General features: G+C 43.6%; 4 protein-coding genes, 1 long non-coding RNA gene and 1 pseudogene across 9 annotated transcripts; 2 read left to right on the top strand and 4 right to left on the bottom strand.

The window, feature by feature from the left end:
* Positions 1-12399: 12399 nt before the first annotated feature.
* LOC121582837 (elongation of very long chain fatty acids protein 6-like) lies at positions 12400-17182 on the bottom strand. Its single transcript, XM_041898975.2, has 4 exons — positions 16911-17182; positions 16184-16315; positions 14508-14659; positions 12400-14320 (listed from the first exon to the last, which is right to left on the bottom strand). The coding sequence occupies exons 1-4, from the start codon at positions 17006-17008 to the stop codon at positions 13893-13895; spliced, it is 810 nt and encodes a 269-aa protein (XP_041754909.1). The 5' UTR covers positions 17009-17182; the 3' UTR covers positions 12400-13892.
* Positions 17183-17671: 489 nt separating this feature from the next.
* Positions 17672-18936, top strand: LOC121582847. Its single transcript, XM_041898986.1, has 4 exons — positions 17672-17994; positions 18112-18249; positions 18382-18546; positions 18731-18936. The coding sequence occupies exons 1-4, from the start codon at positions 17751-17753 to the stop codon at positions 18865-18867; spliced, it is 684 nt and encodes a 227-aa protein (XP_041754920.1). The 5' UTR covers positions 17672-17750; the 3' UTR covers positions 18868-18936.
* A 14966-nt stretch (positions 18937-33902) lies between these two features.
* On the top strand, positions 33903-95109 carry LOC121569692 (PH and SEC7 domain-containing protein 1). Of its 3 annotated transcripts, none has more exons than XM_041880842.2 (17): positions 33903-34084; positions 50142-53091; positions 53326-53437; positions 55088-55628; positions 55793-56260; positions 75922-76113; positions 76410-76490; positions 76596-76708; positions 76985-77043; positions 77605-77694; positions 88209-88252; positions 91530-91708; positions 91871-91941; positions 92038-92195; positions 92746-92890; positions 93229-93372; positions 93698-95109. In XM_041880842.2, exons 2-17 carry the CDS (start codon positions 50317-50319, stop codon positions 93968-93970), a joined length of 5445 nt encoding a protein of 1814 aa, XP_041736776.2. In that variant the 5' UTR covers positions 33903-34084; positions 50142-50316; the 3' UTR covers positions 93971-95109. The 3 variants fall into 3 exon arrangements, with proteins under 3 accessions (XP_041736776.2, XP_041736781.2, XP_041736787.2); XM_041880847.2 differs by lacking the exon at positions 33903-34084 and adding an exon at positions 43118-43314; XM_041880853.2 differs by lacking the exons at positions 33903-34084; positions 50142-53091; positions 53326-53437; positions 55088-55628; positions 55793-56260 and adding an exon at positions 60347-60957.
* A 2562-nt stretch (positions 95110-97671) lies between these two features.
* Positions 97672-111432, bottom strand: LOC121569716 (nuclear factor NF-kappa-B p100 subunit-like). Of its 3 annotated transcripts, XM_041880873.1 has the most exons (25): positions 111191-111432; positions 110467-110599; positions 110314-110383; positions 108235-108277; positions 108017-108089; positions 107667-107707; positions 107195-107293; positions 105181-105335; positions 104869-104981; positions 102943-103101; positions 102651-102755; positions 102446-102531; positions 102157-102295; positions 101881-101997; positions 101543-101737; positions 101281-101422; positions 101041-101155; positions 100715-100922; positions 100155-100324; positions 99931-100033; positions 99502-99707; positions 99287-99368; positions 99033-99199; positions 98530-98641; positions 97672-98310 (listed from the first exon to the last, which is right to left on the bottom strand). In XM_041880873.1, exons 3-25 carry the CDS (start codon positions 110328-110330, stop codon positions 98234-98236), a joined length of 2724 nt encoding a protein of 907 aa, XP_041736807.1. In that variant the 5' UTR covers positions 110331-110383; positions 110467-110599; positions 111191-111432; the 3' UTR covers positions 97672-98233. The 3 variants fall into 3 exon arrangements, with proteins under 3 accessions (XP_041736807.1, XP_041736798.1, XP_041736816.1); XM_041880864.1 differs by lacking the exon at positions 110467-110599; XM_041880882.1 differs by lacking the exon at positions 110467-110599 and having other exon boundaries at positions 99033-99196.
* An 802-nt stretch (positions 111433-112234) lies between these two features.
* LOC121569734 lies at positions 112235-115479 on the bottom strand. The gene is made up of 4 exons (XR_006001380.1): positions 114755-115479; positions 113121-113254; positions 112776-112859; positions 112235-112671 (listed from the first exon to the last, which is right to left on the bottom strand). It is a non-coding gene; the product is annotated as an uncharacterized LOC121569734 (long non-coding RNA).
* A 296-nt stretch (positions 115480-115775) lies between these two features.
* LOC121576331 lies at positions 115776-117053 on the bottom strand (annotated as a pseudogene).
* Positions 117054-120427: the final 3374 nt, after the last annotated feature.

The following is a 120427-nucleotide window of genomic DNA, read 5'->3' as shown; positions in this document are numbered from 1 at the left end:
CACTACAGCCCCGTCGATGTGAATGGGGGCGTGTTCGGCCCTCCTTTTCCTGTAGTCCACAATCAGCTCCTTTGTCTTGTTCACATTGAGGGAGAGGTTTTTGTCCTGGCACCACACTGCCAGTTCTCTGACCTCCTCCCTAAAGGCTGTCTCATCGTTGTGTCAGCAAACTTAATGATGGTGTTGGAGTCGTGCTTGGCCACGCAGTTCTGGGTGAACAGGGAGTACAGGAGGGGACTAAGCACACACCCCTGAGGGCCCCCGGTGTTGAGGATCAGCGTGGCAGATGTGTTGTTGCCTACCCTTACCACCTGGGGTCGGCCCGTCAGGAAGTCCACGATCCAGTTGCATATGGAGGTGTTTAGTCCCAGGGTCCTTAGCTTAGTGATGAGCTTTGTTGGCACTATGGTGTTGAACGCTGAGCTGTAGTCTATGAAAAGCATTTTCACATAGGTGTTCCTTTTGTCCAGGTGGTAAAGGGCAGTGTGGAGTGCAATAGAGATTGCGTCATCTGTGGATCTGTGGGGGCGGTTGGAAATTGGAGTGGGTCTAGGATTTCCGGGATGATGGTGTTGATGTGAGCCATGAACAGTCTTTCAAAGCACTTCATGGCTACTGACATGAGTGCTACGGGGCGGTAGTCATTTAGGCAGGTTACCTTCTCATTCTTGGGCACTGGGATTATGGTGGTCTGCTTGAAACATGTCGGTATTACAGACTCAGTCAGGGAGAGGTTGAAAATGTCAGTGAAGACACTTGCCAGTTGGTCAACGCATGCTCTGAGTACACGTCCTGGTATTTAGTCTGGCCCTGCGTCCTTGTGACTGTTGACCTGTTTAAAGGTCTTGCTCACATCGGCTACGGAGAGCGTGATCACACAGTCGTCCGGAACAGCTGGTGCTCTCATGCATGCTTCAGTGTTGCTTGCCTCGAAACGAGCATAAAAGGCATTTAGCCCGTCTGGTAGGATCATGTCACTGGGCAGCTCGTTGCTGGGTTTCCCTTTGTAGTCCATAATAGTTTGCAAGCCCTGCCACATCCGACAAGCATCAGAGCTGGTGTAGTAGGATTCAATCTTAGTCCTGTATTGACGCTTTGCTCTAAACCCTGCCTACTTGTACAATTTATTTTCTTAAAATCTGATTTTAAACGTAACCCTAACCACACTGCTAACCTTACAGTGGGGAAAAAAAGTATTTAGTCAGCCACCAATTGTGCAAGTTCTCCCACTTAAAAAGATGAGAGAGGCCTGTAATTTTCATCATAGGTACACGTCAACTATGACAGACACATTGAGAAAAAAAAAATCCAGAAAATCACATTGTAGGATTTTTTATGAATTTATTTGCAAATTATGGTGGAAAATAAGTATTTGGTCAACTACAAACAAGCAAGATTTCTGGCTCTCACAGACCTGTAACTTCTTCTTTAAGAGGCTCCTCTGTCCTCCACTCGTTACCTGTATTAATGGCACCTGTTTGAACTTGTTATCAGTATAAAAGACACCTGTCCACAACCTCAAACAGTCACACTCCAAACTCCACTATGGCCAAGACCAAAGAGCTGTCAAAGGACACCAGAAACAAAATTGTAGACCTGCACCAGGCTGGGAATACTGAATCTGCAATAGGGAAGCAGCTTGGTTTGAAGAAATCAACCGTGGGAGCAATTATTAGGAAATGGAAGACATACAAGACCACTGATAATCTCCCTCGATCTGGGGCTCCACGCAAGATCTCACCCCGTGGGGTCAAAATGATCACAAGAACGGTGAGCAAAAATCCCAAAACCACACGGGGGGACCTAGTGAATGACCTGCAGAGAGCTGGGACCAAAGTAACAAAGCCTACCATCAGTAACACACTACGCCGCCAGGGACTCAAATCCTGCAATGCCAGACGTGTCCCCCTGCTTAAGCCAGTACATGTCCAGGCCCGTCTGAAATTTGCTAGAGTGCATTTGGATGATCCAGAAGAGGATTGGGGAGAATGTCATATGGTCAGATGAAACCAAAATAGAACTTTTGGTAAAAAACTCAACTCGTCGTGTTTGGAGGACAAAGAATGCTGAGTTGCATCCAAAGAACACCATACCTACTGTGAAGCATGGGGGTGGAAACATCATGCTTTGGGGCTGTTTTTTCTGCAAAGGGACCAGGACGACTGATCCGTGTAAAGGAAAGAATGAATGGGGCCATGTATTGTGAGATTTTGAGTGAAAACCTCCTTCCATCAGCAAGGGCATTGAAGATGAAACGTGGCTGGGTCTTTCAGCATGACAATGATCCCAAACACACCGCCCGGGCAACGAAGGAGTGGCTTCGTAAGAAGCATTTCAAGGTCCTGGAGTGGCCTAGCCAGTCTCCAGATCTCAACCCCATAGAAAATCTTTGGAGGGGAGTTGAAAGTCTGTGTTGCCCAGCGACAGCCCCAAAACATCACTGCTCTAGAGGAGATCTGCATGGAGGAATGGGCCAAAATACCAGCACCAGTGTGTGAAAACCTTGTGAAGACTTACAGAAAACGTTTGACCTGTGTCATTGCCAACAAAGGGTATATAACAAAGTATTGAGAAACGTTTGTTATTGACCAAATACTTATTTTCCACCATAATTTGCAAATAAATTCATTAAAAATCCTACAATGTGATTTTCTGGATTTTTTTTTCTCATTTTGTCTGTCATAGTTGACATGTACCTATGTTGAAAATTACAGGCCTCTCTCATCTTTTTAAGTGGGAGAACTTGCACAATTGGTGGCTGACTAAATACTTTTTTTCCCCACTGTATATTAAGCCCAAAAATCTAATTTTCATTCATTTTTACGATAGAGACTTTTGACTTTGTGACTGTGTTATCTAGTGGAAACCCAGTCTTCTTATGAAAGTGATGCAAACGGATACAAATAGTGGAATCATTCCATATTTGGACTAGGTAATGCTAAAAAAAGTTGGAATGTTGTTACATAATTTAAAATTAAGTGCATTCGGAAAGTATTCAGACCCCTGGACTTTTTCCACATTTTGTTACGTTACAGCCTTATTCTAAAATTGATTACATAACATTTTTTCCTCATCAATCTACACATAATACCCCATAATGACAAAGCGAAAACAGGTTTTTAGACATTTTTGCAAATGTATAAAAAAAAAAAAACAGAAATACCTTATTTACATAAGTATTCAGATCCTTTGCTATGAGACTCGAAATTGAGCTAAGGTGCATCCTGTTTCCATTGATCATCCTTGAGATGTTTCTACAACTTGATTGGCGTCCACCTGTGGTAAATTCAATTGATTGGACATGATTTAGAAAGGCACAAACCTGTCTATATAAGGTCCCACAGTTGACAGTGCATGTCAGAGCAAAAACCAAGCCATGAGGTCGAAGGAATTGTCCGTAGAGCTCCGAGACAGGATTGTGTCGAGGCACAGATCTGGGGAAGGGTACCAAAACTTTCTGCAGCATTGAAGGTCCCCAGAAACATAGTGGCTGATGGGAATGTTTTAGTAAACTATTGGATAAACAAAGTTAAATCACAGACGTGACGAACATATAGTCAGGATTCTCTGTTGCTAGCCAAGAACTTGAATGGTTCCTTTAACTGGGCTTGGGTGTGTGTGTGAAGTGGGGATCTGACCTAGGGTCGAATTGCTCGCTCTTACCTAAATCCATGGCTGTCCTACCTTATCAGAGACTGAAACCAGACTGTTGCCTAATGCATCTCTCCTCAAACAAAGTAGAAAGAGCGGCACCAGAGTTGAACAGAGTTTAGACTAATCATGAGTAATTACAGCATGACAGGAGGGAAGAGAGGAGTGGGTTTGGGTACGTTTGAGAGATTGAGTGTGGACCTGTCATGTCCAACAATCGATCTTCAGGTCAAGCCAGGGTGAGCCGGGGTTGAACAGAGTTTAAAACTGAACATGATTGTTTTTGCATGACAAGGGCGTGATTGATTGTAATAATATTGTTTCTAAACTGAATGAAAGTCAAATTTAGCCCTATCATAGACTAAGGAAGTGGGCGGAGCGGTAGAGAGAGGGAAACTGAAGATAATGGTGTGGGAACCCAAGAGGGAGGGGCTTTGAGCTAGGATGTATGTTAATGTGACTATATAGACGGAGAGCGGAGAGGGAGACTGGAGGTGCTCTGCAGATCATCTCTGCTTACGTTACTGTGTGTAATAAAGTATATCTTGATTCTACAAAAACTCTGGAAGAACTTTGATTTTTAATAAGTATAGTGATAATTTTCCACAACATATTCTCCATCATTCTTAAATGGAAGAAGTTTGGAACCACCAAGACTCTTCCTAGAGCTGTCCACTCTGCGAAACTGAGCAATCGGGGGAGAAGGGCCTTGGTCAGGGAGGTGACCAAGAACCCGATGGTCACTCTGACAGAGCTCCAGATTTCCTCTGTGGAGATGGGAGAACCTTCCAGAAGGACAACCATCTCTGCAGCACTCCACCAATCAGGCCTTTATGGTAGAGTGGAAGCCACTCCTCCTCGGAAGCCACTCCTCAGTAAAAGGCACATGACAGCCCGTTTGGAGTTTGCCAAAAGGCACCTAAAGGACTCTCAGACCATGCGAAACAAGATTCTCTGGTCTGATGAAACCAAGATTGAACTCTTTGGCATGAATGCCAAGCGTCACGTCTGGAGGAAACATGGCACCATCCCTACGGTGAAGCATGGTGGTGGCAGCATCATGCTGTGGGGACGTTTTTCAGCGGCAGGGACTGGGAGACTAGTCAGGATCGAGGGAAAGATGAATGGAGCAAAGTACAGAGAGATCTTTGATGAAACCCTGCTCCAGAGCGCTCAGGACATCAGACTGGGGCGAAGGTTCACCTTCCCAACAGGACAACAACCCTAAGCACACAGCCACAGGAGTGGCTTCGGGACAAGTCTCTGAATGTCCTTGAGTGGCCCAGCCAGAGCCCAGACTTGAACCCGATCAAACATCTCTGGAGAGACCTGAAAATAGCTGTGCAGCGACACTCCCCATTCAACCTGACAGAGCTTGAGAGGATCTGCAGAGAATAATGGGAGAAACTCCCCAAATACATGTGTGCCAAGCTCTAGGCTGTACTCGCTGCCAAAGGTGCTTCAACAAAGTACTGAGTAAAGGGTCTGAATACTTTTTTTAAAAAATACAATTGCAAACATTTCTAGAAACTTGTTTTTGCTTTGTCATTATGGGGTATTGTGTGTAGATCTGATGAGGGAAAAAAACTATTTAATACATTTTAGAATAAGACTGTAACAAAATGTGGAAAAAGTCAAGGGGTCTGAATACTTTCCGAATGCACTGTAGGCTATACGTCCACTAGGGCAGAAGGTTTCTGACCTGGAGCTCAGTATGACCCACAAGGACATGGTGATTGTGACCGACAAGGATACAGAGATCACTGCAGACCTCGTCATCTGCTGCACAGGGATGAAAATCAACACTGCTGCCTAAAGTTCCAACCTGAGTAAGTTAATGCTGAGTAATAGTCTTTCTTGGCCACTAGGGAGAGGCTTTGTGCCATCTGTGATTCCAAGGCAGCCAAAACCCCATGATATACTGCTCAAAGCGCTGTTGATATAACTACTCCTAGAGAGTCCAAGATCTATGTAAAATAGTTTTGCTGAATATATAACAAAAACTTGTTTTATTCATCACAGTAATGCCCATGAAAGCTAGCTGGTTAGAGAAACCATATATACAGTACCAGCCAAAAGTTTGGACACACCTACTCATTCCAGGGTTTTTCTTTATTTTTACTATTTTCTACATTGTAGAATAATAGTGAAGACATCAAAACTATGAAATAACACATATGGAATCATGTAGTAACCAAAAAAGTGTTTAAGAAATCAAAATATATTTTATATTTGAGATTCTTCAAAGTAGCCACCCTTTGCCTTGAACTGGCCTATTTAATGTTTGTTTTACCTAGGTACATACACATACTGTATGTTACATCATGATAACGAACCTCACTTGAAATTTAGCTCATTGGTCATGTACAGTAGTGGCTAGGCTAGCTATGCACATTTGTTTGGGAAGACTATCCAGTCCTAGCCTTAGAATATTGTGTACTGGGAGCAGTGGTGTAAAGTACTTAAGTAAAAATACTTTAAAGTACTACTTAAGTAGTTTAATGGGGTATCTGTACTTCACTATTTATATTTTTGACTACTTTTACTTTTACTTCACTACATTCCTAAAGAATATATTGTACTTTTTACTCAATACATTTTCCCTGACAACCCAAAGTACTAGGACAGGAAAATTGTGAAATTCACACACTTATCAAGAGAACACGTGGTCATCCCTACTGCCTATGGTCTGGCGGACTCACTAAACACAAATGCATCTTTTGTAAATATTGTTTGAGTGTGCCCCTGGCTATCGGTCAATTTTTAAACAAGAAAATGGTGCCGTCTGCTTTGCTTAATATAAGGAATTTGAAATGATTTATACTTTTACTTCTAATTTTGACACTTAAGTATATTTTAGCAATTACATTTACTTTTGATACTTAAGTATGTTTAAAACCAAATACTTTTAGACTTTTCCTGAAGTAGTATTTAACTGGGTGACTTTCCCTTTGTTTTGTTACCCCTATTTTGTGATATCCACTTGGTAGTTACAGTCTTGTCCCATCGCTGCAACTTACGTATGGACTCAGGAGAGGCGAAGGTTGAGCACCATGCGTCCTCCGAAACACAGCCTGGGATCGAACCCGGGTCTGTAGTGATGCCTACAAGCACTGCGATGCAGTGCCTTAGACCGCTGCGCCACTCGGGAGGCCCGTGACATTCACTTTTACTTGAGGAACTTTCTATTAAGGTATCTTTACTTTTACTCAAGTTTGACAATTGGGTACTTTTTCCACCACTGACTGGAAGTCATTCAGGTGGGTATATAAACTATTGTACAATGTGTATGCCTCAACCCTGTATTGTGCTATCTACATACATTTACTGTTGTTTCGCTGTTGATATTTCAGATGGATGCCTAGCAGGGAATGGGTCCCTGAAAGTGAATGAGCACCTGCAGGTGGAGGGTTATGACAACGTGTATGCGGTTGGGGGCAGTGCTAACGTCAACGAGCCCAAGATGGCATATCACGCAGGTCTCCACGCTGGGGTTGCTGTTACCAACATCAACAACAGTCTGATGGGGAAGCCCCTGATATCTTACACTACATGACCAAAAGTATGTGGACACCTGCTCATCGAACATCTAATTCCAAAATCATGGGCATTAATATGGAGTTGTTCCCCCCTTTGCTGCTATAACAGCCTCCACTCTGCTGGGAAGGCTCTCTACTAGATGTCGGAACATTGCTGCAGGGACTTGCTTCCATTCAGCCACAAGAGCATTAGTGAGGTCGGGCACTGATTTTTGGCAATTAGGCTGGCTCGCAGTCGGCGTTCCAATTCATCCCAAAGGTGTTCAATGGGGTTGAGATCAGGGCTCTGTGCAGGCCAGTCAAGTTCTTCCACACTGATCTTGACAAACCATTTCTGTATGGACCTTGCTTTGTGCACGGGGGCATTCTCATGCTGAAACAGGAAAGGGCCTTCCACAAAGTTGGAAACACAGAGTTGTCTAGAATGTCATTGTATGCTGTAGCGTTAAGATTTCCCTTCACTGAAACTAAGGGGTGTAGCCCGAACCATTATTCCTCCTCCACCAAACTATACAGTTGGCACTATGCATTTGGGCAGGTAGTGTTCTCCTGGCATCCACCAAACCCAGATTTGTCAGTCGGACTGCCAGATGGTGACGCGTGATTCATCACTCCAGAGAATGTGAGTCCAATGGTGCGAGCTTTACACCACTCTAGCCGACGCTTGGCATTGCGCATGGTGATCTTAGGCTTGTGTGTGGCTGCTCGGCCATGGAACAGTTATTGTGCTGACGCTGCTTCCAGAGGCAGTTTGGAACTTGGTAGTGAGTGTTGCAACCGAGGACAGATGATTTTTACGCGCTACACGCTTCAGCACTCAGCGATCCCATTCTGTGAGCTTGTGTGGCCTATCACTTCGCGACTGAGCCGTTGTTTCTCCTAGACGTTTCCACTTCACAATAACAGCACTTACAGTTGACCGGGGCAGCTCTAGCAGGGCAGAAATTTGACGAACTGACTTGTTGGAAAGGTGGCATCCTATGATGGTGCCACGTTGAAGGTCACTGAGCTCTTCAGTAAGGCCATTCTACTGCCAATGTTTGTCTATAGAGATTGCATGGCTTTGTGTTCAGTTTTATACACCTGTCAGCAATGGGTGGCTGAAATAGCTGAATCCACTAATTTGAAGGGGCGTCCACATACTTTTGGATATATAGGGTATTTCCCAGGTAAGTTGGCCTCACTCTCCTCTTCCCTTTCCTCTCCTGTAAGCCCTTGTCCCATCAGAATGTTATTGTTTTGACCTTGATCTCTGACTATACTCATCAGTATCGTACCAATCAATCTTCAAAACAGTTTTTCCCTAGTATTGTTTTTGACAAAGCTGTCAGTGCCTGTTCTCAGATTTGCCTCTGGTTCCTCTTTGATCCAACCAGATGATTGGAGGTAACATAGCACAGCACTGTAAATAACATTTTATCGTGGTTATCTGTCCAGCTGTTGTCCTGACAGGGAGTGTGACCATGCTGTTGGACATGGGCCATAATGATGGAGTGGGCCAATTCAATGGGCTAAGATTTTCCCGCTGCCTCATCACCCAGGGAAAGAGCAAGAACCTACTGCTGTGGAAGAGCTGGAAGGAGATGGGCCAGAAAGCTCCTTAACAAGCCATACAGAACATTCTGGAGCAAAGAGAGTGCCGGCACAGCCATGAATGAGTGCCTTACTCCGGTGACAGCTTTCAGATGGTTTGGTGTTCTTACATGACTTGATATTAAACCAGTGGCATATCTGAAAATGTCTTTATATTTTGTAAAGTACATTGTATATATTTGCCATTTAATGCTAGTGTGTCTTCTTGAAACATTTTTCAGCATTTCATTATTATAAATCTGTAATTTGTTACAATTTAAATAAATGTTTAAACGTAAACAGAATTCTTCACCAGCACCACACCACATACTGTAAGTGCTGTACGAACATTAATAGCTCTCACTTACCTGCTTACTCATCAACTCTTTTCTTTCCATCTTTGTCAAAAATACTACACTGAACAAAAATATAAACTGAACATGTAATAATTGCAAAGATTTGACTGAGTTACGGTTCATGTAAGGAAATCAGTCAATTGAAATAAATTCATTGGGCCCTAATCTATGGGTTTCACATGACTGGGAATAGAGATATGCATCTGTTGGTCACAGATACCTTTAAAAAAAGGTTGGGGTGTGGATCAGAAAACCAGTCAGTATCTGGTGTAACCGCCATTTGCATAGAGTTGGTCAGGCTGTTGATTGTGGCCTGTGGAATGTTGTCCCACTCCTCTTCAACGGCTGTGAGAAGTTGCTGGATATTGGTGGAAACTGGAACATGCCGTCGTGCACGTCGATCCAGAGCATCCCAAACATGCTCAATGGGTGACATGTCTGGTGAGTATGCAGGCCATGAAAGAACTGGGACATTTTCAGCTTTCAGGAATTGTGTACAGATCCTTGCGACATGGGGCCGTGCATTAACATGCTCAAACATGAGGTGATGGGGGTGGATGAATAGCACGACAATGGGCCTCAGGATCTCGTAGCTTATGCCTGCCCATAACATAACCCCACCGCCAACATGGGGCACTCTGTTCACAATGTTGACATCAGCAAACTGCTAGCCCACACAACACACGCTGTCTGTCCAATACAGTTGAAACCGGGATTAATCCGTGAAGAGTACACTTCTCCAGCAGTGGCCATCGGTGAGCATTTGCCGGTTACAACGCCGAACTGCAGTCAGGTCAAGACCCTGGTGAGGATGACGAGCACGCAGATGAGCTTTCCTGAGACGGTTTCTGATAGTTTGTGCAGAAATTATTCAGTTGTGCAAACCCACAGTTTCATCAACTGTCCGGGTGGCTGGTCTCAGACGATCCTGCATATGAAGCCCGATGTGGAGGTCCTGGGCTGGCGTGGTTATATGTGGTCTGCAGTTGTGAGGCCGGTAGGACGTACTGCCAAATTCTCTGAAACAACATTGAAGGCGGCTTATGGTAGAAAAATGAACATTCAATTCTCTGGCAAAAGCTCTGGTGGACATTCCTGCAGTCAGCATAACAATTGCACACTGCCTCAAAACTTGAGACATGTGGCAATGTGTTGACAAAACTGCACATTTAAGTGGCCTTTAATCCCCAGCACAAGGTGCAACTGTGTAATCTGCTTCTTGATATGCCACTCCTGTCAGGTGGATGGATTATTTTGGCAAAGGAGAAATGCTCACTAACAGGGATGTAAACATTTGTGCACAACATTGAAAAAGAAGCTTTTGTGTATGGAACATTTCTGGCATCTTTTATTTCAGCTCATGAAACCACTTTACATGTTGAGTTTCTATTTTTGTTTAGTGTAGGTAAATTGTCCTTATGTAGCAATGAAAGCCAATACTGAATTACTGTACATTGGTCCTTGTTTTTCCCCCCATAATACTGTCACTAACCAACTGTAGTTACTTGGCTGTATAACTGAACAATGATTGAATACTTGAAAGAACTTGCCACATTTATATCTGACTGTAGCTAGAAATGAAAGTAGCTAAAAACAAACATCTCATTTGGGATACAAGTACAGTGCCTACTGCCACTGGCAACTACAGGGAGGGAAAAAAGTATTTGATCCCCTGCTGATTTTGTACGTTTGCCCACTGACAAAGAAATGATCAGTCTATAATTTTAATGGTAGGTTTATTTGAACAGTGAGAGACGGAATAACAAAAAAATCCAGAAAAACGCATGTCAAAAATGTTATAAATTGATTTGCATTTTAATGAGGGAAATAAGTATTTGACCCCCTCTCAATCAGAAAGATTTCTGCCTCCCAGGTGTCTTTTATACAGGTAACGAGCTGAGATTAGGAGCACACTCTTAAAGGGAGTGCTCCTAATCTCAGCTTGTTACCTGTATAAAAGACAACTGTCCACAGAAGCAATTAATCAGATTCCAAACTCTTCACCATGGCCAAGACCAAAGAGCTCTCCAAGGATGTCAGGGACAAGATTGTAGACCTACACAAGGCTGGAATGGGCTACAAGACCATCGCCAAGCAGCTTGGTGAGAAGGTGACAACAGTTGGTTCGATTATTCGCAACTGGAAGAAACACAAAATAACTGTCAATCTCCCTCGGCCTGGGGCTCCATGCAAGATCTCACCTCGTGGAGTTGCAATGATCATGAGAACGGTGAGGAATCAGCCCAGAACTACACAGGAGGATCTTGTCAATGATCTCAAGGCAGCTGGGACCATAGTCACCAAGAAAACAATTGGTAACACACTACGCCGTGAAGGACTGAAATCCTGCAGCGCCCGCCAGGTCCCCCTGCTCAAGAAAGCACATATACAGGCCCGTCTGAAGTTTGCCAATGAACATCTGAATGATTCAGAGGAGAACTGGGTGAAAGTGTTGTGGTCAGATGAGACCAAAATCGAGCTCTTTGGCATCAACTCAACGTGTTTGGAGGAGGAGGAATGCTGCCTATGACCCCAAGAACACCATCCCCACCGTCAAACATGGAGGTGGAAACATTATGCTTTGGGGGTGTTTTTCTGCTAAGGGGACAGGACAACTTCACCGCATCAAAGGGATGACGGACGGGGCCATGTACCGTCAAATCTTGGGTGAGAACCTCCTTCCCTCAGCCAGGGCATTGAAAATGGGTCGTGGATGGGTATTCCAGCATGACAATGACCAAAAACACACGGCGAAGGCAACAAAGGAGTGGCTCAAGAAGAAGCACATTATGGTCCTGGAGTGGCCTAGCCAGTCTCCAGACCTTAATCCCATAGAAAATCTGTGGAGGGAGCTGAAGGTTCGAGTTGCCAAACGTCATACTCGAAACCTTAATGACTTGGAGAAGATCTGCAAAGAGGAGTGGGCCAAATCCCTCCTGAGATGTGTGCAAACCTGGTGGCCAACTACAAGAAACGTCTGAACTCTGATTGCCAACAAGGGTTTTGCCACCAAGTACTAAGTCATGTTTTGCAGAGGGGTCAAATACTTATTTCCCTCATTAAAATGCAAATCAATTTATAACATTTTTGACATGCGTTTTTCTGGATTTTTTTGTTGTTCTGTCTCACTGTTCAAATAAATCTACCATTAAAATTAGACTGATCATGTCTTTGTCAGTGGGCAAACGTACAAAATCAGCAGGGGATCAAATACTTTTTCCCCCTCACTGTACTTGCTCGTTTACCAGGGTTATAGCAAATAGTCACAGGATTTAAACAGATTGCAAAAGAGACTGCTTTATTATAATACATTTCAAATATTACAAGGCCTTAGTTTGTCCGTTTTCATTTATAACACGTAGTACATGTCATGTCAAACACTTCAGATCAGGATCAAAGTAGAATTCATAGGCTGATGGCCATCTGCTCAATATGGCAATACATACAGATGAGAAACAGATCGTCATAATATTGACATAGGGTTGTTCAGCATCATTTGGCACATCTTAAAATACATTTAGCTTTTTCTGCTGCACATTTTAACAAAATGTAAATATAGCAATCAAATTCCACTGGCAAGTTTTGGTAGAGTGAAAATGGTGTTGAACTCTGAGCATAATAAAAGTATCTTGCTCAGCATCTCACCCCCACAGGTACAACATACATTCATATGCAATCCCTTTAATCTGTAAAGTAAGCCCAATAAATATGCTTAAATAAACAGAACTGAATTAACAGCAAGACAACAAATAAAGTTAACCATGTCAAGATACCAAATCGGTTTCCAGCTACTTAAAACAAAGCTCAAAACATCCCCTTTCTAAAAACCAGTCTTAATTTATTTTAGAATGAGGGACAAAAATACCTGACATTCACAGCAGAACAGGCTTCTCTTTTAGTTAGGAATTCCATTCAGGATACACAGCATTCTCACCAGATTGCCAGAAAGTGACAGTGAAACCAAAAACCACTCCTGTGATGCATCAGAAAAAAGCAACATGGCATCACTTGCATCCTAAGAATATACAAATAAATAACTTCATCTCTGGTGCAAAAATCGAATAATTGTGCAGTGAGAGACCATGGGAAAGTTGGACTTTTCCGGCACTATTCCAGCTGCCATCATACGATCAAATTAATTAATAAATACAGTTATATTATATGAACACCCAACAAGTAGCTGCTTTCAGAGGGATTCCTTCGAGCCAGAACACAACTACTCCTCCGTTCAAAAAAGTGACAAATATCTCAGTGTGAATTTTGGAAACAAGTTTAGAGAAACCGAAGGCCCACACCAACACCTAAGAGACAGTCACAATGAGATATGCTGATGTAGGCTAATCCAAGGTAATGAATGAGAATTGCCAAATATTGGGGTTGGGTATGGGCGTACCAGCTGTCTGTCCTCTTAGTAGTTAGTTGACAAGTTCATTAGAGCACCATGGAACTGTATGAAAACCAGTCGCACCAGTCTGAACAGAAACTCGCAGGGGATGCCATTACATGTGCCTTTTGAAAAGCACAGATCGGAACTTTATGATACAAAGAAAAAAATGTACGGCTAAAAACAGATGAGTCAACATCTTCATGAAAACATTTCTGGAAACACTTCAGACAGTGGATGTCACTTGACGGGTTCTGAAAAATAGTTCACTGCTGGTAAACTAATGGCATAAGGTGTATAGAGAATGGACAGAGACTTATCGCTGCCATTGTTGCGAAAAGCTTAAAAATGGACCGTGTCAGGCAATGTAGCAATCCCTCCCCCCACAATTTAGTCTTTCTTGGAGCTCTTGCCACCTTTGCCTTTCATGTAGGTCTGGTAGAAGAAGGAGGAGAAGAGGACCAGGTAGCTGAGGTACATGAGGGAGCTCCACACAATGTTGTTCAGGTAGGAGTGGCAGTCCCCCTCCTGCATCCAGTGGTAGACCAGCCAATTGACCGTCAGCCCCATGGCCATCTGAGCAATCTGGAAGGTGGTGATGACCATGGCAAAGGGGCGTGGCACACGGTAGCCGGCCGCCCGCACTGCGTAGTAGCTGTACATGAGTGCGTGAACAGAGTAGTTCATGGTCATGAACCAGCCGCCTCCAGCCACCTGGTCCTTGTAGGAGTACCAGGAGTAGAGCAGCACGGTAATGTGGTGGTACCAGTGCAGGAAGATCAACCGCTGCTTACGGAGCACAATGAATGCAGTGTCACCTGCGGAGGTCATGAGAGAACACATCAGGACCGGCAAAGTTATGGTCCCAGCCATGCAGACACACTTAACATTTACTGCATATCTTTGACTAAGTTATATGGTTTTTCAAAAATTAGACACTCATGGTAGAGTGGACAAAATACCAAGTTCAGACAAATGACTGGCAGTTCCATCCCCGGTTCTTACCCAGTTCAGGGCCTTTGCTCAGGACAAAGGCATAGGCCCAGAACTTGCTCACTGGCCCGTTGTAGAAGCTCTGGTCACATATAGACTGTCTGAAACCACTGGTGGAGAGGATATACAGCATGTACCATCCTGTTCGAATTGCTCCAATGATACTGCAATTAAAATAAAGTTAAGCATTGCACTAAATGGCAAGGGCAAAACTAAACAAGTTATACTAGCCTTGCATCACAGCCTTGCACAAATGAGTATTTCATAGGGATGGTTTGTTTTGAGACAGTGATAAGATTTAACACATTTTGGAAGGTTTTGTTTTGGGAACTCTGACCAACATTGGTCACCATCCCATTAGCCAGACACCTGTAATGACACCTGAGGGGTATACTATGACTGAAGCTAGATCTAAATCAGGGTTTTCTAAAGCTAGCTTCACATTCCAGCATCCAGCTGATGGTGGATATTGCTCGTCCGCTTGCCGCCAACTCTAGCAGGCTTATAACTGCATGTGCATGTCGCACGTGGCTAGTCGAACACCAAACTTTTCATTGAGACAATGCTGAAACATCAATCCATGGATGAGTTGGTGCCAAATTTTCATTTGTGCCAAAATCAAAATGAAAGAGGCTATGGTGTGAAATAGGCTTGTTGAAGTGCCATCTTTATTTGTATTATCTTTAACGCAGTCATTGGTGTGCTTATCAACGCACAAGCACCTTTTAAATCACCAAGCCTATCAATAAAATAATTATATTAAGTCATACAAGTTTCACCATGTGAAAAGTGTGAAGTTTCAATGCATTCTGTAATCACTAAATCTATGTGATAAATAGTAATATTAAAATACCTAACAAAAATGAAGGGGATGATGCAATGTTTGCGAGAGGGAGGGAATCTGATGTCTTTGGTCCTCAACTCACATGTCAGACACTTCAAGATAAATGGAGTTGGCCCCGAGTTAGCCTGCCCGTGAGCAGGTTAGTTCTGAAGGATTCGTTGCCATAGAAATGTACCTGGCTAAAAAGGTGAACCACTTGTGGTACCAGTTTCCGAGTTGAACTCTGAGTTCACTAAAGTTGTGTCGCTAACTCCTCCAACCACATACGTAGTATAGGGCTCGTTGACCCTGTTCCTGAAGAGCTACCCTCCTGTAGGTTTTAACTAACCCGATTCAGTTTATCAACCAGCTAATTATTAGAGTCAGGTGCGCTAGATTAGGGTTGGAGTGAAAACCTACAGGATGGTAGCGCTCCAGGAACAGGGTTGGAGAGCCCTGCACTAGGGAAACATATGTAGTAAGGTCACGTTGGTGTCTAGGAAACTGCCCTAACAAAGCAGTGCACATGTATGCTTAGTTCCACCACGTTAAAAGCAGCTCCATGAGGGTGCTTTTTGCACAAATAATGCATCATTTCAGCACAAATTGTAATCTTAAAACAGTAACATAGGAGTAAGATTTTTAAACGCTTAACAAATGATTGTGACAGCCATCTTTCTACCATCAGGATTGTTAACAGATGGATGCATAATGAAAAAGTGACTTGTTGGCAGATGTAAAACAAAAAAAGCTCACTATAGATTTGGAGCTTTGGGTATTTAAGTTTCCAGAGACATGACATGATTACTGTATTCATTCACTCAAATGTCAGCGGTAAATGTGGGTGTTCTGTGCTTTAACTCACCTGAAGATGGCCAGGCTGAGTGACCACAGCACCAGTGGTCTGCGCAGACTAAGTTTAGGCCTCTCCTTCATGAAATGTTGGCCTCCAAAGACCAGCGCAGCATATAGGCCACAGAACACAAAGGCCTTGCTCCTGGTGAGAGAGAAACAAAAATCAACAATGTCAGTAAAAATGTCCTTAATTGTGCTCATGGCAAGGTTACTCAGCTGCAAAGGTATTTCAGTGATTGAGCACACCCTTTAATGAAGTGACGTTTTTACATACTCATGCTAAAGGTATTTAACATGGCACACCCAGTTTACTATGGTGATAAGTGAAATGTATTGACTAAAGCAAATCAGCCCTAGCCACTTTGGTTAATCTTAGCTGGCTTGAATTTTTTTTTAATGTTACATTTGTACAAGAAACCATAAAATCTTTCTGCATGCAGTTTAGCTGACATTTATTTTTTACTTTTCTACTAGACATCCTGATTAAACCACTACTAGATGTTGATATTCTAATTTCAAAGCAAGAACAGGACAATGTGGCTGCTATTTGAATAATAAGGTGGTAAAGTAAATGGTATAATATTTGGCTTCAACCTTAGGCTGTCAGCATTGGGATGTCACACCTGACACTATTCAACTTATGAAGTGATCAAGGGCTTCAGCTGTCCTGTTCGACAACACGAACAAGATGAATTCATAATTATTTTGAAAACCAAACAATGTTATAACATACTCACCAGTTCTCCTGCATCCATTCGATAGCGCCTCGCTCGTCAAATTGCTGCTCGAAACCATATTGGGAAAGTGGTAGTTGATGATATTCAGTCTTATTCATTTTCGAGCTTACTCACTCTAAACTAGGCTATGTAGAACTTATTCTCTGTGATTTAAAACCCCCAGTAGATAGTAGACTACATAGACTAATGTTTGTTAGATTGGTCCTAAGTGAAAGCACACAGGCGTGCTCTCCACCACTACTTTACTCGCACCTGATTTCATTTACGCGCAAATAAAACCTTTTCTATATACGGGCGTGGACTATGATGGCCTTCTGCCCTGCCCTCTCTCCTCCCACTGTGGGAGGATACTTTGGGGATTTTGGTTTCGACAGAGGTCGTCATAAAATGCTTAGCAAAAGAAAACCTCACAGAAGTAATTGTAGGCCTATAATTGATTATTCAGGTATGCTAACTTTGTAGGCTACAGATTATTACTTTGTAGCTGCGAAAATGCCGAGGCATGTGGCAGACACAGACAATTGTGCCGCGGATAATTGGTTGCCAGATTTGGTCAGATAGATCTGAACATGTCCAAAGGCTTTGACCCCATAGTACAAAATTATAACCTGGCAACTCTGCCGAATTTGAAAAGATTCTTTGAGCAGACAATTTGATAGATGTCATAAATAGTGACGACAGTTGGTTACCGCGCCAACGGGCAAGCTAGGCACATGAAATAGCTCCAGAATGTTCAATTTCCCACACACTTAATTGTATAACACACAGCTAGTCAGCTAGTAGTTTGAGTTGTAATGTTTACTCATTGTCTTTGAAAATTTGGCTATATTTGTAATCAAAATGGCACAGCGCGCCCACAAGGAAGGGCTGTGCAATATCAACATTTTATGTTTGGCATTTATTTTCTGTCTCATAAGGCCAGTTGATGCAAAGCCACTTCCTGCAAATGTTTTGCCTTCTTCATCCTCGCTGGAGCACATGACTTTGATCAACCCTGTTCAGAACAACCCCGATGTCACAACTCCAAAACAGACAAATTTTTTAAACACATTGCTTGGACAATTTGAGAGTTTGCTGGTGAAAGGTGAGACAGGAATCCAGAAATTAGCCTAGGCCTAGCGTTAACAGAGAGAAGTCAGAGAGGCAAATGTCTAAGCTTGAGTTGGGGCAACATTTGACATTTACCTCTGATTTTCCACAGATGGTACTTCTCCAGGTAATGTGGACCAGGTGACTCAAGGATATCCCGAACCCTACACAAATGCTAAAGACCCCCAGAGGCATGTGAAGGCCCTAATGTCTGTTCTACAGACTTACAAGACGCAAACAGCATCACATGGTGATTTGCCCTTTATTCTGTTCCTACTCTTTGTGTGAATGCGCAAACCTGTGTGAATTTTACAATTGTTGAATTGTAAAATCCATTGTGAAATGGATTTTGAAATGGATTGTACATTTTGTTCCGATGCAGGTAATGATCACGTCTTCAAACTGTGGGGAAAAGCTCCAAAAGCAAAGAAGAGCACCAATGAAATCAAATCCAGAGTCAACATATTGACAGACCCCACTTACTCCGAGCCACTTGTGAAAGTTAACATGATTTTGGGCATCTTTTTCTACGGCTTCATCGTGATAGGTAGCTACATAACATTTTGCTGTCTTTTTACTGCATGGAAATGTATTGTTCTGCTTCATGAGTTGATATTGACATAGCTATAATGTAGAATGTTCTGCTTTGTATGTTAACATGAGCAACAGCTGGGGTTTGTTCCAGCTACAATGTTATCGTGTTTGTTCTGTGCCTGGGACTTTTTCATCAGTGTTTATCTATGACTCTGTCCGAGTCTCCATGGAGGCCAGAAGGAGATCTGATGCTCTAGCTGCTGCCAGGCTGAAGAGAAAAGAACCACCCCTTTTGAACCACAGTCAACTTTATCCAAATGTACAATCTCTATGATACCTTACTCTGTGTGCCGTTAACTTGCTTGGGGCTTACATTAGTAATAAACATATCTTGCATTCAAAATCTAGGCCTATGTGAAAGTTGTTTTTGGTATATATGATTACTTCTATTTTAATTTATTTCTTGATTACTTATTAAAATGTAAAAAGAGAATGGTAAAATATTAAATTAACATTGTTTGTTAGTTACAAATACAATTGTGTTGTAAATGCTGTACATTATTTCCATTATTATGTTTGTTTTTAAGACTGTTATTATGCAAAAATCAATATAGCAATATTATACTGTTGCTCATTTTAGGTTTCCTATGTGTTAGTTAGGCCTAACCTTTTTCCCAAAGAGAGATATGACTTATCTCCTCTGATGTCATAGGAGCTCTATTAAACAATATTTATCCAACAGCTCCCTAGTTTACCATACTATACACCACAGGAGGCTGCTGAGGGGAGGATGGCTCATAATAATAGCTGGAACGGAGCAAATGGAATGGCATCAAACAGCCATTATTTATTGAACATTTGAGCCCATCAAGCTAATCTTCCCCTTTTGGCATAGCTTATGAATGAGCTGTAGTTTATTACAGTGTATGTGACTTTCCTATGATGACAGAGCAACAGAACCTACCCAGTTAAACAATGTAGTTAGCCTGGTTCTGTTTTATCTTAATTACCATTCTTCCAGAAGAGCCTAGTTCTTGGAAAGGATTTACTTCGTCAACCTCAGGTTGGTGTCTCAGAGATCAATAATGTCTCATATACTGTAGGAATACGCTGACCACATGATTACATACAAAAGTGGGGATGAAAGTGAGAAATGCTGCCATCTGCTGGAGAAGACTATAAAGAGGTTGTCAGCCACGGTATCTGACTGGTTCATCAAGACTCCTTGGGTGTGTAATCATTAGTCCAAACCGTAGCAAACAATTGCATTTTGCAACGAAAACTAGAGTTTCTATTGGTCAAATTCTGGTAGGTCCCTCCCGTTTCTTTCCTTCCGTTTTCTTCAGTTTGGTTCTGTTTGGTTCCTAGTGAATAGGAAACAGTGAGTGATGAGATGAAAAAGTATTGTGGGTTGGATACAAATAGGCCTAGTATTTTGAAAATCTGGTTTAGGAGAGGAATAATTAAAAAATGTCATTTACAGGCTAGAATGGGCTCCCTAGGGTGTGATTTCTGTGCACCAAGCCAATCTGCAGGGCTTGTGGGCTAGGTGAGAGTCACCTCTGTGTGCAGCAGAAAACACCATATACATTCCCACTATTCAAACAGGGCTGAGGTGTGGGTGGTTTTTTCAGGGAGACCTATACGTGGGTGGTTTCCCTCTCCGAGCACTAAACTTACTTCTGACAGGCCACAGCAAACTACACACCAGTTTTTGCACAGAAAGAGGATATAGCGAAAGGAGAGGGGCTTTGGACAGGGCTTAGTGGAGTTTTTATATGAGAAGTTGTGTTTGAAAAACCATGAGTTATGGGTGGCCTTACACCTTTACATAGTGCATATCATGGTTCACTGCTGTTTTCCTTCAGCTGAGCTCAGAGGAACAATAAGTGTGTAGTGATGAGACAGTAGAACAGGGGTCACAGAGGGAGATTTAAGAAGGATTCCCCAGTGAGTGAGGTTGTTTCCACCCAGCCACTTCAGCTCACGGTCCTCTCTCATAGCATGTCCAAAACTGAAGAATAATGCAATGTCATCGTGGCTTTAAACAAATGACAGGGAATTGCTTGAGGGATGCTTACATTACACTTGGGCTCTGCAATGCCTGGATAGCTATAGAGGGGATGAGACCGGTACAAAAATATGGTTTATTTACTGAGCAAAAGCTGTGAATATTATTATGGGACTATTACTAGTAGGCTATGTGGTCAGAGTGGATGACTCATCCCAGGTAGCAGCCATGGCAACATGCTGCTGGTGAGAGATTATTTGTATTTGTCTCTGTTCTATCTACAGTGCATTCAGAAAGTATTCAGACCCCTTCACTTTGTCCAGATTTTGTTAAATTACAGTCTAATTCTAAAATTGATTAAATTGTTTCTCCCCCCTCATCAATCTACACACAATACCCCATAATGACAAAGCAAAAACAAGTTTTTATACATTTTTTAAAATCCATTTAAAAAAAAGTTATAAATGAAATATGACATTTACATAAGTATTCAGACCCTTTACTCAGTACTTTGTTGAAGCACCTTTGGCAGCGATTACAGCCAAAGGTTGTCTTCTTGGGTATGACGCTACAAGCTTGGCACACCTGACTTTGGGGGGTTTCTCCCATTCTTCTCTGCAGATCCTCTCAAGCTCTGTCAGGTTGGATGGGGAGCGTCGCTGCACAGCTATTTTAGATCTCTCCAGAGATGTTCGATCGGGTTCAAGTCCGGGCTCTGGATGGGCCACTCAAGGACTTTCAGAGACTTGTCCTGAAGCCACTCTTGTGTTGTCTTGGCTGTGTGCTTAGGGTCGTTGTCCTGTTGGAAGGTGAACCTTCACCCCAGTCTACGGTGCTGAGAGCAGGAGCAGGTTTTCATCAAGTATCTCTCTGTACTTTGCTCCGTTCATCTTTCCCTCGATCCTGACTAGTCTCCCAGTCCCTGCCGCTGAAAAACATCCCCACAGCATGATACTGCCACCACCATGCTTCACCATAGGGATTCCTCCAGACGTGACGCTTGGCATTCAGGCCAAAGAGTTCAATCTTGGTTTCATCAGACCAGAGAATCTTGTTTCTCATGGTCTCAGAGTCCTTTAGGTGCTTTTTGGCAAACTCCAAGAGGGCTGTTATGTGCCTTTTACTGAGGAGTGGCTTCCGTCTGGCCAGTCTACCATAAAGGCCTGATTGGTGGAGTGCTGCAGAGAGGGTTGTCCTTCTGGAAGGTTCTCCCATCTCCACAGAGGAACTCTGGAGCTCTGTCAGAGTGACCATCAGGTTCTTGGTCACCTCCCTGACCAAGGCCCTTCTCCCCCGATTGCTCAGTTTGGCCGGGCGGCCAGCTCTAGGAAGAATCTTGGTGGTTCCAAACTTCTTCCATTTAAGAATGATGGAGGCCATTGTGTTCTTGGCAAACTTTAATGCTGCAGACATTTTTTGGTACCCTTCCCCAGATCTGTGCCTCGACACAATCCTGTCTCCGAGCTCTACGGACAATTCCTTCGACCTCATGGCTTGGTTTTTCCTCTGACATGCACTGTCAACTGTGGGACCTTATATAGACAGGTGTGTGCATTTCCAAATCATGTCCAATCAATTGAATTTACCACAGGTGGACTCCAATCAAGTTGTAGAAACATCTCAAGGAAGATCAATGGAAACAGGATGCACCCAAGCTCAATTTCGAGTCTCATAGCAAAGGGTCTGAATACTTATGTAAATAAGGTATTTCTGTTTTTTATTTTTAATACATTTGCAAAAATGTCTAAAAACCTGTTTTTGCTTCGTCATTATGGGGTATTGTGTGTAGATTGCTGAGGAAAATAAATACATGTAATCCATTTTAGAATAAGGCTGTAACGTAACAAAATGTGGAAAAAGTCAAGAGGTCTGAATACTTTCCGAATGCAAGTCGGAACTGTTTTGATTGATTTACTTTTGTGTGGTATGTGTGAACATGTGCCAATAATTGTGTGGTGGGGTCGGTGGCTAGGTAAGCACTCATTATGGTCACACAGTGGGTGGTGTAAGGAGATATGGATGAAGGAGAGGTGGACTCACTGGAGACAGAACCTCAGAGGAGAAAGAGGGTAGAATTGATGAGTTGAGATGTACAGTACAAGAAGAGAAAGAGAGAGAGAGAGAGAGAGAGAGAGAGAGAGAGAGAGAGAGAGAGAGAGAGAGAGAGAGAGAGAGAGAGAGAGAGATGAGCGTCAAATTATGTAGACAGGCCCAAATGTGCACAGTTTACCCCAGGCAATACCCACACAACATGTTTAGGCAATACTCAATATGAAATCCGCTCAATGCAACGAATGTCATCTATGCAAAACAGCGAAGTTTATTAACTACCCCCTGTGTGCCTTAGTATAGGGATTATACCCATGATCCCCACCACATTCTTTTTGCCATGTTTTAGTGTTTGATCAGGTGCCAACAACGAGTCTACGGTAAATTAGCAAGGTCATGGAAATTGTTAAAAGCTTTTAAAAACAATTCTAATAAATGCAACATTTGAACAATGGATGAAGATACTCCAAACGTTTAGAATTTTATAATCCATTCGATATTGACTAAATTATAGCACATAAAACATTTTATTGGCACAGACAAATAATGAATGTAGTTTTTTCTTAGAATGCAATCATATATAAATTTTCTTATATTTTGTGTTCAAATAAAGAAAATTATGTGTGCCTCATTTGCATAAATACCCTGGGTGTATTTACATATATGAGAACATTAACATAAAGGGGTGGAACAGGGCTGCAACCATCAAACGCTCTGTCTACCGTACCTGCACTCACCTGCGCTGTCTAGAATGCCTCATTAGGTACTGTTGTTTTCATGTTCTGTTGCATAATTCAACAAGTGTGTCAATAGCAGGATACCCTTGGATAAAAAATAAACACTTGGCTCTAGATTACAACTATCTAAACATACTTTGCAATGTTTGCAAGATCAGACATAATATCACTATAATATGAGTGTTCATTTTCAGAAGTTGCTTTCAGTTCAGCACATCTAATTTGTAAAAATGCCAACTGTATTAAATCATTACTTTTTTCAATTCCACAAAAAATGAACACCCATCAAAATAAAGTTATCTTGCTTCTCTAAAGCAATCGATCCAGCGAGATTTAAGTGACAAGTGTATTTTGCACCCCTTAAACACAGGAAATACACTATATATACAAAAGTATGTGGACCTCCCTTCAAATTAGTGGATTCGGCTATTTCAGCCACACCCGTTGCTGACAGGTGTATAAAATCGAGCACACAGCCATGCAATCTCCATAGACAAACATTGGCAGTAGAAAGGCCTTACAGAAGAGCTCAGTGACTTTCAACGTGGCTCCGTCATTGGATGCCACCTTTCCAACAAGTCAGTTCGTCAAATTCCTGACCTGCTAGAGCTGCCCCGGTCAACTGTAAATGCTTTTATTGTGAAGTGGAAACGTCTAGGAGCAACAAAGGCTCAGCCGTGAAGTGGTAGGCCACACAAGCTCACAGAACGGGACCGCCAAGTGTTGAAGCACGTAGCGTGTACAAATCGTCTGTCCCTGGTTGCAACGCTCACTACCGAGTTCCAAACTGCTTCTGGAAGCAAAGTCAGCACAAGAACTGTTCGTTGGGAGCTTCATGAAATGGGTTTCCATTGCCGAGCAGCCGCACACAAGCCTAAGATCACCATGCGCAATGCCAAGCGTCGGCTGGAGTGGTGTAAAGTTCGCTGAAACGCGTTCTCTGGAGTGATGAATCACGCTTCACCATCTGGCAGTCTGACGGACAAATCTGGGTTTGACGGATGCCATGAGAACGCTACCTGCCTCAATGCATAGTGCCAACTGTAAAGTTTGGTGGAAGAGGGATATAATAATAATAATAATAATATGCCATTTAGCAGACGCTTTTATCCAAAGCGACTTACAGTTGTCGTATATGATGAATGGTGGCAATTATTGCCGTCAACAAAGAGTCCGCTATGCTGCATCGTGTTCAAAGCTTTTATTAAAATCACGAGATTTACAGCATAGGTACAGACCCGCGGTGTCCGGAGAACGGCTCCCCGATTGCCATGGCCGTTCTGTCCGTTATTGTCTAAACCCTTCTTATATAGACAATGCCAAAATAAGGGTTACCCCCTCTTCTGGCCAATCACCAGTCTCCCCTCGGGCGTCACCCTCCAAGCGGCACATTTCAAATAACATCATAAAACATCCCCCCTTCTTGCACTAAATGAAACAACATTCCATTTCTTCATGAAAAACATTTAACACAGACATAATCCAATACACTACATTTCCCCCTTCGAGACTAAACTAAGTCTCGAAAACAAACAGAATAGGATTATGAGTATCCTTAACCTTAAACCCAAAAACATTCTCCTCTAGAATGTAAATACCTTTCTATGACATATGAATAACTGTTTATGAAGTGTGAACACATTACTATGAATTATGAATAAATCTTTATGGAGTGTGAGAGCGAAAAACTGTCTGGCAACCTTTGTTCCAAATCCATCCATCCATCAATCAAGACAGTAAAATTCTCTCACGGTCCCTCTGCCCCAGGCAACCACCGCGGTACTCCAGATAAACTCATAAACCATATAAATACATTTGAAACTATGATGCCATTAAATACACATGTTTCCCCTGCAAACAAAATCCTATCCAGAAACATCCACTCTCAGGCTGGTCAACCCATAGGACCTGAAAGGGAATCTCTCCCTGCCTAAACGTCCTTTCCCTAAACCCCATCGAAATAAACAAAAGCATCTAAGATCCTCATCTGCATTCAATAACATCAAACATCATTCTACTAAAATCAATACCTAAGAATATGACACCATTATGTATTACACATCAAATATGTCTATATTTCATTGCAGACACTGGAATGTAGTCCACTACACTTCATCTCCTCCGTAGTCTCCTCCTCCAATGGACTTGTTGATGATGGAATCAGCCACACCCTCCTTGTTTCATCTCCTCCAGTCATATTGTCCCTTCATATTGTCTTTGAGTCACATGTTCCCCCAAATGCTTCTGGAATGAAAAGAAAAGAAACGACCAAACAGTATCCTTTGCAAAACAACCACTTTCAAATTAAACCTCAATTTCACCTAAGAATTAAAAAAAAAAAGATATATAAATGATGCATGAATCACATTATCCATTCCCCCCTTTGATTCATAAATCATACTAAAAATCATACTAATATTGAAAAAACAATTTGAAAAATCATCAAATAATCCAAAATGATATTTATCCATCAGTTCCACTTGTCCATCTTTATCCAGATCAGGAACAGTCAACACCGGCATCTGAGTGTTGTCTCCAGGCATCACTCTCCAACCTATCTCAATATCATAGCTCTCTCCAAGGTCAGTAACAAATTACAAACATCACACAGTGTTATCAAAGCTGAAACTAAAATCTGACCCATCACTGCCCCTACTGGCCTAATTGATCTTGCAACCAAATCCTCTCAGATCTCCCAAACACATCCCTTATAATGCATCTATAACCCCAGTGATATTATCTGAACTATCTGGACTCAAAGTATAACTAATATTTATCAATATGATCTTCCCAAATGTTACACCATACCATGAATAAAAATCCCCCCTTCTCCCTTAAATTCATCCTTCAATGATAGGCTTGAAGACTATGACATGTCGCCATGTCACCCTATTTTGAACTCTAGTTTCAAATTGATCTGTGTTCGGTGCTACTCCTCTTTTAATAGTAAAAGCCTCATATGGAAGCTTCAACGTTGACATGTAACCAAATCCTGTTAATTCATAATGTAAGAATATATATTTTATCATCACAAACCCACCAAATATCTCTAAAATTCTCCATAGTCACATTGTCAGTCAAAAGCTAACCGTTTAATCATCAACGTCCTGCTCTTCTTACTACCTGGTCCATAAAAATTACATTATATTTGTCATCTCTAACCTTATGTTCATGCTTATCCAAAGTTATCATATAACATCCCACTCTGATCTTCCCATAAACATACCCCTTACCTCATATGTTTTATTAAACAACTTTTATCCCTCAATGTTTCACCTGAATACTTCATGGTTCCGTTGTTACCTAATTTTCCTTTCCCATTTAACAATTCCCATAGGGTAATTCATTTACCCAAGAACACTACTTAAACCTAGGCTTAAACCACTGTTCTGACAACGACATTATTTTATCTGTCAATGACTGTTGCTATTTCCACAGTCATTACAAAGCATAAGACTGAACCACACCTGATAGAGGCCGCGCGACCGTCTAACACGTCTGGTGCTGGAATTCTCAACAGACATGGACCTTCAAGATTCCTCACTGATCCTACAGAATGAGTTAATATATCTCTAATTTCCACAACAGAAGAACGAGCGGTACTGATCAGATACCTCTCCCTGTCTGTCATCAAAATCAAAGATCTCATCCTGTCCTTTCATGATGAATCTATATTCTCTCTACTACTCTCTGTTCTCCTATTTTAACCCTATTCGTACTATCATTGACAGCACTCTCCATCCGTAACCTAAACCCCTGAGTCCTTCTTGCTACCTCTAATTTCAGAAAAGTTGTTGTCATCCTTCCTACATTTGCTATTACCATCGTATCATTAATCCCTTCTGTCACGGTTTACTAAGCCAGAACCCAGAAGCAGACCAGGACAAGGTGAGTTGAAACGAAGGTGAGTATTTATTTAACAGATTCCAAAAACGATGTAGAATAATCCAGGGGACAGAGCGGACGGCGGAGATGAGTTGGTGGAGGTGCAGTGGTAGATCCAAGAATGGCTCGGCAGCCGCCGACAACCAGGCAGGGGTTGGGTGAAGGTTCCGGGAGATTGACTGCAGATAGAAACAAAACGGGGGTAAGTACACGGCCAGCCAACAAGGTGCAAAACAACAAAACTAACGCTAGAAACTCCTAAGGCTGATACACTGACAAACATACTGTTCATGGCTAACGATCCGGCAGGAAATGGATGTTAGGCCAGAGCCTAAGAAGGGTGATGATCAGGACCAGGTGTGCAGATTGCTGATGGGATGCAGGTGCGGAAATCAAGAGAGCTCCCCGGAGCGTTCCCGAACCCTCGGGAAACTGGAGATCACGAACAGAAAAACTAGTCACCAGACAGGACCCGACTCAGACTGCCGGGATCGTTACACCTTCCCAAAGTTACCATTAACGTTGTTGACTTAGTTGATGAATTAAAACCCTTAATTCCTTCTAGTGGAAAAGTTACCCATATCCTATGTGTATTATTCACTATTGGAGTGACTACTGTAATAAACTTATCCTTAACTCCCTCTGTGACTGTGGAAACTTCTACAGACTTCAAATCTTCCATTATAAGCGTCACCTTACAAATTACATAACCCTTTAACCAATAATTCTTAACCAAAACAAATTTTAATGCTTTCACTAGATAAGTACACATATTCTCCCTAATTATCTCTCTCTCTCTTCTCTGTGAAAGAAACGTCATCATCCTAAATGGCATATTATAATTATTATTCTCCTAACCCTAATCACAGTATTTTCCCCCTATAATTGATGCTGGACCCTTATAATCAAATGCGCTATATTTATGGCTTTAATAACTATCAATGTTGAAAGAGTTAAATTACTTCTCACTGTTGTTTTAATAGACTCACGTGGTGATGTCATTATTGTTACTACCTCATCCCTAGTTTTCCCAAAGCTCTGAACTCTTTACTTGTACTTCCATCCATCACCACTAGTGTCACTTTTTCCCCCTTTCAGTTCTACCTCTAAACTTTAAACCTTTTGATTATAACAAAAGGTACCCACAATTACCTTGATCTTTCTATTCTAAAGTGTCATTCATTACTGTTCTCTCTCTCTCTTACTACTAACTTTAAAACTTAGCTTACTGTCTCAGAGTTCCTTCAACCCTAATCTACTCCTAACTTATTTTAATCTAATCTTCTCCTCTCATAACATTTAAAACCTTTTCCCCCTGATTTTCACAAAATCCCCTACCACCAAATGTTTAGACTATGTGATTGGGAAAGTTCCCCACCTGCTTCTGACTCATTACACACAGACTTGGCAAAACGACTAAACACCTTTTAGCCTAACCTCAAATCTCTTGGTGTAAGGATGTAACCCAGAATAACAGTCACTCTATTAAATTTATTTTCCCAGACAGATTGTCCAACAGGCAATCTAATACATTATCATCCTTCCTATGATATTATCTTTTAAGCAAATGATTCCCAAAAACCCTACTTCTTAAAATATTCTACCAGACAGTCAGTCGTCTAGTGTGCCTCTGATTGAACACTTCAATTTACACCATGCATCTCTTCCCACAATGTCATTGATATATTGTCCTAATATTAGTATGTCTATTTTAATTCCTATTTGACTTCTATAGCAGAGCTCAATTGATTCCTTAAGAGTAATTAAACTGTTTTACTACCTCAAATCCCTATCCTATCCTAATTAGTTAGATGTTTAATTAGTGAGATGTTTAACCTCTTTAGGCTGAACCCAGATAAGTTTTTCCCCTATTCACTATCACTTCTAATGGTCGGTTGTTTTTACTTCAATTGTTGGCTATTTTCTCTTCTTCTCTAATCGATGCTCTCAGCTGATACCCCCCTTCCGGATATTCTAGGCACTCTAGAATATTTAGGGTTCACCTGGAGAACAGGTGATCTTGAATTGCCCCTGTATCTTCCTTAAAAATGTTCTCTTGTTTCCTCCTGACTTGTTGCTGTGGATATGGAACATCTGGTACCCCCCTTGGCTGGTACAATTGCACTTGACATTGTCCAGTTGAAGCTGTAACAGTGATTGTTGATTTGGTTCACTCTGATTCTTCATAACCAAAACTTCTCTTCTCCACCAGTTGTATGATTGAGTTTTCAGAGTTTCTTCGTCTTGTTCTTTCTCGTTGTTGACATATCAGTATTCTTCAAAAGGTTATCTTCTAAGTTCTGTTCTTGAAATATCATCTTCTTACTAGTGGCCTTTCCTTTGGCCTCACTGTATTATTCTTCTCCTTCAATTCTTGAGGTCTTCATCCAGTCGTGTTACTTCTTCCACTTCTCCATTTCTTCTTTGCTCTTGTACCTTCAACTTTCATCAGAGATCAAATCTCTAGTATCCATTTCTTCTTTCCTCTCTTGCCACTTCCCTCTGATCACAGAGTCACCTCCACCCATGACCTCTCATCAATCACTCTCATCTTCATCATCCTCTTCTCCTTCACGTTCCAGACATCTCATTTTCTTCCGTCTTCTGAATTCATCTTCATCGTTGTTTCTGCTGGTACCCTATCTATTATTTGTCTATATTTCTGATGCAATAATCACTCTCCTGGATGATGACTGTAAACTGAGAATAAACCTCCCTAAGCTCTACTTTTTAAACCTATCTTATCGCTGACATATTTTATCAATTTCTGTTTGAGAATGAAGGGCAACTTTTGTTTCACTTGCCGGATAACCTAGCAACACTTTAATTAAAGGATTACCCCTATTTCAACCCGTGTAATGACTTTCATAGTCCTGATATCTTTTTCCCCATTGTAACAAGCCTTTCTATTCCTTTATTGTGAACTATCCTATTTTAGACTATATAACTTATGTAGGCTTCCCCCCTGTAATTCTTAATATAACCTAAACAACTAAAAAAAAAAAAAAAAATTTTTTTTTTTTTAAATAAATAAACGGACGAAAATATAACTATCAAAAATTCAATTCAATGTTTTATTCAAAACCCACTTCCAATAAAAATTAAAAATCAATTAAAAATCTAATTTAAAAAAATGAATAATTAAAATCAATTTTTATTTCCCTATCTTATCAATTTAGCTATTAATGGCTCTCTCACCATAACCCCTCAAATGCAAGTATTAAACTTCAGACTATAATCCTAATACAAAGCCTGTACCCCTACAACACTACAATCCCCATAACCCCTTGTTTCTTCCTATGATATAATCCCCAAGTATCATCATTGCAAAATAATGTCAGTACCTGATTTCCAATCGAACTGTAATCCAGCCCAGTGATGTACATAGCCTCCAAAATGTAAACTTTATTAAAATAGTATTTTGCCAAGCCTATGCAAAATTGTCATTTTATCACATTTCTTTAAATTGGAAAATGTTGTAACCTAGCCTGATATCTGATCCTCTGCCTGCGTCACACCTTGTCACGTCATGTGACGTCACGTCACGCCACGCACACGTCAGCCCCTCCTCTCTCTCTCCTCCTGTCGTCTCACCTCGCTCCCTGTGTCTCTCATATTTCAAAAAAACATAGAAACACAGAATCACATTTTAGTAGTTAATGCAATTAACCAAGTTATCCACATTCAATATTCGTCCGTTCTACATTCGTTCTAAGACTTTAACTCAGGACTAATTATAGATCACTCACAAACATTTTGATTTTAATCCGTCATTTAATTATTTAATTAAATCTATTATAATCCGTTATCATATATTTAATTTATAAATTCAATAGGTCCCAAAACAAGTTTCATCTTAACCCACCGCCGTTTAAACTTATAAGATTCGTGTTAAAATCTCTTTATGCGTATTTGTTCCGTCGTCTGTGTTCCTCTGTCTCCCCCTGCAGTTTAACCAATGTGTTGTTTTACAGAATTCCACGCATGCGCAAATATCATTTTAACCTTATGTTTGAGTTTCAGCATCCCATCGTGGTGCCGTCTAGTGCCGTAAAACAAAACGTTCCCTAATCTCGTGCCATAAACTCCAACTCCCCCGTTCTGTAGTGTAGTGTCACAAAATTAAATGCATGGCCATACATTTATTAAATAGATCGCTCCAAAACTTTTCATTTAATTTTAATCGTCTTAATTTAATTAATTATACTCCGTCAACATATATTTGATCTATAAATGTACTACATCTCGCCAAATAGTTTCACATTCAAACAACAGCCGTTTAACACCTAGGAGATTTTTTCCAAAATCTCTCTATTCTGTGACTATTGTCCCTTCCGACCCCCCACATGGGACCTATGACCCTTACCCATAATGCCGTGCTTTGTAGGCTTAGCACATAAACACATGTTGTAGTTTTAGCCCCGTAAAATCACACGCATGCGCACATCCCCCTTAAGCCCATGCTTACCACACAATAGACCGATAGCATTACGCTACAGCGTCACTATTTTATACGTTATACTCACACAATTACACATAACAGAGCTCACATTTGCGTAGAACTTTCAGTTCCACCACATACAAACAAGTTTAAGAGGCTTGAATCCATCGCAGTGGACCTCTAAGGTTGAGATTATCATGTAGCACGCAACACAATTAGCCTTTAGCATTAGCCTTTCGCTAACTGCGGCCTACAACATGTAACAAAACCCAGCATTGCGTTCCTTTAATTGAGTACTGTTTCGTTTGCCCTAAATTTATTCTGCCGTGGGTAAGGCTATTTAAGTGAGCGATCCCCCCCAATGCAACTATCCCGTCGAACAGAAACTGAGTAAGCCATCCCCAAGAAATGTTCAACCAAACCCCAGTCCAAGACTGACCTGGAAAGTCCTAACGCCCTTCCAGGATTTTGGCCCACCATGCGGTCACCTCGTGTGTCACGAGGGCTTATCTAAACCTGCAATGCTCTAAAATGTATACATATCTGAATTTCCCATTGTCACCCGTTACCAATGGACCATCTTAATGCTCTAAATTATCATTGTCACTCGTTACCAATGAAATCTATCTTAATGCTCTAAATTATCATTGTCTATTGTTACCAATGAAATAACATTTTAGCAGACTCCAGTCGACCGCAATAACGCCACCGAGGCCAGGTCGAAATGGAACAACCCTCCAGTGTACACAAGTCATATCCAATCTAACAAACTCCGAAGCGATAAGAAAACACTCACCATTTTTGTTTTGTTTTTTCCCACGCTTCAGAGTGAGTCAGCCCGGCGATTGACTGAGGCAAGGAAGAGACGCAAACCCAGCCCCACGTTGGGCGCCATTATGTCGTATATGATGAATGGTGGCAATTATTGCCGTCAACAAAGAGTCCGCTATGCTGCATCGTGTTCAAAGCTTTTATTAAAATCACGAGATTTACAGCATAGGTACAGACCCGCGGTGTCCGGAGAACGGCTCCCCGATTGCCATGGCCGTTCTGTCCGTTATTGTCTAAACCCTTCTTATATAGACAATGCCAAAATAAGGGTTACCCCCTCTTCTGGCCAATCACCAGTCTCCCCTCGGGCGTCACCCTCCAAGCGGCACATTTCAAATAACATCATAAAACATCCCCCCTTCTTGCACTAAATGAAACAACATTCCATTTCTTCATGAAAAACATTTAACACAGACATAATCCAATACACTACACAGTCATGCGTGCATAATTTTTTTTGTGTATGGGTGGTCCCGGGGATCGAACCCACTACCTTGGCGTTACAAGCGCCGTGCTCTACCAGCTGAGCTACAGAGGACCACAGGGACCACAGGGATAATGGTCTGGAGCTGTTTTTCATGGTTCGGGCTATGCCCCTTAGTTCCAGTGAAGGGAAATCTTAACGCTACAGCATACAATGACATTCGAGACGATTCTGTGCTTCCAACTTTGTGACAACAGTTTGGGGAAGGTCCTTTCCTGTTTCAGAATGGTAATGCCCCCCGTGCACAAAGCGAGGTCCATACAGAAATGGTTTGTTGAGATCAGTGTGGAAGAACTTGACTGGCCTGCACAGAGCCCTGACCTCAACCCCATCGAACACCTTTGGGATGAATTGGAACGCTGACTGCGAGCCAGGCCTAATCGCCCAACATCAGTGCCTGACCTCACTAATGCTCTTGTGGCTGAATGGAGGCAAGTCCCGCAGCAATGTTCCAACAGTGGAAAGCCTTCCCAGAAGTGTGGAGGCTGTTATAGCAGCAAAGGGGGGACCAACTCCATATTTAATGCCCATGATTTAGGAATGAGATGTTTGACGAGCAGCTGTCCACATACGTTTGATCATGTAGTGTATATGGCTGAAAGAGACAGGGCATGTACAGTAAGTTGCTAGGTAAAGAGATAGCCGCCTAATATCCATTATTTCCTATAATAGTTGACCTACTATGCTATTTTTGAAATAAGTTAGCCTAGTAGTAGTAAGCCGTGAGTGCTATCTGGTCTGTCTGTTAGATAGGCTAATACAGATTCAAGTCCGTTTTTAGTGCAAGTTGCATTGTTAACACTCCTTCGAGGAGGCGTAAATAGCACGCGCTCTGTGAGAGAGGAGCTGTTGATGCTCGCGCTAGGAGGGTGCGCGTGTGTGAGCGGCGCGCATGGCGTGCTCCTCTTCAGGAGTAGAGGTGTGTCAGAGGAGCTGTCCGTTTCAGAACGATTTAGCTATGAATGGAAAGCTGTTTTTCAACCAAGGTTACTACGTCAACCTACTCAATGCAGAAAAAGGGGATAACCAGCAGCGAATGAAAACACGCCTACTCCGTGGCTCTATCGGGATTCTGCTATATCTTATATAATTAGCATTCATGTAATGGCAGGGGTAAGTGACTATCTTTCTTCATGAACCGTGACAAGCTTGCAGTGTGGCTTGTTATTGTAGGCTAGCAATGCTACTCTTCATTAATTAATGAAAAGATCTCTCCAGGAATTGTTCCAGCTATAATAGCCTATTGTTTTCTGTTTTAAGATAGCTCTTGTGTTGAAGCCTATCATTTCCATCTGCGCCCAATGCTCCAGTTCACCCAACAACATCACTTTACAGTTCTGTCGCAGAACAGTTGCCATAGGGCAGATGCTAGTTGTTTGGGACAGATTTTAAGGTGCATAGCTCACCTGTAAACTATTGATATGACAGTATTCCCCATTGCAGACCTACAGTATCTTAAAATCTGACATAGGCCTAACTCCATTCAAAACTTTTCAGTGGTCTGTTATTTTTGTTGCTCAAGCCATTGGCAATGCAGATTTATGTTTGGATAATCAAACACCTCATCCCTACTGAAGTATTATTTCACTAAAGGCATTCAACAACCATAGGGAATTACAAGACTGAACATAGCAATCTTCCTTTGTGTCAGAGATGTCCACCAGACATTCATGTGCAATTATTCTGCCATGTCAAACTGTTGCCCCTAACTGGTAACCTGTGTTGCGACCTGGTATCATTGCTGTTCACAAACCACAAAAAAGATTATTTCAATATCGATGTGTCTGACAAGCCTTTTGAAGTTCAGAGGCAGTAGGCCTATTCCATTTCCTCCAGCCTATCGGATGACAGTTTTTCTATAAACTGCACTTCACTGACTTCAGTCCCCTGGCCCAGTTGCTACTCAGTCAGCAAGGCTGTTGTATGATACTTCTGGGTCTCTCTCTCTCTCTCTTACACACACAAACACACTTTTTTCTCTCTCACTCTCACACACTCTGTCCTTCCTTGTACTGTACATCTCAAATCAAATCAAATTGTATTTGTCACATGCGCCGAATACAACAGGTGTAGACCTTACCGTGAAATGCTTATTTACAAGCCCTTAACCAACAACCAACATCTCACCTCATCAATTCCACCCTCTTTCTCCTCTGATGCTCTGTCTCCAGTGAGTCCACATCTCCTTCATCCACATCTCCGTCCACCCCCCACTGTGTGGCCATAATGATTTATGCAGCTGTTGCCTGGCTGATAAGAGCAGTGTGCATGCCTGATAGATAGATACAGGAGCCTATGACACAGTTTTAATGCTGATGATATTTCAGCAGTCCTTATAGGCCCATAACCTGTATGTTACCCTGTTATTGCTTCATTATAGTGTGTGTTGTAGGAACCACATTTCTGCTGAAATCCTAGAAGACCTGTATAATATTCCCTGGAGGAATCAGAATTATATTGTCACCTGGAGGTGACAGACTGAATGTATTCTAAAAATGCCCCCGTTCCCCCTCTTAGAAATTCCCTTCTCCCAATGTCCCACCCACTGGGCACACACTGGTTGAGTCAATGGTGTTTTAAACATAATTTGTCAATGTATTGTGACGTGGAATCAACCAGTACTGTTTTTGAGATTAGGGTAAAACTTCAACTTAAATACATTGACTTAACCTGATTAACAGGTTGTTATATCAATCTAATTTCAACATAATCATCAGAACTATGTATACGTTGAAATTGCATTGAAAATTCCATATATATATATATATATATATATACATTTTTTTCTTCATCCTATATGTTTTGTACTGAGTGTAGAAAACATTTGGAACAACTGCTCTTTCCATGACAGACTGACTAGGTGAATCCAGGTGAAAGCTACAGTATGATCCCTTATTGATGTCACCTGTTAAATCCACTTCAATCAGTGTAGATGAAGGGGAGGAGACAGGTTAAAGAAGGCTTTTTAAGCCTTGAGACAATTGAGACATGGATTGTCTATGTGTGTCATTCAGAGGGTGAATGGGCGAGACAAAATATTTAAATGCCTTTGAGCGGGGTATGGTAGTAGGTGCCAGGCGCACCGGTTTGAGTGCGCCAACCCCGCTGGGTTTTTCACACTCAAGAGTTTCCCTTGTGTATCAAGAATGTCCACCACCCAAAGGACATCCAGCCAACTTGACACAACTGTGGGAAGCATTGGAGTCAACATGGGCCAGTATCCCTGTGGAAAGCTTTCGACACCTTGTAGAGTCCATGCCCTGATGAATTCAGGCTGTTCTGAGGGCAAAAGGGGGTCCAACTCAATAATGTTATGGACACTCAGTGATTGGGTAGTTGAAATTATGTTGAATTTTAGATTTGATTCGATATATTTTATTTGACCTTGTTTCAATGTTGATAGGAAAATGGTTTGAATCAGCATCATTGTTTCAATGTCATGCTATCAACCTAGCCTAGGCAGCCGATAGTGGCCGCTATCGCTTGGCTGAACGCGGTGTGCAACATCCTAAATTGTCAGAAAATCAGAAAATGGTGGTGGAAAGTTGTGTTTTATTAAGACAGCACACACATTTTTGCCTTTGGAACCTGAGTGGAGGATGCTTTATGTACGAGCCGGACCACAGGGGACATGACTGTATTACCATGAATGCACATCAATCCTAGACTATAGTGCTGATCTAGCGGCCACTATCGGCTGCCTAGGCTACCATCAACCTAAAGAAAATGTGAAGCCACAGTCCAATGATTTGTGCCTGAACAGTGACTCCTACTAGTATATGATATGCACTTCAGTTAGAACTCTTTTATATGAAGGATGATTGGTTGATTTAAAATGTAATCTACAAGTTAATAATATGTTGGATTCACGTCTCTATCTCTTTTACCTTTGGATATTGTATTTTATTTATGTTATTCACAATATACAGTGTATATAATATCCAAGCAGATATACATCTCCTTTAAATGTTAATATTTGGTTGCCTTCAAAATTCAATGTCCAGTTGGTCTACACATTTTTTACAATGCTGATTGAAATTAGATGAAAACAGGACTGGTTGATGACTTTTTTCAAATCCAAGGTATTTTTCACATTGATTCCACGTCACAATATGTTGACAAATTACGTGAAAACAACATTGATTCAAACAGTGTGTGCCCAGTGGGTGGGGCCATGGGCATTTTTTTAATACATTCAGTCTGTCACCTCCAGGTGACAATAGAATCCTGATTCCTCCAGGGAATATTATACAGTTCTTGAACGTTGATTCAACCAGTGTGTGCCCAGTAGTCAGGGTCCCCACTGCAGCCTGACTTGGCACTGCATCTCCTCAGAGAATAGATTGCTCCAATAACAGAGGTAGTGCATTGCGCCATTCTCCAGTCCAGATTGATCTGACTGTGTAAGGCACTTGGTTAAGCATATGAGCCATCGATCTGTCTGCCAGTGCATAAAGTGGGATTTCAGGGCCATAAAACATTCTGATGCGCTATAGCTGGACTGAAGTCAATGCAGGGGCATTCTGTGGTTAATGTTTTCATTCACAGGCTGTGATGTTTTTCTTAGAATCTAAGCTATGATGATGGAGCTTTTAAACTGTCCTCAGATGAAATGGCTCACTCTGCATGGTCAGTGGACGTGACTGTAATTCCGTGTAGGGTGATAACGTGGGGAAGTCAACCTGAGCATCCACAAATCAAGTTTGTCATTTCCAAATGAAACCACGTTCATAATTATCCTTAAGGTGTATATCAGCCACCTCCAAGCCTGTTCCTGGAGAGCTACCGTTCCTGTAGGTTTTCACTCCAACCCTGTTCCTGGAGAGCTACCATTCCTGTAGGTTTTCACTCCAACCCTGTTCCTGGAGAGCTACCGTTCCTGTAGGTTTTCACTCCAACCCTGTTCCTGGAGAGCTACCGTTCCTGTAGGTTTTCACTCCAACCCTGTTCCTGGAGAGCTACAGTTCCTGTAGGTTTTCACTCCAACCCTGTTCCTGGAGAGCTACCGTTCCTGTAGGTTTTCACTCCAACCCTGTTCCTGGAGAGCTACCGTTCCTGTAGGTTTTCACTCCAACCCTGTTCCTGGAGAGCTACCGTTCCTGTAGGTTTTCACTCCAACCCTGTTCCTGGAGAGCTACCGTTCCTGTAGGTTTTCACTCCAACCCTGTTCCTGGAGAGCTACCGTTCCTGTAGGTTTTCACTCCAACCCTGTTCCTGGAGAGCTACCGTTCCTGTAGGTTTTCACTCCAACCCTGTTCCTGGAGAGCTACCGTTCCTGTAGGTTTCACTCCAACCCTGTTCCTGGAGAGCTACCGTTCCTGTAGGTTTTCACTCCAACCCTGTTCCTGGAGAGCTACCGTTCCTGTAGGTTTTCACTCCAACCCTAATCTAGCGCACTTGATTCTAATGATTAGCTGGTTGATAAGCTGAATCAGGTTATATACAACTTGGGTTGGAGCGAAAACTGACAGGAGGGTAGCTCTCCAGGAACAGGGTTGGAGAACCCTGGTCTATATGCTGGAGTTCAGGCTTTATTTAAAAAGTTTAAGTAGGAAATTGCATGAATTTTGACCATTACAGACAATGTGTCCAAGTCTGAAAAAAAGCTTTTCAGTCAGTCATATCTTATGGCTTTTAAAAAGGTGTCACAGAGCTTGTTTTTCCATTCACAGCTTTCCCCAGTATTAGTTATGAAGATGAGCTGTTAATGAAGCAATACAGACCAAATCCAAGTGTCTACAGACCAAATTCAATGGAGGTAAATGGGACATACAATGTGACATCCGTAAAGTTTTTTAGGAAAGGTTTTTGTAAAACATGCACCTTACATCGGATCATCATGCAACTTTTTCTGTAAAGCTAACTTACGTCAAGGTTTTGTATGGTCTATAATTGGATTCTCTCTTTTCATTATCAGTCTCCTTTTCCAGTGTTATGATATCCGTAATCCATAGTGGTTGTGGATGTGATGGGTATTGATGCATCATATCTTAGCTTCAGAATGTTGTGCATTCACCACATTGTGTGTGCTTGTTCTGAGATGTATTCTTCAGACGTTTAATGAAGCAATTGTTGATATGTTGAAAATTATGTGTTCTTGCTAATATTCTCTTGGAAAATATGTTGAAATCCATTTCTCATACATGACAGTACTATTCTTTAGATAGAAAGATGAGAACAGGCCTAGTATTTTTCAAATGAAAGCCCCGCAAAATATACTGACTTCATCCAGTGTCCAGAAAAGTGGATTTGCAGTATACATTTACATTTTAGTCATTTAGCAGACGTTGTTATCCAGAGTGACTTACAGGTAGTGCATTCATCTTAAGATAGCTTGGTAGGACAACCACATATCTCAGTCATAATAAGTAAATTTTTCCACAATAAAGTAGCTAGTAGCTAGCAAAGGCAGTGCTAGTAAGGGGATACAAGTCAAGTGCGAGTTTTAGTTCACAATTTGGGTGGGGGGGAGGGTGCTGTCTGTCTATCTATCTCTTATATTTGATATACAGGACCAGTCAAAAGTTTTGACACACCTACTCATTCAAGGGTTTTTCTTAATTTTTACTATTTTCTACATTGTAGAATAATAGTGAAGACATCATAACTATGAAACAACACATATGGAATCATGTAGTAACCAAAAAAGTGTTAAACAAGTCAAAATATATTTTATATTTGAGATTCTTTAAAGTAGCCACCCTTTGCCTTGATGACAGCTTTGCACACTCTTGGCATTCTCTCAACCAGCTTAACCTGGAATGCTTTTCCAACAGTCTTGAAGGAGTTCCCACATATGCTGAGCACTTGTTGGCTGCCTTTCCTTCACTCTGCGGTCCAACTCAGCCCAAACCATCTCAATTGGGTTGAGTTTGGGTGATTGTGGAGGCCAGATCATCTGATGCAGCACTCCATCACTCTCCTTCTTGGTCAAATAGCTCTTACACAGCCTGGAGGTGTGTTGGGTCATTGTCCTGTTGAAAAACAAATTATAGTCCCACTAAGCGCAAACCAGATGGGATGGTGTATCGCTGCAGAATGCTGTGGTAGCCATGCTGGTTAAGTGTGCCTTGAATTCTAAATAAATCACCAACAGTGTCACCAGCAAAGCACCCCCACACCATCATACCTCCTCCTCCATGCTTCACGGTGGGAACCACACATGCGGAGATCATCTGTTCACCTACTCTGCATCTCACAAAGACACAGCGGTTGGAACCAAAAATCTCAAATTTGTACTCATCAGACCAAAGGACAGATTTCCACTGGTCTAACGTCCATTGCTTGTGTTTCTTGGCCCAAGCAAGTCTCTTCTTCTACACCTGTTTTTTTACGAATCAGATGACGAATAACATTTGATTTGATTTGAACGGGTGGAATCCTATTAGGCTGTTTTTTTTCTGTACTCTGCCTAACTGCCCTGCTTATCAGGGTGTGTGGGGTGTGCTCCATCGTGTGTAGGTGAACAGATGATCACCACATGTGTGGTTCCCACCGTGAAGCATGGAGGAGGAGGTATGATGGTGTGGGGGTGCTTTGCTGGTGACACTGTTGGTGATTTATTTAGAATTCAAGGCACACTTAACCAGCATGGCTACCACAGCATTCTGCAGCGATACACCATCCCATCTGGTTTGCGCTTAGTGAGACTATAATTTGTTTTTCAACAGGACAATGACCCAACACACCTCCAGGCTGTGTAAGAGCTATTTGACCAAGAAGGAGAGTGATGGAGTGCTGCATCAGATGATCTGGCCTCCACAATCACCCAAACTCAACCCAACTGAGATGGTTTGGGCTGAGTTGGACCGCAGAGTGAAGGAAAGGCAGCCAACAAGTGCTCAGCATATGTGGGAACTCCTTCAAGACTGTTGGAAAAGCATTCCAGGTTAAGCTGGTTGAGAGAATGCCAAGAGTGTGCAAAGCTGTCATCAAGGCAAAGGGTGGCTACTTTAAAGAATCTAAAATATAAAATATATTTTGATTTGTTGAACACTTTTTTGGTTACTACATGATTCCATATGTGTTATTTCATAGTTTTGATGTCTTCACTATTATTCTACAATGTAGAAAATAGTCTAAATAAAGAAAAACCCTGGAATGAGTAGGTGTGTCTAAACTTTTGACTGGAGAAAAAAATTACCTATTAGGGTGTGGTGCCTTGCCTTGTATACTATTCAGACTACCTGTAATGATGCAATCCTAAAGTACTATGCCTTTTGCTGACATTTTAAAAACATCCCAAATGACAACAAATCTGTTATATTGGATTTTGACCAAGACACCTTTAAGATTTGAATGTCTATTTCAGACTCTGTAACGTCCATAACTGAGGGTGTAACATCCATAACGGTAGTTTTTTCTCTTAAGTAATCATTGAAATTTTAAAAAATTTTAATTTATTTTTGTCATTTAGCAGACGCTCTTATCCAGAGCGACTTACATGAGCAATTAGGGTTAAGTGCCTTGCTTAAGGGCACATCGACAGATTTTTCACCTAGTCGGCTCAGGGATTAGAACCAGCGACCTTTCGGTTACTGGCACAACGCTCTTACCCACTAAGCTATCTGCCGCATGACAATGACAATCTGATGACAATCAGATTTTTTGAAAATGACAATCATTTAAAAAAAATAGTTTTTGTGTTCAGCCAAACCTTTCCTTTGAAATGCCTATTCATGTTTTGACCTAAGACTTACAAACTCAAAGACTTATGCTAATATATTCAGTCTCCCCAAAAAGCTTGTCCATTTCATGTAACATCCATAACGCATCTTATTTGCATTATGTCTCCAACATGCCAATATTTAGAAGTCCGCTTTTTGGGGTATACACTCCCCCGAAGGGGGACTATAGACACACTCATCAAACGTTTAATTAAAAAAATTGTGTAAATTATGTGAGACATTAAAGTTTTGATTTTGCATGCAAATGTAATGTCCATAACGCTGGACCCTTAACAATTGACTGTTGGTGATAAGCATCTTGGTGAGTAAGGGGTTGATTGTTCCATTCTGTATATTGAATTGATCTGCTTATATGCTCAGCTGCTGTTGGGTCAAAAGATTAGGAAATAGCTACATACAATTGACTTTAGGGTCAGTCTTGTGACATTAAATTGAATCTGTCTCACGTGAATCTGTCTCAGTTTATAGGCTCCATTGTTTTGAAATCGGACATTGTGTTTGGGTCTGAGGAGACTCTGAATCCCACTTGGTGTCAGCCAAGTGAAGTCAAACCAGTCACACGTTAACTTCAGCGAAGCCACAGCACCATTTATAGCTTCTAAAGATCACCATTTGTAAAGCTTGTTTTCCGAGTCTGGATTTTGGATTTTGCGTTGTCGGGGTAAGCTCTCTGTCTGGAAAGCCAAATCCCAGAGAGGAAATGCAGACACAGACCTTTCCCCTCGTTCTTGTCTGGAAGGATCGGACACCAGCCAGGAGAAGATTGACTGCAGCCAAGCCACAGAAAATAGAGAGTGGGGCAGGGTGGCAGGGTGGGAGGGGTAGGACTGGCACAATACAGTGGGGTGCCATTTATTAAGTTGTCACTTCCATGTGGCAGCGAGAGGATAATAACTTACATGGTCTCTGCTCTGCTATTTATCTGTCATCAAACGTGATTGACAGAATGTATTACATACAATTCCCAAGTCCAGAACCTTCTAGTGAGGTAGAGTAGAGACATGCTACAGCCAGCCAATCAGTGTTGATACCTAGAGAGAGTGCTAGTAGGATTATCAGAGGGATAGAAAAACAGACTTTCTGTCCAAGGGTGAGCGTGTGAAGCTGACGCCCCGGATTTGTCTATCTTTGTAGTTCCTCAGAGGATCACAACTTTTACCCCGGCCTCTACGACTCAAATTAGCCCCCTGTCTCTTTATCCTGGCGTGCCAGTCCTGTCTGACCTTGTTACCTTCACACGAACTATAAGCTGCACTGTCCTCCACCATCTGTTAGTGCTAAACATACTACTTTACACCACTAGCCATTGGGCCGGTAAGACAGCACTGGATCAAGGGATCTGATTGGTCGAGAACTCTTCCTGGAGGGAGGGACACAGCACCATGAGTGGCAGGAGGTGGAAGACAGAGCTCTATTGGACTTAGGGAGTCTAGAGGAGGAGGAAGAAGAGGGAGGGAGGAGCACACACTGAGGAGTGTGGAAGGCGTAAATCCAGTATGGATGAGCTGGCAAAGCGGACAGCCACTGTGAGTTTAGAGGTGGTGAAGAGGAGAAAGGGAGATGAAAGAGAGAGGGAGGAAGAAGGAAGGAAGGAGGCAGTCCCAGCCTGTGTTGCTGCCACTCAGGGGATGCTGTTAGCAAGATGAGGAGTCTGAGGTAAAGGAGTTCTGTGTTATAGTAGGACTGTGTGTACAGTGTGTGTGCCTGTGGATTGAACAAATCAAATCAAATTATTCATCACATGCTTTGTAAACAACTGGTGTAGACTAACAGGGAAATGCTTACTTACTTTTAGTCTACACCTGTTGTTTACGAAGCAGGTGACAAATAACATTTGATTTGATTTGAACGGGGTGGGGTGGGGGGGGGGTGGAATCCTATTAGGCAGAGTACAGAAAAAAACGGCCTAACTGCCCTTCTTATCAGGGTGTGTGGGGTGTGCTCCATTGTGTGTGTGTGTGTGTGTGTGTGTGTGTGTGTGTGTGTATGAGAGATAATGTGTGAGAGAGAAAGAAGGAAGGGTGGGGTGGGGGACACATGTTGATCCTTGAGTGTGTTTTTATGAGGTTGTACTCTACTCTGTGTGCCTTCTTCAACAACCAGTTCAACATGTGACTGTGTGATGTTATTAATATGAAGGTCTATTGGCCTCCTTGTTTTAGAAATACTTTGATATGTCAATGGTTTTTTAATTGACAGATGTGTTTTTAAATTCTATACATAGTTGCTAGTCTGTGGAAAACAAAAAAACACAGACATGATTTTTGAGGCGTTATGATTTAGGAGCAAGCGTTTTTATAATAAAATCTCCCTAATTATCTTCCATCTGGTCATCGGGAGATTGATATGCGTGATAATTGGGGTTTGAATTGGATGAAAGGAAATGGATCTGACATTTTAAAAGGCTATAAAATAAAAATGATAGTTATGTCTCATGGTTGTAATAGTCTCCAGCAGTATGGTTGATGTCCTCAGTCAGGGCAAAATCTAGATAGATAACTTTAGAAAAACTGGGCCCTGGATTTATTCCACTTCACACAGGCCCAACTAACTAAACTATTTATACAGCCTTTCCACCATTGTTCACGTCCGACTCCTGCCAGACTACTTTGTATTCAGTGACGTAAGCGCGGGTCCCCGTCTCAAGAACAGTTAGTTAACCTTGTTGTCTAATTCGATACAGAAATAACCAAACTATAGATTTAGTATATCTAAGTAGTCTTCATTTTTACATGCATAAGGACATCAAAACGTTTTCTGGCAAGCCAGCCAGAAGTTATTTGGACTAAATTCTTTTGACTCATTTTTCCCCCTGTTGTTTTGTGTTTTTTGTAAAACTCAGTCACCCAGCAGTTCTATTACACAAGTAGGTGTCCAGTTCAGGTTGTTGTCAGTTACCTTGGCATTCACATATTGTGTTACAACTTGTCTTGTGACTCGACTCTTCATTGCCTCTCCATGTGTTCTGTAGTTAACACAAAACCTTACTATTCTTGACCAGTGTGTAGGGATAGCTGAGGTGAACTACTGTATGTGTTGTGGTCTCAAACAGCAATGTTGTACAGTGGGTATCATAAGTATTCACCCCCCTTGTATTTTTTCACATTTTGTTGCGTTACAAAGTGGGATTGAAATATATTTATTCATTTTTTGTCAGGGATCTACACAAAATACTAATGTCAAAGTGGAAGAAAAATTATATATTTTTTAAGAAAAGATTAATGAAAAATAAAACATTAATTTACCTTGATTAGATAAGATTAGCAGTTTCCTTCCTGCCCTGCATCTCAGTTCAGAAGGACGACTGTATCTTTGATGTGTCTGGGTGGTTTAATACATTATCCACAGCATAATTATTAACTTGACCATTCTTAAACATTGAACATTTTAGTCATTTAGCAGATGCGCTTATCCAGAGCGACTTACAATTAGTGCATTCATCTTAAGATAGCTAGGTGAGACAATACATCACAATTGTATCAAGTACATTTTCCCTCAACAAAGTATTTATCAGCAAAGTCAGTGCTAGTGGGAAAAGAGAAGTGCCTTTTTTTTTGTCGGTAGGGGGCGTCGATGGCGCTGTGAGAGTTATTTAAGATACTCATCAAAGAGGTAGGGTTTCTGACATTTTCTAAAGATGTGCAGGGACTCCGCTGTCCTGACTTTAGGGGGAAGCTTGTTCCACAATTGGGGTGCCAGGATAGATAAGATCTTTGACTGGGCTGAGCGGGAGCTGTCCTCCCATAGGGGTGGGAGGGCCAAGAGATCAGAGGTGGCGGAACGGAGTGCTTGGTGTAGGGTTTGAGCATAGCCTGAAGGTAAGGAGGGGCAGTTCCCCTTGCTGCTCCGTAGGCAAGCACCAGGTTCTTGAAGATGATGCAAGCTTCTACTGGAAGCCAGTGGAGTGTGCGGAGAAGCAGGATGACATGGGAGAACTTAGAAAGGTTGAAAACCAGGCGGGCTCCGGCATTGTGGATAAGTTGCAGGGGTTTGATGGCACAAGCGGGGAGCCCAGCCAACAGAGAGTTGCAGTAGTCTAGACAGGAGCTGACAAGTGTCTGGATTAGGACCTGCGCCACTTCCTGTGTGAAGAAAGGTTATACTCCACGAATGTTGTAGAGCATGAACCTGCAGGAGCGAGTCACTGCTTTGATGTTTGCAGAGAACGACAAGGTGTTGTCCAGGGTCACGCCAAGGTTCTTTGCACTCTAAGAGGGGGACACAGTGGAGTTGTCAACCGTGATGGAGAGGTCCAGGAGTGGGCAGGCCTTCCCCGGGACGAAGAGCAGCACCGTTTTGTTGAGGTTGAGCTTGAAGTGGTGGGCCGACATCCAAGCTGAGATATCTGCCAGGCACGCAGAGATCCGTGTCGCCACCTGGGTGTCAGAAGGGGGGAAGGACGAGTAGTTGAGTGTCATCCGCATAGCAATGATGGGAGAGACCCTGTGAGGATTTGACAGAGCTGAGTGACATGGTGTAAAGAGAAAAGAGGAGATGGCCTGGAACCAAGCCCTGGGGGACACCAGTAGTGAGAGCACATGGTGCAGACACAGATCCTCCCACGCCACCTGGTAGGAGCGACCTGCAGGTAGGATGCAATCCAGGAGTGTGCAGAGCCTGAGATGCCCAACCCTGAGAGAATGGAAAGGAGGATCTGATGGTTCACGGTGTCGAAGGCAGTGGATAGATCTAGGAGGATGAGAACAGAGGAGAGCAAGTCAGCTTTGGCAGAGCGGAGAGGTCTCAGTTGAGTGTGCCGCCTTGAAGCCTGACTGGTTAGGGTCAAGAAGATCGTTCTGAGAGAGATAACGAGAGAGTTGGTCAGAGACAGCACGCTCAAGTGTTTTGGAAAGAAAAGAAAGAAGGGATACCGGTCTGTAGATTTTGAGGCCAGAGGGGTCGAGTGTTGGTTTCTTGAGGAGGGGAGTGACTCTGGCCATCTTGAAGTCAGAGGGGACGCCAGTGGTCAGGGAAGTGCGGAATGGGAGAAGGTCTCCAGAGATGGTCTGGAGAAGGGAGGAGGGGATGGTCAAGCAGGCAGGTTGTCGGGAGGCCGGACATCCCTAGTCGCAGGATTTCATCTGGAGAGAAAGGGGAGAAAGATGTCAAGGCGTAGGGTAGTTCTGTGTGAGTGGGACCAGTGGACTCAGTAGGCTGAGTGAATGAGGAGCAGATGTCGTCAACCTTTAAAAAAAGCTACATTGAGGGGGGTTGCAAATGTCTGATTGGTTATTGTTACCATCTACAAATCAATGCCGTTCTTTATGAGGCTTTCAAAAAGCTCCTTGGTCTTTTTTAGTTGAATCTGTGCTTGACTGAGGGACCTTACAGATGTACAGTATGTATGGGGGAAAGAAGGGGTAGTCATTCAAAAATAATGTCAACCCCTATTATTTCACACAGAGTGAGTCCATGTAACTTATATGTGATTATGTGATTTGTTAAGCAAAATTGTACTCTATAATTAATTTAGGCTTGCCTAAACAAAGACATACTTATGCCACGACTATATTTTTGTTATATATTTTGTAAATTAATTTGTAAAAATTTGTAGAATTTTCTTTTCACTTTGACATTATAGAGTATTTTGTGCAGATCAATCTATTTCAATCCCACTTTGTAATGCAACAAAATGTGAAAAAATCCAAGGCGGGTGAATGCTTATGATACCTTCTGTAGTTTAGTATTTGGCACTGTGGGGGGCCCTACCTGCTTTCCTGAAATGCAGCCCTCTCTGTGCTGTTGTCCAGAGAGGTGCAATGAAACAGGTTTATTCTTTCTGTTCTCTGGTTAGTGTATGACCCTGCTAAATTTGGTTGCATGTTCATATTTCTCCCCAGGATTTTTCACTATGACATTGTGGAGTATTTTGTGTAGATCAATCACAAAGAAATACATTTAAATCTATTTCAATCCCCCTTGGTAACGCAACAAAATGTGAAAAATATCCAAGGGGGGTGAATACTTATGATACCTACTGTACAGGGCTAAAAGTTAAAGTGCACCGGGAGGCTCAGGCCAAAAGATGAGGGTAAATGGTGCTGGGGAATTTGATTAGCAAGATGGTCACGTAGCCTAACTGCAGTCAATTCAACAGGTTCGTAATCACAAAGGCCATGCATTTATAACAGACATCTTCTCAGAACACTCCTATTAGAGTACGTGTTTGTATGAGTGTGTGTGTCAATGTGGATCTCTCTGTATAATTTATAATATGCTGTGATCTTGACATTTCATTACATTTTCTACAGTGTGAGGCCAGAGGCTGCTGTGTTGAATCACTAATAAAGATTTTGTCCCTTCTCTTTATAAAGGTTGTTGGACACTGTACAGGCCAGGGTAGGCTAGCTGATATACTACTGGAAAGCATCCCTCCCTTCCCTGTGTGTTAGTGTGTGTCTGCAGTGACTGTGCATCTGTGGGTGTGTGACGCACATGTGTGACTACCCTCTACCATGTCTGGCACTTTCCCAGGAGAGTCATTACACAACCCAACTTTTCCTGGGATCTCGGATAGTCATGATCAGCCCCTGCATCCAGCTGTTGTGTGTGTGTTTAGGGTCTGAGATGCCCAAAGGGCATTTCGAGGCCTACATACACAGATGTGTGAGATACTGCTGAAATGGGAGATTATTGTTTATCTTTTGTGATCAAATTTCCAGACAAAAAAGCATAATAATCTTTTCAAACTATTCATTACTTTGCCTTAATTACCATTATCTGGCCTTGGTAACTACCTGCTACACTATAATCATTGGTGTCTCTGAGTGTCTGTACGTGGTGTGTGAGGATCAGACTGACAACATTGCGTCCGGTAGGAGCTAATATTAGAGCAGTGTGCTGGCAGTGGCAATGGTTGGGGCTTTCCTCCTCCTACTTATGATTTGTATGGTAATGACTGTCCTGCCATGACTAAGGTAAAGACGATGTGGAGACAACATAGAGAGAACAAGTTCCTCTAAAGGTGGGCCCATGACCTCTGATGTAGAACTGAAAATATTAAGAGGTTGACACTGTCAGAGCCACTATCGAATTTAACCAGACATTATATCAATTTCAATATCAGAATTTGTTGCCTCTCTCTGGTATCTGTGTAATCAAACTCAAACTGAGGGAATATCACACTTGCTATTCTAAACTGAGGACATGATGTGAGTGTGAACTTGACAGACATTTGGATTGATAATGAAAAACTTGGAATGTTTTGGGTAACCACAGTAACTGCCTGCTGTTATGTCTCTCTTGTTTTGGTTCATTCTGAGCCTCCAAGTTCAAGGATCCCTCACCTTTTGAAAATAGCTTTGAACAGAGCTCTAACAGGTTGTTTCCAACTAGCAATCAGACACATTTGTGGAGTCCATCACAGATACAACCATCCAAGCAAGACCTGTACTGTATGATAACCAATTGTTTACAGCCAGGAGCCATCACTTATGATACTATGATACATTACTATTTCTGGCAAGACATTTTCAGGTTTTGCTCTTCTGATGCACTATTTTGACAGGGGTCAGGCTGTTCTCTGTAGTTGAGGATTCTCTGGTAACAACAAATGACTCACTCTCACTCCCTCAGGCCTGTGAGAAGGATACAGAACACCTAACAGAGCTGAGAACACCAGAACACTACTCTTACCTACCTCCACAGACACTCCAGCTGCTTCGCCATGGCTATTAATAGCAGGAATAGAAGGCACATGTGGAAGTCCATGCCAGTCAGCCTGACAGCCAAGGACGCCTTGCTTTGTAGACCAGGGTGTCTCTAGAACAGCCTACCTCTGGCTTCTGCTGAGACTAGATACAGCCTTGTGTTACCATATCTAATAGCTGTTAGGATATGGAAATGTTGTTTAGGTCGGCATTTGAACAATTAGCCAGGGAATAGTGAGATGATAATGGTTGTGTGGAAAAAAAACTTGATGTATGTATTAAGTGTTGACTGTGCTGTGGTTGATGTTGAGTTTTAATCGATGAGTCAGTTACAAGACGTTAGTACTCTATGCATGCACTTTCTCCAGCATTTCTCTATGCACAATTGTGCTCGACTGGTTGATAAGGATACAGCAGGACCTGACCCGACTAACCATGATAGTAGGGTCAGAGGTAACAAACTTGAGCCTCACCAAAAATGACTGGGAGTAGCTGTTTATTCGAGATATGTGTTGCCTACAGTCACCCGCCCAGGGGGTCAGGGGAAAGCACCATGACCACAGAGTAATGCTGTGACTCAGGTAGACAATGGCAAGACCGAATCACCTCAGGTTACGCAAATGGAAGTGGATCAGAGGTCTTTATATAGCATAACACGCATTCGGCTCCTCCAAGACAAACCTAGGTGAACACACACAAACAAAACACACACATTCAGCCATGGATTCTGAATACATTAACAGTCTCTGATATCCTTCTGTGTCAGTTTGTTTTATTGTCTTTCTTCTAAATGTTCCTAATATATTATTGACTCTTTTTCTTTCTCTTTGGCAGACTGAAAAGAAGAGACCTGCCAATCATCCTCCAGCTTACTGACCCTCACCAAATGGACCCATTTTGTTAAATTTTGGGTTAGAAAGGAGGTTCAGGATAAGAGCACTAGTACTATCAAAGACTAAAAAATAAAATAAAAGGGACAGAAGCCTCCACTGAGGCTCGTGTGGGGACCATGTCTCAATCAGGCAAGATCCTGCACCTGTATGTGGAGGTGAGGTCTGTCCCGGAGGAGGAGGGGGAAAGGAAGGAGTTGGGTGGTGGTGTGGAGGGGATGCACCCACTAGTGCTCCAAGGGCCTGACATCCTACCTCAGTCCCAGCGCACCCCCAGCCACTCCACCTCCACCTCTAGCTGTACCTGCACTTGCCCCTCTACCTCCACCCCCAGCCCAGCCTCCATGTCCCCAGGGGTGTTGCATAAAGATGGGGGCAGCAGTCCCAGCCTCACCTCCAAGTCCTCCTCCAGACACTCTGTCAGTTTCCAGCTGGACCTACCGGACAACTCCGGACCGCCCACACACCACAGGCAGAGTCTGCCTTACAAGGGGATTGGTCAGCTGCTCTCCACTCTCCAGCCTGCACCCAATGGGCCGCAGCATGGCACTCTGGTGCGTGGCCGCTCCTCAGATATTGAGCACTACCACGGGAGGGTGCCCCTATCCCCTGCCTCCTCTGGGAGAATAATGTCCCCCTCGACTCCAACCAGTGGGCGCAGGTCCTATGATGGCTCTGGTGTGGGGGACGGGGGCAAGTGCTCTGTGGTCAGCTTTAGCTACATAGAGAAAGCCAGCATTAAATCTGTGGACAGCCCCCACAGTGCTGTGTGCCAAAGTGTACCTGAGAACCCTTTCAGTAGAGGCATGGAGGAGAGGCATATGCCTGCCCACCTTAGGAAGAGGCTCAGTGACCCTGTGTGGTCAGACAGCTGGCAGCCCTCCGGTAGCTCCAGCACCAAACTGTCCTGTCCCACCTCGGGCAGGTCCCCCAGGAGCTCCCCTTGTCTCCGCAGGGCCACTCTGGACACTGTAGCCAGAGAGGCCACCTACAGGGCCATGGAGGAATTTGGCTCCCCGGAACTGAGGCGCAGACTGGCAGCCTACAGCCCAGACAGAAGCCCAAGCCTGCCTTGGCACTACCAGCAGCAGCCCCGCTGCCAGTCCTGTGGTGGGTCCCCGGACCTGCCTAGGGGAGCCAAAACACTGCCAGTCAATGCACACCTCATAGACTCAGACAGGAACCGTGGTTTGAATGGCCTCCCCAGAAGCCCAGCTTCTCACCAGCTCTCTGTTCAAGCCAGGCAGTCCTACTACAACTACACCATGTCCCCTACCAGTGTTAGCCGCCACCATGGTGTCCAGAACCACAGGCTGTGGCTAGGGGACGAGAGTCCTAGGTTGTCCTCAAAATGTGGGGACGAGAGTCCCAGGTTGTCCTCCAAGTTTGGGAACGAGAGTCCCAGGTTGTCCTCCAAGTTTGGGGACGAGAGTCCCAGGTTGTCCTCCAAGTTTGGGGACGAGAGCCCCAGGTTGTCCTCCAAGTTTGGGGACGAGAGCCCCAGGTTGTCCTCCAAGTTTGGGGACGAGAGTCCCAGGTTGTCTTCCAAGTTTGGGGATGAGAGCCCCAGGTTGTCTTCCAAGTTTGGGGACGAGAGTCCCAGGTTGTCTTCCAAGTTTGGGGATGAGAGCCCCAGGTTGTCTTCCAAGTTTGGGGATGAGAGCCCCAGGTTGTCCTCCAAGTTTCGCCCACCTTTACCTGCAGGCAGGCCCACTGCAATTCAGCATGAAATACCAGCAAGCATGATTACCAGCACTTCAGCCTCTTGCGACCAGAGGGCTAGCAGCCACACCAGCAGCCACACTCCTAGCGATAGTCCCTGCTTACCCAACAAGGTCAACTCCAAACAGTCAGGTCAGTCAAATGACAGCAAGATGGGAGAGGGAATGAACCAGACGAGTGACAGAAGAAGTATCTCCCCGGCCACTAGCCCTCACATGGCCTGTAAGCTGGCGGAGGAGGCTACCAAGTTGTCCACCATCTTCATGGACAGGAGGACTCCCTCCCACACCCCGTCCCAGGCTGACTCCACCAGGTCAGAGAGCCCCAAGCCTGGCTACATCTCCAGGGAGTCTCAACCCTACGCCACCCTCCAGGGCCAGGGTTCTCCAGCACAGCCCCACCCTGAACCTAACACCAACACACACCTACAGGACCATAGGTGGACAGACAAGGAGTCTCCTAGAGCTGGACCCCACTACAGAGAGTACAGACCAGGTCAAGAACCGGGGCAAGCCTCCCCCCTCCTACAGCAGAAGGATATCTCCTCCCCTGCTATGCCAGCAACACTGCACCTAGTGGTGGCGTCCCACACCCCTATCATAGACCCTCGGCTGCAGAGAGCTGAGCTGCTGACGAAAGACAGCCCAACCCTGCACCGCCACCAGCCCCCGCAGTACATGGGAGACCTGGGCTCCCCCAGCCTGGAGAGGAGACAGTATGACACCCGCTTCGATAGAGGGGGTCCGAGGGACAGCCCGGAGAGCAGCAGGCGCCTGGTTATAGGACTCGACATGGAGCCACCAGAGAGCTGGAGCTCCAGGATGCAGCAGTGGAGGGAGAATGGGTCCGTTGCGGACAGGGAGGAGTCCATTAGAGAGAATCTGACTGCTGATGGTGATGAAGTGTATGTGGTGACCAAGGAGGAGCTACAGCAGAGGAGGGATGGAACAGCTGTGTTGGGGTATCAGGGGTATAAACATGGGGTAAACAGGGAGCAGAGGGGGGAGACCCAGGACCATAGCGGGGCACTGGGGTCTTCCCAAAGCTCCAGTGGAGTGACAGGCAGTCTGGGGGAGAGCAGTCAGCCAGAGAGGGACTGTCTCTCTCCAGAGACATCCAGCCAGTCCAGCCAGAAGAGCAATGACACTGAAGAGACTGCTTCTGGGATGCAGGTGTGTGTGTGTGTGTGTGTGTGTGTGTGTGTGTGTGTGTGTGTGTGTGTGTGTGTGTGTGTGTGTGTGTGTGTGTGTGTGTGTGTGTGTGTGTGTGTGTGTGTGTGTGTGTGTGTGTGTGTGTGTGTGTGTGTGTGTGTGTGTGTGTGTGTGTGTGTGTGTGACCGTTTACAAGTGTACATTATACCTTATGTATCACCTACTCAATCATTCTGAATGTCTGTCGTGTTGTAGTCGGACAGCGGTTCCTCTGTGCTGGGCCCGTCCTTGCACTCCCAGAAGATTGCCCGTGCCAAATGGGAGTTCCTGTTCGGACAGCCCATAGAGGACAGCCATGATTCTAAAGGTGCGTGGTCCTGAAGGAGGTCTAATGCTGCATTCATAACCAAGTGAGAAGGTGGTATTTACCATATACGACTGGTAAAAATCCACTTGAATGCCCCTCCAACTGGTAATTACTAGTGGGAAACTCGTCTATCATCCCTGAGCTCTGACTTCACCTACTAAGGAAATTACCTTGATAACAGCATTTTCGGCAGTTACATTAAATGCAACAACAAAACATTATTTATAAAAAGCAATCTACACTGAGTGTAGAAAACCTGCTCTTTCCATGACATAGACTGACCAGGTGAATCCAGAGGCTATGATCCATTATTGATGTCACCTGTTAAATGATGAAGCGTAGGAGACAGGTTAAAGAAGGATTTTTAAGCCTTGAGTCATCGCTTGTGTATGTGTGCCATTCAGAGGGTGAAAGAGCAAGACAAAAGATTTATGTGCCTTTGAGCGGGGTATGGTAGTAGGTGCCAGGCGCACCGGTTTGAGTGTGTCAAGAACTGCAACTCTGCTGGGTTATTCATGCTCAATAGTTTCCCATGTGTATCAAGAATGGTCCACCATCCAAAGCCAACTTGGCACAACTGTGGGAAGCATTGGAATCAACATGGGCCAATATCCCTGTGGAATGCTTTCAACACCTTGTAGTCCATGCCCTGATGAATTCAGGCTGTTCTGAGGGCAAAAGGGGGTCCAACTCAATATCACGAAGGTGTTCCTAATGTTTTGTACACTCAGTGTATATGTTTTGTAACATGCATGAAAGCTGTACTTTTAGTTTATGGTTGATGCAACTTATTGGCCATTAGCCAATAAGTTCAAAGCATGTGAATGCATCCAACTGGTATTTACAATTTCACAACTGGAAAGTATCACCTTCCCACTTGGTTATTAACGCAGCATTTGCCTCTCTGTCTTACTCCTCCTCCTCTAGTTCAGACTTCCTAGTTCGTCAGCCCCTTCTCGTAAACAAGCAGCTACTTTCACAATACTCTTGTAATCCAATTAGCTCTGGCTAGCTTTGGCTTTAGCGCCATCATGGCCTGGCATCAGCTCTGTCCCTATTAAACTCTGACTGACTATCTTCCTTCTCTAGCAACACAAACACTTTCTTTGTTTATCTTTATTGATAGTTTAGAGTTTAGACATCTCTGCATCACACACGGCTAATGTGTTTCATTGAATGTGTACTTTCCTGTTAAGTATTTAGACTTTAGAGAATCTGTTCCCTTGCTTTTGATTACATTTTCTTTATCCCTTCTCTGCATCTCTCTCACTCATTTTCCATCAGTCCCTGTTATGTTACAGTACTCAGCTCATCACAGACAGTCTGTTATAGGCCCCAAAACAGTGAATGTCAATAAACGGTACCATCATAATAACAATCTATAAATTTAGAACAGGTAATTTTATTACATTTTCATGGTTTTTAGAACAGGTAATTTTACTAAATGCTACCAAAACATGTAATGTTATTACCGTAGTCGGTCCTCTCAATACTCAATCATAATGGAATACAATCAAAAAAATTACTACTGATCTTTAAAACAGGACTTTAAAAAAAAACTATTTTTGCATGGTTTTTAGAACAGGCTATTTGTTCAAAATTATTCCTACCCACTTTTACATACTCTCTTTGTCTCTTTCGATATCCCAGACTACTCTCAAGCCCCCCCTAGTGGCACCCCCAGTGAGTCTCCCATGCCCACCCCTCCCTCCTCCCTGCTCCTGAAGCCCACAGGTCACAGGAGGGTGTGGGACGATGAGGGTCAGAGTTTACCCTATCACGATGTCCAGCAGGTGGTGGAGTTGGTGACTCCGCTCACGATCGCTGTGGTTGGATTCTCGCCCAAGACGGGCATCATCCGGAGAGCCATCAACTACGCTGAGACGGACTTAGACGCAGTGCCCCTGAAATGCTATAGGGAAACAGATCTAGATGAGGTGATATTGGCTGAGGCAGAGCGAGAGCAGGAGGAGGTGGACTCTGCCTTTGGGAGTAACCGCAGCGTGATGGGCACCTCTGCCTCCAGCGCCAGTACCATAGTACGCACTGATGGAGAGGAGGATGAGCTGGAGGAGGAGGAGGAGGAGGAGGAGGAGGTGGTGAGCTGGGCCAGTGTGAGGATGCAGGGGGATAAGAAGAGACAGCATGCCACCCAGGAGGATAATCAGGTGTACAGTCTGCTGCTGAAGGGGTGAGACATTCATTGCAGTTCAGACGCACCACACCCTGTAGTCGGTATGTAAAGCATTTATAGAGACACGAATATAGTAGATACAGCGACCCAAGCACTGTCGCTAACACCTCATACCTCGTGTTACTTGTTCCTAATACGTTCTACATTGTTTCTTCCTGTAGTTGTACCCTGGACCACATATCAGATGCCCAATCAGCCCTGAAGTCCCCCATCTCAGTGACCAGCCCTCGCAGGACCTCAGTGGACAGCCTAGACTCCTTCAGCCGCCACTTCGAGAGGATCATGGAGTCTCACCGAGCCAAGGGCACCTCTTACAGCAGCCTGGACAGCGTTGACCTCTTGACCTCCAGCTGCCCGCCCGTATTCACCTTTGACCTACCCACCCTCACCCCTGAGATCCAGAGCCAGATTTGTGAGAATGCGCGTCATATCATCGAGCTGAGTTTTGCCCCCCTGGCCCATACAGAGCTCCCCAGTGTGTCTGACCCCACCTGCTCTGAGAACACCCTGGACCCCACAGGAGAGGGGCTCAGCAGCACCTCTGAGCAGGATTATACTTCAGGAGGGAAGTCCCGGTTGGAGAAAGACTGCTTGCGAACTAAGTCTAATTTAGACTTGCCTCTCATCAGGTGAGTGACACAAACATGGCAGTTTCATAATGATAAACAGCTTATGCTGCATTGGTAATAAATCTCTTTACTGCTGCTAGACGACCACTGTCACTAAAATCTCATGCCATGTGTTGTCCCTGGAATGGCTGTTCCCAATGACTTTGATTACATCTGGAGTTTAGGGCCTATAATCCTAAGAATGTGTGACTGGCATATGTTTGGTCTGGCATTTCCAATATTGACAGTTAGTGTCTGCTTTGCATATAGCTGTTTTGATCAGCATATGACTGACCTGACCAAATGATCAAATTAACCATGTAGACATACACTACATGACCAAAAGTATGTGGACAGCTGCTCGTCAAACATCTCATTCCAAAATAATGGGCATTAATATGGAGTTGGTCCCCCCTTTGCTGCTATAACAGTCTTCACTCTTATAATAATAATAATAATATGCCATTTAGCAGACGCTTTTATCCAAAGCGACTTACAGTCGTGCGTGCATACATTTTTGTGTATGGGTGGTCCCGGGGATGGAACCCACTACCTTGGCGTTACAAGCGCCGTGCTCTACCAGCTGAGCTACAGAGGACCACACTCTTCTGGGAAGGCTTCCATTCAGCCACAAGAGCATTAGTGAGGTTGGGCGCTGATGTTGGGTGATTAGGCCTGGCTCGCGGTCGATGTTCCAATTCATCCCAAAGGTGTTTGTTGGGGTTGAGGTCAGGGCTCTGTGCAGGCCAGTCAAGTTCTTCCACACCGATCTCGACAAACCATTTCTGTGTGGACCTCGCTTTTTGCACGGGGGCATTGTCATGCTGAAACAGGAAAGGGCCTTCCCCAAACTGTTGCCACAAAGTTGGAAGCACAGAATCGTCTCGAATGTCATTGTATGGTGTAGCGTTAAGATTTCCCTTCACTGGAACCTTGTGTGTGGCTGCTCGGCCATGGAAACCCATTTCATGAAGCTCCTGACGAACAGTTATTGTGCTGACGTTGCTTCCAGAGGCAGTTTGGAACTCGGTAATGAGTGTTGCAACCGAGGACAGACGATTTTTACGCGCTACGCGCTTCAGCACTCGGCTGTCCCGTTCTATGAGCTTGTGTGGACTATCACTTCGCGGCTGACCCGTTTTTTCTCTTAGACGTTTCCACTTCACAATAACAGCACTTACAGTTGACCGGGGCAGCTCTAGCAGGGCAGCAATTTGCCGAACTGACTTGTTGGAAAGGTGGCATCCTATGACGGTGCCACGTTGAAAGTCACTGAGCTCTTCAGTAAGGCCATTCTACTGCCAATGTTTGTCTATGGAGATTGCATGGCGGTGTGCTCAATTTTATACATCTGTCAGCAACGGGTGTGGCTGAAATAGCCGAATCCACTAATTTGAAGGGGTGTCCACATACTTTTGTGTATAAATAGTGTACTTTATATGCTGTGGAACTCAACCGCAGAGATTCAGTTGTACCACTAGATGAGGCCAGAGAGCCACTGTTTCTTTTATTGAATGTTTATCCAGAAATGAGTTGTTAGTACAGTACTCTCTGTAATATGGAGGGATTGAGTGTGTTCTTCTTCTTCTTTGATGTCCTGTGATTTAGGCTCAGCGGTATGATACCTCTTTGGTTAAAGTAGAGTGTAGAGTAAGTTGGTATAATTTTCATTGCAAGTTGTTGTATATCAACCCTGCTAAGAATGGAGTTATTATAACTTTGTTTACGAGACAAATTCTATTAATATGGTCCTGAGAAAATGTAGGTACTCGGGCCCTACTAGTGAATGTTCATATATGCATACGTGTACATTATATAAAACATACAATGAATATACCAAACATTAGGAACACCCCCCTCTTACAGCACTTACAGTTGACTGGGGCAGCTCTGGCAGGGCAGAAATTCGACAAACTGACTTTATTTTTAATTTTTTACATTTGAGTCATTTTTAGCACACGCTCTTATCCAGAGCGACTTACAGTTAGTGAGTGCATACATTATTATTATATTTTTATTGTTGGAAAGGTAGCATCCTATTACGATGCCACGTTGAAAGTCACTGAGCTCTTCCACAGGGAGGCTGGCCTATGTAGACTCCAATGCTTCCCACAGTTGTGTCAAGTTGGCTGGATACACAATTGAAACTGTTGAGCGTGAAAAACCCAGGAGCGTTGCAGTTCTTGACACAAACCGGTGCGCCTGGCACCTACTACCATATCCCTTTCAAAGGCACTTAAATATTTTGCCTTGCCCATTCATCCTCTGAATGGCACCCACACACAATCCATGTCTCAATTGTCTCAAGGCTTAAAAATCCTTCTTTAACTTGTCTCCTTCCCTTCATCTACACTGATTGTAAGTGGATTTAACAATTTACAGTAATAAGGGATCATATCTTTCTCCTGGTCAGTCTATGTCATTGAAAGAGCAAGTGTTCTTGTGCATGTTCTCCTATGTGTAGACCTACTCATATCCATTGTATCTTCCCATCCAGTTCAGTGAGCGAGCTTGTCCATGTGTGTATTGTGTTTAACTTCACTGGTTTCACTGAAAGTTAGTCAAACCCCTTCTGCAATGCCACTTGACTCCTTGGTTGCACCCCCTTTCATGTCAAGCAGCCAATCAGATCTGCAGCTCAGCCAGACGTACTTGGTAACCTTGGCAACTGCAGATTACCTTCCAGGACCATGTGATTTCAGGGTATTTTCTAAAATAGAAAATAAAAAGTTGAAAAGAGAGTGTGAGATCGACCACTGTTTTGGACTATGAAGTCACAGGATACAGTATCAACAGCAGTGGGACCACTGACACAATTATTTTAAAAAGTCAAACCATAGCTCCCATGATTTCCTTAAGTCTTTTGATCAAACTACAAAAGGCAGTTTGATTTGAATCAAAAGCTGATTTAACGATCCGTCCAGGTTTATAAGTTGATTTTGAGAAAATCAAGTTTACCTCAGTTGGCTTTTGATCCAAGACAAGAGACCCATTGTTCTAGGACCGGATTTGTTGGACTCAGGGGTCTGGGGGGAGTCTTATGTTTGGCTAGACTCTTTATTTTTTTGTGCCAGCAGCCATGTCAACAGTGTCTTCAAAATATGAATAAGTAAAACCATAAGAAACCATAATACCTTCAATGTACACTACCGTTCAAAAGTTTGGGGTCACTTAGAAATGTCCTTGTTTTCGAAAGAAAAACATTTTTTTTGTCCATTAAAATAACATCAAATTAATCAGAAATACAGTGTAGACATTGTTAATGCTGTAAATGGCTATTGTAGCTGGAAATGGCAGATTTTTAATGGAATATCTACATAGGCGTACAGAGGCCCATTATCAGAAACCATCAGTCCTGTGTTCCAATGGCACGTTGTGTTTGCTAATCCAAGTTTATCATTTTAAAAGGCTAATTGATCATTAGAAAACCCTTTTGCAATTATGTTAGCACAGCTGAAAACTGTTGTGCTGATTGAAGAAGCAATAAAACTGGCTTTCTTGAGACTAGTTGAGTATCTGGAGCATCAGCAATTGTGGGTTCGATTACAGGCTCAAAATGGGCAGAAACAAATAACTTTCTTCTGAAACTCGTCAGTCTATTCTTGTTCTGAGAAATTAAGGCTATTCCATGCGAGAAATCGCCAAGAAACTGAAGATCTCGTACAACGCTGTGTACTACTCCCTTCACAGAACAGCGCAAACTGTCTCTAACCAGAATAGAAAGAGGAGTGGGAGGCCCCGGTGCACAACTTTTGAACGGTAGTGTATTTATAAAGTAACAGATATGTTGTCATCAGCCTGGATGTCATTGCTGTAGGCTACTTTGATTAGCTTTCATTCATATTTGTTTGGGTTTACTGAAACATTATCTGTTCCTTGATTGTTGCTTTAAATCTGATACGTGTATTTTCAGAGAGATAGGAGCTGACTGAGATGTGAAATCAGAAAGTAGGTTAGAAACATAGAAAGGGGATCAGTGGGAGAGAGGGAATGTAAGGGGAGACAAAGAGAGGAAGAGAAGAGCTAGGGGAAAGGAGGGGGGTTTGCAGCCATGGAGAGAGGAAATGCATACCTTCTCCAGCAGCGGAAAATAGCCCAGCTGATGAGCGATTCGCAGAGAGAGGCACACACAGACAGATACAGACCAAGAGAGCTAGAGGGCAGTGAGAGAGTGAAAGACTGAGACTGACCAAGTGTAACTTTGAGTTCAACAAAGATCCTGCCAAGTTATTACCACATACTGTGTCCACCAGCTTGGATACTTCAAAGTTCGGAATGAGAGAGCTACAGGGAGCTGGATAGGGAGGAAGGACTGAGAGTGCGAGAGAGAGTTACAGAGAGAGTGGCAGACGGGACGGCAGGGGAGGGCAGCAACAGAGTAAAGGCAACAGATTAGGTCGCCAAATAAGGCAGAGAGGGAATCCAGACACAAAGGAGGGGAAATGGAAGAGAAGATGTTGTGAAATGCACAATGAGGATCCTGCTAGACTCAGGTTGAGAGCAGTACAGTTTCGGGCGTGTGGCTAGACAGTGGGCAGAGGATCGATGTGGTCAGTAGGTCCGACTGTTGACTGCCAGGGTTAGCTCACCGCTGAATGCCGTGGTTGGGTGCGACAGGGGCGTGGCTCTGGGGACAACATGGCACACTATTTGCTCTGCTGGGGGGGCGGGGCTTTGGAAGACATGTACCTGGATGCCCCCTACCCGGCCATCTACCGGTGAGTTCCTCACTTCACTGTACTTTACCTCCATTGGTCGGTCTGTTTGTTTGTCTGTCTGTCTGAGGTGTGTGGACCCAGACAGTGTTAAAGGGATAGTTCACCCAAATGACAAAATTAGATATTTGTTTCCTTACTCTGTAAGCAGTCTATGGACAAGGTATGACAGCAATCCATGGTTTGGTTTAGTTTCCCTGGCACTGTTTCCAAATACTAACGTTTTAGCATTTGTGGCATCAATCCCATTCAAGTCATGGGACCGATATTAGCCTTTTTCACGCATCATGTCCAAATAATCCGAAAGTATCTAAAATTGATTGTGAAGCTCACTAAAGTCACTTACCGATGATTTGAACGTGATGTGCGAAAAATGCTAATATCATGACCGTTAGCATTTGGAAACAGTGCTTGCCACTGCCCAGGAAACTAAACCAAAGCATGGATGGCTGTCATACCTTGTACGTAGGCTACTTACAGGGTAAGGAAACCAATTTGTAATTTAGGTGAACTATCCCTTTAAGGCAGTGTTTCCCAAACTCAGTCCTGGGTGCCTCAAGTGGTGCATATTTTGGTTTTTGCCCTAGCGCTACACAGCTGATTCAATTAATCAACTCATCATCAAGCTTGGATTATTTGAATCAGCTGTGTAGTGCTAGGGCAAAAAACTAAGTGCACCCCTGGGAGGCCCCAGGACCGAGTTTGGGAAACGCTGCTTTAAGGACTCAGAGAAAGCGGAGGCTTACTTTATCATGTGCTTGTTGTTAATGAATGGTCCAATGTTATGAATGTTTAAGTGTGAGAGGATTATCTGTGTTGCTGTGACTCCTAGCTGGCTGGACAATGTTATACAGTGTCTGGGAAGAGAGGGTGCTGTACATTCAATTGATTTACAGGGTGAGAGAGTGACAGTGTGTTATGTGAATTATTTAACAAACTATTTCAGTGTCTCCGTGCGTCTCCCAAAAGGTTGTAAGTCTTTTGGATTTAAGAAACGGACAGGGTCCCGGTCTGCATAGTCAGAGATTTATTCATTGAGAATTCTGCCATCACAATTTCAGAGTCCATCTTTTATACTCATACGTCATACAAAAATCCCTCCCCACTTTAGGCAGGCTGTAGTTTTCCACTTTATAATTGCTCTCCTGACCATCAGTTCACACACACACTTTATTATCATAGCCTACTCCCTGCATTCCTCAGTTATCGCCGTTCTCACAATATTCTGCACCATGTTTCATACTCCTTAAAAAACCTAACAGTTTCTCTCCTCTTTATCTTGGTTTCTCAGTTGTCTGTAGACAGCTCTCCTTGTCCTTTGTTGTCTGGTCTAACTCTTACTCACATTGCTAAATAGTAGATAAATGTCATAAACCTACACTCACACATTACCAGGTAGTAGATTCTAATACGTCTCACACAGTTTCAGAGTGTAATAATTAGTCATTAATAATTATTCTATCAATCCACCCTTTGACTAAATATGACACACATACTCACAAAATATATGTTGTTATAGAAGTGAATCACACACATTGAAGCATATACAGTGGGGAAAAAAAGTATTTAGTCAGCCACCAATTGTGCAAGTTCTCCCACTTAAAAAGACGAGAGAGGCCTGTAATTTTCATCATAGGTACACGTCAACTATGACAGACAAAATGAGAAAAAAAATCCAGAAAATCACATTGTAGGATTTTTAATGAATTTATTTGCAAATTATGGTGGAAAATAAGTATTTGGTCAATAACAAACATTTCTCAATACTTTGTTATATACCCTTTGTTGGCAATGACACAGGTCAAACGTTTTCTGTAAGTCTTCACAAGGTTTTCACATACTGTTGCTGGTATTTTGGCCCATTCCTCCATGCAGATCTCCTCTAGAGCAGGGATGTTTTGGGGCTGTCGCTGGGCAACACAGACTTTCAACTCCCTCCAAAGATTTTCTATGGGGTTGAGATCTGGAGACTGGCTAGGCCACTCCAGGACCTTGAAATGCTTCTTACGAAGCCACGTTTGGGATCATTGTCATGCTGAAAGACCCAGCCACGTTTCATCTTCAATGCCCTTGCTGATGGAAGGAGGTTTTCACTCAAAATCTCACGATACATGGCCCCATTCATTCTTTCCTTTACACGGATCAGTCGTCCTGGTCCCTTTGCAGAAAAACAGCCCCAAAGCATGATGTTTCCACCCCCATGCTTCACAGTAGGTATGGTGTTCTTTGGATGCAACTCAGCATTCTTTGTCCTCCAAACACGACGAGTTGAGTTTTTACCAAAAAGTTATATTTTGGTTTCATCTGACATTCTCCCAATCCTCTTCTGGATCCTCCCAATCCTCAGCGGCGTAGTGTGTTACTGATGGTAGGCTTTGTTACTTTGGTCCCAGCTCTCTGCAGGTCATTCACTAGGTCCCCCCGTGTGGTTCTGGGATTTTTGCTCACCGTTCTTGTGATCATTTTGACCCCACGGGGTGAGATCTTGCGTGGAGCCCCAGATCGAGGGAGATTATCAGTGTTCTTGTATGTCTTCCATTTCCTAATAATTGCTCCCACAGTTGATTTCTTCAAACCAAGCTGCTTACCTATTGCAGATTCAGTCTTCCCAGCCTGGTGCAGGTCTACAATTTTGTTTCTGGTGTCCTTTGACAGCTCTTTGGTCTTGGCCATAGTGGAGTTTGGAGTGTGACTGTTTGAGGTTGTGGACAGGTGTCTTTTATACTGATAAGAAGTTCAAACAGGTGCCATTAATACAGGTAACGTGTGGAGGACAGAGGAGCCTCTTAAAGAAGAAGTTACAGGTCTGTGAGAGCCAGAAATCTTGCTTGTTTGTAGGTGACCAAATACTTATTTTCCACCATAATTTGCAAATAAATTCATAAAAAATCCTACAATGTGATTTTCTGGAAAAAAAATCTCAATTTGTCTGTCATAGTTGACGTGTACCTATGATGAAAATTACAGGCCTCTCTCATCTTTTTAAGTGGGAGAACTTGCACAATTGGTGCCTGACTAAATACTTTTTTCCCCCACTGTGTATATATAATATATATATTTCGTTATACCATAGGCCACAAAGTGTTTCCTAACCTGCTCTACCATCCATCCCTCCCGTTGACACATGGCTCTGCCCGTGTGTCAATATTGCAGCATATCTAAACAGTAATTTCGGGAGAATTGGTAAGCTGTGTTTGACCCATATTCCTTCCTTATTTACTGCGCCTTGCTTCCCATCTGTGAACTTCCTTAATTGGGGCCCTACTGTAGCTCTTTATAAGTAGATCTCTATCTATCGAAACTTCCTCTTTTGACAGCTGACTGGGACCAGAGAAGTGTGTTAACCCTGCTGACAACATTTGATAATACCTCAACTTACTTCTATCCCGTAAAAGTAATCCAAGATTAGTACAATTTACTAGCAACAGCTATTCAGGGAAAGCTCTCTCTCGCTCTCTTCTGTTATTTTATGGTTCAAATCATATATATTATTACCAAATTATAATCTTCACACTTTTCACAGTATTATAAATTACCCTCAACTTGGTAAAATAAACTATCTTAAAGTCCTCCTCTCATGCCTTTTAGAATTACCAGTGTGGATGATTAATTAACACCAGAAAGTCAAAACAGAGTTCAGAGGCAATTGAAATCATTCAACGAACTGTTCCATCCTATAGTATACTAAATATTACCATCATTCTAAATATTTCATAAATGTTACTTATCCCAAGTGTTCATTAAGTCCTCATGACATTTATTCTCATAAGAAATCATATATACCCTAAACCCAGTCAAAACAGAAACTCCATAAAATTCACTGTGTGTGCTCCTTTAAGACTTATCACCTTTGACCTGTTGAAAACCCCCTAAAATCAAAATAACAAGGCTTTATAAACATCATACTAGGTGTGTTGTTTCTTATTTGAAAACCCCAATTAAAAAACAACAAACCAAAATAGCCAGGTCATGAGGACTCCTGATTTCCATTTGCATACACATAACTAGAAAGCATGAATTTAATACCATTCTTGCTTAAACAATGCAATTCAACATTTCTCATCACCCAATTTCTATTACTTTTTTCACACAGGAAACCCTGTACAATCTCTATCCTCTATTGCTGACTTTCCATCTAACATTACTTTTCAACATTTCTCAAATCTAATTACCTCTGTTGTCAAATAAAATTATAGCCACCTCTTATGAAACCCCCAATCTGTCATTGTTTAGAATACAGCAGATATAGGTAACTGTCCTTTCTAAGTAGGCTACAAATAACACCAAACACATGCCGTAGTTGACCAGCATATATTGAATTTATCTCCATAGTATTAATATCCAATGTAGTGATTGACTTTCCTTAATGGAAACCCTAAATTGGTTTTGTACAATATTAAATTAATTATGTCTCACCCATGACGCATGTCTACGTTTGGGTGAGCAAGTTAATATACACTGCTCAAAGAAATAAAGGGAACACTTAAACAACACATCCTAGATCTGAATGAATGAAATAATCTTATTAAATACTTTTTTCTTTACATAGTTGAATGTGCTGACAACAAAATCACACAAAAATTATCAATGGAAATCAAATGTATCAACGCATGGAGGTCTGGATTTGGAGTCACCCTCAAAATTAAAGTGGAAAACCACACTACAGGCTGATCCAACTTTGATGTAATGTCCTTAAAACAAGTCAAAATGAGGCTCAGTAGTGTGTGTGGCCTCCACGTGCCTGTATGACCTCCCTACAACGCCTGGGCATGCTCCTGATGAGGTGGCGGATGGTCTCCTGAGGGATCTCCTCCCAGACCTGGACTAAAGCATCCGCCAACTCCTGGACAGTCTGTGGTGCAACGTGGCGTTGGTGGATGGAGCGAGACATGATGTCCCAGATGTGCTCAATTGGATTCAGGTCTGGGGAACGGGCGGGCCAGTCCATAGCATCAATGCCTTCCTCTTGCAGGAACTGCTGACACACTCCAGCCACATGAGGTCTAGCATTGTCTTGCATTAGGAGGAACCCAGGGCCAACCGCACCAGCATATGGTCTCACAAGGGGTCTGAGGATCTCATCTCGGTACCTAATGGCAGTCAGGCTACCTCTGGCGAGCACATGGAGGGCTGTGCGGCCCCCCAAAGAAATGCCACCCTACACCATGACTGACCCACCGCCAAACTGGTCATGCTGGAGGATGTTGCAGGCAGCAGAACGTTCTCCACGGCGTCTCCAGACTCTGTCACGTGTGCTCAGTGTGAACCTGCTTTCATCTGTGAAGAGCACAGGGCGCTAGTTGCGAATTTGCCAATCTTGGTGTTCTCTGGCAAATGCCAAACGTCCTGCACGGTGTTGGGCTGTAAGCACAACCCCCACCTGTGGACGTCGGGCCCTCATACCACCCTCATGGAGTCTGTTTCTGACCGTTTGAGCAGACACATGCACATTTGTGGCCTGCTGGAGGTCATTTTGCAGGGCTCTGGCAGTGCTCCTCCTGCTCCTCCTTGCACAAAGGCGGAGGTAGCAGTCCTGCTGGGTTGTTGCCCTCCTACGGCCTCCTCCACGTCTCCTGATGTACTGGCCTGTCTCCTGGTAGCGCCTCCATGCTTTGGACACTACGCTGACAGACACAGCAAACCTTCTTGCCACAGCTCGCATTGATGTGCCATCCTGGATGAGCTGCACTACCTGAGCCACTTGTGTGGGTTGTAGACTCCGTCTCATGCTACCACTAGAGTGAAAGCACCGCCAGCATTCAAAAGTGACCAAAACATCAGCCAGGAAGCATAGGAACTGAGAAGTGGTCTGTGGTCCCCACCTGCAGAACCACTTCTTTGTTGGGGGTGTCTTGCTAATTGCCTATAATTTCCACCTGTTGTCTATTCCATTTGCACAACAGCATGTGAAATTTCTTCCTAAGTGGACAGTTTGATTTCACAGAAGTGTGATTGACTTGGAGTTACATTGTGTTGTTTAAGTGTTCCCTTTATTTTTTTGAGCAGTGTATAATTATTATTCCAATTACTATTTTATGAAGTCTCTAGCCTCTCATTCAACACAAATCCCCATCATCAAATATACTCCCAGCAGAACTGAAAAAAACAAAACAGACTGTGATTTCCAGGACACTGCCCCTTTGTTTCTGGCCTCACTATCTCCCCGAGAGTTGGCACTCCCTTAAGGTCTCTCTTACTCCTCTTTTTCTCTCCCAATCTGCTCTTGGTAAACTGCATACTTTTTTTTACCTCAATCAGTGTTGCTGTGCTGTTCTCCACCCTATCAAAGTATTTTTAATGGTCCTGCTTATCTCTGGTCTCATTCCACTGACGAACGCTATATTTTTAATTGCTGATGGTAGGGCGTATCATTCCCCTGTCTCTGGTCTGGCTCGGGTATGCCACTGTTTGCGTTAAACACATCTTTAACCCTCTCTAAGTACTGGCTGACAGTCTCACTATCCTCTTGTTTACACTCATGTACTTTAGAGAAGTCTGCATGACGATGGTAATGTTCTCTGAGGCTATTACACAATTCAGTTATTTTCCCAACATACTCTCCGTGATCGGCCCATGGCAAAAGTGCCCTCTGGGCATCCCCTGAAACCCACTGCCCTCTAACGGCAGCCCAATCCTTACTATTCCTGTTTTGGGGTACGTCATTCCTTCTACCGCTCTGGCCACGTTCCTCTGTGTTCATGGCTTGTATACATCTAAAGTTGCTGGGGTCCCTTTCATTCCCCGCCAATAGATTAGGTAAGGCTATCAGTGGGTACTGGCCCCCTCCTACTCTCTCATCTCCTGACTCATACTGACTCCCTCCCGAGCTTAGCTCTGAATCCTCCTGTACCTCTCTTTTCTGTTTCTTTAGATCATTACCACAATTTACATGCATTTGTTTAATCATAGACTCTAGTTTAATTACTCTCTTTTCTGTTTAATTTAGATCAGTACCACAATTTACATGCATTTGTTTAATCATGGATTCCAGTTTAATTACAACAAGTCGCCCAGTAAAGCCTTTTTTTTTTTTTCAATTAGGTCCATAATACACATTTCGTTTGTCTCTAATTTCCATGTATTTCTCGTCCCCAGTAAATTCTGGGACCTCTTGTGAGGATTTGCCTCCCATGGTTGGTACTGTTAAAAATCCCTTAGCCACCTCTTCTATATAACAAGTTATTCAAAACAGTTACACACAACAATTGGAATCACCCCTTCCTGTATAGGTACTAGTCCCCCAGAATTATCTCCTACTCTACGGAGGAATTCATCCCCACAATGTAATCTTGATAATTCCTGACAGTCTCATACAACAGGAATGGGTTCTCCCTCCTCTAGCCACCTCTTCTATATAACAAGTTATTCAAAACAGTTTCACACCACACCTGGAATCACCCCTTCTTGTATAGGTACTAGTCCCCCAGAATTATCTCCTACTCTACTGAGGAATTTATCCCCACAATGTAATCTTGATAATTCCTGACAGCCCCATACAACAGGAATGGGTTCTCCCTCTCCTGGTGATCTTAACCGTCTAAATTTACTCAATTATATCCTCTCTTTTCTTTTTGTATTTGTTTAACCCAGATTATTTGTTGACTGTTCTATAATCTCTTACAGGTTACATCCCATAGGTGTACTTTTAATAGTTCCTTCTATTTCAACACCGGGTAGTTTCTTTTGGTAATTGGCCTATTACCGTATTGGCTACCTTAAAATGGCTACGCATTGCTACTTTAAATTATGACGTTACCCTCAGTCAAAATTTTAGCAAGTTCTCAAATCAATTTCACCAAGTAATGAATAAAGACTACTGACCTTATCCTTGCAGCCGAGATTCAATGTAGGTTTGGATTCCGTCACCGTTTCTGTCATTAATCAGGTGTCCTCTGGCCTGTCTTAACTCTTAATGTCAAAGGGCAGGACTTTCTATTTACGAATGTATCATTCGCCCGTCGACGGTTTTCAGAGTTACCTGAAATGACAGAGGCAGGTATTGGATTCCGGCTCAGAAGGACCAAGCTGTAATGTGAATTATTTAACAAACTATTTCAGTGTCTCTGTCTGTTTCTTAAATCCAAAAGACTTATAACCTTTTGGGAGACGCACAGAGACACTGAAATAGTTTAAATAATTCACATAACACAGTTTGTGTTCAGAGAAACTGTGGCAACTCGTGGTGTTATTAATAGTGTGATAAATACCTGTTGGCTCTGGTCCCTACGACAGAGGCTCACCTACAGTGTTCTCAGATCAGCCAGCAGGCCTATCATTTAAGCTAACTTGCAATTTCCTGACCTGAGACTCGTCAACTGAATCAGTAACATAGATTCCTGGTCATTGCCTCTGTAAATAAACTGTAGGGCCTATATTCCCACTCTTTGTAGAATGCAAGATTGAATTATTGATTAGGGTTTATATTTTTGGTTAGAAATGTGTTTAGTGAAACCCTTTTAAGTTAATCATCTGGGTTCTGGCTCTCTGAACCATCTGTACATCCAGGATACGGCAAGGGCTCAATCAATCAATCAATCAATCAATCAATCATTCATAGTACAGACTAGAACTGGTGTAAAATCTCTCTAAGATCTTAACAGGGAAAGGAATTTGACACCTTCAAGTAGGCTGAATAACTTCCCAAACAATTTCTACAAGTTTCTTTGTAGCTGTGGTATCTTAAGGTGAATTCATATATACTATATATGCTGTGTCATCTTTAGTGACTGTGGAATGTGTTGCCCTGAGAAAAAGGTCAAGTCAACAAAGAGAGAGATATCAGTTTTCACTCAGGAGCCTGAATGCTATTCAGTGACCACACACACTCATCAGTCCTGTTGCAGCTCTTTTCTATGACAGAGACTTTGCATAGCCTCAGTCAAAGATCAAATGCATCAGAGAACAGATAAGGCCCATTGTTGAGCTTACTTCGGTTATCTTCTAGATGTAATAGCTTTAAAAAAATATACAAAAAGTGCTTCAACTTGGGCTTTGTATGTCCATCTTAGTTGGATGGTGTATCTCAGAGGTGATATGTTGTCAATTGTCAGCACTGTCAGCCCTTGTCAACAAAGGCAAGAAGGAGCACTTTCTCAGCATCTGTGGATTGTGTGTTGACTGTTCTCATGATGCAGCACAACCAGTTTATGAAACTGAGGTTTTGGGGACATAAGATGTTGGCTTGCCATAGAGCCACTTTTTATACTTTACAACCAACGTTTTAAGAACAAACAAACTCTGCCCCCTTCTACTCATCTCCCCACTGTCACGATCGTTGAGAGACGGGTCAGACCAAGGTGCAGCGTGGTATGCGAACATGTTTATTTAATGAATAAACACTCACAACAAAACAACGTAACATGAAGTCCAAGGCTATACACAATACAAGCCTAACACAGGAACAAGATCCCACAAACATAGTAGGCAAACAGGCTACTTAAGTATGATCCCCAATCAGAGACAACGAGCGACAGCTGCCTCTGATTGGGAATCACACCCGGCCAAACATAGAAATACAAATCTAGATCCTACACATAGAAAACATCACATCGATTCCCACACCCTGACTAAACCAACAAGAGTTCCATACGTCAGGGCGTGACAGTACCCCACCCCAAAGGTGCGGACTCCGACCGCACAAACCTGACATAATAGGGTAGGGTCCGGGTGGGCATTCCGCCTCAGGTCTGGTGCGAGGAGCAGGGACGGGCCGTACTGGACTGGGAACACGCACCACTGGCTTGGTGCGAGGAGCAGGCACGGGCCGGGCTGGACTGGGAACACGCACCACTGGTCTGGTGTGAGGAGCAGGGCCGGGCCGGACTGGCGACACGCACCACTGGTTTGGTGCTAGGAGCAGGGACGGGCCGTACTGGACTGGGAACACGCACCACTGGCTTGGTGCGAGGAGCAGGAACGGGCCGTACTGGACTGGGAACACACACCACTGGCTTGGTGCGAGGAGCAGTCACGAGGCGTACCGGACTGGGAACCGGCGCTGGAGGTCTACGACTGTACCAGTCCTTTACTCTCCGCGCCCAGTCCTCCTCCAGTGAGGACTCCTCCCTGAGCCCCCACGAGTGCAGTGGTCGGGGCTCTTCTCTATCGATCCCCGACCACCCTTTAGCCCCCCAAAAAATTGTTTTATTGGGGCTGTCTCGCGGGCTTCCTCCTCGGCCGACGCCTTCTGTGTTCCTCTCCTGCCTGGGCCTCCTCCTTCGCCCAGGGTCCTTTTCCTGCCAAAATCTCCCATGTCCAAAAACTCTTCCCCACCTGTGTCCAGGGTGTATGCTGCTCCTGGGTACGCTGCTTGGTCCATTTTTGGTGGGATCTTCTGTCACGATCGTTGAGAGACGGGTCAGACCAAGGTGCAGCGTGGTATGCGAACATGTTTATTTAACTAATAAACACTCACGACAAAACAACATAACGTGAAGTCCAAGGCTATACACAATACAAGCCTAACACAGGAACAAGATCCCACAAACATAGTGGCCAAACAGGCTACTTAAGTATGATCCCCAATCAGAGACAACGAGCGACAGCTGCCTCTGATTGGGAATCACACACGGCCAAACATAGAAATACAAATCTAGATCCTACACATAGAAAACATCACATAGATTCCCACACCCTGACTAAACCAACAAGAGTTTCATACGTCAGGGTGTGACACCCATCCGCCTCCTTTGTGGTGGATCATCCTGTCAGGGGGGGTGACTCAATGGGCCGGTGGAATGAACCAAACACAGCCCATGGATGGGGGTGTTCTATATCCTGAGATCGGTTGCTACCTTATTGTGGAGGTTTGAGAGGAGTCCTGTGTTTGAGGAGAAACTCTCTTGGCTTAAAGCAAGGTGGACCACTAACCAAGGGACCATGCTGTTAATTTGGTAGGGCAGATTACTTCAATTTATTTTGATGGGGAATCACCCACTGTAAATGCATGGGCATGTCTGCAATGAATGGATGTAACTCTACTATGTTGTTGTAGGAAGGACTTGCTGACAGTTCCATCCATGCTCTTAAAGTGGCTCTCTGATTATTTTCTCAAATGCCTGCAGAGACACAAGTCTGACTTTAGTGAATTTGCTTTGTGGCTATCGTGGGTGTCGTTTGTAGATGGAAATGGAAATGTTTAACATTTGAAACAACTCTCTTTTATAGTGAATTTCTTCTTTTGAGAATGAAATTATATTATGGAGATGTATCCTTTCCTTACATGATCCATATCATTGCACACAGATATTCCAGTAGTAAAGAGTTTATAGTAAAGCACATTAACTTTATTCCAGAAATTCTCCAGTACATTTACATTTCAGAAGTACAATAAATAGATAATCATTTTAGACACAACCCAAAAAGCACCAACATTTTCTGATAACTTTTTGTCACTTCATTAATAGAGCTGTACTGTTGGGAATAATCATTTGCAATGCATATTATGTTATGAGCTGTAGTTGCACATTCATGCACAAAAACCTTTGAGGTTGTTCATCCTCATAGACCAACATAGCTACTGTAGTACTGTGCCTTCAGAAGGTATTCATATCCCTTAACTTATTCCCCATTTTGTTGTTACACCCTGAATTCAAAATTGATTAAATATATATATTTCTCACCCATCTACACACAATACCCCATAACGACAAAGTGAAAACATGTTTTTAGAAGATTTTGCATATTTATTGATATTGAAAATACAGAAATATCTAAATTACATAAGTATTCACACCTCTGAGTCAATACATGTTAGAATCACCTTTGGCAGTGATTACAGCTTTGAGTCTTTCTGGGTCTCTAAGAGCTTTGCACACCTGGATTGTACAATATTTGCACATTATTAATTTTACATTTCTTCAAGCTCTGTCAAGTTGGTTGTTGATCATTGCTAGACAGCCATTTTCAAGTCTTGCCATAGATTTTCAAGCCGATTTAAGTCAACTGTAACTAGGCCACTCAGGAACATTCAATGTCGTCTTGGTAAGTAACTCCAGTGTATATTTGGCCTTGTATTTTAGGTTATTGCCCTGCAGAAAAGTGAATTTGTCTCCCAGTGTCTGTTGGAAAGCAGACTGAACCCGCTTTTCATCTAGGATTTTGCCTGTGCTTAGATCTATTCCATTTATTTTTATCATAAAAAACTCCCTAGTCCTTGCCGATGACAAGCATACCCATAACATGATGCAGCCACCACCATGCTTGAATATATGAAGAGTGGTACTTAGTGTTGTGTTGGATTTTCCTTAAACATAACGCTTTGTATTCAGGACATAAAGTTAATTTCTTAGCCAAATGTTTAGCATTTTTACTTTAGTGCCTTATTGCAAACAGGATGCATGTTTTGGAATATTTTTATTCTGTACAGTCTTCCTTCGTTTCACTATGTCGTTTTAGATTAGTATTGTGGAGTAACTACAATGTTGTTGATCCATCCTCAGTTTTCTTCTATCACAGCCATTAAACTCTGTAACTGATTTAAAGTCAGCATTGGCCTCATGGTGAAATCCCCGAGCGGTTTCCTTCCTCTTCGGCAACTGAGTTGCCTGTATCTTTTAGGCTTGCCATAACAAAGGGGTTGAATACTTATTGACTCAAGACATTTCAGCTTTTAATTTTGTATTCATTAGTAAAAAATTCTAAAAACAATTCCACCTTGACATTATGGAGTGTTGTGTGTAGGCCAGTGACACAACATCTCAGTGTAATCCATTTTAAATTCTGGCTGTAACACAACATAATGTGGAAAAAGTCAAGGGGTGTGAATACTTTCAGAAGGCACTGTAGGTCAAAGCTGTGTGATGGAAAACCTTGGTAGAGCATGGGTGAAGTAGGCATTGTGGTGCTCATGTGATTTTCCTTTCTTGTTTGGCTTCAGACCAATGCCTACTTCTCACTTAAAATAGTTTTATTTATATATATATATATATACAGTGAGGGGGAAAAAAGTATTTGATCCCCTGCTGATTTTGTACGTTTGCCCACTGACAAAGAAATGATCAGTCTATAGTTTTAATGGTAGGTTTATTTGAACAGTGAGAGATAGAATAACAACAAACAAATCCAGAAAAACGCATGTCAAAAATGTTATAAATTGATTTGCATTTTAATGAGGGAAATAAGTATTTGACCCCCTCTCAAACAGAAAAATTTCTGGCTCCCAGGTGTCTTTTATACAGGTTACGAGCTGAGATTAGGAGCACACTCTTAAAGTTACCTGTATAAAAGACACCTGTCCACAGAAGCAATCAGATTCCAAACTCTCCACCATGGCCAAGACCAAAGAGCTCTCCAAGGATGTCAAAAATGTTATAAATTGATTTTAATGAGGGGAAATAAGTATTTGACCCCTCTGCAAAACATGACTTAGTACTTGGTGGCAAAACCCTTGTTGGCAATCACAGAGGTCAGACGTTTCTTGTAGTTGGCCACCAGGTTTGCACACATCTCAGGAGGGATTTTGTCCCACTCCTCTTTGCAGATCTTCTCCAAGTCATTAAGGTTTTGAGGCTGACGTTTGGCAACTCGAACCTTCAGCTCCCTCCACAGATCTTCTATGGGATTAAGGTCTGGAGACTGGCTAGGCCACTCCAGGACCTTAATGTGCTTCTTCTTGAGCCACTCCTTTGTTGCCTTGGCCGTGTGTTTTGGGTTATTGTCATGCTGGAATACCCATCCACGACCCATTTTCAATGCCCTGGCTGAGGGAAGGAGGTTCTCACCCAAGATTTGACGGTACATGGCCCCGTCCATCGTCCCTTTCATGCGGTGAAGTTGTCCCTTTAGCAGAAAAACACCCCCAAAGCATAATGTTTCCACCTCCATGTTTGACGGTGGGGATGGTGTTCTTGGGGTCATAGGCAGCATTCCTCCTCCTCCAAACACGGCGAGTTGAGTTGATGCCAAAGAGCTCCAGTTTGGTCTCATCTGACTACAACACTTTCACCCAGTTCTCCTCTGAATCATTCAGATGTTCATTGGCAAACTTCAGACGGGCCTGTATATGTGCTTTCTTGAGCAGGGGGACCTTGCGAGCGCTGCAGGATTTCAGTCCTTCACGGCGTAGTGTGTTACCAATTGTTTTCTTGGTGACTATGGTCCCAGCTTCCTTGAGATCATTGACAAGATCCTCCCGTGTAGTTCTGGGCTGATTCCTCACCGTTCTCATGATCATTGCAACTCCACGAGGTGAGATCTTGCATGGAGCCCCAGGCCGAGGGAGATTGACAGTTATTTTGTGTTTCTTCCATTTGCGAATAATCACACCAACTGTTGTCACCTTCTCACCAAGCTGCTTGGCGGTGGTCTTCTAGCCCATTCCAGCCTTGTGTAGGTCTACAATCTTGTCCCTGACATCCTTGGAGAGCTCTTTGGTCTTGGCCATGGTGGGGAGTTTGGAATCTGATTGTTTGATTGCTTCTGTTGACAGGTGTCTTTTATACAGGTAACAAACTGAGATTAGGAGCACTCCCTTTAAGAGTGTGCTCCTAATCTCAGCGCGTTACCTGTATAAAAGACACCTGGGAGCCAGAAATCTTTCTGTTTGAGAGGGGGTCAAATACTTATTTCCCTCATTAAAATGCAAATCAATTTATAACATTTTTGACATGCGTTTTTCTGGATTTTTTTGTTGTTATTCTGTCTCTCACTGTTCAAATAAACCTACCATTAAAACTATAGACTGATCATTTCTTTGTCAGTGGGAAAACGTACAAAATCAGCAGGGGATCAAATACATTTTTTCCCTCGCTGTATATATAAATATGGCACCTGCCAGTGCCAACCATCTGCTTTACTATGTGCCAAGACAGTTTGTCACATTATTATTTTTGTCCCCCATGATGACGACTTCGTCTTCGTCTTCTTCTTCATACAGTTAAATTAGAGACAGAACCAAACCTTCCTGTTATAATAGTGCTACACCAGCCTCATGTGAGTCATCCCTCCTCTCCTATTGTCGTCTGTCAGGGAGAAGCCAGGCCACTGGGCTCCAGATCCGTTCACACAGCAGGACGTGGGCGAGCGCTTGGCCTTGGGCAGCACAGAGGCCCTGGCCAACGGCAACAAGGCTGACCTGCAGGCCGCCAAGCGCCTGGCCAAACGGCTCTTCAACCTGGATGGCTTCAGGAAGTCTGACGTGGCCAGGCACCTTAGCAAGAAGTGAGTATACTGGAGCAGTACCAGCTGGTCCCAATTTGATCCATACCCTTCCCCTTGGTCCTTACCCTTCAATGTTTGCAGATCTATAAGGTGGAAGTGGAATCTTTACTATTATATTGCTTATAACTATTCAGACCCCTCACATATGCTAACATTGAGGGGTTAGGGCCAAGATAAGGATAGGAAATGATTTGGGACTGGCTGTACATAGGCCAGGTACCTGGTCACTTCTCTCTGCCTTTGTCTTTTGTTTACCTTTCATGCATAGTAAGTATGTTGTGTGTGTCTTTCTGCAGTAATGAATTCAGTCGGATGGTGGCAGAAGAATACCTCAGTTACTTCAACTTTTCAGGCCTTACTATTGACCAAGCACTACGGTAAGATATCTTTCAGTGGAAATTGTTAAAAATGTAGCACAATGACCTAGTCATTTTTTCCCCCAATGAATGGTGAACACTCACAATGCTGTATGGCATCCACAGAGCCTTCCTGAGGGAGTTTGCCCTCATGGGAGAGACACAAGAGAGAGAGCGAGTGCTGGCCCACTTCTCTAGGCGATATCTACAATGCAACCCCAATGCAATGCCTTCTGAAGGTAAGACAGGGTGAAGAGTGTGTGTGGTCCCGTGTAGCTCAGTTGGTAGAGCATGGCGTTTGCAACGCTAGGGTTGTGGGTTCGTTTCCCACGGGGGGCCAGTATGAAAAATTTATGCACTCACTAACTGTAAGTCGCTCTGGAGAAGAGCGTCTGCTAAATGACTAAAATGTAAATGTGTGTGTTCCAAGGTGTCAAAAGTAGCCACTGTGGGGCACTCTTGCACTGATACTGCACTAGAACTCACTGAAACGTCTCTCTTTCTCCCTGCTCCAGACAGTGTCCACACTCTGACCTGTGCCCTGATGCTGCTCAACACAGACCTGCATGGCCACGTGAGTACCTGTGGGGGAGCCAGGGGCTAAAGAGCTGTGAAGGGCTCATGTTGAAATGTGGGTAAAGAGCTTAAAGTTCTCTGGTCAAAAAGAAAGACCATTGGCCTGAGCAGGAAAAACTCTGGGCCCTGGTTACAGCTTAAGACGATGTGATATATACCCTATAACATATAACTACAGCAGTAGTTTTTCCTTAAGGGCTCCTTAAGGAGTGGCGCAGTGGTCTAAGGCACTGCATCGCAGTGCTAACTCTGCCACTAGAGATCCTGGTTCGAATCCAGGCTCTGTCGCAGCCGGCCGCGACCGGGAGACTCATGGGCGGCGCACAATTGGCCCAGCGTCGTCCAGGGTAGGAGAGGGAATGGCCGGCAGGGATGTAGCTCAGTTGATCGAGCATGGCGTTTGCAACGCCAGGGTTGTGGGTTCGATTCCCACGGGGGGCCAGTATAAAAAAATTAATATATATATGTATTCACTAACTGTAAGTCGCTCTGGATAAGAGCGTCTGCTAAATGACTAAAATGTAAATGTAAGTGAAGGTGCCCCTTTCTCCCTCCTCAGAATATCGGTAAGAAAATGTCCATCCTGCAGTTCATCGGCAACCTGGAAGGGCTAAACGACGGAAAGGATTTTCCCAAAGAACTGCTCAAGGTGTGTTGAATTAGTTAAAACATACTGTAAAAACACATATAGATGTGTCGAACCATGTGCATACAACCACATGCAAACAGTGGGACCCTTGTTTTAGCTGCATGACCTCTATTTGACCACATGATCTCTTGATATCCATGAATCGGTTTCAGGGTTTTCCAGATAGTTTATTGTTGACGTCAGAGTAACTTGCACCACTGATCAGATGATATTGAGAGAGGCATGTCCTAAAGGGTGTCAGAGAGACATAACATTTCTCACCCTCAGCAGTGGAGGCTGCTGAGGGGAGAACAGTGCATAATAATGGCCGGAATGGAGCAAATGGAATGGCATCAAACACATGGAAACAATGTTTTTGATGTATTTGATACCGTTCCACTGATTCTGCTCCATCCATTACTACGAGCCCGTCCTCCCCAATTAAAATGCCACCAACCTCCTGTGCCTCAGATAGTGTGTGTCCTTTTACAGGCATGATCCAGCATGATGTATTTCCTTCGTGTTGTAGTGGAAGGGGTTTCTGTCTCTAAAGGCTTTCAATGTGGTCTGTTGACCACCTCTGAGCTGTTGCGTGAACAGAGCAATATTGTGCAGATCAGAGAGAGAGCGCCAACATGTTCTACCTCCCACTCTCTCTCCCTCCTCTTGTCCTTCCACTCTCTGCCTCGCTCCTGTGAACAGCATCACCTCCTACTCCCTTGTTTTCATCTCTCCCTCCCTCCATGTCTCTGTGTTTATTACAGTCTCTCTCTCTCATTCTGTTACATATCATATCACCCCATGGCAGAACATTTTCCATCTGCTTGCATGTATTCTTCGCTCGTCCTCCATTTTATTTATCAGGTTTGTCCCTCTTTCCCTCCCTCTCTCTCTCTCTCTCTCTCTCTCTCTCTCTCTCTCTCTGTGTCGTATCTCTCTACCGCTCCTCTGCACTCCGTCTGTGATGTTCCTACCTCTCTGTTCCACCTACCTCTGTGGGAGCTCAGCCCAGCTGCCTGCAGCCCACAGAGATGGCCAAGCTGTGTTCCTCCTCAGGCTCTCTCAGTTAACTATTCATATCACAGCTGAGTGCTCCATTAAATATTATGGAACGCTCCGCAATCGCTTCTGTGTCACTATCTTTCACAACAGACCGACCAATTTGCTATATCCATCTCTTCTTCATCTCTTCATCCATCCATGTTTTTCATCATCCATCCATCCATCCATCCATCCATGTCTTTCATCATCCATCTCACCCTCTGTAATGGTTTGTGCTGGTCTGTAAGGGGTATTAAAGCAGCAACCAGAGAGATTGTCCAAGTCAACAGGTCTGTTTCTGTGTCTATTGGTGCAGAGAGGAGGCTGCCACAGTACAGTAGTCTGTGGGGCAGGGCTCATATGGTAAATGACTGGCAATGGGTGAGAGGGAGGACAGGCCTCTTAAGTAAATGGGAATTTGGCTGTCACATGATACCCCCTGCTGCGATGAGCGTTTTGTCATGGTATTATCATACAGGCGTTACAAATCACTCTGTGTCTTCCTTGCTCGCTGCTTCCACCCTTTTCTCGCTCTTTCTCTTTCTATGTTTCTCTCTCTTTCTTCCCTCCATATTCTTCTCCATATCATCTCTTTTCATAACCTTGTTGTCAGTATTTTGTGTAAAGTATGAGTAATGTTTCTGTGTCTCTTGGGTGGTGATTATGCAGGGGATGTTAATGCAGACAGTGTGGTGTACATTTCCACATGTTTTTCTCTGAGTGTCAAGGGCATAGTTCTCTATTGCTGCGCTGCATATTAACACAACTCATTAAAGTGGAGAGGTTCACTTTGCTTCATACAATCAGCACATCACACTGTTTGTTCAGTTCAAGAGTTTTATTCCAAAAAGCTGTATATCAATTTTCTGAAATGTTGGTAAATTAGCTTTTATTATTTAAAGAACTTATGAAAGAAATTGGTTTGTTTTTTCACTATCTAATCATGGCATGGGGGTTGTTCAATTAAAGGAATGTATTTGTTTGAAATGTATCATTTGATGGTTTCATTTCAGAGAGACAATCATGTTCTTTTGCAAAACGCTATATATCCGCCTCACTCTCAGAGAAATAGGTAGTACTGCTAGATATTACACAGTCGAATGTCACAAATAACTACATTATTAATAAAGAACTGTACAAATGATACATTTGTGACATACATAAAAATAAAATCAATACAGTAATGAGATCTGTATGTAAAACATTTACATTTGACATTTTATTCATTCAGCAGATGAAGGTACCCATAAGCAATCACTTCTAGTGAAAAAACACAAATGTGAAAAATGTGTGCATATAGCGTTTTGTAAATAACCTTTGTTATTGTCATAGGAAACATTAACAGTGAGAGTATTGACATTTTACTCTGTAAATGTAGATCATAGTGGGTCAATCAATTTAATCTAATAATATGACCTGTGTCCCCCGACCCAATACTGGGAAATGGACCCGGAAGATCCACTTCAATGGGATAGATTGCTCTAAAAGACATGTGCCCAATCCCTAAACAACCCCTTCCCCCTACCTCGTATGCACTTATGTAGATCTGAAAAGATTGGATAGGTACAGTATAAGCGGTATGAAAATAACTCCACCTTACCCTCTAAGCTAGCTAGCTATCCTATCCAATCCTTTCAGATCAACACAAAGGGGCTAGGAGATAGGGGGTCAATTTGTGGCACAGCAATTTGACTCAGGCAAAAAAAGTGTTTGAAGGTAAGAAGTAAAGCGCTGTCAACATATGAAGTCCTTTGTGTTTTAGCCCCTGTCATTCTCTGTTAAGACAGCTGCTCCTTTTCATTTTGGGCTGGATGAAATATGACCTCTGTATGCATGTCAACCCCCTACCATCCCACTGGACCGACCACATACACACACACACACAGATTGCAGTGTGTGTTTAAGAGATGGTGAACTGCTGCTCCTCTCCTCCCGGTTGAGAGGTGCCATGTGACAGTGTAGGGAGATGTGCCTGAATGAAGGAGGTCAGGTTTAAGTAAAGCTACAGAACTCAGGGAAGCACTGAAGCTCATAAGGCATCTGGGATCCAGAACTATCTGACAAACGGACAGAGTGAGAGAGAGAGAGGAAGGGATAGGGACCGACAGAGTGAGAGAGAGGGGAAGGGATAGGGACCGACAGAGTGAGAGAGAGGGGAAGGGATAGGGACCGACAGAGTGAGGGAGAGGGGAAGGGATATGGACCGACAGAGTGAGGGAGAGGGGAAGGGATAGGGACCGACAGAGTGAGAGAGAGGGGAAGGGATAGGGACCGACAGAGTGAGAGAGAGAGAGAGGAAGGGATATGGACCGACAGAGTGAGAGAGAGGGGAAGGGATAGGGACCGACAGAGTGAGAGAGAGGGGAAGGGATAGGGACCGACAGAGTGAGGGAGAGGGGAAGGGATAGGGACCGACAGAGTGAGAGAGAGGGGAAGGGATAGGGACCGACAGAGTGAGAGAGAGAGAGAGGAAGGGATAGGGACCGACTGAGTGAGGGAGAGGGGAAGGGATAGGGACCGACAGAGTGAGAGAGAGGGGAAGGGATAGGGACCGACAGAGTGAGGGAGAGGGGAAGGGATAGGGACCGACAGAATGAGAGAGAGGGGAAGGGATAGGGACCGACAGAGTGAGAGAGAGAGAGGAAGGGATAGGGACCGACTGAGTGAGGGAGAGGGGAAGGGATAGGGACCGACTGAGTGAGAGAGAGGGGAAGGGATAAGGACCGACAGAGTGAGAGAGAGGGGGCCACTTGATGAATGATTATGATTATCAAAAAATGATACATCTTATTTATGTTGTTAGTCAAACTAAACCAACTCCATTGAGTATGAACATGTAGTTTGCCTTCAACTCTGCACAGTACAAACTGTAGAGAGTCCAGACTGTACAGAGTACGGTACCACCACCCTGGAATTATTTTTAGCCATTACCAGATTGAGGGAGGCTCAGACGGAGGATTATTTTCCTCAGTGACCTGGAAATAGATCTCAATCAGGAGTTTATGACTCTTTTGGTATATACAGATTTGTTTAACAATGGTATTACATTATGTTCTGTACATTGCTCATCCCATAGGTGATACTTTTCTGTCCTTTTTGTACAGCCTACATCTCAGCCCTCAAATTAGTAGCATTATCTGTAATGCAGACTATGAGTTACTGTATTATAAAGGGACCATTGTGTCATACTTCTACCTACAGTGCCAAGTGAAAGTCTACACACCTGTTGCACTGTCTTCAAATTTTATCTAAAAAGGGATTACATTGGATTATTTTCCTACGGATCTACACAACCTACTCCACTTTATATAAATGTTTCCATATTAATAAAAGAAACCCCAAAGATTTCCGTGATTGCGTATGTCTTCACACCCCAGAGTTAATACTTGGTGGAATCACTTTTGGCAGCAGTTACAGCTGTGAATCCTTTTAAATAATATTCTACCAACTTTGCTCTTAGGGCAACATATACAGTGCATTCGGAAAGTATTCAGACCCCTGGACTTTTTCCAATTTTTTTTTACGTTACAGCCTTATTCTAAAATGGATTAAATACAATTTCTTCCTCATCAATCTACACATAATACCCCATAATGACAAAGCGAAAACAGGTTTATAGAAATGTTTGCAAATGTATATAAAGAAAAACAACAAATACCTTATTTACATAATTATTCAGACCCTTTGCTATGAGACTCGAAATTGAGCTCAGGTGCATCCTGTTTCCATTGATCATCCTTGAGATGTTTCTACAACTTGATTGGAGTCCACCTGTGGTAAATTCAATTGATTGGACATGATTTGGAAAGGCACACACCTGTCTATATAAGGTCCCACAGTTGACAGTGTATGTCAGAGCAAAAACCAAGCCATGAGGTCGAAGGAATTGTCCGTAAAGCTCCGGGACAGGATTGTGTTGAGGCACAGATATGGGGAAGGGTACCAAAAAATGTCTGCGCTCAGGACCTCAGTCTGGGGTGAAGGTTCACCTTCCAACAGGACAATTACCCTTAGCACACTGCCAAGACAATGCAGGAGTGACTTCGGGACAAGTCTCTGAATGTCCTTGAGTGGCCCAGCCAGAGCCCAGACATGAACCCGATCAAACATCTCTAGAGAGACCTGAAAATAGCTGTGAGGCGACGCTCCCCATCCAACCTGAGCTTGAGAGGATCTGCAGAGAAGAATGGGAGAAACTCCCCAAATACTGTCACGATCGTTAGACGGAGTAGACCAAGGCGCAGCGTTGAAAGCAAACATACTTTATTAATCGAATGATAACACGAACAGCGAAACAAAACAACAAACGATACGTGACATCCAAAGGACAAACCTAACTAGGAACAAACCAACTGGAAACAAGATCCCACAACTATTGTGGGAAAACAGCCTCTATAAATATGGCTCCCAATCAGAGACAACCAGCAACAGCTGACACTCGTTGCCTCTGATTGGGAACCACTCTGGCCAACACAGAAATACAATACATAGAATATACACACCCTGGCTCAACATATAGAGTCCCCAGAACCAGGGTGTGACAGTAACCCCCCCTAAAGGCGCGGACTGCGACCGCGCCTAAACATCAACAAACCAGGGGAGGGCTGGGTGGGCATTCCTCCTCGGAGGCGGTTCCGGCTCCGGGCTTGACCACCACCCTTCAACCATCCCCCCCATGGCGCCCCTGGTCCGGTCTGGCCCCGTTGGCTGGAGCTGGACTGGACATCGTAGAAGCGGATTGCTTCAGCTCCGGTGTGGAGCAGCTGACCGGTACCTGACCAGGCACCGGTGACCCAGGCACGGGTTGTGCCGGACTGACGACGCACACCCCTGGCCTGGTGCGTGGAGCAGCTACGGGCCGGACGGGCTGACGATGCGCACCCCTGGCTTGGTGCGTGGAGCTGGAACGGGCCGTACCGGGCTGACGATGCGCACCCCTGGCTTGGTGCGTGGAGCAGGAACGGGCCGGCCCGGGCTGACGATGCGCACCCCTGGCTTGGTGCGTGGAGCAGGAACGGGCCGGACCGGGCTGACGATGCGCACCCCTGGCTTGGTGCGTGGAGCAGCAACGGGCCGTACCGGACTGACGATACGCACCCCTGGCTTGGTGCGTGGAACAGGAACGGGCCGGACCGGGCTGACGATGCGCACCCCTGGCTTGGTGCGTGGAACAGGAACGGGCGGACCGGGCTGACGATCGCACCCCTGGCTTGGTGCGTGGAGCAGCAACGGGCCGTACCGGACTGACGATACGCACCCCTGGCTTGGTGCGTGGAGCAGGAACGGGCCGGACCGGGCTGACGACTCGCACCCCTGGCTTGGTGCGTGGAGCAGGAACGGGCCGGGCCGGGCTGGCGACGCACACCGTAGGCTTGGTGCGAGGAGCAGGAATAGGCCGGGCCGGGCTGGCAACGCGCACCGTAGGTTTGGTGCGAGGAGCAGGAACAGGCCGGGCCGGGCTGACGACTCGCACCGTAGGCTTGGTGCGAGTGGCAGGAACAGGCCGGGCCGGGCTGACGACGCGCACCGTAGGCTTGGTGCGAGGGGCAGGAACAGGCCGGGCCGGGCTGGCGACGCACACCGTAGGCTTGGTGCGAGGAGCAGGAACCGGCCGGGCTGGGCTGGCGATGCGCACCGGAGGCTTGGTGTGAGGAGCAGGAACAGGCCGGGCAGGGCTGGCGACGCGCACCGTAGGCTTGGTGCGAGGGGCAGGAACAGGCCGGGCCGGGCTGGCGACGCGCACCGTAGGCTTGGCGCGAGGAACAGGAACAGGCCGGACCGTACTGAGAACACACACCACTGGCCTTAAACGGGGATCAGGAACGGGCCGGACCGGACTGGCAATACACCTCAGTACCTCTCGCCGTGCCTCTACAACTTCCTTCCCTCCTCTCACCAATGGCTCCCGTAACCCGGTGGCCTTCTCTCCTCGTCTCCCATTACGCCCTGTGGCAGCCTCCTGCTGCCCAGTCGCCCATGCCGTGTGCCCCCCTAAAAAATGTCTGGGGTTGCCTCTCGTCCGTCCGACGACGACACTGTTGACGCCGTTGCTCCTCTCTCGCCAGGGCCTTAATCTTAGCCCATGGCCCTTTGCCCCCGAGCATGTCCTCCCAGGACCACGATTTGCCCACCTGGGCCATCGCCAACCTCTCCAGCTCCTTTCCCGGCGCTTCCTCCCATGTCCAGGCCGCCTGCTCCTGGACACGCTGCTTGGTCCTGGTATGGTGGGATCTTCTGTCACGATCGTTAGACGGAGTAGACCAAGGCGCAGCGTTGAAAGCAAACATACTTTATTAATCGAATGATAACACGAACAGCGAAACAAAACAACAAACGATACGTGACATCCAAAGGACAAACCTAACTAGGAACAAACCAACTGGAAACAAGATCCCACAACTATTGTGGGAAAACAGCCTCTATAAATATGGCTCCCAATCAGAGACAACCAGCAACAGCTGACACTCGTTGCCTCTGATTGGGAACCACTCTGGCCAACACAGAAATACAATACATAGAATATACACACCCTGGCTCAACATATAGAGTCCCCAGAACCAGGGTGTGACAAATACAGGTGTGCCAAGCTTGTAGCGTCATACCCAAGAAGACTCGAGGCTGTAATCGCTGCCAAAAGTGCTTCAACAAAGTACTGAGTAAAGGGTCTGAATAGTTAGGTAAATGTGATATTTCCGTATTTTTTATTTTATATAAATTTGCAAAATTTTCTAAAAGCCTGTTTTTGCTTTGTCATTATGGGGTATTGTGTGTAGATTGATGAGGATTTTTTTTAATTTTTTTTATCCATTTTAGAATAAGGCAGTAACGTAATAAAATGTGGAAAAAGTGAAGGGATCTGAATACTTTCCGACTGCATTGTATCCATTGATTTTGTCAAAATTGCTCAAGCTCAGGAACTGTGGTTAGGAAATCATTAATGAACAGCAATATTCCAACCTTGTCTCTGATTTTCAAGCAGACTGGACCGTTCAGGAACACTCAACAACACCTCTTGGAAAGCCATTCTGGTGTGTCTATGGCATTAAAATGTGTGTAATACCCACAACATGATGCTGCCACTACAATACTTGAAAATACAGAGGATTAACAACATTGCATTCACTCCACATTACTGGCCTGTATGACAAAGTGAAAAGATGGAAGCCTGTTTTTTTTTAAATCACTTAAAATCATATATTCTGTTTACAACAAGGCCGTTAAGTAATACTGCAAGACAACACGGCAAATAAATACATTTTTGGGCCTAAATTAAAAACTACAGTGAAACCCTCTGTATTTTCAAGTATTGTGCTGGCAGCATCATGTTATGGGTATGCTTGTCAGCGGTAGGGAATGTGTAGAGCAGGTTGTGTAAATCAGCAGAATTTTTTTCTCCCATTTTTGCAAGGGGTTGTAGACTTTCACTAGACGCTGTAGACTGAGCATTCCTTTATATTACACTGTTAGACTGGTGGAAATGGAGTGTGAAAAAGTCTGCATTTTAAGAAAACTGTGATATGTAGGCAAATGATTGACATTTCAAGGAGGGAGGGATCTGAACAGAAAACATGGACTGGGATTTGTTGCTCAGCCGGAGAGAAATGCGCATAGAGAGAGGGGGGAAAGCGAGAAAAGAGAGGGGAGTGAGAGAGAGTGAGTGAGAAAACAGAGGGAGGAGAGAGTGAGCTCTCGGTCCTAATCATCAGCTTTCTTTTGTCACTGCGATTCTGTCTGCTTTTTCATCTGCAGCACACAGGAAAATAGATTGAAAAGAGAGAGAGATAAAAGGAGGAAAAAGGAGTGCGAAGCACAGAAGATATTTTCTGTCCTGGATCGCATATAGAGGTATTTTCTGAGGGAAATAAGAGACTGACGCATACGGAGGCGAAATAAGTGGATGTGTGGAAACCATTTACAAGTTTGAAGACAAACCTGTGAAGAGGATAGGATCCAGGAACGGAGGGAGAGAGGGGACCTGTTCAGTCCCTCATCCTCAAGCCACCAAACTGTCATTAATAGACAGCAACAGGATAGTCCTAGCCTCCTAGCTCCACCTGCCTGTCCACCTGCCTCTCTCCCACATCTGTATTCTGCAACCTTGGATACAGCATCTGTATTGTCAAGCCTTGGATACATGTTGTTGGGTCCCAGAGGACGTGACAAGGCGTCAGTTTTAGGGTTCTCTTCACAGCTTGCCTGTGAGTGAGTGGGTGGAATTGTCTCCCTCCACCCGCACTCGCTGTGTTGGGAGTGTGTGTGTGCACTGACGTACATGTGCGTGTGAACTCAATTGCTTGTTTGCTCACTGCTGTCTCATGTTTGTTACGATCGTCTTAGGCATTCTTCAGCCTCGTTAACTGGGTTGTGTTCACCTGTGAGTGTGTGTGTGTGTGTTTGTGTGACTCTCTTGGGTATCATTGGAACTGTATCTATGGTGGAACTGTATGTATGCACCAGCTCTTGCGTAACATGTTGGCAACTGCATGACATCATTCCAGAAAGACTTCCACCTTCATAGACTTGACACGGAATGGTGCTAAAGGATTTGCAGTTGCACAACACTGTTTCTCCATACATACATAATGAATGCATAAGGATCCATTATGCAGGAACTGGAGTCCCCTCGGAGGGCTTGAAGCCCATGTTAACCTCATCAGTAGTTTCCTCAAAAGTCCAGTGAAGCGCTGTTAGTAAGATAGACCCCTGTTGTCTGCCTCTCTGTCTGTCTGAAGAGTGACACCTCTATTTAGAGCCGCCACTTTGTGTCATATTCTCTCTCTTGGTGGGATCCATTGCATCTTCTCTCTCTCTCTCTCTCTCTCTCTCTCTCTCTCTCTCTCTCTCTCTCTCTCTCTCTCTCTCTCTCTCTCTCTCTCTCTCTCTCTCTCTCTCTCTCCTATCTTTATCTTAAACTGAATCCAGTACGTTTTGGTGTTACGCTTTGAAAGAGGCCATATAAAGAATCCGTGGAACCTTCGACCAATCTCGCTTTATCCCTCCCTCCAAAAACTCTTACCCTCTAGACCCTGCTCCCATTGGTTCATCATTATGATTAGTGTAAACAGCATCCACTCCGATGGGCGGAATCGCTCCCGCTCTCTTTGCTCTGTGCGTGTTCGGCGGGACTTCAGAGTAATGGACCCCTTCCGCTACCCCCGCGCCCCCCGCTCTCGTTCCCTCAAACCCTTGTCCTTCCCTGACCTGCTGGGAAGGTCCCAAGATGGACAGAACCACCCACAGGCCCGCAAGAAGAAGGCACAGCTTGGAAAATGCAGGGTAAATTTGTGTGGTTTAATTTGGTCGAAGCAGCGATCAGTGTGACTAATAAGATCAGTGTGAACTGGTTTATTCAGGAGCTCTATTGATAGTTGTCCGACATGATACCAGGATGTACCAGGATGACCAAGGGTCCCACCACACTCATTCAACGCACACATGCATGTACACACGTTTTCATATGTGTGACGTCTGTTTTGTCTGGTCTTTTTTTCTAGGCCTTGTACAACTCTATCAGAAACGAGAAGCTCCAGTGGACCATGTAAGTGTACTTAGCAAAAAATAAATATTTTTGTTTCAACTAATTATTATTAAGTAACTGGTTCCACAGCCTTTTCTTCTTTTTTTTTACTCAACATTTCGGACCAAGTGTTACCTGAAGAAAAAATATATATAAACGGGCCCCAAAAATTCAGTCAACTTAAAATGATGTTTGCTCAAATTGTCTCATATGTTCATTCAACTAGAAATTATTATTTGGGCATCTTACATAAAAAAGGCTGTGGAACTAGTTACACACACAGTGCTTTTACCATACAATGCTTTCAACTTACATTTAATTTATACAGTAACTATTATTATGTCCTCACCTGGGATTTGAACTCCCAACCGCATGTTCACGGCATTCCAATCTTCCTGCTACACCACCATGTCTGTGTCAATGACTGATTTCACCTGTATTGCTACACTTTTCACTTCAAAGTAAATCTCAGCTTTGTTAAAAGTACACTCAAGAAAAACTATTGTATTTATTATAGTGATTAAGGAGTAACATTTAAAACAGAGTAATATGCCCCACCAACATTAGACAACCATACAGAAAAACCTAAAATTGCTGAAATAAGTAATCAAAATAAATGATGAGAGATTAGTCTGATTAACTGACATTTAACACAGACATGGTGGCGTAGCAGGAAAATCAGAATGCCATGAACCAAGAGGTTGTGAGTTCAAATCCCAGGTGAGGACGTTGAATAATAATTACTGCATAAAAGAACATGCACAAAAATAATAATATATGTCAATGTGTGTCAAAAATGTAAGTTAAAAACATTGTATGTTAAAAGCACTGTGTGTGTAACTAGTTCCACAGCCTTTTTTTAGGTAAGATGCCCAAATAATAATTTCTAGTTGAATGAACATATGAGACAAGTTGAGCAAACACATCATTTTTAAGTTAACAGAATGTTTGCCTACATTTTCTCAATTTGGAGCTAAGTTTGGCCAAAGTATTTTTTTGTTTTGTTCAGGTAACACCTGGACTGAAAAGTTGAGAAAACAAAAAAAGACTGTGGAACCAGTTACTTAATAATAATTACTTGAAACAACTAGATTTTCTTTTTCTTTTTTTATAGTGTACGAATGATGTTCATGTTCTCATGAACGTATGGGCATATGTCTGACTTTATTTGCTTGTACTTTCCTTATTTAATCAAAACTGCTGTTCAGGTTTCCTGAATAATGATTCATCTCAGGTTTGGATTCATTTTCTTAATGTTACAAAATCAGCATATCAGACGTTTGTTATTGGAATTAGCGGTAAATCTACTTGTAATCAGTGTACAAGCAATATCCCCCTTACAGAATCAACTACCAACTGTGCCCCTGTAGCATTTGCCGGACTGTGTGTGTGTGCCAAGGGTTGCTATTCTGGACCTAGCCTTTGTGATGCCCTGAGACCCTAATTTAAGACTTAAGCTCTCCAGACTTCGTTGCCATGGATACAGGTCCCTACTTGCCTCTCTCTGTAATTACAGGTCGACATCTCACTCCGATTCTTAAGCACACACACGCAGGCACGCCTGCTTTTGGGGGTTCAGTCATCCTCTGAAAGAGAGCAGTGGGAAAAGCATCTTCTCTCACATTCCCTTTTACTCTGCACCACTGCTTGAATCTTTCCCGGTCCCAACATCCCAAGGCTCGCCATGTGCCTTGCTCTATATCCTAGTTTTTCTGCCTGTAGCCTCCTCTCTCTCTCTCGCTTTTGCCTCACTCTCTCTGTTTCTCTCTCTCTGTGCCTTTCTACACCTCTTGCTCTTGTGGATTCAGAGAGGTCAGCAGTTACTTAGCAACAGATGAGAGCTTTTGTGTATAGTATGTGCTGACTGGCCGATTCACTTTTCAGAATGAATCTAGCAGTGGCAACACAAGTGGTTAGTTGCTTAGTTTATGCATTGTCTTTTTAAAAATAAATTGATAACATCCTGTAACGCTTGACATTGTACCTGCAGGTATAATGCTATAACTTGTTATAGGCATTTATGAGCCATTTTTTGTCTTACTTGTCTTACAGTAAGGTTTATTGTGTTATCTATGCATTAATATTTCTACTGACTCAAATTGACAGAAACATTATGAGATGATTCCAAGACATTATTAAAGGGTCATGCATGCTTACGACAAGTCTTGCAATGCATTATAATTGCATCATAATGCATTACACCTACAGGCTTTAAGTGTTACCAATGGCTTTGAGGAGATATTGTGAGAGATAGATAAAAGAAAGATTGATAGAGAGGGAGGTGAGAGAGATGGAGAGTTATTTTAAGACACAGATCCTGGGAGGGTCATACCAGAAGGATGGGCAGACTGCGTGTGTGTATGTATGTGTGTGTTTTTGGTGTGTGTCCACAGGTATGTGACTTGTGTGACAGTGGATGATTGAATCTTACAGATCGATTGTGTGTGTGTGTGTGAGCCTCTATTTATATATCTGAGTGTGTCTAGCAGAGAGACAGGAGGTGGACAGTACAGTGTGACACAGCAGCACTCCCACTCTGACAAACAGCAATTTAAAGCTCATACATTAATGAATGTTTATGCGAGCAGCTGCAAAGCTTCACTGGTGTACTGATCTGTATTCAGTCAGTGTCTTCAGTGGGTGGGAGACACCATCATCCCCAAATGTCAGTACCGTAGGATTCTCTCTTATAGCATCATGGAACACTCAGACCCCTCAGTTCACGGGAAAATGGCATCTTTAAAAGCCCCACAGTCAGTCAAAGAGATGCCAGGACCTGTTATCTAACAGACAGTGAGTCTCTCACCACTCATACCGATGTGGATCGTTGCACTTACAGCAAAACCATTTCTATGTAACAGATTAATTATAGATATCTGAATGATAATTGACTGGACGAGATATTAGTCGTATTTGGCATATGTTTATGCTTATCAAAGTGAGTTCTATCAGTTCAGTGTCAGGGCTTATGGCAGGGTTTCAGTTGTTAGCATTGCAGGAGAACTTGGTAAACATTTCTCTGTGATTGGCCAGTAAGATGCAAGTAAGCTGCTCAGCTGGAGCATTATGGGATGTTACCTCTCAGCGTGGGTGACACAGCCAGTGACCCTGAAATCCAGAGGCTCTCACATGAGTGGCATGCTGAGTGCATTAAGACATATGGCCCTCTCACCTCCAAGCTATGAGGACTGATCATTCAATCGTACTGGAGGAGATGATTGAAAAGAGTTTGAGACTAACACATTTTGTTGATGATGAGGGAATTACAATTTGTATTTGATTTTTATCCTCTCCATAGCGATGAGGAGGAGTTGCGCAAGTCCTTCTCCGAGTTGGCCGATTTGCGCACTGACTCCGCCTCCCACACCATGAAGCGAATCGGCAGTAGTCTAGGCGTGGCCCAGAATCCTGACGCCCTGATCTATAAGAACGGCTTCCTGGTACGGAAGGTCCACGCAGACTCTGACGGCAAGAAAAGTAGGTTCCCTCTAACCTCACCTGTCACCTGTGAACCATATCTGTTCCATTTCAAGGTTGATAAATCCGACCATGTTTGTCTAAACATTGCTGTACTATCACTAAGTTTGATTCAAAATCACATTGTGGATATTTACTTTCTTTCTATGGTCTGTTTTTCAGCCCCTCGAGGTAAGAGAGGATGGAAGACATTTTATGTCATGCTGAAGGGACTGGTCCTTTACCTGCAGAAGGTACACCAAACCACACCCCTCCCACCATCCTTACAGTATATCCCACTCTGTGATTGGACGTGTGTGATAACATTCTGCTCTCTGATTGGTCTGTAGGGAGAGTACCGTCCAGATAAGCAGCTGTCTGAAGAGGATCTGAAGAACGCTGTGTCCATCCACCACTCTCTGGCCATGAGGGCAGCAGACTACAGCAAGAGGCCCAACGTCTTCTACCTGCGCACTGCAGATTGGAGAGTGTTCCTCTTCCAAGCACCGTGAGTCTCCTCATCCTCCTCTTCCACCTCCACCCACTCCTCATCTCTACCCTCCTCCACCCATTTCTTATCTCCACCAAGTCCACCTCTTTAATTCCATACAATTAAGAATTTAGTTATCTGACCCAATTTTGTGCTCTGTATTAGCTCTGTATTGGTACATGGCTATTTCTGCCTTCTACAAGGCTGTACTAAGTGCCTCCAAAATAGTAGTGATTGAGTACAGAGTGGGCAGTGCCCCTGTCATAGAGCCCCAGGCTCAGATAGATGATCATGATGTTTTTGTGTCCCTGGAGGACACAGTTGTCTGGGATGTCCTAGATACACACTTTCTTTCAGGGTTGGGATCAATTCCATTTCAATTCAGGAAGTGGAATTAAAAAATCCTCATTGAAAATAAATGTCACTCTTATTCAATTGATAACTGACCCCAAACCTGTCTACCTGCCTGTTTCTATTAGTTGCCTTTTTTGTTTACTGGGGCTGAGAATTGTGGCCTTTATTCTGATAGTCAGTATCCAGATTTTAACTCTCTTGTCCTCCATCTCAGTAATGCAGAGCAGATGCAGTCGTGGATCACCCGTATCAACGTGGTGTCAGCCATGTTCTCAGCGCCACCCTTCCCTGCAGCCATCGGCTCCCAGAAGAAATTCAGCCGCCCGCTGCTGCCAGGCTCCAACACCAAGCTGTCTCAGGTACACAGAGGCCTCCACTCACACCATGACCCTCTCTCTCTTTCTCTCGCTCTCTCTGCTTCCCCATACTAGCTCTTAGTCCAAACCTATTACCGCCAGTATCTGTTCTGTAGTTAGATTAACCCAAACATTTTTTTAAACTTGTGTACTTAAGGCAGATCATTAAATACACACTCCTGTATACTTCTTTTTGTGTTAAAAACAGAGAAGAACTGCTATTTACAACCATAAAATTACTAAAATGCGTAAGTAGGCCTCCATGTTGAGCAGAATTCTGTATAAGTTAACCTGACTTTGGTGTAGCCTTATGTTAATGATATACCTTTGTCATGTGACAGGAAGAGCAGGTGAAATCCCATGAGACACGTTTCCGGGCCATCTCCTCTGAGCTGAATGAGTTAACCGCTGTAATTCCAGACAAAAAGGCCAAAGTGTGTGATCTGGAGGAGCACAAGCAACGTGAGGAGTACCTGGAGTTTGAGGTAAGGGATTGTTGTTGTTGTCTGTTTTAATATAGTTATAGGGATTGATAGTTGCAGCCAGAGCTGTAGTCGAGCCGAGTTTGGCAGACTGAGTTTGTTTGATATTCAGAATTTGAATGGCTGCCAAATTGCCTATCAAATGTTTTAAGACAATTCCATTCCAGGCCAGCCAGAATGGAAATAAGAATGCTTTAGTTTGGTGCCAGAATCCAGGACAGATTGCCAAACTCTATTGCCAAACTATGGCTTTGATCTCAGCTATGCAGAATCCTTGCAGAATCCTGTTTGACATCAAGTACTCTCTCTCTCTCTCTCTCTGATCCAGAAAACTCGCTACGGTACGTACGCCATGCTACTGAGGGCTAAGATCCGGAGTGGGGAAGAGGACCTGTCTCTATTCGAGTCGCGTCTCTTTGACAACGGGGGTCTCCAGAGGGCCCACTCCAGCCCCACTCTGCGGGAGGAACACAGCAGCAGCAGCCAGGCCAGCAGTGCTAAGGGTGGGGGCAGCAGCAGTAGTTCCAGCACCAAGGGGAGAAGCAAGACCAAGCGCTCTGAGCCCCAGAGAAACAGCTACAGACAGGCTGTCAAACAGTGAGAGGGACCCTGGAGGGTGTTGGGGTGGACAGGATGGTTTAAACAATTGGATTATCTGTGTTGATCGATAGACAGGGACCACTGGTGTGACTGGAAAATTTGATGGAGGTGGGGAGGAGGAGGAAGATGATGGGTTGGGGGTTGACCTGTTGCATGCTTCTATCCTGAGAAACCCCAGGCACGGATGCTCCAGGGCTAATTATACAGTACAGTGGACACTCAGTCCTTCATTTTACTATACAAATGACTAACTTCTGTGTGGTCCTAAATTACGGGTCATATCCACATGTATTTTATTTGAATATTATTTTGGACCAATTCTTGTTGACAGAGATCTAAAGATTACATAGACTAAGCCATTAGATCTGATTATGTTGAGAGTCGTAGGTTATTTTCCTCCTACGAGAGTTCAGTGTCTCCATAAATTCCATCTATGTGATTACTGCACACTGCACAGCCCACCTCGCCACTTGTAAAGTGAGTTGCCGTGCCGACCAGCTAGGATGGACAGAGACAGAGCTGCATCAGCTCATCTGACTGTTACCATGGAGACTAAACGGAGCCTGTGATCATTCCATCCGACCAGAGTGCCAGGACCTCAACCCAACCACAATGCATTTGGAGGAAACTGGAGGAACACTGTGTTCTTCATGAGAGACATGATCAATTGGAAAGAATATAGCAGGTTACTGGACATAATTTATGATGCTGCATGCACATACTAATTTTGTTTTCAAAGTCTTTGCTATGATTTTATTATTCTAAGGGCTTTTATTGTGGCAAACCGAACCGGCCCAGACCCAGGCCCTTCTACTTTAACTGTGAAGCTCTGCTGGATCTCATTATTATTTCTAAGGACATTTACACACATCAGCTATGGCACCGCCACTAATCTGAATGATTTGTCATACTAATGGGTTGATAAAGTAGATTGATCACACAGGCTGGCTATCTATCAGTTTAATTCACTTTGAAGAGTAGTATCAGGAGATGGAAGACTCACTCATCGAGGACATGCTTCACTATGGTATTAAAAGACAATCGTTTTTTTTTATTCTGACGTTATTCACATGGTGTTTTTCATTTGTATAACTGAAAAATGAAACATGACAGTACATCTCAGCTGTTTGTCAAACACGAGTTTGAACGTCTCTACAGGAAAAACTCATCAGATAATTGATGAAGAATTTATTTAAATGTTGGTTGAATGTTGATTTAAATTCAGTATCATGAATTGTAATGAGGAAAGAAAATGAGGAGGCCTACCACACCCAATCTAGTATACACTGAGTGTACAAAACATTAGGAACACCTTCCTAATATTGAGTTGCACCCCTTTTTGCACTCAACAGCCTCAATTCGTCGGGGCATGGACTCTACAAGGTGTTGAAAGCGTTCCACAGGGATGCTGGCCCATGTTGACTCCAATGCTTCCCACAGTTGTGTCAAGTTGGCTGGATGTTCACGGTTGAGTGTGAAAAACCCACCAGCGTTGCAGTTCTTGACACAAACCGGTGCGCCTGGCACCTACTACCATACCCTGTTCAAAGGCATTTCAATATTTTGTCTTGCCCATTCACCCTCTGAATTGCACACATACACAATCCATGTCTCAAGGCTTAAAAATCCTTCTTTAACCTGTCTCCTCCCCTTCATGTACACTGATTGAAGTGGATTTAACAAGTGACATCAATAAGGGATCATAGCTTTCACCTGGCCAGTCTATGTCATGTTTTGTACACTCCGTGCATATGCATAAAATAATGTAACGTGTAAATACAGTGAGCTCCAAAAGTATTGGGACAGTGAATTTGTTTTGTTTGGCTCTGTACTCAAGCACTTTGGATTTGACATGATACAATGACTGAGGTTAAAGTGCCGACTGTCAGCGTTAATTTGAGGATATTTTCATCCATATCGGGTGAACCGTTTAGAAATTACAGCACATACATACGTTTTGGGACAAATTCACGTGTATTAAAGTAGTAGTTAAAAGTTAATTATTTGGTCCCATATTCATAGCACGCAATGACTACATCAAGCACAAATCCAGTATCATACCCCCAAGACATGCTAACCTCTCACGATGACAATAACAGCGGAGGTTAGCATGTCTGTATATTTGTGCGTCTAACTTTCTCACTCATCATTATTCACGATTCATTCAGGATTATCTGTAATCATGGTAGCATCCACATTTAATGTAAAAGTGTTTAGGAACATATTCTTATTTACAATAAAAGTGACTCCAAAATTACACAATACATTATTTACCATTCATTTCTATTGGGCACAAAATCTGAAATGCAACCAAAACAAACAACAAATGCATCCAACAAATCACAAGCTTGATGTAGTCATTGCGTGCTATGAATATGGGACCAAATACTTAACTTTTTACTACTTGAATACACATAAGTGAATTTGTCCCAATACTTTTGGTCCCCTAAAATGGGGGGACTATGTACAAAAAGTGCTGTAATTTCTAAATGTTTCACCCGATATGGATGAAAATACCCTCAAATTAAAGCTGACAGACTGCACTTCAACCTCATAGTCATTGAATAATTTCAAATCTAAAGTGCTGGAGTACAGAACCAAAACAACAACAAGAATTGTCACTGTCCCAATACTTTTGGAGCTCACTGTATATATAGAATGTCATGCCATGGCATAGGCATTTTCTTCTCAGGCTGGCGGTGTTGTCTGTAAACCAGTGCAGTAATGCCACCATAGGGTCACCAGAGGTTGCTGTTCCAATGGGAAATGATGGCCTCAGGTGCTAAGAGTAACTGGAGTGTGTGATACAGGATTTATCTGGGTGTCATCATGGACCTACAGTGATCACTGCTTTCCCCCAATATTACAATTTGATCAAGGTGATGTGAAACATGATTCCGTGTGTAAGGACCCCACTGCAAACAGAATGAGATTGTGTTATGATTATGTTGAGTTAGGCATCCGCACATATGGCTATTTGAATAAAACCTCACAACATGGCAGAAATGTGTTAGTGTAACGGCGATGGTTCTGTGATGAGTACCCTTGCCTCAAGCCTGAAGAACATACGTTTGCCTCTTGAACTATTATCTAGGCTTTAGCTTAGCGGGCTAACACAGTCTTGTTGCGCAGAGGACACGGTTCAAACTCAGTTGGTCACATTAGCAATATTGGCTGTCAGTGTAATTCTTTAAGGACCATGACAGGGTGAGGCATGATATGTGCAGTCATGCAGAATGTCACAATTACTTTTGGGAGTGTCTCGTTCCCACAGTGTAAATATGTGAGGTGGTATGGTGAGAGACCATGGATAGACAGAACTAAAAGCTGGAGTAGCTTCCAGGCACTTCTGAGTAGGGCTTCTAATGTGATATAAAACAGGGGTTATAATGTATCACACCCTTCTTCCCTTTGGGTTAGGGCCTACTGTTGAAGTAAAGTATCTATTTATTTTCTGCTTATCAGTTAACTTGGTCTTGTTGAGTATTTGTCATGTATACTGCTTCATGTACAGGTTTTTACTGGACTCACTCCCCATAGACACTGCATCTGAATGCTAAAACATAACTAATTTCTATAATTTCCCATTAGCTGTACATATTGTCAATAACTAATTAAGATTTTGCTCTCAGTGAAATATACTAAATGGTTTGTATGTTTGAGGCATAGAGGACAAAAATAAACACATTTTGAAAAGACCCCTTGTGTCAGAAAAGAATCATTTAATTCAACATCGACAAGTTTTTAAAACGTTACATAGCGAACCTTCCACATACATTTGCAATAAGGCTGTATAATTATATTTGGTTGAATGTTAAACCAAATGAATACACAGTATTAGTAAGATATTGCCAGCCAATAAATATGTGTTTAAATAGATTCATTCCATTGATCAATTTGATGTTGCACATTTAGGAATTCTTATTTATACTGGGACTTTTTGGAAGGCATAAATGGACCATTAAAAAAATGCCTTTCAGTCACTTTTACCATCAGAAATAACGGAACGAGATATGACTCTACTTAAAATGATTGTACATTGAGATTTTCTTCCCTTCAGCTCTTTAGGAAAACTCAAACTGGTTGACTGTCAGTCATGGCAGAGAGCGAATTCTGCATTCATCAGTAAAGGCTTGGGTTTGACATCAGATTCACAATGGGTTCCCAATGTGTGAGATGAACAGAGTTAGTCATATCTCCATGATGAAACGTTGGGGTGAAACCTCCCTCACATAAGGGTCTTACCCCTCACCCTTCCTGGTACTCACTGGTTGGCCAAGGCTGGCTCCTCTATCTCCTCCTCCATTGGCTGACTCGCAAAGCCGCTGTCCACTGTCTGATCTGATTAGCAGAGTGAGAACAGTTATTAGGTCTTATCTCATGAGGCATAAACAGAGTAAATTAGAATACATTTATCTGTTTTTGGGAAGGAACTACATACAGTATGTATTTGCAATGTCATAAGTGTATGGTAGAGAGATAGAGATAATGTGTATGTGTATGCCGGGGCATTGTTTATGACTATATTAGTGGTTTAGCAATGTAGGATGAGTTCAGTACCTGTGTTCTGTTTGTCCTCTCTCAGCTCAGCCTGTCTCAGTAGTCTCACTCCTTCAGTCAGACCCAGAGACTGTAGAGCTTCCACCAGCACTTCCACTGGACCGCCACCCAACTACACACAGAGAGATACTGTCAGCTCGCAAACTCACACACTCGGGCACTATTAGCCAAATACTCATCAAGCACAGTCCTGCCATTCTAAAACAGCATACTTAGGGCTCGATCCAATCCATATCACCGAAGTTCAGCGCTGTCGCGCGATTTAAATGTAAATGCAATGTTCCCACGTTCGGAGACTGCATTCATGGTAAACGCTGCATATGTCCGCTCAATCAGAAATGACCTTTAACTTTCAAGTGCGCTACAGTGCTGAACTTTGGCGATATGGACTGAATTAAGCCCTTAATGAATGCATACTTACCCCTAACTAGACAGACACACACGTACATGCACGCAAACACGTGCGCATGCGCAAAATGTGCCCACACAGCCCCCCTGCTCACCTGGTAATTCTCCAGCAGGTTGTGACAGGGCAAGGGACTCTCCTGGTACAGGTGTGCCAGTGAGAGCATGTTGAGTTTCTCTGCCAGCTGTCTCCATGGCACATCGTTCAGACTGAGGAGCTCACACAGCTTACTTAGCGTCTCGCTGTCTAGCTGCCCACTTTCTGCTGAGGGGAATGGGAACAGCAGTTAGATTACTGTATAGACCACAGGTAATGTTCAGAGTCAAAATGGTGGTATGACCGTTCTCTTACCTTCCGTGCTGCTCGGTTTAGGCTTTTTACTTGAGTGTTGGCTGGGCTTGGGACTCTGTCTGGAGTCTAGAAGGTTTCTCACCTGTAGCAGGGGAAGCTTTATGTAAGTGCAATGGCAAAAAGCTCAGTACAGCCTCTCTCAACACCACAACAGCTACTGTTTTTAATAAATGTTTCGACGCAAATGTTGGGTTGATAAGACTAATCAATCTCACCTTATGACATTTAGCCAGGTCAAAGGGTGTATGTCCTGTTGCTGATCTCTTACGAGGGTTGACTTGTTCTATCTCTGAAGGTGGTGGTGTGTTTGGTAGCTGTTGGATCGCTCTGAAATCTCTTATTGGTCCATCCTCCTGCTCCTCATCTGACGAAGATGAGCTGAAGAAGAGCGGCTCGTCGTTCTCCAGATTCTTATTGGCTCCTGAGGAGAGAGAGGTAAGTCCTCAGTGTTCTATTTACGTTCATTTACTAGCCATTTAGCAGACACTTTTCCAATAAATAATAAACGTGGTGATCCACAAATTACTGCTCACGCACTTGAATCTTCATTTCACTGTAGCCCCTTTCTAACTGACTGAGATTTTTTAAAAACATTCCATGCATATGACATGCATTGGATGGTTAGTAGGGGGTATGCATCTCACCTGCAGCAATGAGCATAGAGCAGAGAGGGGGGGAGCCCTGACTGGCAGCCAGATGGAGAGGAGTGTTCCCTCCAAAAGTACCCATGTTTACATCTGCTTTCAGCTGTAGGACAGGAGAGGAGAGGACGTGCCAGGTTAGATAACAGAGAGCCAACAGAGTCTGAGTAAGAATAGTATGAGAAGCAAAGTTTATATAAAGTGTGTGTGTGTGTCAAGACAGGTACCTCTGTGATGAGAGTGCAGGCCACTTTGAAGAGGTTCTCTCTAACAGCCAGGTGGAGGGCAGAGCATCCACTCTTCTGCTCTGGGGCGTTGATCTTAGCCCCGCCCTCCACCAGCAGACGCAGACAGCGCTCTCCTCCCTTACGAACAGCCAGGTGGAGAGGATGGAGACCTGAGAAAGAGGGAATGAGCGAGATTAAGACAGTGTACTACAGCAATAAGCACATAGTGAGTCTTAGGCCGGGATTCAATCCAAACGCACTTGAAGACAATGAGTATTTTAAAGGCATTGTTCCTGCATATGTCGGCTCAATCGGAAATTACCTTTAAAATGTTAAGTGCGCTATAACGGGGATCTAATGCAGATTGGATTGAATCCCGGCCTTAAGTTAACAGAAATACTACAGCTGAGTTTATTACTACTGAGACTAAGCAGCAACCATAAATTGCCTTATACATTGGTAATTCACATAGGGTGAAAATTAGACTGCATTTATCATGCTAAAGTCTCATAAGCGGAATAAACTCCGATTAGCCCCTTCTTTCCACCATCCCAACTCACCATGATAGTCAGCCATGTTGACCAGGTGGACATAGCGTTCTCCTAGGTGCCCCAGCAGGACCCGGAGTGTGACGTCGTCCCCGGCCAGTGCTGCCAGGTGCAGGGCGGTCCGGCCGTCCCGGTCCAGCAGGGTGGGGTCTGCTCCGGCCCTGAGGAGAACATCCACCACCTTAACCTGCCTGGTGATCACCGCCAGATGGAGAGGAGTCTTCAGAGAGAGAGAGATGGCGGACACAGGAGGGAAGACAAGGGCATGTTGTGAATACCACGTCAACACTGAACAGCTAGTGGTCTAGTCCGGGTGTGAGTGGTAGAAGGCTCAGTACCTGGCCAAGGTGGTTGAGCTTGTTGAGGACTTTGTGTTGCTGGATGGTGAAGAGTGTATGAACCAGCTGCTGGGTCACAGCTGACTGCTGGTGAATGATGGACAGGTGCAAAGGACTGTGGGGAGACCAAACAAGTGCGGCACAGCAAACTCAACAGTCAAACACATGTATAATGAAGGCAGACATTCAACTCAGATCTTTAAAAACAAAAATCTACTGTAAAGGCAGAGTTAGACTCACGTGTCTCCGTTTTCATCCTGGACGCCACATAGGTGTCTCTGCATTGCCAGAAGGACCCGGACGTCCCCAGTGGTGCAGTACTGTAGTAGAGCCCCAGCTGTCTGCTTGGTCATCTGAGTGGCCCTGCTCTGGAGAGTGGCAGCTGGAAACAACAGGATAGTCTCATTAGCATAGCACAACTCTAATGACCATTTCTCCAACAGCTAGTTGCTAGCTAGCTCTAGTTTCCCCCTGCCCCCGCACTGCTCTAAATGTGGCTTACCAATCTGGAAGAGCTGCTGTTGTAGTGGTGAGGCTGTCTGTCCTGGCGTCTGTCCGGCCATCCCTCCTGCCTGCTGCTGCTGGGTCCCCTCAGCCTGGACAGTGGTGCCTGACATCTGCGCTCCACCTCCCCCAAAACCAGTGAATCCACCCCCCATCCACCCCGATCCATTCATCTGCTGGTTAAACTGGAAGCCTGTGGATAGGAAAGAAACGATTAAGTGATGATGACATAGTTGTCACAAGGATTAACGGATGAGGCCAGCGTTTCATCTAATAGCAATGAGATGAAGGGCCGACAGAAAAAGGAGTTCAAGTATGTACAACTAGGTTCCTCACCACCACCTCCTCCTCCTCCGGCCCCTCTCCCTGCACCCCCAGCCCCTCCCAGAGACCCTCTCCATTGGTCATTATAGGAGAAGGGCTTCTGCTTCTTACGCTGCACCTCCTCTTTATCTAAGTTACACACACAGAGGAGAGATGGAGAGAGAAGAGAGAGGGAGAGGGGAAGAGAAAGAGTTTAAAGGGTTTGACTCAATCCAATCAGACCTCTGGCTCTGTATTTCATCATTCTTCTCCCTTACAGAAGGGATTGTGAGTAGCAGACTAACTCACCTTGAACTCGAGGAACATAGGTAAACTGCTTGGGGTCGCTGCAGTCTCCACCTTTCTTCCTTTTCAACTGGAGGAATACAGTGACTTGACGCTCGATCTCTGTGCTGTGGTACGGCGGCGTCTTAAACACGATGGCGTACTGCACAGGTGGGGGCACATACAGTGACATCAATGAGAGAGGTATGAGTTAGGTGATATATGGTGTGACGTCAACTGTTGTAGTATACCAATACTTATTACTCACGCAAAATCTCCCTGACACACCCACTCCTGAGTAAAGACTCTGTACCTGCTTGTGGACATCAGTTGGAGAGAAATCACCAAAGGCCTCCCAGCTTCCATCATCCTCTTCATAAAAGCGGATCTCAATATCATCTGGAAAGTAGAAAGAAAATATGATAATGAGTGAAATTGTGTCAATTGTTTTCACACAAACTATTGTAAAATCAGTGCAGGCTGAACTGGCCCCCTCTAGCTGAGAGTTGGTCCTTCACCTTTCTGTACTTTGTCACACAGTAGGAATATCTCATCTCCTCCCAGCACTGACCCACTGGTCTTATCCATTCGGGAGATCTTCAGGTTGGAGGCATTGGGTGACTCTGAGTGGAGAAAGCATCATCATGTTAATTACTGATAATAGTAAATAAAATAAAAACAGGGTGGGTATTGGGTATTCACATAGAATGCTCTTAGTTGAATAATATGTATTAGTGCTGGACTGGAACAAAAGCCTGCACACCCAGGACCAGGATTGAAGAACACTGAGGTGAAGGGGGCTGTACTCACTGCTGTCATAGATGGGGTTAGAGACCACCGGCTTCAGGGCCCTAGAGAACCCTCCGTTACTGTCCTGGAGGTAGGCCGTGAACTTTAACCTCACTATGTTCAGGTCCATGATCTTCCCAAGCTCCTTGGCTTCTTTCACTATGGATTGTTCCTCTGCATCTGATTGCGGTAGACAGAGAGAGGGTGTGTTTGTTGCAAGTTTCACAAAGACATTACAGTACCAGTCAAAAGTTTGCACACACCTACTCATTCAAAGTATATTTTTCATTTTTACTATTTTCTACATTGTAGAATAATAGTGAAGACATCAAAACTATGAAATAACACATATGGAATCATGTAGTAACCAAAAAAGTTTTAAACAAATCAAAATATATTTTATATTTGAGATTCTTCAAAGTAGCCACCCTTTGCCTTGATGACAGCTTTGCACACTCTTGGCATTCTCTCAACTATCTTCACCTGGAATGCTTTTCCAACAGTCTTGAAGGAGTTCCCACATATGCTGAGCACTTGTTGGCTGCTTTTCCTTCACTCTGCCGTCCAAGTCATCTCAATTGGGTTGAGGTCAGGGGATTGTGGAGGCCAGGTCATCTGACGCAGCACTCCATCACTCTCCTTCTTGGTAAAATAGCCCTTACACAGTCTGGAGGTGTGTTGGGTCATTGTCCTGTTGAAAAAATTATAGTCCCACTAAGCCCAAACCAGATGGGATGACGTATCACTGCAGAATGCTGTGGTAGCCATGCTGGTTAAGTGTGCATTGAATTCTAAATAAAATCACAGACAGTGTCACCAGCAAAACACCCCCACACCATAACACCTCCTCCTCCATGCTTTACGGTGGGAACTACACATGCGGAGATCATCCGTTCACCCACATCGCGTCTCACAAAGGCACGGCGGTTGGAACCAAAAATCTCCAAGTAGGACTCCAGACCAAAGGATACATTTCCACCGGTCTAATGTCCATTGCTTGTGTTTCTTTGCCCAAGCAGGTCTCTTCTTCTTTTTGGCGTCCTTTAGTAGTGGTTTCTTTGCATTAATTCGACCATGAAGGCCTGATTCACACAGTCCCCTCTGAACAGTTGATGTTGAGATGTGTCTGTGACTTGAACTCTGTGAAGCATTTATTTAGGCTGCAATTTCTGAGGCTGGTAACTCTAATGAACTTATCCTCTGCAGCAGAGGTAACTCTGGATCTTCCATTCCTGTGGCTGTCCTCATGAGAGCCAGTTTCATCATAGTGCTTGATGGTTTTTGCGACTGCACTTGAAGAAACTTTCAAAGTTCTTGAAATGTTCCATATTGACTGACCTTCATGTCTTAAAGTAATGATGGACTGTCGTTTCTCTTTGCTTATTTGAGCTGTTCTTGCCATAATATGGACTTGGTCTTTTACCAAATAGGGCTATCTTCTGTATACCACCCCTACCTTCTCACAACACAACTGATTGACTGTAACGCATTAAGAAGGAAAGAAATTCCACAAATTAACTTTTAAGAAGGCACACCTATTAATTTAAATGCATTCCAGGTGACTACCTCATGAAGCTGGTAGAGAGAATGCCAAGAGTGTGCAAAGACGTCATCAAGGCAATGGGTGGCTATTTGAATCTCAAATATATTTTGATTTGATTAACTCTTTTTTGGTTACTACATGATTCCATGTGTGTTATTTCATAGTTTTGATGTCTTCACTATTATTCTACAATGTAGAAAATAGTACAAATAAAGAAAAACCCTTGAATGAGGAGGTGTGTCCAAACTTTTGACTGGTAGTGTATTTCTATGGACTAACGTGTGTAAGTCATGCATTGAGATTTACACAAATATGTGGGTTGCACGTAGTATATCTCAAGTTAGGAGTCCGTAGTAGATTTCCTCATTTAAAAAGGACAGTGACGTGGAGTTTCAAGCTCTTACCAGTAAAATGGTAGTGCTGCCCCCTTTGCCTCCTCTTCTCATCTCTCAGTCTCTTGCACAATACTTCCCCCACCCCTCTCTTAGTGACATGAAGGATGCCCAGGTTACTGAACCTACAGAGAGAGAAATAGAAACAGGAAGTTAGAGAGATGTTGACATTCACCAGTCACGTTGCAGCTATTGTTCACATATTCCATTCACAGACTATGTTAAAGGAAGCCAAGTGGTACACATCTAGCTTGTTATTATTACACAGTCTCAACACAATAAGATATGACAATGCTAAAAGACAGACAACCAATCAGTACTCACTGTGCTGTGAGGTCGTTTGGGCCCACATCCATACTGCATGTGCCGCTCTCTGTGCAGCACTGCCTCCCCACCAGACTGTGAGCGTGGACCTGAGGGGGGTCTGAGTGGGTCACCAGCTGCACCTCTACCCTGGCAATCCCCACATAGTTAGACACCTGGAGATAGAGAGAGCGAGTGAGTGAAAGGGTGAGTTAGACTATTATTAAAGGGAAGCATTTTCATGCCCTATAATGCTAGACTTTCAATACACTATGACACTAATACAATTGTTTTTATTCACAACATGTCTCAAATAATCCTATGATGTCAATATATCACATACAGTGGGGAGAACAAGTATTTGATACACTGCCGATTTTACAAAGGTTGTAGAGGTCTGTAATCTTCCAAAATCCAGAAAATCACATTGTATGATTTTAAAGTATTTAATTTGCATTTTATTGCATGACATAAGTATTTGATCACCTACCAACCAGTAAGAATTCCGGCTCTCACAGACCTGTTAGTTTTTCTTTAAGAAGCCCTCCTGATCTCCACTCATTACCTGTATTAACTGCACCTGTTTGAACTCGTTACCTGTATAAAAGACACCGGTCCACACACTCAATCAAACAGACTCCAACCTCTCCACAATGGCCAAGACCAGAGAGCTGTGTAAGGACATCAGGGATAAAATTGTAGACCTGCACAAGGCTGGGATGGGCTACAGGACAATAGGCACGCAGCTTGGTGAGAAGGCAACAACTGTTGGCGCAATTATTAGAAAATGGAAGAAGTTCAAGATGACGGTCAATCACCCTCGGTCTGGGGCTCCATGCAAGATCTCACCTTGTGGGGCATCAATGATCATGAGGAAGGTGAGGGATCAGCCCAGAACTACACGGCAGGACCTGGTCAATGACCTGAAGAGAGCTGGGACCACAGTCTCAAAGAAAACCATTAGTAACACACTACGCCGTCATGGATTAAAATCCTGCAGCGCACGCAAGGTCCCCCTGCTCAAACCAGCGCATGTCCAGGCCCGTCTGAAGTTTGCCAATGACCATCTGGATGATCCAGAGGAGGAATGGGAGAAGGTCATGTGGTCTGATGAGACAAAAATAGAGCTTTTTGGTCTAAACTCCACTCGCCGTGTTTGGAGGAAGAAGAAGGATGAGTACAACCCCAAGAACACCATCCCAACCATGAAGCATGGAGGTGAAAACATCATTCTTTGGGGATACTTTTCTGCAAAGGGGACAGGACGGCTGCACCGTATTGAGGGGAGGATGGATGGGGCCATGTATCGCGAGATCTTGGCCAACAACCTCCTTCCCTCAGTAAGAGCATTGAAGATGGGTCGTGGCTGGGTCTTCCAGCATGACAACGACCCGAAACACACTGCCAGGGCAACTAAGGAGTGGCTCCGTAAGAAGCATCTCAAGGTCCTGGAGTGGCCTAGCCAGGCTCCAGACCTGAACCCAATAGAAAATCTTTGGAGGGAGCTGAAAGTCCGTATTGCCCAGCGACAGCCCCAAAACCTGAAGGATCTGGAGAAGGTTTGTATGGAGGAGTGGGCCAAAATCCCTGCTGCAGTGTGTGCAAACCTGGTCAAGACCTACAGGAAACGTATGATCTCTGTAAATGCAAACAAAGGTTTCTGTACCAAATATTAAGTTCTGCTTTTCTGATGTATCAAATACTTATGTCATGCAATAAAATGCAAATTAATTACTTAAAAATCATACAATGTGATTTTCTGGATTTTTGTTTTAGATTCCGTCTCTCACAGTTGAAGTGTACCTATGATAAAAATTACAGACCTCTACATGCTTTGTAAGTAGGAAACATGCAAAATCGGCAGTGTATCAAATACTTGTTCTCCCCACTGTATATACTTTCGAAAGCTTATTGGGCTGAAAGCAAGGCATCTCAACTCCCTTGAACTAAGACACATGACAAAAAGCAGGCAGAAACAGTGAAGCTAAAAGACAGCCAAGTATCCAACAGTGTGTACTACAGTACAGTAGCTGACCTTGACAGTGGGGTAGGTCCTCCTGTTCCTCTCGCTTGAGGCCCCTGGGAGCCCACCGTGGGACGGACCCTCACACTCATAGCGGAATCTGAAGCCTCTCTGCAGACACGGGGACAAGGAAGTCAAGGGATAATCCCCAACATCAGTGACAGCACTTACTGTAACAAACAGTCACTTTCTAAATCCTGGACTTTCCAACCCACCGTTATATTCTAATGCCATAAAGCAAAGACAGGAGTAGGGGACAAGTCTGTCAAGGCGATTTCTATTTCAACATGCCATTCTAGTTCAAAGGGTATATTCTCTGGGAGAGTTGCGTTAGATCTAAAGTACCTATAGAAAGATGCTTGGTGTGAATCAACTGATTATGTAAATGTCATAGTTTCACAATGAAAAAAGGGAAGAAATTCTGTTCAATCTTATGCAATTATTTGAACAGAAACAGTACAAAAAGATACGACTCTGAGCTCACCTGTTTGGGCTCCTCAATGATCTGAATGTAGGGTCCATGAGCTGTGACAAAGAAACACACAGGGTCACTGTCACTGGAAGAGGGAGGCAACATATCGAGGCTCACATCCAAGCCCTTCAAATAACTAGGGCAGAGAATCCAAAGAACAAAAATATACAGGCAGCATACAGTATCTGCATTACATAGTGTATAAACGGTTCAATGTGTATGATGTCATAACCATGCACAACATATAAAAATGTGTCGTAAGATCACTTCCACTTGAGTGTCCAGTACCATATGCACATCATATCACTACAACTTGAGTATGCGGTTACCATGTGTACGTAAGGTAGAAAGTAGAAACCCACCGGTCTCAGGTATGTAGGGCTCAATCTTGACATCCACAGGGGGCATGAAATCATACGATAAATTCATCATCAGCTGGGGAGATTACACATGTTGATAAGAGAGTGCTCTTTTTTATTGACACGTTATTACAGCTTTATTACGTTCTTTAACGCTAACATAATATAAGGGACACACTAATACAGCCAGCAAAAACATGTCAATATACTGTAGGTCTTACCTCATTTTCAATCATTTTCATGCTGTACTGAGCTTCATCCATTCTGAAACACGAGGAATACAAATTACCAAATGTACTGGCTTGCCAAGAGTCTTTCCTCCTTTCTGTTCATGAACAATGAGTCTCCCAACCTGTCAGTTATGTACTGTAGAGACGTACACATAGACAGGAAGCTGTTTACTTCAGTACTACTCAATATGAACAGCTCACTTGACTCAGTGTTATTTCCCTCTTTTTCCCCACTCAACTCAAAACCAACATTTAAAGTGAAAGAAAAAAAGAGAACCAACAACAAAACGGAGATAAAGGTTCAATCCCATACACTGGACTCAAACATTGTGGTTTCACTTTCTCATACTCTACAGCAAGTGAACAAGGAAGGGTGTTTCAGTGTTCTGTTCTTTTCTCTCTCTTTCCCCTTCCCTCTTTTACTCACACGTCACTTCCAGTGGAAAACAACAGAGAGGAAAGCCCCCAGAATACCAGCTCAGTGCTGCTGCTGATGTCAGATTGATGCACTACACCAGATAAAAAAGCCTAGTGGTTTTTATAAGAGGCCTCAGCCTCTTTCTTTCTTTAGGATAACATCCAACCTTCAGCATTCCGCCTCTCTCTTTTGCTTTCTGATGGCTTTTCTTCAGCAGTTACCATTCTAAATTGACTCGCAAGCACAGAGAAAAGTTTTCAAAAAAATCCTACTGAACTAAGTATAGAATAAGGCTACTTGGATAAAAAGCCCTCCTGTAGCTCAGTTGGTAGAGTATGGCGCTTGCAACGCCAGGGTTGTGGGTTCGATTCCCACGGGGGGCCAGTATGAAAAATGTATGCACTCACTAACTGTAAGTCTCTCTGGATAAGAGCGTCTGCTAAATGACTTAAATGTAAAATAAAAGTCCTGACTTAAACTGATGTTAACTGAGGGTCACACTCATAGTCGCTCTGGATAAGAGCATCTGCTAAATTACTAAAATGTGAATAGTGAGACTACAACAGCCTGAAAACAGTCTTTCAACTCTGAACAATAGGTAAAATCCCTGCCAACAAAGGGCCCTATTCAAGAATAATGTACCTACAGTATGCATCTCCTGTGCCCTTCAGGTTCTATGGTCTTTGTCAGTGGCTTCCACTCTGACTGGGCCGTCTTCATGTTGTAGGTATATATGAAATGTGTAACGTTATCATGCAAACTGTCAGTGTCATGATGATGAATTGACAGGAAGTCTGAAGTTTGACCAATGCGAGCAGTGACATCTGTCATCTATAACAGAAACTATGGTTGTCACAATACCAGTATCTCGATAAGGAAGGAAGGAAGGAAGGAAAGGAAACAAAACATGAAGCAGACTTAATTTCTTGAGGAAAACAGTCCTAATTTTGGAGAATAAAACAGCCTTATGTTGTCACCCAGAGTCACAATTGTTTATTTTGCAAAAGTAGGTTTTAAAGGACCATAGAGTGAAATTTGTGTTTTTGTTTTTGCCAAGGAAAATCTGGTATTGTAGTATCGCGATACAGGTATCGTGACACACTAAACAGAACCGAGCCCTTTGTTTTATAGATTAGATTCCGAGTGGCATAACAGAACGATGTGTGGATATATCAGAACACTCAAGAATGTGCAATTGTGTATGAACAGATTAATACGGCAAAGACAACAACTAGATCAAGTTGGCAAACAACACCACTGCAGCAGCAGAAAGATTTTCCACCTTTGAGAACGATTTGAACTAACACCGTGAACATAGCCACCATTTAACTCTCAAGACTTCGGCTAGGGCTAGGCCTACTCCACCTGAGCTATCAAAGTGTGAAAGCTAGAGAACAGCAGAACAAGCCCAACAGTAAATTGAGAAGAGTGGTGTCTTCGTGTGTAACTTACTTTTACACCAAAACATGCACAACCATTTACAGTCCATTCCTTTAAAACAGACCTTACTCTCTGCAAATGAGGTCCTTGACCCGAACCCATAGTCCCAGTCTGTTCAAAATGACCCCAATCAACTTGAGAGAACAATCAACTGTCAAAGACTGTATAGACCCCCAACAAAGCAGCACAACAATCACAGCAGCAGTACATACCTCAGTGCTCCAGACATGATGCCTGTCAGTGGATCATTGATGATGATATTTCAGACTCACTGTCAGCTCCCTGAAATAAAAGGAACCTGCTGTTATTAGTCCATAGGGTATTTCCTATGGGTTTAACATCATCCCACTGTCTGCCCCTCCAACCTCATCTAGTGGCTCACAGCACAGCAGGTTTGTGTGTTCATATCCAAATGGTATAGACTAATAGGGGAATTTCCAGGCCCTAGTTGCTGAGATGGGGCCAAATCCGCAACCCACTTTTCCCCATGAAACAATCCTGAACAAATTAGAATGCAAATCACAGACAATCAGTTGGAAGCACAGTCTTCATTATACCATTAAAGTTGTGTCATAACTTTAAACCATCATTTATACAATGGCCACAACTTTCCAGCAATATGAGTGATGCTTGAGACTCCGATTTTTCACTTTAAAATGTATTTACTTTAAGAACAATGCAGATGCAAAGTTAGGTAACAGGATGACGGTTTGTGCTGTTTGTGCCGTCATTCTGTTACGAAACTTTGCAACTGCGCTGTTATTCAGGTATGTGTTTTTGTAAAATGTTCAGTGGACATTGTTAAAAGTTGTCCTTGTGCATAGACTTGTATGGTTTGTTGAACTTTGCAATCATTGGTTTTTGTTTGACATACATTTTCAAGTCAAAAATCTGAGTCTCAGCATCACTATGTTACCGTGGAATTGCCCATTACTCTTGCATACTATAAACTATCACAATCTACTGGTTTTAATGTATATGATTATAAACCTGTAGCAGAGAACAGACAACAATAGGCTACATCACAACACACATCACATAAACTACATTTTGACACAACAGACAATAACTGTTAATGAAATTCCGTACCTTTGAACTCCTTTGAACTTGATCCACCTCTACGCAATGATCAAACCGATTGTGAAATGTCAGGGTGTACATCAAAAGCACACTGTTACACACAGTGTTCACTTAAGTGTTGGCTCAAATCCGGGATTTGTTCCATGTATTTCTCCATCGATTCAACTGTTGATTGTATCCTCTCTACCCATCTGTTAGTTAGACTGTTATGACCCCTGATTGCATTCGATCTATCAAGTCAGCTGGAAAGCCCCGGAGTGCTGGGGGAATTCCGCAGACACACGTGTCAAACTCGAGCTACCGATTGGTTGTGGGAAGTGACCAATGATTTATATATACACTGGATGACTAATAGGGGGCACTGTGTTGAAGCCACTGTGACTACATCTTGGCAGCCCAATATTGCAAAAAATCTTTTGGAAGCTATAGAAATGCATTTATTAATGTCTACATTCGTTTTTGCCACATGTATTATATTACAAACACCTTAATGCATACTTTTAAATTATATTATGTGAGATAAACATAAAAAAGTATATATTTTTAGATTACTAATGTTACTTTCCCCACTACAACAAAAAATACTTAAATACATGTAATTTTGTCCTTGAAACATTTAATTTAAATACTGTAGAATTCCATTCATTCCTATGGAGGACTGCTCCTACTGGGGTGTGCCAATATGGCCGAATGGTGGCGTCAAAGCCTCTCAATGGCCAATACATAGCATCAGCAATCCAGGGGTTATATACATGAAGTGAAGTGACTTGCCTACAAATTCCCGCCCTCATTTAAAAAGCTATAAAATGATGTGGCCTGCAATCAAGAGGTGCAAGGAAGAATGTATTGATGTTTGTATTGGCAAGTCATGACAGTAACTTTCAGTAATAAACGTTGATATTATATGACAAAAAAGTATGATATGGTACTATACTGCAAGATTTGTACACTGAAAATAACCTTTTATTTCACATGAGGCAAAGTTATAAAAAATTCCAACCAATTCATACAAAAATAAAGCTATTTTACATCTCAGACTAGTACTTTCAGCGATTGTGCCTGAACATACCTCAAAGATCTGTGACTATGATGACTCTGTACTGCTTCAGGTGTTCTCGATCAGAACCAAATATCAAATCTCGATCAGCAGTAAATATATTTGTTTGTAGATATGGTAGATTCTGGTAGAGTAGTACAAACACAGTCCATGTAGCTCAGTTGGTAGAGCATGCCGCTTGCAATGCCAGGGTTGTGGGTTGGATTCCCATGGGAGACCAGTATGAAAAGTCGCTCTGGATAATATGACATTTGGAGTTGATTCAAGTGAGCAGAGAGATACAAATCCAACAGTAGGAAATCCTGGGCAGTGGGGACACTGTTCTCGTCACACAGGAAGTGGCTGCGGACGGTATGGAGGAAGGTGTGTCTGGGAATGGACAGTAAGGAGTAGAACCTCTCAACCACTACCTGGACTAACCTCACATCTGGAGCTGTGAGAGAGAAATAATACTGTTAGTGAGACAGTGTCACAAACTGCAGAAGAGAACGAGATAAGATGGGTTGAACAACACTGGGAAAACACTCCTCCTCTTACCCACGGTCTTGTGCAGCTTGTCAGGAGGAATGTCCAGCCATATAGGTAACACCTGGCTCTCCCCATCCTTCACTGTCAGCATGCCTGGTGTGAACAGAGAAAGTCAGTTTACTAAGCCAAAGAGTCATATTGTATTGGAGCAGTTTACATGATCACCCTGTTAGAAGGTAAGAGTTAATGACTGGCAAATTACATCTCCATTTGGAATGAGTGTGTTTGGTACATCTGAGAAGTGGACACTTTCACAGATAATGTGAAATATTATTGAGGACTCTGTGTATACCCTATGTAATGTAATCTAATGTTGGTATGAGATGCCCAGTGATGTGTGAGACTGAGTCTGACCTGTAGTAGCGGTGTACTTCAGTGTGGGGCAGACACCGTATCCAGGATACTCTCCAGATGCGCATTGCTGTGCATTCTGGGAGGGGCTGCCTTAAAACTGGAACGCTCTGATGTGAACTCTCAGTTCCACATCCCTTTAGAGGTCAAAAAGCAACAAGTGTTGGTCAGCAACTTCTCAATGGGTTGTGAGAATAGCCATTTAGTGGTGATCTTGCTACTTTTCAATACAGAAATGCATTTACAAAACTCCTGTACATAATCACTCACTATTTATCGATTTCTAAAGTGTTGTAACATTTTGGTTCAGCCAGAGCCAGCCTACATGATGATGAGATCAACTTAAAAATCTGATTGGTTAGATTTGTTGGAGACGATCCAATCGCTGATGAATTTGTTTTGCACTACGCCCCTCATTTTGACGTCACACAAACGACTTCTAGGATGGCAGATCCTAGAAAGTATTCAGACCCCTTGACTTTTTCCACATTTTGTTAGGTTACAGCCTTATTCTAAAATTGATTAAATCGTTTTTTCCCCTCATCAATCTACACACAATAACCCCAAAACTGTTTTTTAGTGCTCTGGAGCAGGTTTTCAGCAAGGATCTCTCTGTACTTTGCTCAATTCATCTTTCCCTCGATCGATCCTGACTTTCCCTTTCCAGTCCCTGCCACTGAAAAACATCCCCACAGCATGATGCTGCCACCACCATGCTTCACCGTAGGGATGGTGCCAGGTTTCCTCCAGACGTGACGCTTGGCATTCAGGCCAAAGAGTTCAATCTCGGTTTCATCAGACCAGAGAATCTTGTTTCTCATGGTCTGAGAGTCTTTAGGGGCCTTTTGGCAAACTCCAAGCGGGCTGTCATGTGCATTTTACTGAGGAGTGGCTTTCGTCTGGCCACTCTACCATAAAGGCCTAATTGGTGGAGTGCTGCAGAGATGGTTGTCCTTCTGGAAGGTTCTCCCATCTCCACAGAGGAACTCTAGAGCTCTGTCAGAGTTACCACCGATTGCTCAGTTTGGCCGGGCGACCAGCTCTAGGAAGAGTCTTGGTGGTTCCAAACTTCTTCCATTTAAGAATGATGGAGGCCACTGTGTTCTTGGGGACCTTCAATGCTGCAGAAATGTTTTGGTACCCTTCCCCAGATCTGTGCCTCGACACAATCCTGTCTCGGAGGTCTATGGACAATTCCTTCAACCTCATGGCTTGGTTTTTACTCTGACATGCACTGTCAACTGTGGGGCCTTATATAGACAGGTGTGTGTCTTTCCAAATCATGTCCAATCAATTGAATTTACCACAGGTGGACTCCAATCAAGTTGTAGAAACATCTCAAGGATGATCAATGGAAGCAGGATGCACCTGAGCTCAATTTTGAGTCTCATAGCAAAGGGTCTGAATACTTATGTTTTTTTTTACACCCGCAATAACATCTGCTAAATACGTGTACATGACCAATAACATTAGATTTTGATCCTATTGTATTTTCCTGTGACCCTCCAAATAAAGTAATGTTCCTGGCCACAGCCCAGTCTTATGTAGGAATTGCAATGGCCATGAGTCATGACTCACGTCACACGAGTAGGCCCCAACCCACCATTTGGCAAACAAAACCTGTTGTAGCTGCTCACCAGTGTACTTCTGGGACAAGAGTGTGAAGGTCTCTAGGCTGGTGCTGCTATGTTTGGCAGGACCTGGCCTGTAGAACTCCAGCGCCTGCTTGTCGTCAGGAAAGAGGGTTCACAGGAGCCCCAGGGGGTGGAGTACAGCTCCAGCAGGCCTGACGTCATACTCTCCCTCACCAGGAGCACCCGGAACTCCCACAGAGCATCTGCACAGGAGCAGGGGGCGGCAGCTCACTCATACAGCATAATCTAAATAGTTAGTAAATAGCTAGTTGGATTATGTAATGCATATAAGTAGAATGATTGCTAGCACTAACAGAAAAGTCCCAGTAACTCATTCTTACTTGTCCTGACTTTACCTTTGTTCCTGTTGATGCAGATGCATTGCAGCCAGGTCAATGCAGCTCCCCAGAGCACCACTGACCCCTGCTGTCTATCCCCCTGCTTGTGTGGTTGATACCATTCCATTGACCCATTCCAGCCATTATTATGAGCCGTCCTACCCTCAGCTGCCTCCACTGATTCCCAGTCATGTGAAATCCATAGATTAGGGCCTAGTGAATTTATTTTAATTGACCGATTTCCTTATATGAACTGTAACTCAGTAAAATCTTTGAAATTGATGCATGTCACCACATTTAGACACAGTGTTTTACAAATGGCTTGTGAATGATGTGGTGTTTCCTGTCTACACAGCCTCACCTAGTGGTGAGCGGATGCCAGTGACCTGGGCCAGGTTTATTTTTTTTATTTTTTTTATTTCACCTTTATTTAACCAGGTAAGCCAGTTGAGAACAAGTTCTCATTTACAACTGCAACCTGGCCAAGATAAAGCAAAGCAGTGCGATAAAAACAACAACATAGAGTTACATATGGGGTAAAACAAAACATAAAGTCAAAAATACAACAGAAAATATATATACAGTGTGTGCAAATGTAGCAAGTTATGGAGGTAAGGCTATAGTGCAAAATAATTACAATTAGTATTAACACTGGAATGATAGATGTGCAAGAGATTATGTGCAAATAGAGATACTGGGGTGCAAATGAGCAAAATAAATAACAATAAAGGGATGAGGTAGTTGGGTGGGCTAATTTCAGGTTGAGTAGCCTGCTGCTGTACAACGACTGCAGCCCCATCTCTCCTCTCCACTTGTCCTCGTTCACCGTCACACCTGTCATGACAACACAAACAGGTAGGTGTTACTGCTATATCATATATAAAATGGATAGTCTATTGGTAGCAAGTTCGAATACTGTATAAGGAACAAATGCGAGGAACTTCCTTGGACCCTTGATTGTTGTTACACATCTCCAGGGTAGACAGTCAGGGCCCAGAACGCTGCCCTCCTCCACAGGACCACCTTAATCTCCACTCCTGATTGTTCAGTAACCACCACAGAGGCCATGGGGATACTGGACCCAGCAGATGCCCCAGACCTCACTCAGATCTCCTTCAGATGACACGGGTGCACCACGGCCACTAAGATGGAGTAACGCACTCCCTGAGTGCCATATCTAGCCAGGAGGGTGGTGGGGCTTTGGGAAGTAACACAACCCTTCCCTGTAGTCTGGTGACCTATGCGTTATGGATGTGGTGTTGGAGACTTTACTTTTTTAGCAACTGGGGGATGCAGGTGAATCTGCACAGGGGATCTAGGTGACGGGTTACCCTGAGAGCAGAGCACCCCATCAGCAGTGGTCTCCAGTATCACCCCTCGCTCCTCCTGCCTCTGGCTCAGCAGGGGCTCATAGAAGAGCTCCATGGAGCCCTGCTGGGTCCCTCCTTGGCCCGTCTCTCTGGGGGACTGAGTGGGGGTTGCTGGGCTGTACAGCTCCGGGGAGCTGGTGGTGGTGGAAGTGGATGGTGTGGGTAAAGGTGGTATTTGTGGAAAACCGGCTTTCACAGGGCTGGTCTCTGGCTGTGTCCTCAGCTTTCCTCTCAGGAGCAGGGCCTGGCTGACTGTCCATGCACTGAGGTACTCCGTCTCCACAGACACAGACTGAGCAGGGGCTGGATCTGACTGGAGGTCTGCTCTCTCAGGGGCACACTCAAGCCCTGGGTCAGGCTGCCCCAGCAGGGAAGCAGCTGTCCAGGTACTCCCTCATTGACTCAGAACACAGGTCCTCATCATTACCGACTGCTTGCTCATTCTGGGCAGGTGAGCTCTCCAAAGAGGCCAGCCTGGGTTGTCTCTTTGCAGCCCGGTTCTCTCTCTAAGGGAGATCCGGTTTGGGCGTCATCTCGACCATCACTTCCATGGATCCTCATCCTCCCTCGGCCCCCCTGCCAGCAGAGCTCCATGGTCCTCCACTGACCAGACTGTCCAGGCACTCCCTCAGCAGCATCAGACACAGGTGTGAGTGGAGGGGGGCCGCAGCTGTTTTCACTTAATGCCACATGTCAGTATCTCTTGGGTTCCAACAGATAAGTAACCTGTGAAGAAAACAGTCTATGATATAATGCATGTTGATAATGATTACTTCATCCCTTTGATAGATTACTAATGTTAATTTGGTTCTTAATATGTAGGGCAGGACTAGAATACTTTCAGGTGGGACACTGTAGAGCCCAAACTCACTGACGTGTGAATTCACCTTGGAGGGGTTAAATACTGTACGTCTGTGGAATTTGACTTTCTCTCTTCAAACAGGGCACATTTTCGTCACAAAAACCTCCAAGGATACTTTTTCATCAAGTCAACATTATATTTATTGGAATGTATAACACACATGACTCAGCAGAAATGGTGATTTGAAAAACACCTGGTAGAGCCCCCCTGTTCTGAAAACCCAGCTTCACAGGGATTTTAGTGCAGCAGAGATATACATACCCACAGCTGGCAATGATAACAGAGGTAAATTCTCAGAGACTCTGTTAAATGTACACATTCCTGGCATGTGAGTTTTCTTCTGGGGGAAAATACTAAAAAAGGCAGTGTAATTGAGTAACTCCACAGAACTCACCAACCAGAAGATGGGTGTTGTGAGCACGAGCCAATGATACACCAGAACAGTGCGCTTTGAAACCACACGGAGATTGATTGCAGCCCTCAAACCACAGAACGGTGGGGTTAGAGACAGGAAAAGATGGGAGTGAGGAGAGAGAAGAGAAAGAGATAGAGAGAGGGAAATGAAAGGATTTAAAAGTGTGGTAAATGACAAGGTATGGTAAGACTAGAGAGAAGGAAGCGAAGTGAATGTTTTGAAATGACTGAGGTGTGCCTTCTGATTGTCAATGTCGTGAGTGTACTTATACTATAGAAAACTGCCAAAGTTTGTGTGTAACGTGTTCCTACAGCGAACTCGTGAAAATAGATATAAAGAGCACTAAATGGAAATGCAAAATTGTATCTTGTTAGAGCAAAAACATTGACATTTTGGACTGGGGAGTGGCTACTCTGATCCCTTAATACCATTCGAATCCAGTAGCTACAGGTTAAACCGGTTTAATATTTCATGGAGTCATGTCCTGGTCTTATTTCATAACCGCCACCACCGTGGAGGATATCATGTGGATATCATCACACATGAGTCATTTCCAACAGTGAAAAGACAAGCACCTCTCCCTGACCTCATGACAATACTCCAAACCATCACGATCCAGTTAATTTAATATGCACAAACAAACTGGCCCATAATGTCTCATACAGTAATTTGGCCAAGGTCCTTTACTAGTCTTACTAGTTGACACACTTCTCTTCCAGAAGCCCCTGGAGAAGAGTTGTGGTTGATTATAGCTAGATTTCTCATTTAAGCAAGTGTGGTGGACTTGACTGTGTGTGTGTGTGTCCAACCCTAGGGGTGATCTTATCTGTTTACTCAGGGTAGAGTCTACAGCAAGGGGTCGGTGTTCCCTTTACAACTAACACCAGTTTAGTGGTAGTAAGGATTTACAAAGTGAAACAGCTTTGTATAGAAAGGATGCAAAATGCTACCTACTGTTTGATATCAGGTTGCATCAGCCAGTGCTGGGTCTTTGGAGACATGTGTAACGCAAGCCCACTGATGTTTGCGGTTGGACACACCATCTCAATTTATTAGTGATAGATCTACATCCAGATGTCAGATTGGGCGTCACTGGCACAGATGTGACACGACATCCTTCTTCCCTGCCATCCTATGACTTCAGGAGGACACCCATAAAACACACCAATGTGCAGTGTCTAACTTCAAGGGACACTGTCTACCTTTGGTGTTCATTCATATAAATTGGGCTGTAGTGGTGTATGACTTTTACAGTTTCTACAACTGCTACAGTCTGCAAAATAACTGAATATAAAAAAAAGCAGCATGTTTGTTTTCTTCAGATTTGCACTCTCAAAATCACACTTTTTTTAAATAGAAAAACAACAAAAATGTGATGTTCTAAGTCCACAACAATGCTTAAACCACATCAGGAGACCATTTTGGAGGTCTGAGAAATGTTTTAATATATATATATATATGTTTGGTATTCTTTTTTTGTTTTTGCTCAATCTGATTGGGTGGGCCTGGCTCCCCAGTGGGTGGGCATGTGTCCACCCAGGCCCACCCATGCCTACGCCCCTGATGCAAATGGGGCATAATGACTGAATTGCACATCACAAATAGCCTACTAACCAAGACTTCGGACCAAACTTTTTCAATACCTGGTTAGTTATGAGGGGGAAAGGGACCAAATTATTAGGGTGAGGCACATGGGCTACTAACAGCTTACTACACAACATACACTTAGTATTACTTTCTTAGCTACAGTATACACATCTCCCTGGCATATTTCATCATTTATGCAGCAGCATACAATACATTTTTGGACTCACCTCGTTGTTCTGTGCTCACTTGAACAAGAAGGTGGTGTGTCATCAAACTTTGTCATCAAAGTCTGGCATTCTCTGGATTTATGGTGCTTTCAAGACAACTGGGAAATCGTAAAAAAAACAAATGTCGAATCATGACGTCAGTGATCTTCAGGTCGGAGCTCTAGAAAGAGGCTTGAGTTCCCGACTTGGAATTCTGAGTTGGATGACCGTTCAAAATGAATTTTCCCAGTCGGAGCCCGTTTTTTTTCCTAGTTCCCAGTTTTCTTGAACTCACTGAAGTCTGAGATTTCCCAGTTTCCAGTTGTTTGAACGCAGCAGAAGTCATGCTGGATTGACAGCATGGCCAATGTATTCAACCTTTTCTGGTGTTGCATGTGAATGTTTATCCTTTTAAGCTTGGAATAGAGACCCTTAAACCCAGACTTGGACCACACACCCTCTCCACTGAATAGCAGGCTAGTGATTGCTTTGCAATACTTGCAGTTAGCCACTGACTCCTTCCAAACCACTCATTGTTGAATCAAAGCTACAGTAAATATAACGTGATTTGACTTCATTTTATCTGTGGCTAATGACCTTGAGCCTTCTTTGATGGGCACTTCTAATGTAAATCTATGGCAGCACCCAAGGGGCTTGAATTTTCGAGCTCTCCCTGTAGATTTTGCAGTGATGTAGTGTCCCCATGAGTGACAGAACACTGAGCCAATCACGGCGCAACTAGAGAACATTAACAAACCCCTATGCTTTGGAGCTGCCTTTTTCAAGAAAGCAAAAAAGAGACCATGTTTTTATGCGGCTTTATTAACTCAATGATTATTATTTTTTACATTGTTTGCAAACTGATATGTAACACCTATTAATGCCAAAATAACATGCA

The sequence above is a fragment of the Coregonus clupeaformis genome, chromosome 1, assembly GCF_020615455.1.
Source record: "Coregonus clupeaformis isolate EN_2021a chromosome 1, ASM2061545v1, whole genome shotgun sequence".
NCBI lineage: Eukaryota > Metazoa > Chordata > Actinopteri > Salmoniformes > Salmonidae > Coregonus > Coregonus clupeaformis.
This window is presented reverse-complemented; position numbering and strand designations above follow the sequence as displayed.

Excerpts from the sequence above, each read along its gene's own strand:
- LOC121582837 (XM_041898975.2), bottom strand. The coding sequence starts at position 17,008 with ATGAATAAGACTGAATATCATCAACTACCACTTTCCCAATATGGTTTC. Across the intron at positions 16,316-16,910 it reads GAATGGATGCAGGAGAACTG|GAGCAAGGCCTTTGTGTTCT; the intron begins GTGAGTATGTTA and ends CTCTCTCACCAG. Across the intron at positions 14,321-14,507 it reads GAGCAAAGGCCCTGAACTGG|GTGACACTGCATTCATTGTG; the intron begins GTAAGAACCGGG and ends TGACCTCCGCAG.
- LOC121582847 (XM_041898986.1), top strand. The coding sequence starts at position 17,751 with ATGGCACAGCGCGCCCACAAGGAAGGGCTGTGCAATATCAACATTTTA. Across the intron at positions 17,995-18,111 it reads TGAGAGTTTGCTGGTGAAAG|ATGGTACTTCTCCAGGTAAT; the intron begins GTGAGACAGGAA and ends GATTTTCCACAG. Across the intron at positions 18,547-18,730 it reads CTACGGCTTCATCGTGATAG|TGTTTATCTATGACTCTGTC; the intron begins GTAGCTACATAA and ends CTTTTTCATCAG.
- LOC121569692 (XM_041880842.2), top strand. The coding sequence starts at position 50,317 with ATGTCTCAATCAGGCAAGATCCTGCACCTGTATGTGGAGGTGAGGTCT. Across the intron at positions 92,196-92,745 it reads GTGTTCCTCTTCCAAGCACC|TAATGCAGAGCAGATGCAGT; the intron begins GTGAGTCTCCTC and ends CCTCCATCTCAG. Across the intron at positions 92,891-93,228 it reads CCAACACCAAGCTGTCTCAG|GAAGAGCAGGTGAAATCCCA; the intron begins GTACACAGAGGC and ends GTCATGTGACAG.
- LOC121569716 (XM_041880873.1), bottom strand. Across the intron at positions 103,102-104,868 it reads GCAGCACTACCATTTTACTG|ATGCAGAGGAACAATCCATA; the intron begins GTAAGAGCTTGA and ends TACCGCAATCAG. Across the intron at positions 99,369-99,501 it reads ACCTGGCTAAATGTCATAAG|GTGAGAAACCTTCTAGACTC; the intron begins GTGAGATTGATT and ends CCCCTGCTACAG.